Source organism: Pseudophryne corroboree, chromosome 11 (genome assembly GCF_028390025.1).
Source record: "Pseudophryne corroboree isolate aPseCor3 chromosome 11, aPseCor3.hap2, whole genome shotgun sequence".
In the NCBI taxonomy this organism is placed as follows: Eukaryota; Metazoa; Chordata; class Amphibia; order Anura; family Myobatrachidae; genus Pseudophryne; species Pseudophryne corroboree.
Window position 1 is genome coordinate 261975950 of NC_086454.1, and position 144179 is coordinate 262120128.

General features: G+C 44.9%; 1 pseudogene; it reads left to right on the top strand.

Annotated features, from left to right (window-relative positions):
* Nucleotides 1–85568: 85568 nt before the first annotated feature.
* Nucleotides 85569–85687, top strand: LOC134971159 (5S ribosomal RNA; annotated as a pseudogene).
* Nucleotides 85688–144179: the final 58492 nt, after the last annotated feature.

Genomic DNA, 144179 nt, shown 5'->3' on the forward strand with positions numbered 1-144179 from the left:
AGTAGTTGTGCACCCAGTAGCCATGCCGCCTGTAGCTATGCCCCCAGTAGATTTGCCCCAAGTAGTTGTGCCCCGAGTAGCTGTGCCCCATAGAGCTGTACACCCTGTAGATATGCTCCCAGTAAATTTGCCCCAGTAGCTGTGACCCCAGTAGATTTGCCCCCTGTAGCTATGCCCTCAGTAGATTTGCCCCAAGTAGTTGTACCCCCAGTAGCTATGCCCCCAGTAGATTTGCCCCAGTAGTTGTGCCCCCTGTCACGGTGCCCCCAGTAGTTGTGACCCCTGTTGCTGTGCCCCCTAATAGCCGCTTACAAGCACAAAAACGAAACAAAATCAAACAATACTTACCAACCCCGCTCCTGCTTCCTGACTGCTGCCGCTCCGTCTGGCCGCCCGCGGCTCCTCTCTATGGGAGATACATCATCATGACATCTCTCCCATAGCAGTGCCGCTCAGACAATAGAGGTCAATTATGACCTCTAGCGTCTGACAGTGGCGCCGGCTGCAGCAGGCGCCCACACAGCCCACGGCGTCTGCTGCAGCCAGGAAGCGGGATGTGGGGTGCGGGTAGGTGGCGGGCACCTGCGGAGTGGGCGCCAAGAACCGCTCCTGAATACAGAACAATATAAGCAGTTATCAGTGAAGGTCTACAATGCCAAATCACTATTTGAAGCCTAAAAACACAGTGTTCTGTTGATTTGGGTGTTTCACAGGGATTGAAGCTTGTAAAGTCAAGTGATCCTCTTTTTGGTATCTAGGGTACCGGGCCAAATACCCAGTGTACAAACTTATGGCTAACACCTTCTAATTCGGATGGACCTAAGTGACTTTAAGGCTGATCCATAGTCACAATCTGTGATTTTCTGCAAATAGCATACAAACTCCTTCCACAGTGTACATCCGTGTGCATGAATGTGCAAGGACTGAGATTCCAACGTTTAGCGCTTGTGCACGCTATAATACTGATCTACGCATTCTTATACTGTACGCCATCATCGATCGCTCCTCTGAAAATTGCACCCGCCCTATGGCAGTTACAGTTTCTCCCTCTGACCACAGCCTCTTATGTCTGTGGCTGTGTAACTGTTAATGCAACCACTTGCATTGTCATGCCCATGACACTCTCATAATATGCCCACTAAATGGCCCACTTTTGCATGCACTAGTAGCCACCATCCAGTCAACACCCAGGAATGTCCATTACTTTTCTGCCACCTTTCTGATACCATCTGAATCAATCGCTGCAGCACCTTTGTGCATACACTCTGCATCATACTGTAGGGGTTTTCAAGAACTTTTTACAAATGTGCAATTGCTCATGATGTCTCAACTATGGTAACATTGGCATTGCATGTGGATAAAGGGGGAACTCTAGATATAGCTTATCTAGACTTTAGTTAGGCTTTTGACTAGGCTTTTGACTAGAGATGAGCGGGTTCGGTTCCTCGAGATCTGAACCCCTCCGAACTTCACGTGGTTTACACGGGTCCGAGGCAGCCTCGGTTCTTCCCGCCTTGCTCGGTTAACCCAAACGAGGCAAAATGTCATCATCCCGCTTTCGGATTCTCGCAAGATTCGTATTCCATATAAAGAGACGTGCGTCGCCGCCATTTTCACTCGTGCATTGTAGATTGAGCGGAGAGGATGTGGCTACGTTCTCTGCCTGAAAAGCTCAATATCTGTTCTCAGTGTCAGTGCTGCATTGTGGTGACCACCAGTATATAGTACTACAGTACAGTAGCCCATTGCTGTATCTTGCTGCTCCGTGTCACTTCTAGTATCCTGAACAGTGCTCAGTGTCACTGGTCAGTGTTAGTGCTGCATTGTGGTGACCAGTATATAGTAGTACAGTACAGTACAGTAGTCCAGTGCTGTTCTCGCTGCCCAGTGTCAGTTCTAGTATCCTGAACAGTGCTCAATATATGTGCTCAGTGTTAGTGCTGCATTGTGGTGACCAGTATATAGTAGTACAGTACAGTACAGTAGTACAGTGCTGTTCTCGCTGCCCAGTGTCAGTTCTAGTATCCTGAACAGTGCTCAATATCTGTGCTCAGTGTTAGTGCTGCATTGTGGTGACCACTGACCAGTATATAGTAGTACAGTACAGTAGTCCAGTGCTGTTCTCGCTGCCCAGTATTTGTTCTAGTATCCTGAACAGTGCTCATTATCTGTGCTCAGTGTTAGTGCATTATGGTGACCAGTATATAGTAGTACAGTACAGTAGTCCAGTGCTGTTCTCACTGCCCAGTGTAAGTTCTAGTATCGCGTGAACAGTGCTCAATATCTGTGATTAGTGTTAAGGCCCATATAGACGGGCCGATGCAGGAGAGATGTGTGCTGAGCGAACCGCTCAGCACACATCTCTCACGCACGCTCAGCGCAGCGCGATCTGTTCTGAGCGTGTGGGGGGAGACGGGGGGGGGGGCGCTCACTTCACCCAGCGGGTGAAGTGAGCGACCCGCTAGATTGGCCAATCTAGCAGCAGCGATAGCGATGCGCAGGGCTGCGCATCGCTATCGCTGTAGGGGGTACACACAGAGCAATAATGCTGAAATTCTAAGCAATCTAGTCAGATTGCTTAGAATATCGCTCGGTGAGTACCCCCCTTTAGTGCTGCATTGTGGTGACCACTGACCAGTATATAGTAGTACAGTACAGTAGTACAGTGCTGTTATCGCTGCCCAGTGTCAGTTCTAGTATCCTGAACAGTGCTAAATATCTGTGCTCAGTGTTAGTGCTGCATTGTGGTGACCACTGACCAGTATATAGTAGTACAGTACAGTAGTACAGTGCTGTTCTCGCTGCCCAGTGCCATTTCTAGTATCCTGAACAGTGCTCAATATCTGTGCTCAGTGTTAGTGCTGCATTGTGGTGACCACTGACTAGTATATAGTAGTACAGTACAGTAGTCCAGGGCTGTTCTCGCTGCCCAGTGTCAGTTCTAGTATCCTGAACAGTGCTCAATATCTGTGCTCAGTGTTAGTGCTGCATTGTGGTGACCAGTATATAGTAGTACAGTACAGTAGTCCAGTGCTATTCTCGCTCCCCAGTGTCAGTTCTAGTATCCTCATCAGTGCTCAGTATCACTGGTCAGTGTCAGTGCTGTATTGTGGTGATCAGTATATAGTAGTACAGTACAGTAGCCCATTGCTGTATCTCACTGCCCAGTGTCAATTCTAGTATCCTGAACTGTGCTCAATATCTGTGCTCAGTGTCAGTGCTGCATTGTGGTGACCAGTATATAGTAGTACAGTACAGTATTCCAGTGCTGTTCTCGCTGCCCAGTGTCAGTTCTAGTATCCTCATCAGTGCTCAGTATAACTGGTCAGTGTCAGTGCTGCATTGTGATGACTAAAAGTCCAGTGTCTTGTGCTGCATCTTGCTGCTGTAGGGTGCTGTGGTAGTGTCCTGTCACTGTGCATAGGTCATCATCATTCCAGTCACAGTGGTATCTGGTATCTATCTAGTTATTACTGCCGTCTAATTCCAGATATATTACTGGCATATAATTCCATACATTAAAAAATGGAGAACAAAAATTTGGAGGGTAAAATAGGGAAAGATCAAGATCCACTTCCACCTAGGGCTGAAGCTGCTGCCACTAGTCATGGCAGAGACGATTCAATGCCATCAACATTGTCTGCCAAGGCCGATGCCCAATGTCATAGTAGGGAGCGTGTAAAATTCAAAAAGCAAAAGTTCAGTAAAATGATGACCCAAAAATCTAAATTAAAATCATCTGAGGAGAAGCGTAAACTTGCCAATATGCCATTTACGACACGGAGTGGCAAGGAACGGCTGAGGCCCTGGCCTATGTTCATGGCTAGTGGTTAAGCTTCACATGAGGATGGAAGCACTCATCCTCCCAATAGAAAAATGAAAAGAGTTAAGCTGGTAAGAGCACAGCAAAGAACTGTGCGTTCTTCTAAATCACAAATCCCCAAGGAGAGTCCAATTGTGTCGGTTGCAATGCGTGACCTTCCGAACACTGGACGGGAAGAGGTGGCTCCTTCCACCATTTGCACGCCCCCTGCAAGTGCTGGAAGGAGCACCCACAGTCCAGTTCCTGATATTCAAATTGAAGATATCACTGTTGAAGTACACCAGGAGGAGGATATGGGTGTTGCTGGCGCTGAGGAGGAAATTGACAAAGAGGATTCTGATGGTGAGGTGGTTTGTTTAAGTTAGGCACCCGGGGAGACATGTTGTCCATGGGATGAATAAGGCCATTAACATGCCTGGTCAAAATACAAAAAAAATCACCTCTTCGGTGTGGAATTATTTTAACAGAAATGCGGACAACAGGTGTCAAGCCGTGTGTTGCCTTTGTCAAGCTGTAATAAGTCGGGGTAAGGACGTTAACCACCTAGGAACATCCTCCCTTTTACGTCACCTGGAGCGCATTCATCAGAAGTCATTCAAAAACTTTGGGTGACAGCGGAAGCAGTCCACTGACAACTAAATCCCTTCTTCCTCTTGAACCCAAGCTTCTGCAAACCACCCCACCAACTCCCTTAATGTCAATTTCCTCCTTAGACAGGAACGCCAATAGTCCTGCAGGCCATGTCACTGGCAAGACTGACGAGTCCTCTCCTAACTGGGATTCCTCCGATGGAACCTTGAGTGTAACGCCTACTGCTGCTGGTGCTGCTCTTGATGCTGCTGGGAGTCGATCGTCATCCCAGAGGGGAAGTCGGAAGACCACTTGTACTACTTCCAGTAAGCAATTGACTGTCCAACAGTCCTTTGCGAGGAAGATTAAATATCACAGCAGTCACCCTGTTGCAAAGCGGATAACTCATGCCTTGACAACTATGTTGGTGTTAGACGTGCATCCGATATCCGCCGTTAGTTCACAGGGACTTAGAGAATATCTTGAGGTAGCGTATCCCCGGTACCAAATACCATCTAGGTTCCACTTCTCTAGGCAGGCGATACCGAGAAATGTACAGAGACGTCAGAAAAAGAGTCACCAGTGTCCTAAAAAATGCAGTTGTACCCAGTGTCCACTTAACCATGGACATGTGGACAAGTGGAGCAGGGCAGACTAAGGACTACATGACTGACAGACAACTGGGTAGAAGTATTACCTCCCGCAGCAACAACAGCAGCAGCGGCAACAATAGCAGCATCTCGCAAACGCCAACTCGTTCCTAGGCAGGCTACGCTTTGTATCACCGCTTTCCATAAGAGGCACACAGCTGACAACCTCTTACGGAAACTGAGGAACATCATCGCAGATTGGCTTACCCCAATTGGACTCTCCTGAGGATTTGTGACATAGGACAATGCCACCAATATTGTGCGTGCATTACATGTGGGCAAATTCCAGCATGTCCCATGTTTTGCACATACATTGAATTTGGTGGTGCAGAATTTTTTTTAAAATGACAGGGGCGTGCAAGAGATGCTGTCGGTGGCCCGAAGAATTGTGGGCCACTTTCGGCATTTAGCCACCATGTGCCGAAGACTGGAGCACCAGCAAACACTCCTGAACATGCCCCGCCATCAACTGAAGCAAGAGGTGGTAACGAGGTGGAATTCAACCCTCTATATGCTTCAGAGGATGGAGGAGCAGCAAAAGGCCATTCAAGCCTATACATCTGCCAACGATATAGGCAAAGGAGGGGGAATGCACCTGACTCAAGCGCAGTGGAGAATGATTTCAATGTTGTGCAAAGTTCTCCAACCCCTTAAACTTGCCACATGTGAAGTCAGTTCAGACCCTGCCAGCCTAAGTCAGGTCATTCCCCTCATCAGGCTTTTGCAGAAGCAGCTGGAGAGATTGAAGGAGGAGCTAAAACGGAGTGATTCCGCTAGGCATGTGGGACTTGTGGATGGAGCCCTTCATTCGCATAACCAGGATTCACGGGTGCTCAATCTGTTGAAATCAGAGCACTACATTTTGACCACCGTGCTCGATCCTAGGTTTAAAGCCTACGTTGTATCTCTCTTTCCGGCAGATACAAGTCTGCAGATGTTCAAAGACCTGCTGGTGAGACACTTGTCAAGTCAAGCGGAACGTGACCCGCCAACAGCTCCTCCTTCATTTTCTCCCACCACTGAAGCTGCAAGGAAAAGAATCAACTTTCCAAAACCACCCGCTGGCGGTGATGCAGGGCAGTCAGGAGCAAGTGTGACATCTGGTCCGGACTGAAGGACCTGCCAACGATTACTGACATGTCGTCTACTGTTACTGCATATGATTCTGTCACCATTGAAAGAATGGTGGAGGATTATATGAGTGACATCATCCAAGTAGGCATGTCAGATAGTCCGTACGTATACTGGCAGGAAAAAGAGGCAATTTGGAGGCCTTTGCACAAACTGGCTTTATTTTACCTAAGTTGCACCCCCCACCCCCCCCATTCAGTGCGTACTATGAAAGAGTGTTTAGTGCAGCCGGTCACCTTGTCAGTGATCGGCATAGGAGGTTACTTCCAGATAATGTGGAGAAGATGATGTTCATCAAAATGAATTATAATACATTCCTCCGTGGAGACATTTACCAGCAATTGCCTCCAGAAAGTACACAGGGACCTGTGATGGTGGATTCCAGGGGGGACGAATTAATACTCTGTGAGGAGGGGGATATACACAGTGAAAGGGGTGAGGAATCGGAGGATGAGGAGGAGGTGGACATCTTGCCTCTGTAGTGCCAGTTTGTGCAAGGAGAGATTGATTGCTTCTTTTTTGGTGGGGGCCCAAACCAACCAATCATTGCAGCCACAGTCGTGTGGCAGACCCTGTCGCTGAAATGATGGGTTTGTTAAAGTGTGCATGTCCTGTTTATACAACATAAGGGTGGGTGGGAGGGCCCAAGGACAATTCCATCTTGCACCTCTTTTTTTATTTATTATTTGCATCATGTGCTGTTTGGGGACTATTTTTTAAGTGCCATCCTATTTGACACTGCAGTGCCACTCCTAGATGGGCCAAGTGTTTGTGCCGCCCACTTGGGTCGCTTAGCTTAGTCATCCAGCGACCTCGGTGCAAATTTTAGGACTAATAATAATATTGTGAGGTGTTCAGAATAGACTGGAAATGAGTGGAAATTATGGTTATTGAGCTTAATAATACCGTAGGATCAAAATTACCCCCAAATTCTATGATTTAAGCTGTTTTTGAGGGTTTTTTTTTTTAAACACCCGAATCCAAAACACACCCGAATCCGACAAAAATTCTTAAGGGAGGTTTTGCCAAAACGCGTCCAAATCCAAAACACGACCGCGGAACCGAATCCAAACACAAAACCCGAAAAATCTCCGGTGCACATCTCTACTTTTGACACTGTCCCACATCGCAGACTGCTAAATAAACTTAAAAGCATGGGATTGGATACTAAGACCAGGGCCGGATTAACAATGGGCCTGATGGAGCTGCAGCTCCAGGCCCACCCTCCAAAATAGGCCCACGGTATCTGCAAATGTATATTGTGCTGTGTAGACAGGTTTTTTTTTTCCTGCTACTGCAGCCTACAGCGCCCCCTAGGGCCCGCCCCCTCCGGCATCAAGAACACCAGTGGAACACCCCTCACACCGCCCCAGCGGCAGCACCGGTCAGTGGCACATGCGGGGGACCTGATAGACTCATAGAGTAAGTTTCTGTTAAGGTTCACTACCCACAATCGTAGCTCCGCCCCCTCCTGTCATTAGGCCACGCCCCCTCATTGCATTATGCCCGCGATTTGCTTGACTGTGGGTAAGGGAGTCCCACTGCTGGCAGCTCCCCAATGGCAGGAACGGAGAAGGAGACATAGCTGAAGGAGTTTCATCACCAGGCTTCCCTACAAAACCCTGCTACCAGGACAGGAACTCTATTCAGCAGTAGTCAAACGAATTGTGGCTCTGTACTTTCATCCTCCTCATTTACTGCAGGCACAGTAGGGCAAGACAGAACTCTGGTGACCAGGGCCGGATTGGTCATTAGTTCTACCAAGCAGAGCCCCGGTGGGCTGATTGAGGCGTGGGCCCGCCTGTCATGTGTGGCCCCACCCACCCGACCTGCGCCTCACTAACTTAATGTACTTTGCCTCGTGCACTGCGCCCACCGGACGCTAACAGGAGAAGCGGTCCCGTCCCCACACCACCCGGCTGTCAGGAAGAGGAGGAGATCTGCGCGCCAAGCTCCGTTGACGTCATTGCGAAGACCTCGGAGGAAAAGACGGTGCTGCTGCGGTGGATCCAGCAGGAGAGGTGAGTATGAGTCTTCTCTAATCTCTCTGACATCTGCCTCTGCCTGCAAACGAAGTGTTCTTGTGATAGAACAGTTCTATCGGCACCGCCACCCGCGGTGTAATGTGAGTAACAGATGGTGCTGGGTGGTGTAATGTGCTGTCGCTGTACGCTGTAATTTGAATAATGTGCCATCGCTGTGCACTGTAATGTGAATAATGTGCCGTCGCTGTACGCTGTAATGTGAATAATGTGCCGTCGCTGTACGCTGTGATGTGAATAATGTGCCGTCGCTGTAATGTGAATAATGTGCCGTCGCTGTACGCTGTAATGTGAATAATGTGCCGTCGCTGTATGCTGTAATGTGAATAATGTGCCGTCGCTGTACGCTGTAATGTGAATAATGTGCCGTCGCTGTGCGCTGTAATGTGAATAATGTGCCGTCGCTGTGCGCTGTAATGTGAATAATGGGCCGTCGCTGTGCGCTGTAATGTGAATAATGTGCCGTCGCTGTGCGCTGTGATGTGAATATTGTGCCGTCGCTGTGCGCTGTAATGTGAATAATGTGCCATCGCTGTGCGCTGTAATGTGAATAATGTGCCGTCGCTGTGCGCTGTAATGTGAATAATGTGCCGTCGCTGTGCGCTGTAATGTGAATAATGTGCCGTCGCTGTGCGCTGTAATGTGAATAATGTGCCGTCGCTGTGCGCTGTGATGTGAATAATGTGCCGTCGCTGTGCGCTGTAATGTGAATAATGTGCCATCGCTGTGCGCTGTAATGTGAATAATGTGCCGTCGCTGTGCGCTGTAATGTGAATAATGTGCCGTCGCTGTGCGCTGTGATGTGAATAATGTGCCGTCGCTGTACGCTGTAATGTGAATAATGTGCCGTCGCTGTACGCTGTAATGTGAATAATGTGCCGTCGCTGTACGCTGTAATGTGAATAATGTGCCGTCGCTGTACGCTGTAATGTGAATAATGTGTCATTTTAATGTAAGTAACGGATGTCGATGGGCGCTGTAATGTGATGCTGCTGTGTGTTGTAATATGAATAACGGATGCATCTGTGCGGTGTAATGTGAGCTAGAGATGCCGCTGTGCGTTGTATTGTGAGTAACAGACGCCACTGGGCAGTGTAATATGAATAACAGATGCCACTGTGCGCTGTAATGTGAATAACGGACGATGCTGTGCGGTGTAATGTGAATAATGTGCCGACGCTGTGCATTGTAATGTGAGTAACAGACGCCGCTGTGCACTGTAATGTGAATATGGGACGCCTCTGTGTGGTGTAATGTGACGCCGCAGTACACTGTAATGTGAATAGTGTGATGCTGCTGTACGGTGTAATGTGAGTACTGAATGCCACTGTGTGGTGTAATGTGACGCCGCAGTACACTGTAATGTGAATAGTGTGATGCTGCTGTACGGTGTAATGTGAGTACTGAATGCCACTGTGCGGTGTAATGTGCCGCCGCTGTGCGCTGTAATGTGAATAACGGACGATGCTGGGGGGTGTAATGTGAATAACAGATGCCGCTGTGCATTGTAACGTGAGTAACGGACATTGCTGGGCTGTGTAATGTGAGTAACGGATGCCGCTGGGTGACATAACGTGAATAAAGGATGCCGTAGTGCGCTGTAATGTGACGGCGCTGTGCGGTGTAATGTGAATAATGTAACACTACTGTGCAGTGTAATGTAAAAAAAAAGATGCCGCTGTCCGGTGTAATGTGAGTAACGGACGTCGCTGGGCGCTGTCATATGAATAATGTGAAGGCGCTGTGTTCTGTAAAGTGAATAACAGGCGCCGCTTTGCATTGTAATGTGAACAACAGATGCCGCTGTGCGTTGTAATGTGAGTAACAGATGCCGTTGGGCGGTGTAATGTGAAAAATAGATGCTGCTGTGCGCTGTAATGTGAATAATGGACGTTATTCTGGCCCAAATAATTATCCAGCAAAGGAGCGCAGCACACTATACTCATTTATTTTATTTAAAACCACTCAGTCCTGACTCAGAGCCGCTGTGGTTACCATACCACGAACGGACTGAGACCTCCCGTAATCAGCACCAGGTGAACTGGAGTTATTGGGTACAAGGGACTATCTAATCTGAATGTGACCACACAGACTGATCCTTCCTAGCAGGCCTCGGACAAGCGGTCACACTCTGCTTAGAACAGCCTTATTATTTGAGCAGCTTCACACTGTTCCTGCAAGTTACTGCCCTCCATACATCAATGGCTGTGATTCTCCAATCCGTCTGAACTGATGATCCACCGATTAGCGATCTACTGTATTGAGAAATCGGGGAAATGACGCATGTTAAAAATATACCTGATTTGCTCAGTGCTGATGCGCAGAATCTCATACTCACGTGAGATCCCCTACGCTGTCCGGAGCCGGCACCCGCCACAGCCAGGGACAGCTCTGTCCCTGCTGTGGTGAATGGGCATCGCCACCTGCAGCTGTCGAAACTGACAGCTGCAGGTGTCAGAACGGTCAGCAATGCCCCCTCATATCAGTGTGCTATCTGTATTGGTGCCAATACACTTGTGCGATGCCCCGCGACGCGACATCGCGGGGCATCGCACCGGCAGTTCAGGTGCGATGAAATCACACCTGTACTGTCAAAGTGATTACCATGCGATAGATCGTATGGTAATCACGTGATGGGCACGTCACGCCGAGTGGGTGCCCATCGCGCATCGCAGTGCGATATATTGCAAGTGTTTTTAAAATCACATGCGATTGCACTGCGATTCAATAAATATTAAGTGCAGCACATACTATCATGAGACGCGATATTCGAACGGCGTGCCCGCACATCGCGTCACAAGGTACCTAAAATGTGCATACAATCCTTCGATTTCTCTCACAGATGCGGTCGAAATCGAAGGATTGTACCTAATATCTCACAAGTGTATGGGCTACATTAGATAGCAGTGCCGATATGGAAAGGTGCGCTATCTGAGCCAGCACCGCAACAGTAATAGAAGGGGGAGAAGCAGTATCGGTGCGCTGATACTGCTCCCCCATAACGGAGGGTAATACATTTACCCCTATAATCTAAATTGCAGTATAAAAATTAAGCTGCCCAGTATTAGTAGGATACACCCCACTCAAATCTAAATCTCTATGCACATGTTGTATTAGCCCCACATGGTTTTGCCCAGTTGTGTTCTTTTTGGCTTTGCTTGCAACTCTGAATCAGGCCCTGTGTCTGTTTTTACTTCTGTCTGATTGAAAGACTGATAGCCTAATTCAGATCTGATCGCAGCAGCAAATTTGTTAGCTAATGGGCAAAACCATGTGCACTGCAGGTGGGGCAGATATAACATGCGCAGAGAGAGTTAGATTTAGGTGGGGTGTGTTCAAACTGAAATCTAAATTGCAGTGTAAAAATAAAGCAGCCAGTATTTACCCTGCACAGAATAACCCACCCAAATTTAAATCTCTCTGCACATGTTACATCTGCCCGACCTGCAGTGCACATGGGGGGTCATTCCGACCCGATCGCACGCTGCACTTCTTCGCAGCCGTACGATCAGGTCGGAACTGCGCATGCACCGGTGCCGCAGTGCGCCGGCGCATGGTAGTCATCGTTGCCTAGCGATCACCTCTGAGACAGAGGCGGTCGCTAGGCGGGAGGGGGCTGAACGGCGGCGTTCTGCCGCCGCTTAAAGGGAGTGGTCCGGCCAACGCAGGCATGGCAGGACCGGGGGGGGGGGGGGGGGCGGGCCGCAGGGGCGGCTGCGTGACGTGTCACGCAGCCGCTGCGGCCAGCGGGAGCGATGAGTAACTCCCGGCCAGCCGCAGGATCTGCGCTGGCCGGGAGTTACTTCTCAAATACAAAGGCCGATGCTTTTGAATTTGTGCGGGGGGGCCGGCACAGACATGCGGGGCGGGCTAGCCCTGTGCTGGGCGTCCCCCCGCATGTCTGAGTTTACGATCGTAGCTGTGCTAAACTTAGAACAGCTACGATCAACTCGGAATGACCCCCAAGGTTTTGCCCAACTGCTAACAATTTTGCTGCTGCGATCAACTCTTGAGGTGTGTCGAAAATGCTGTGACTGGTTTTGGTTTTGCAATTTTTCCAAAAATTGACAAAAAAAAGCTAGAATCACGTAATTTGGGCCTTGTTTTGTTCCCAGAGTATTACTAACCTCAATAACATTAATTCTATTTTATTAATAAACCATAGTTTGTGTTTTTGTGTTTCATATAAGCAAAGAGGAGAGGGAGATTGCATTGGGTGAAAGAAGGTGGGTAGCTATGCCCTCCTTGGTGCTAGTCACACCTCACGGCACAGACCACACCCCCTTATCAGTAGCCACACACCCTGCAGCAGCCCCCAATAGGCCCTTTATAAATTTCAGCTCCAGACCCATCAGGACCTTTATCTGGCGCTGACTAAGACACTGTATTTCACTTTGCCATTATGAGCTAAGAAAGTAGGGAAGAGAGGGTATTATGTCCCACAGAAAGTGGCTTAATAAAGGGAGTAACATTTTTAATAGTACCTGTAACCAGCGTTGGACTGGCCATCTGGCCATTGTGGCAAAGGTCAATGTCCTGATGGGTTGGTCTGGCCTAAAAGCATGGCAGAGCATCTCTGCTTGGCCACACAATGCACAGACAGACAGGGGTTCTGTCTCCTGCTGATCTGCTCAGCCACCCGGCATACAGAGAAACAGTGGCATGCTGCAAGGCCAGGCCCCTGTGACTTGTGGCATGCCCCTGTGAGACAATACCACACCCCCTTGTCTCGCACACGCAGATTATACTTCTAGGGCTGTTTTAGAGCCACAGTCTATTCCTGCCTTGAATGAACGGTAACTACCTTTTGCCACAGTATGATTTGTTCTTTAATATTCTTAATATTACCTTTCGTAAAAGTTGCCCTTTCTTTTACTATACTAGTACTGTACTTTGAATCTCTTTCAATGATTATAGAAATAATTGTCAATACTATCAAGATTAATATAGTTACAGAATGCTTTGCCTGTTAATCTTAATTTTTTTTGTTTTTTTTCTCCCTTCAGGATACAAGTTTGCAGACCCTTACTTCAATTATCCTTTTCGATATGGTAAGTTTCAAATTCTAGTAATAGCCCACATAAATCTTCTCATTTAGCCAATGATGTTTTACTCTAGGCTTTCTTAACTTATTTTTGGCAAGGATAGAAAATATGTAGCGTTCCTTTTTGCAGTTTTAATTGCTCCACTGTTGTCAACAAAGGACACACAAAAGGTTTGCAAACAGTAGATCACAGAAACCCATGTGTTGGGTTCCAACATATGGCTTAAGAAACTACGTTGGTCATTCTGAGTTGTTCACTCGCTAGCAATTTTTAGCAGCCGTGCAAACGCTATGCCGCCGCCCACTGGGAGTGTATTTTAGCTTAGCAGAAGTGCGAACGAATGGATCGCAGAGCGGCTACAAAGTTTGTTTGTGCAGTTTCAGAGTATCTCAAAACCTACTCAGCGCTTGCGATCACTTCAGACTGTTCAGTTTCTGTTTTGACGTCACAAACCCGCCCAGCATTCGCCCAGCCACGCCGGTATTTTTCCTGGCACGGCTGCGTTTTTCCTGGCACGCCTGCGTTTTTCCTGGCACGCCTGCGTTTTTCCGAACACTCCCAGAAAACAGTCAGTTGACACCCAGAAACTCCCACTTCATGTCAATCACTCTGCGGCAACCAGTGCGACTGAAAAGCTTCGCTAGACCCTGTGCACAACTACATCGTTTGTTGTGGCAGTACGACGCGCGTGGGCATTGCGCCCCATACGCATGCGCAGAACTGCCGTTTTTTAGCCTGATCGCTGCACTGCGAACAAATGCAGCTAGCGATCAACTCGGAATTACCACCTATATTCTTGATACATATTTTTGCATTTGATACATATTTTTGCATGTTGACACATATTATGGCAAGTAGGTGGATCACCTACTCACCTGCTGAGAGTCGTGCCGCCATATGTTATCCTTACTAAATCCGGTTTAAGAAGTCACCCACACAGTATCCAGCAGGACTTTTATGTTTGACGTGGACATACACACTCTGGGGGTGATTCAGACCTGATCGCTAGGCTGCTAAAACTGTAGTCCTGTGATCAGATAGTCGCCGCCCAAGGGGAGTATATATTCAACGTGCAAGTGTGTGATCACATGTGTACGCCGAGCAGCTAAAAAATCCCTCAGTCAGTGGACAGCTGCAAATCCATTTGCACATCACTCATCAGTGTCTGGTTTTTACCAGTGTGTGCAGTCTCTGCGCAGCCCAGGATTTACTCCTACAGTGCGATCAGAATGGGCTGATCGAGGCCGGAGCAGACGTCAAACACCCTCCCTGAAAACTCTTTGGAACGCCTGCGTTTTCCCTGACACTCCCAGAAAATGATCAGTTACCACCCACAAATGGCTTCCTCCTGTCAATCAGCATGCGAATGGCTGTGTGATTAGAATTGTCGCACCTGCCTATCACTGACCGGCGAAACCTGTTGTTGTTTGCCAACGCGAGTGCACATTGCGGTGCATATGCATGCGCACTTAATAGCTGATCGCCCGCTGTGCGAAAATGCACAGCAGCAAGCGGGCCCTCTGACTTTACATCCATTTACAAATCTGTTTTGTGGGTGCTTGGCCCCTGGACCAAGATCCATGATGATAATGATAATCATGCATTTGTTGATAAAATCAGATTTACAGTGGCTTGCTAAAGTATTCACCCCCCCCCCCCCCCACCCCCCCAAAGAGTTAACAGATCTGTCTGTATTACACATGATACACAGATTGTTCCAGAAATAATTTTTATTGAGATCCAGTTAGCTTTACAAGTACATTTTCAAACTCATAATTCATTATTTGTCTGCAGACTTTTTTCTTTAAAATAATGTACAGTAGCATGCACAGTCCTTGGCTTAGAAAAATAATATTTTAATTACAAATCCTTTTCTCGTAGTCCGTAGAGGATGCTGGGGTTGCTGGGGTCCATATTAGTACCATGGGGTATAGACTGGTCCATTAGGAGAGTTTGAGAGTGTGGGCTGGCTCCTCCCTCTATGCCCCTCCTACCAGACTCAGTCTAGAAACTGTGCCCAAGGAGACGGACAACTTCGAGAGAAGGATTATACAAAGATAGTGGCGAGATTCACACCAGCTCACACATACAAGGCAAATCAAGCTAACCCATCAATTAAAGAAAAAATTCCTAATCAGGAAATAAATACAGGCGCTTTAGAAATGTGACCACTCTAATTTAATTAATAATTTATAAATGCTGCTCTCAGATGGTATTCTGTTATACCTAGTCAACCTAAAATTATAAATAACTATAATAGAGAGCGCAAACATATAAAATTAAAAACAATTTATTGTTTAAAAAACAGCATATATTTAGCTATGAGAATAAGTACTAATAAGCCAATTGGTCGGAAGACACCCTCATACATTGTTTGGATATGAAAATCTTTTTTTCCATGTGATGAAGATTCTATGCTTGGATTTTATCACTTGATTATTTCTGGACTATTAAACAGATATTTTTTATCATAAATACCTCTTGTCACTAAATTCCATATTTTGGAAATGATTGCTGTTTAACTGTTAAAAAGTTAATACACTAGAGTGCTTTTCCCGACCTCTCTTTTGCATGTACCACTTCTGAAAAAACATACGCCTCGTTTGACAGTATATGAGGGTATGAAGAAGGTGGATAACTGAGAGAGAAACATCTGATTTAAGATAAGTAGAGATTCCCCCTCTCTGTTTGTTGTCTCAAATTAAGGGGAGCGCAGGAAAGAGGACACTTGGAAATTTTGGTATGCTGGATAGTGAACTTGATCCAGCGAGAGATCATCTGCTTAGACACCCAAGTTTCTTGGGATTATACAGGACAAACAGTGAGTCCGATTTCCTGTGACGAGCAGTCCTCTTCTCCTCTTCACATAGATTTTCAGAGCCCTTACAACATCCAAGGACTTTGATGAAATTGAGGAGTCAGTAGCAACTGGCACCACAATAGGTTGGTTGATATGAAATGCCGACACAACCTTCAGAAGGAACTGCTGATGTGTCCTGAGCTCAGCACTATCTTCATGGAAGATCAAGTAGGGGCTCTTACAAGACAAAGCCTCTCTGAAACACATTTAGCAGAAGCTAAGGCCAACAAAGTGACAGCCTTCCATGTGAGAAACTTGACTTCAACCTCCTGTAGAGGCTCAAACCAATCCGATTGGAGAAACTGCAGCACCACGTTAAGATCCCAAGGCGCCGTAGGCACAAAGGTAGGCTGTATGCGCTGAACCCCTTTCAAAAAGGTCTGAACCTCCGGGAGGGAAGCCAACTGTTTCTGGAAGAAAATCTCAGGCCCATATCCACACCTGCTTGCAGGAAGAGGAGAAACCGTCCCAGTTGAAACTCCACCGTAGGAAACTTCTTGGACTCACACCAAGATACATATTTTTTCCCAATACGATGGTAATGTTTAGACATCACTCCTTTCCTAGCCTGTATCAGGGTAGGAATAACCTTGTTCGGAATGCCCTTCCGAGCTAATATCTGGGCCGCCTGAAGAAGACCGTTGTAGATGGCTCAAAGTTCCTGTTTATTGGTAGGCCGGCTTCCAGACTTGACCACCTTCCTTGGAAGGTCTCCCTCTGAGTGACTGCGCCCCAGCCCCGGAGACTTGCATCCGTGGTTAGAAGGATCTAGCCCTGAATCCTGAGCCTGCAGCCCTCCAGAAGGTGAGGAAACTGTAGCCACCAGAGGAGTGAAATACTGGCCTTTGGTGACAGACGTATTCTCTAATGCATATGTATATGAGATCCCGACCACTTATCCAGGAGATCCAGCTGGAAGGGCCGAGCGAGAAACCTCGTGTACTGCAGAGCCTTGTAAGAGGCCACCATCTTCCCCAGAAGGCGAATGCACTAATGAACCGATACCCGGGCTGGCTTCAGGACATCCCGGATCATTGTTTGTATTACCAACACTTTCTCCTCTGGAAGAAACACCCTCTGCACTTCCGTGTCGATGATCATTCCCAGAAAGTACAACCTCCTGGTCGGCTCCAAATGTGATTTTGGAAGATTCCGGATCCAACCGTGTTAACTGAGTAGATGGGTCATAAGAAAATGGACTGTAACAGCTTCTCCTTGGACGCTGCCTTTATCAGCAGATCGTCCAGATATGGAATTATGTTCACCCCCTGTCTGCGGACGAGAACCATCATCTCCGCCATCACCTTGGTGAACACCCTCAGTGCTGTGGAGAGGCCGAATGGCAGGGCCTGGAACTGAAAATGACTATCTAACAGTGCGAATCGGAGAAAATCCTGATGCGATGGCCAAATCGGAATGTAGAGGTACGCATCCTTTATATCCAGGGATACCAGGAATTCCTACGTTAGCAGGGAAAGGGATACTACTGCACTAGCATATTATAGAAAAGTTCCAAATTAGAACAAAGGAAACCCCTAGTTATATTCTATATCATATATTTGAATTATATAGGGGGTGCTGCCACTGAATATATAGTTATGCACAAAAAGAAACAGAGAAGGATTGGACTTGAAGTGGCGCACTTAAACATTAAATTAATACATAAATTATAACTTTTATTAGAGTATATTTGTTAAAAAGACCTGTAGCTGTGAAATATTAAAACCAAAAACATATAAATTGACAAAACAAAGTGTGATATGTGTGAATAAAAACACACGCTGTGCTAACTGTGTAGGGCTACACATATATAATATATTATAGGTACTATGACCCTTGAATCAAATTATATGTGTTGTTAGGCTGAGAACCCAATGGCGCTTTGAAGTCACTGATCAGTTGTACTAGATAGGCTTACTGAGGGTACTGTAAAGTGCAATATTCCAATAGAAAGCTCCCCCTCAGTTTGGGCGCTATGACCCCTCACTTATGCGCAATCATATGCTTGTACAGCTATGAGTCAGTGTTTATCCTCATTAGTGATCTCAATGTAATTAGCTGTTCTCAATCAATTTACAGCAGGTAATATCTGAAGTCAGTATCACTTTAAGTGAATAATCTATTTGGGCGCTATGACCCTTCACTTGTATGCATTCATATGCTTATACAGCTATGGATCCGTGTTTCTCCTCACTAGTGATCTCAATGTAATTGGCTGTTCATTAATCAATTTACAGCAGGTAATACCTGAAGTCAGTGTCACTTTAAGTGAATGATAACTGATGTTCACTTATATGCTTATACAGCTATAGATCAGTGCTTCTCCCCACTAGTGATCTCAATATAATTAGCTGTTCTCAGTCGATTTACAGCAGGTAATTAATAAAGTCAATATCACTTTAAGTGAGTTATCACAATGTTCATTAGTGATATTGTTAATGAGAGACACTGTAATGTCCAAGAATGCATATAAACTGACAGTTTTCCACAATATTCACTACTGTTATAGTGGAATATAGATCATAGCTGTGAGGCACAGGGTTTAGTGAGCTGTTTGGATATTGCACTAATGCAGTACACTGGAGCACTCCATCAGCTGTTAATAGCAGTATATCCTAACTAGCTGTTTTGTAATTATCAGCTGTGTGATGGAAACCTATAGATCAAATAAACAGCATTTGACCTGAGTAGCACATAAACATTGCTAGATAATTGTTCTATACTTGTAAAGTAGCAAGCAGTGCTGTAGAGATGTCTCAGCTGCTACATTAAGCAGTGTATCTTAATCTTGCTACATTGTTGCTAGTACATGCAGCTTGCTGAGTCATATGTGGTTAAATAATCCTCTCAGTGCAGGAGAGCTTGTGAGCTCCATCAGTGTCATGAGGCTTCACAATAGCCAGCTCAGCTTTAGTATAGATCTCGCTCTATTCCTAACAACACAATACATTTAGCACATTGTTATTATACACAGCAGCACAGTGTGACTCGCCGACACGTGTTTCACAGTTAAGTTTTTTCAGGGCCCTGCTGCTGGGGTGAGCGATCCCCTGTGGCAGCGAACGTTTGATCCCCTCAGGAGCTCAGTGTCCTCTCAGCGGAGATAGTGGCTCAGACCCCGCAGGGCGGACACTACTCCCCCGCTTAGTCCCTCAAAGCAGGGAGGCTGTTGACAGCAGCCTCCCTGTGCCTAAACTCTAATAAAAATAATAAAACTAAAAGAATCCTATGGAGCTCCCCTAGCTGTGATCGGCTCCTCCGGGCACATTTTCTAAACTGAGTCTGGTAGGAGGGGCATAGAGGGAGGAGCCAGCCCACACTCTCAAACTCTTAAAGTGCCAGTGGCTCCTAGTGGACCCGTCTATACCCCATGGTACTAATGTGGACCCCAGCATTCTCTAGGACGTAAGACAAATAATAACCACATCAAACACTGCAATACTGCTCCCTGTATATGCCCTGTCACAAATTAGGCTGTGCCCACACATAGCAATTTAGCAGGATGCAGCAAAGCCATAGGTGTTTCTATCATGGGTGCAATGTGTACACAGGCCCCTGGGTCCAGGGAGGGCCCACACTGCACCCATATTTTAGTACTCACCTCTCCGGAGTCCAGTGTCGGGCGCTGCAGCAGCATCCGTCACTCAAACAATCCCTTCCAAAATGGCCGCAGCACAATACCAGAGCCTACGGTGCCGTGGAGAGGAGGGGGCCTACCCTAAGTCTGCACTCTGGCACCCTCCTCTCTTAAGACGCCCCTGAACAGAACAGGACCTGTTTGGCAGGATACACCTTCTTGGGTTCACACATGAGGCCACACATTGGGGATCATTCCGACCCGTTCATACGCAGTGGTTCTTCGCTGCGGTGCGAACGGGTCAGAAATGCGCATGTGCAGCAGATGCATTGCGCATGCGCGTCATTGCCTGGCAACTATCGTCACCTGGCAACGAAGCCGCCAGCGACAAATGTGATTGTAGTGGCGATCGCAAGAAGATGGACAGGCGGGAGGCATTCTGGAGTGGATACTCACCGTTTCCAGCCGTTTTCGGGGAGTGGAAAGAACGCAGGCGTGTCCAGGTGAACGGAGGGTGGATGTCTGACGTCAGGACCGGGACCTTCATCGCTGGATCTGCGCACTGGGTGAGTAGCTGCAGGGCTAGTCTTGTTTTGAGTGAAACTTTTTTAGCATAGCAGGGCTGCACAAGCGTTCGCAGCCTTGCTATGCTAAAATACACACCCCTATAGGCAGAGATTAGTTTATCGCACCAGCAGTAAAAAGTTGCTTGGTGCGATCAACTCGGAATGAGGGCCCTTGCATTTTAGCAGGATGCAGTCGAACAGGACACATTCAAATGTATGTGTTGTACTTGTCATCTGGTCATTCTGTCATCCTGCTGAGGTTGCATCCAGTGGGTGCGGTTCAGCAGGAAATGTGTAGACATCCGAATAGAGGGACTAATTCAGACCTAATCGCAGCAGCAAAATTGTTCTCTAATGGGTAAAACCATATGAACTGCAGGTGGGGCAGATATAACATGTGCAGAGAGATTTAGATTTGAGTGGGGTGTGTTCAAATTGAAATCTAAATTACAGTGTAAAAATACAGCAGCCAGTATTTAATTTGCACAGAAACAAAATAACTCACCCAAATGTAATTCTCTCTGCACATGATATATCTGCCCCCATGCAGTGCCATGGTTTTTCCCAGTAGAGAACAATTCTGCTGCTGCGAATACGGTCTAAATTAGGCCCAGAATACCATGTGCGAAACGGGACCCATCCTGCCAAACGGGACCCGTTAAACCGCTATGTGTGGCACCAGCCTTCTAAGCTTCAATTCGTTTTAATCAAACAGAGTGGTTTCCTCTGCTTGGACAGAGATGGTAAACGCCATTTAGATTGATTAGAAGCAACAAACAGTCTCCTACACCAGACGTTCCCAAACACAGTCCTCAAGGCTCCCTAACAGTCCAGGTTTTAAGTATATCCATGGCTCAGCACAGATGGTTAAAATAATTTGACTTAGTTATTAATTAAGGGGGTTACTCAGAGGTGGACGCAGAACCCTGCATATGCAGCAAGATCTGCGTCCATCTCCGTACATGCTGGGGGCTGCCCAGCACAGGGCAAGACCACCCAGCATGTGTTGCACCGCCTTATGATAAATCCGCAATGTAATTGAGGATGCATCAAATTAAGGTTGACCCCAGTCAGCTCAGCCTGGCTGAGCTGTCAGGCGGTCCACCGTAATTTTTTAATCGGAGCGGGTGCGTGTGACGTCACGCAGCTACCCTCCCCCCGTTTGTCCACCATACCTGCAAAATGCCACGTCACCACCCACCTGCCGCTGTTACTCATGTTGCGGACGCATCCTTCGTGGATGCGCCCACAATGTGAATGATCATGCAGGCTATGTACTGTAGAGAGTTAAAGTGGACAGAGATAAAGTACCCACCACCTAATAACTGTCTGTGACTGTGTCTGTTATCAGTGAAGGACTGTGGACTGCAGTGTGACTGTCATTGAAGATTAAGTGCTGTGGGATAGATACTGTGTCAGTGTCGTCATCATCATCATCATCATCATCAGTGAACTAGGGCTTTTAGGCAGCAGCACTGTCTGTGAAGGTGTGATAGGTAATCCCAGTGTTTGGGATGCTGGTGTTCACATGACTTCCCCCGGCATTCCGAATTGTAGAATGCCAACAGTTATTGGGGGTAAGTAAACTAACTAGTGATGTGCACCGGACATTTTTCGGATTTTGTGTTTTGGTTTTGGATTCGGTTCCGCGGACGTGTTTTGGATTCGGACGCGTTTTGGCAACACCTCCCTGAAAATTTTTTGTCGGATTCGGGTGTGTTTTGGATTCGGGTGTTTTTTTACAAAAAACCCTCAAAAACAGCTTAAATCATAGAATTTGGGGGTCATTTTGATCCCATAGTATTATTAACCTCAATAACCATAATTTCCACTCATTTCCAGTTTATTCTTAACACCTCACAATATTATTTTTAGTCCTAAAATTTGCACCAAGGTCGCTGGATGGCTAAGCTAAGCGACCCAAGTGGCCGACACAAACACCTGGCCCATCTAGGAGTGGCACTGCAGTGTCAGACAGGATGGCAGATTTAAAAAATAGTCCCCAAACAGCACATGATGCAAAGGAAAAAAGAGGTGCACCAAGGTCGCTGGATGGCTAAGCTAAGCGACCCAAGTGGCCGACACAAACACCTGGCCCATCTAGAAGTGGCACTGCAGTGTCAGACAGGATGGCAGATTTAAAAAATAGTCCCCAAACAGCACATGATGCAAAGAAAAAAAAAGGTGCAATGAGGTAGCTGTGTGACTAAGCTAAGTACCCCAAGTGGCCGACACAAACACCTGGCCCATCTAGGAGTGGCACTGCAGTGTCAGACAGGATGGCACTTCAAAAAATAGTCCCCAAACAGCACATGATGCAAAGAAAAAAAGAGGTGCACCAAGGTCGCTGTGTGACTAAGCTAAGCGACCCAAGTGGCCGACACAAACACCTGGCCCATCTAGGAGTGGCACTGCAGTGCCAGACAGGATGGCAGATTTAAAAAATAGTCCCCAAACAGCACATGATGCAAAGGAAAAAAAAGGTGCAATGAGGTAGCTGTGTGACTAAGCTAAGTATCCCAAGTGGTCGACACAAATACCTGGCCCATCTAGGAGTGGCACTGCAGTGTCAGACAGGATGGCACTTCAAAAAATAGTCCCCAAACAGCACATGATGAAAAGAAAAAAAGAGGTGCAATGAGGTAGCTGTGTGACTAAGCTAATCGACCCAAGTGGCCGACACAAACACCTGGCCCATCTAGGAGTGGCACTGCAGTGTCAAACAGGATGGTAGATTTAATAAATAGTCCCCAAACAGCACACATGATGCAAAGAAAAAAAGAGGTGCACCAAGGTCGCTGGATGGCTAAGCTAAGCGACCCAAGTGGCCGACACAAACACCTGGCCCATCTAGGAGTGGCACTCCAGTGTCAGACAGGATGGCAGATTTAAAAAATAGTCCCCAAACAGCACATGATGCAAAGAAAAAAAAAGGTGCAATGAGGTAGCTGTGTGACTAAGCTAAGTACCCCAAGTGGCCGACACAAACACCTGGCCCATCTAGGAGTGGCACTGCAGTGTCAGACAGGATGGCACTTCAAAAAATAGTCCCCAAACAGCACATGATGCAAAGAAAAAAAGAGGTGCACCAAGGTCGCTGTGTGACTAAGCTAAGCGACCCAAGTGGCCGACACAAACACCTGGCCCATCTAGGAGTGGCACTGCAGTGTCAGACAGGATTGCACTTCAAAAAATAGTCCCCAAACAGCACATGATGCAAAGAAAAAAAGAGGTGCACCAAGGTCGCTGGATGGCTAAGCTAAGAGACCCAAGTGGCCGACACAAACACCTGGCCCATCTAGAAGTGGCACTGCAGTGTCAGACAGGATGGCACTTCAAAAAATAGTCCCCAAACAGCACATGATGCAAAGAAAAAAAGAGGTGCACCAAGGTCGCTGGATGGCTAAGCTAAGAGACCCAAGTGGCCGACACAAACACCTGGCCCATCTAGAAGTGGCACTGCAGTTTTCTAGCAAGAGGATGAGTGCTTCCATCCTCATGTGAATCTGAACCACTAGCCATGAACATAGGCCAGGGCCTCAGCTGTTCCTTGCCACTCCGTGTCGTAAATGGCATATTGGCAAGTTTACGCTTCTCCTCAGACGCTTTTAATTTAGATTTTTGGGTCATTTTACTGAACTTTTGTTTTTTGGATTTTACATGCTCTCTACTATGACATTGGGCATCGGCCTTGGCAGACGACGTTGATGGCATTTCATCATCTCGGCCATGACTAGTGGCAGCAGCTTCAGCATGAGGTGGAAGTGGATCTTGATCTTTCCCTATTTTACCCTCCACATTTTTGTTCTCCATTTTTTAATGTGTGGAATTATATGCCAGTAATATATCAATAGCAATGGCCTACTGTATCGTACTGCTATATATTATATACTGGTGGTCAGCAAAATTATGCACTGTCCTCCTACTACTGCGCACAACAACTAAAATGCACCACAGGTATGGATGGATAGTATACTTGATGACACAAAGGTAGGTAGAGCAGTGGACTACTGTACCGTACTGCTATATATTATATACTGGTGGTCAGCAAAATTATACACTGTCCTCCTACTACTGCGCACAACAACTAAAATGCACCACAGGTATGGATGGATAGTATACTTGACGACACAGAGGTAGGTAGAGCAGTGGACTATTGTACCGTACTGATATAATACTGGTGGTCACTGGTCAGCAAAATTCTGCACTGTCCTCCTACTATATACTACAATGCAGCACAGATATGGAGCGTTTTTCAGGCAGAGAACGTATAATACTGGTGTTCACTTGTCAGCAAAACTCTGCACTGTCCTCCTACTATATAATACTGCTGGTCCCCAGTCCCCACAATAAAGCAGTGTGAGCACAGATATATGCAGCACACTGAGCACAGATATGGAGCATTTTTCAGGCAGAGAATGTATAATACTGGTGGTCACTGGTCAGCAAAACTCTGCACTGTCCTCCTACTTTATAATACTGGTGGTCCCCAGTCCCCACAATAAAGCACACTGAGCACAGATATTTGCAGCACACTGAGCACAGATATTTGCAGCACACTGAACACAACTGAGAGAACGCTGCACACGTCCTCTCTCTATCATCTCCAATGCACGAGTGAAAATGGCGGCGACGCACGGCTCCTTATATAGAATACGAATCTCGCGAGAATTCGACAGCGGGATGATGACGTTCGGGCGCGCTCGGGTTAATCGAGCAAGGCGGGAGAATCCGAGTCTGCCTCGGACCCGTGTAAAATGGGTGAAGTTCGGGGGGTTCGGATTCCGAGGAACCGAACCCGCTCATCTCTAAAACTAACCAATCCTCCCCTCCCTCCCCCCCACGCCCCCTAATGGAAGCCGGGATGGCAAATGTATCATATCTGTGACTGTGCCACACTGTCAGTTTCATCAGTGAAGGGCTGTGGGCTACATGTGACTGTCAGTGAAAATTAAGGGATGTGGGCTACTTTGTCAGTGTCATCATAATCAGTCATCAAAATCAGTGAACTAGAGCTGTGGGCTGCAGCACTGTCTGTGACTGTGTCACACTGTCAGTGTCATTAGTGAAGGGCTGTGGGCTACAGTGTGACTGTCAGTAAAGATTAAGTGGTCTATTTACTAAGCCTTGGAAGGAGATAAAGTCGCTGAAGATAAAGTACCAGCCAATCGTCCCCTAACTGTCATTTTTCAAACACAGCCTGTCACATGGTAGTTAGAAGCCGATTGGCTGGTACTTTATCTCCAGTTACTTTATCTCCATCCAAGGCTTAGTAAATAGACCCCGAAGTGCTGTGGGCTACTGTGTCATTATCATCATCATCATCAGTTAACTAGAGCTATGGGCCACAGCACTTTCTGTGACTGTGTCACCCGGGGCGTTTAAAAAAAGGAGGGGTCCATGTGCAGACTCTGGGTGGGCCATCTGCTCTCCACGGTGCAGTAGGCTCCGGCATTTTGTCAGAGTCTACTGCGCATGCGGAGGTCTCTGGAAATATGGTGCCTACCATTGTCTGGAGACTAATTACCTATTGCGCCTGCTTGGCAGGCATTTTGGTAGTGATTTTTTCAGCAGCTGCTATGGCTGCAGTGACCCCTCTCTGTTTGCTGTTTACTGTGACCCCTCCCCTTTTCTAGCACCTGATAAGTATATCCAGAGTGATTGAGCTTCTACCACTGTTTGAATGTGTGAGAAGGCATTGAATGGGAGCAGCATTTGGAAGGCATGCTGGTCCTTGTCGTGCTAATGGGAGATCTTAGGGGTGGCTCTCAGGTAAGATAGTCCTCAATCTAGATATAATTTTGAAGGACACTTTATCATAAGGCTTTACTATAGACAAATCACATGGCCCTATGTGGGCACTGCTATTAGGTAGCGTAGGACTGCTAATATCAGAGAAGCCTTGACGTGGCTCAGTAGCCTTTATTTTTTTTATATATACATATATATTTTATTGAAAGTTTAACATTAATACAAATAGACAGACATTCTATACTATAGAGCCATGTAGCAATGGAACATCACAGATCAACACGCAAGAAGATGTGTAAAGACGTAGGCTGCAAGCCAATCAAACAATACTGGAAACATCTCCATGCATATAAAGTCAGTAATACATGTCTCCAGCTTATATAAACATATTTGTAAGGATAATCATAGTCTCATTCATTCCACAAGACAAACAGAAGGTAAGAGAAGGAGGGGAGGGGGAGGGGTTCCAGTTTCCCATAACAGTAATCAGAGAAAAAGAAATACTCCAACTCCTATGTCGAGGTGGTAACATAATAGAAAGATAAAATGGTTAATTGTCTGGGATGTTTTGTAGGAGGTCAATGAGAGATTGTCAAAAAATGTCAGTACATGAGCACGTTGCAGTGATTCTAAAGATTCCACAAACGGGCCCCATTACTTATAAAAGTGTGTCACTTTGGTTCCCAGATCAGGTAAAGTAAATTGTCTCTCAAAATATAATAGGTTAGTCATAGAGGTTTTTAAATATTCTAACCATGGGGGGGAAGCACTGATCCACTGGGATAAGATCATTTTTTTTCCCAACTGTAAATATTACCCACAATAGGGGAATGTAATTTGAGTGAGAACGGGGCAAGCCCCATGTTGAGACAAGCATACCCAAAAAGGAGACGGGAGTCAGGGGGATAGTAATATCAAAAGTCTGGCTAATGTACTAGAACTTCGCGATCTTAGGGCAGTGCCAAAAATTATTAATAAATGAAGCATCCGGTACTTTATATTTTGGACATTTGCCAGATTCCGTAGGAACTAGAGATGAGCGCCGGAAATTTTTCGGGTTTTGTGTTTTGGTTTTGGGTTCGGTTCCGCGGCCGTGTTTTGGGTTCGACCGCGTTTTGGCAAAACCTAACCGAATTTTTTTTGTCGGATTCGGGTGTGTTTTGGATTCGGGTGTTTTTTTCCAAAAAACCTAAAAAACAGCTTAAATCATAGAATTTGGGGGTCATTTTGATCCCAAAGTATTATTAACCTCAAAAACCATAATTTCCACTCATTTTCAGTCTATTCTGAATACCTCACACCTCACAATATTATTTTTAGTCCTAAAATTTGCACCGAGGTCGCTGGATGACTAAGCTAAGCGACCCTAGTGGCCGACACAAACACCTGGCCCATCTAGGAGTGGCACTGCAGTGTCACGCAGGATGTCCCTTCCAAAAAACCCTCCCCAAACAGCACATGACGCAAAGAAAAAAAGAGGCGCAATGAGGTAGCTGTGTGAGTAAGATAAGCGACCCTAGTGGCCGACACAAACACCGGGCCCATCTAGGAGTGGCACTGCAGTGTCACGCAGGATGTCCCTTCCAAAAAAACCCCCCCAAACAGCACATGATGCAAAGAAAAAAAGAGGCGCAATGAGGTAGCTGTGTGAGTAAGATAAGCGACCCTAGTGGCCGACACAAACACCGGGCCCATCTAGGAGTGGCACTGCAGTGTCACGCAGGATGTCCCTTCCAAAAAACCCTCCCCAAACAGCACATGACGCAAAGAAAAAAAGAGGCGCAATGAGGTAGCTGTGTGAGTAAGATAAGCGACCCTAGTGGCCGACACAAACACCGGGCCCATCTAGGAGTGGCACTGCAGTGTCACGCAGGATGTCCCTTCCAAAAAACCCTCCCCAAACAGCACATGACGCAAAGAAAAAAAGAGGCGCAATGAGGTAGCTGTGTGAGTAAGATAAGCGACCCTAGTGGCCGACACAAACACCGGGCCCATCTAGGAGTGGCACTGCAGTGTCACGCAGGATGGCCCTTCCAAAAAACACTCCCTAAACAGCACATGACGCAAAGAAAAATTAAAGAAAAAAGAGGTGCAAGATGGAATTGTCCTTGGGCCCTCCCACCCACCCTTATGTTGTATAAACAGGACATGCACACTTTAACCAACCCATCATTTCAGTGACAGGGTCTGCCACACGACTGTGACTGATATGACGGGTTGGTTTGGACCCCCACCAAAAAAGAAGCAATTAATCTCTCCTTGCACAAACTGGCTCTACAGAGGCAAGATGTCCACCTCATCATCATCCTCCGATATATCACCGTGTACATCCCCCTCCTCACAGATTATCAATTCGTCCCCACTGGAATCCACCATCTCAGCTCCCTGTGTACTTTGTGGAGGCAATTGCTGCTGGTCAATGTCTCCGCGGAGGAATTGATTATAATTCATTTTAATGAACATCATCTTCTCCACATTTTCTGGATGTAACCTCGTACGCCGATTGCTGACAAGGTGAAGCGGCGGCACCAAACACTCTTTCGGAGTACACACTTGTGGGAGGGCAACTTAGGTAGAATAAAGCCAGTTTGTGCAAGGGCCTCCAAATTGCCTCTTTTTCCTGCCAGTATAAGTACGGACTGTGTGACGTGCCTACTTGGATGCGGTCACTCATATAATCCTCCACCATTCTTTCAATGTTGAGAGAATCATATGCAGTGACAGTAGACGACATGTCCGTAATCGTTGTCAGGTCCTTCAGTCCGGACCAGATGTCAGCATCAGCAGTCGCTCCAGAGTGCCCTGCATCACCGCCAGCGGGTGGGCTCGGAATTCTGAGCCTTTTCCTCGCACCCCCAGTTGCGGGAGAATGTGAAGGAGGAGATGTTGACAGGTCGCGTTCCGCTTGACTTGACAATTTTCTCACCAGCAGGTCTTTCAACCCCAGCAGACTTGTGTCTGCCGGAAAGAGAGATCCAAGGTAGGCTTTAAATCTAGGATTGAGCACGGTGGCCAAAATGTAGTGCTCTGATTTCAACAGATTGACCACCCGTGAATCCTTGTTAAGCGAATTAAGGGCTCCCTCCACAAGTCCCACATGCCTAGCGGAATCGCTCCGTGTTAGCTCCTCCTTCAATGTCTCCAGCTTCTTCTGCAAAAGCCTGATGAGGGGAATGACCTGACTCAGGCTGGCGGTGTCTGAACTGACTTCACGTGTGGCAAGTTCAAAGGGCATCAGAACCTTGCACAACGTTGAAATCATTCTCCACTGCGCTTGAGACAGGTGCATTCCACCTCCTATATCGTGCTCAATTGTATAGGCTTGAATGGCCTTTTGCTGCTCCTCCAACCTCTGAAGCATATAGAGGGTTGAATTCCACCTCGTTACCACTTCTTGCTTCAGATGATGGCAGGGCAGGTTCAGTAGTTTTTGGTGGTGCTCCAGTCTTCTGTACGTGGTGCCTGTACGCCGAAAGTATCCCGCAATTCTTCTGGCCACCGACAGCATCTCTTGCACGCCCCTGTCGTTTTTTAAAAAATTCTGCACCACCAAATTCAAGGTATGTGCAAAACATGGGACGTGCTGGAATTTGCCCATATTTAATGCACACACAATATTGCTGGCGTTGTCCGATGCCACAAATCCACAGGAGAGTCCAATTGGGGTAAGCCATTCCGCGATGATCTTCCTCAGTTGCCGTAAGAGGTTTTCAGCTGTGTGCGTATTCTGGAAACCGGTGATACAAAGCGTAGCCTGCCTAGGAAAGAGTTGGCGTTTGCGAGATGCTGCTACTGGTGCCGCCGCTGCTGTTCTTGCGGCGGGAGTCCATACATCTACCCAGTGGGCTGTCACAGTCATATAGTCCTGACCCTGCCCTGCTCCACTTGTCCACATGTCCGTGGTTAAGTAGACATTGGGTACAACTGCATTTTTTAGGACACTGGTGAGTCTTTTTCTGACGTCCGTGTACATTCTCGGTATCGCCTGCCTAGAGAAGTGGAACCTAGATGGTATTTGGTAACGGGGGCACACTGCCTCAATAAATTGTCTAGTTCCCTGTGAACTAACGGCGGATACCGGACGCACGTCTAACACCAACATAGTTGTCAAGGCCTCAGTTATCCGCTTTGCAGCAGGATGACTGCTGTGATATTTCATCTTCCTCGCAAAGGACTGTTGAACAGTCAATTGCTTACTGGAAGTAGTACAAGTGGGCTTACGACTTCCCCTCTGGGATGACCATCGACTCCCAGCAGCAACAACAGCAGCGCCAGCAGCAGTAGGCGTTACACGCAAGGATGCATCGGAGGAATCCCAGGCAGGAGAGGACTCGTCAGAATTGCCAGTGACATGGCCTGCAGGACTATTGGCATTCCTGGGGAAGGAGGAAATTGACACTGAGGGAGTTGGTGGGGTGGTTTGCGTGAGCTTGGTTACAAGAGGAAGGGATTTACTGGTCAGTGGACTGCTTCCGCTGTCGCCCAAAGTTTTTGAACTTGTCACTGACTTATTATGAATGCGCTGCAGGTGACGTATAAGGGAGGATGTTCCGAGGTGGTTAACGTCCTTACCCCTACTTATTACAGCTTGACAAAGGCAACACACGGCTTGACACCTGTTGTCCGCATTTCTGTTGAAATACTTCCACACCGTAGAGCTGATTTTTTTGGTATTTTCACCAGGCATGTCAGTGGCCATATTCCTCCCACGGACAACAGGTGTCTCCCCGGGTGCCTGACTTAAACAAACCACCTCACCATCAGAATCCTCCTGGTCAATTTCCTCCCCAGCGCCAGCAACACCCATATCCTCCTCATCCTGGTGTACTTCAACACTGACATCTTCAATCTGACTATCAGGAACTGGACTGCGGGTGCTCCTTCCAGCACTTGCAGGGGGCGTGCAAATGGTGGAAGGCGCATGCTCTTCACGTCCAGTGTTGGGAAGGTCAGGCATCGCAACCGACACAATTGGACTCTCCTTGTGGATTTGGGATTTCGAAGAACGCACAGTTCTTTGCGGTGCTTTTGCCAGCTTGAGTCTTTTCAGTTTTCTAGCGAGAGGCTGAGTGCTTCCATCCTCATGTGAAGCTGAACCACTAGCCATGAACATAGGCCAGGGCCTCAGCCGTTCCTTGCCACTCCGTGTGGTAAATGGCATATTGGCAAGTTTACGCTTCTCCTCCGACAATTTTATTTTAGGTTTTGGAGTCCTTTTTTTAACTGATATTTGGTGTTTTGGATTTGACATGCTCTGTACTATGACATTGGGCATCGGCCTTGGCAGACGACGTTGCTGGCATTTCATCGTCTCGGCCATGACTAGTGGCAGCAGCTTCAGCACGAGGTGGAAGTGGATCTTGATCTTTCCCTAATTTTGGAACCTCAACATTTTTGTTCTCCATATTTTAATAGGCACAACTAAAAGGCACCTCAGGTAAACAATGGAGATGGATGGATACTAGTATACAATTATGGATGGACTGCCGAGTGCCGACACAGAGGTAGCTACAGCCGTGGACTACCGTACTGTACTGTGTCTGCTGCTAATATAGACTGGTTGATAATGAGATGTAGTATGTATAAAGAAGAAAGAAAAAAAAACCACGGGTAGGTGGTATACAATTATGGATGGACTGCCGAGTGCCGACACAGAGGTAGCTACAGCCGTGGACTACCGTACTGTGTCTGCTGCTAATATAGACTGGTTGATAATGAGATGTAGTATGTATAAAGAAGAAAGAAAAAAAAACCACGGGTAGGTGGTATACAATTATCGATGGACTGCCGAGTGCCGACACAGAGATAGCTACAGCCGTGGACTACCGTACTGTACTGTGTCTGCTGCTAATATAGACTGGATGATAATGAGATGTAGTATGTATAAAGAAGAAAGAAAAAAAAAACCACGGGTAGGTGGTATACAATTATGGATGGACTGCCGAGTGCCGACACAGAGGTAGCTACAGCCGTGGACTACCGTACTGTACTGTGTCTGCTGCTAATATAGACTGGTTGATAATGAGATGTAGTATGTATAAAGAAGAAAGAAAAAAAAAACCACGGGTAGGTGGTATACAATTATGGATGGACTGCCGAGTGCCGACACAGAGGTAGCTACAGCCGTGAACTACCGTACTGTGTCTGCTGCTAATATAGACTGGTTGATAATGAGATGTAGTATGTATAAAGAAGAAAGAAAAAAAAACCACGGGTAGGTGGTATACAATTATGGATGGACTGCCGAGTGCCGACACAGAGGTAGCTACAGCCATGGACTACCGTACTGTACTGTGTCTGCTGCTAATATAGACTGGTTGATAATGAGATGTAGTATGTATAAAGAAGAAAGAAAAAAAAAACCACGGGTAGGTGGTATACAATTATGGATGGACTGCCGAGTGCCGACACAGAGATAGCTACAGCCGTGGACTACCGTACTGTACTGTGTCTGCTGCTAATATAGACTGGATGATAATGAGATGTAGTATGTATAAAGAAGAAAGAAAGAAAAAAACCACGGGTAGGTGGTATACAATTATGGATGGACTGCCGAGTGCCGACACAGAGGTAGCTACAGCCGTGGACTACCGTACTGTACTGTGTCTGCTGCTAATATAGACTGGTTGATAATGAGATGTAGTATGTATAAAGAAGAAAGAAAAAAAAAAACACGGGTAGGTGGTATACAATTATGGATGGACTGCCGAGTGCCGACACAGAGGTAGCTACAGCCGTGGACTACCGTACTGTACTGTGTCTGCTGCTAATATAGACTGGTTGATAATGAGATGTAGTATGTATAAAGAAGAAAAAAAAAAACCACGGGTAGGTGGTATACAATTATGGATGGACTGCCGAGCGCCGACACAGAGGTAGCTACAGCCGTGAACTACCGTTCTGTGTCTGCTGCTAATATAGACTGGTTGATAATGAGATGTAGTATGTATAAAGAAGAAAGAAAAATAAACCACGGGTAGGTGGTATACAATTATGGATGGACTGCTGAGTGCCGACACAGAGGTAGCTACAGCCGTGGACTACCGTACTGTACTGTGTCTGCTGCTAATATAGACTGGTTGATAATGAGATGTAGTATGTATAAAGAAGAAAGAAAAAAAAAACACGGGTAGGTGGTATACAATTATGGATGGACTGCCGAGTGCCGACACAGAGATAGCTACAGCCGTGGACTACCGTACTGTACTGTGTCTGCTGCTAATATAGACTGGATGATAATGAGATGTAGTATGTATAAATAAGAAAGAAAGAAAAAACCACGGGTAGGTGGTATACAATTATGGATGGACTGCCGAGTGCCGACACAGAGGTAGCTACAGCCGTGGACTACCGTACTGTACTGTGTCTGCTGCTAATATAGACTGGTTGATAATGAGATGTAGTATGTATAAAGAAGAAAGAAAAGAAAAAAACCACGGGTAGGTGGTATACAATTATGGATGGACTGCCGAGTGCCGACACAGAGGTAGCTACAGCCGTGGACTACCGTACTGTACTGTGTCTGCTGCTAATATAGACTGGTTGATAATGAGATGTAGTATGTATAAAGAAGAAAGAAAAAAAAACCACGGGTAGGTGGTATACAATTATGGATGGACTGCTGAGTGCCGACACAGAGGTAGCTACAGCCGTGAACTACCGTACTGTGTCTGCTGCTAATATAGACTGGTTGATAATGAGATGTAGTATGTATAAAGAAGAAAGAAAAAAAAAACCACGGGTAGGTGGTATACAATTATGGATGGACTGCCGAGTGCCGACACAGAGGTAGCTACAGCCGTGGACTACCGTACTGTACTGTGTCTGCTGCTAATATAGACTGGTTGATAATGAGATGTAGTATGTATAAAGAAGAAAGAAAAAAAAAACCACGGGTAGGTGGTATACAATTATGGATGGACTGCCGAGTGCCGACACAGAGGTAGCTACAGCCGTGGACTACCGTACTGTACTGTGTCTGCTGCTAATATAGACTGGTTGATAATGAGATGTAGTATGTATAAAGAAGAAAGAAAAAAAAAACCACGGGTAGGTGGTATACAATTATGGATGGACTGCCGAGTGCCGACACAGAGGTAGCTACAGCCGTGAACTACCGTACTGTGTCTGCTGCTAGTATAGACTGGATGATAAATAATGATATAAAAAATATATATATATCACTACTGCAGCCGGACAGGTATATATTATATAATGACGGACCTGCTGGACACTGTCTGTCAGCAGAATGAGTTTTTTTAGAATAAAAAAACACCACACAAGTCACACGACGAGTGTTTAACTTTTTCAGGCAGACAATCACAATATACTGGTGGTCAGTGTGGTCAGGTCACTGGTCAGTCACACTGGCAGTGGCACTCTGGCAGCAAAAGTGTGCACTGTTTAATATGTACTCCTGGCTCCTGCTATAACCTATAACTGCTCCCCAGTCTCCCCAACAATTAAGCTGTGTGAGCACAGTCAGATATTATACATAGATGATGCAGCACACTGGGCTGAGCACAGATATGGTATGTGACTGAGTCACTGTGTATCGTTTTTTTCAGGCAGAGAACGGATTATATTAAATAATAATAAAACTGCACTGGTGGTCTCACTGGTCAGTCACTAGTATAACTAACTAACTACTATCAGCAAAATTCTGCACTCTCTGAGTACTCCTCCTAAGCTCCAGTAAATGAAGTGTCTCACTCTCACTCTCCTATCTATTTCTAAACGGAGAGGACGCCAGCCACGTCCTCTCCCTATCAATCTCAATGCACGTGTGAAAATGGCGGCGACGCGCGGCTCCCTATATAGAATCCGAGTCTCGCGATAGAATCCGAGCCTCGCGAGAATCCGACAGCGTGATGATGACGTTCGGGCGCGCTCGGGTTAACCGAGCAAGGCGGGAAGATCCGAGTCGCTCGGACCCGTGTAAAAAAACATGAAGTTCGGGCGGGTTCGGATTCAGAGGAACCGAACCCGCTCATCTCTAGTAGGAACCATGTGCTTCCTCTGTCCAGGTGATATATAGGCTCTCTGCAAGAACTTATAATGTGTTTCTTGCAATTGGGAGGAATGGAGCACCTTAAAAACATATGGTATAAGTTTAAAGACATCCTCCCAAGCTAAGCCTTGAGAAAAATCAGAGCTCCACTTTTCTGACAAGGCTAACCACATCTTATTCAATTTAGCACCGGTAGGGAGAAAGTCCCAATTAATCCATTGGGTCTTAAAACCTTGTTTGCTAATTCTAGCATTTAAAGTTACCAGGGGATCAGGCCCATCCTCAGAACTCCATACAGGTGGTAGAGACTGGACGTAATGGTGAAGCTGGAGATACATAAAGAAATCTGAACAATGAAGTCCAAACTTCTCCATTCGGTCCAGAAAGGAGTATAATACACCTCCACGATCAAAAATATCTTTGTTTCCAATTATGACATTTTGTTTCCAATTATGAAATTTGGTGTTTTCCAATGCCGGTGTAAAACAGGGGTTGCCAGGAAGGGGATAAATGGCTCAGCATCTTTTCTATGAATTTGCAAATTCATGTAACAAATATCTCGGAAAGTCTATTACCAGATAGGTTCAGGTATTGTTGCAGGTATGAGTCAGTGTGCTGGGGGGATACCAGGATGGGAAAAATCACCCCCCTCTCTGATTGCAGAGAAACATGGCACCTGTGTCGCTACTGCCGTGTGCAGTCTGCGTAGCCATAGACCTACTCGAGCAGTCTATGTTTCTTGTTTTTTGCGTTAAGGCTGATAATGTGTATGCAATTGCGAATGAGTTGCGATAGAATCAGTGGGCTTATCATTTCAATTCTGTTTGGCAGCTTTAGTTGCTAACATTAGCAGTTTAATAGCACAGAAAATTGCAATTGTATTAGAGTACAACTATGAATCAGGCCCTGATAGAGCTGTATATTGCTTTATTAAAAAAAAATGTGGTTGTTGTTCAGGCACTGTTAATCAATAAGCTTCAGTAGGTGCCATCGTTACTTACTGCAGTGATAAAAAAAACAAAAGTGGGTGTTGTTCAGGCACTCTTAAAATATAGCATTCAGTAGGTGCCATCATTACTAATGTAATAGCACTGTGAGTCAATATGAATCAGTTGATAGAAGAGCAGGAGCAACAACACAGTATTAGTGCTCTAGCTGCTGCCAGTCATGATAGTACTTTGACCAGTGGTGTAAGTTTGTCCCAGTTGCCTGAAGGCAAGAAAAATATTGGTGCCCCCCCCCCCCCTCCTCCTATAGATAGGCACATTTCTACCTTATGGGAGTGCCAACATATGTCTACAATATATATATTAGAGATGAGCGGGTTCGGATTTACTTGGTTCTTTACGCCAGAATTATCGCTGTTTCTTATTTTCTGGATTTTTTTTATTGGCTATCTAAAACACGTGATGTCTGATAGCCAATAAGGAGATTCGGGTAAATCCGAGTACAGCAGAGTAAAACCGAACCAGCTCATCTCATATATATATATATATATAATTTTTTGCTCCTGCATAGCAAGCCTGCAGATTCTAACTGTATTAAGTTACTACATAACCATTGCAACTAGGCAGAACTATGTAGGGGTCCAGCCACACACTACATAGATCTGCTCAGTCACTCACAATACTGATTATTGCTCTGATAATTAGTTTGCAAGTGTCATATCCAGGATAAGAACCCACGCCCTATTATACTGGAAGCATGCACCTTACTGATGGAGATAGAATTCTCATACTTCCTATGCAAGAGCAGCTAACTATATGAAGTTACTTGTAATTGTCAGAGAAATAACTTCATATAGTTAGAATTCTCATGCTTCCTTTATAGGAGCAAATAGCTTCATCAGTAAGATGTCTGCTTCCAGTGTACCTGTATCTATAATAAAGAGGGTGTGATTTGTAAGGTATAGTGATTAGTGGGGAAGTCTGCTACGGAAAAGATACCGGCTGCTGTCAGTTAACTTAATTAATTAATGTCGCTAAACACGCGGAACATGAGGAGAGGTGACCCCTTCAAAGCAGGTGCCCGGCGGCAGCTGACTCCGTTGCCTCCCAGAGTTCTGCCTCTGACTTTGACAACTACTAAAGGTGGTTTGGTGGACAGAAAGTTTAAGAAAGGGCACCTGAAATCTTAATATTTCACAATGTTAAAGAAAACAACACCTGTAATGATAAAGAGAACATTTGTTTCCAAAAAACATAAAATTGCCAACACCACACCAAGTGGTAAGGAAAGGCTCAGGCCATGGCCTTTGTTTGCGATTGATGGCCCTACTATTGTTACTGCTGTTTCATGAACTAGAAGATTGCCTAGTGTGGATGCCGAGGCCAAACGAGTCAGGCATCTTCTGTAATCTCAAATTATTATGATGCAGCACCTTCTCACTCTGAGTCTAGAAGATTTGTCACCTTTAAAACCGAGAAATTAGTGCCCCCCAAAAATAAGAACACTAGGAATGAAGAACAAACTGTGTGTTCACAAATTCCTGAGAAGAGTCTATGGGTGTCCACATAAGCTATGTGTAAGTCTTACATTTCTGACATTGTACTCATAGAGAAGCCTCTTTCCATTATTTCGATACCCTCTGCATATGTGGAGATGAACAGTACAAGTAAAGATGGTGACATAGAAATTGAGGATCTAGTGTGAAAGTGCAACAAGATGAGGGGGACTTATGTGTATCTGATGCTAATGAGGATGTTGATGATGAGGATGTTGTTTGTGTCAAATATGTAAGACAGCCACCAGTCGTAGCAGTTCATGAGACAGCCATTGTCATGCCTAGGCATAAAACAAAAAAAGCCACAAGCCACTAAAGTGTTTAATTATTTTTACCCAAATCCTAACAACATTTGTGAAGGCATCTGTACCATTTGTGAGGCTAAAGTTAATTAGATAGAGATATTAGGCATCTAGACATCCCTGTTATGTCATTTGCAGCAAGTTCATGCAAGTTATTTCTTAAAATCTGAAAAACTCCTGTCAAATAATAAAAAGCAGTCCAGTATCAGCTACCAACAGTTTGGACTGGCACATGCAATCTTCACCACCAACACCATCATCATCACCATCCTTCCAAAAAATTGGTTTGTGGGAGCCCAAACAAACCAAGCACTTCAGCCACAAAAGTGTCAATCCCTGTCACAGAAGTGCTTGGTTTGTTAAACTGTGGACATTCTTTTTAATATACAACATAAGAGTGAGTGTGAGGGCTCAATGACAATTCCATCTTTTACCACTTTTCTTTTCATTATGGGCTGTACTTTGGGGGAGGGGGCATTGGGGACGGTCATGCCATTACTAATTTGCAACACATTTTTAACTAGAAAATAATACATTGTGAATAGCCAAGGATTTTATCTTGACAATAAAATAAATAGTTGTTGTAGAACTATTCAGTGTATCTTAATTTTTAAGAATCAATAAATCAGTTAAATTAATCAATCAATCAATCATCTGACATATTCTTAATTAATCATTTAAATAAATTAATTAATCAAACAACCAATTAATCTTTTACCTGCCTTCCACTACTACATACTCCACCTCCAATTCCCTGTACTATTCTCAGGCCTCTGATCTAGTTCTTGATTAAATAGAACATTCTTGGTTTCTAAGGGGTCATATAGTTTATTAAACTGCCATCCTGACTGCCACTGCTGTGTGGCAGTGTGTCATAGATGTGCTATGTTATTTTAAACTTCCATGTGTTTGTACCACTGCTTTGTTGTTTAGTTTAGCCAAACAGCCTTTGGACAATATTGGTGAAGAATATTGTGAACTGTGAGGTGGTCAAAATTGATTGGAAATGACTGGAAATTAATGTTATTGAGGTTAATAAAACGGTAGGAACAAAGAGAGGCCTAAATTACATTATTTTAACTGTTTTTATCCATAAAAAAAAACACAGATCCAAAATTAAAACCTAGACACGTGAGAGCGGTTTTCCCAAACAAAAAAACAAAACATAGAGGGCCATTTGGCAAACCCAAAACATGGGGGTCGTCACAACTCTCTAGAGAAAAGCTATTTAGCAGTTACTCTAGAAGGGCCCTCATTCTGAGTTGATCGCTCACTAGCTACTTTTTGCAGCAGTGGAAATGCATAATTGCCACCCACAGGGGAGTGTATTTTTGCTTTGCAAGTGTGCGAACACGTATGCAGCCGGGCGGGACGGAAAAGTTTTTTGCAGTTTCTGAGTAGCTCTGGACTTACTCAGCCCTTGCGATCATTTCAGTCTTTTTGGTCCTGGAATTGATGTCAGACACCCGCCCTGTAAATGCTTGGACACGCCTGCATTTTTCCAAACATGACCTGAAAACGGTCAGTTGCCACCCACAAACGCCCTCTTCCTGTCAATCTCCTTGCGATTGGCTGTGCGAATGGATTCTTCGTTAAATTCATCGCCCAGCAATGATTCGCTTTGTACCCATACGACGAGCGTGCACATTGCGGTGCATACGCATGCGCAGTAGTAACCTGTTCGCTGCACTGTGAAATACGGCTGCGAGCGATCAACTCGGAATAACCCCCAATATGCGGTAAAGTGCAAATGTGATAGGAGGCTGTGCTTTGAACCAAGTATTTGTTTTGCCATGCACAGTTGACACCTCAAAAAATCTGGTAACAGAAATAGCCTTCACAGATGTGCAATGAGTCCACAAAACCCACTACAGTGAGATTTTTTTTTTACCACAGATGTGACTGTGTATTAAAAGTATGCTGCACATCTTAAATGATACCCTCAAACCCTCTTTCTTCTATCCAGTTCATTCAAATCATCACACATCCCCTGAAATGCATCAAACATCATTGGACACAGATCACCTGAATTACACACTCCCTGTAATGAAACACACATGACCTGTAAAGCAACACACATGCTCTGTAACGGTGCACATATCTCCAATCAGCATTCTTCCTTGGGCACAAATTGCTTGTAATTCTTCACACATTCTTATCACTCACACAGCCATCAGCATGCTGGAGAGTAGTGGCCTTTTTCTTGTAGCACACTTCCTTCATAAGGTTAGCTTCTGGGTAGGCAGAGAATGATGACATAATCACTGTTTTCATCTACCCAGTCATGTCTCTGGGAGATATCTAGACTCTTCATGGAGACAGGGAGATCACCAATATTTCACGGAGTCTCACTGACATTAAGTAGAGGAAACACAAAATGTAGAAGTTGCAGAGAGAAACTAATCAGCTTTTAGAAACTAATCATCCTTGATCTCCCTAGGGCAGAGGTTCTCAAACTCGGTCCTCGGGAGCCCACACAGTGCATGTTTTGCAGGTAACCCAGCAGGTGCACAGGTGTATTAATTACTCACTGACACATTTTAAAAGGTCCACAGGTGGAGCTAATTATTTCACTTGCGATTCTGTGAGGAGACCTGCAAAACATGCACTGTGTGGACCCCGAGGACCGAGTTTGAGAACCTCTGCCCTAGGGAATACAGCCTCCTGATGACCTACTGAAGGCTGGATTAGCACTAGGATAGGGATACCCTTCGCTGTAGGTTTCCCTACTATAGTGATATAAATCCTGACTAACAAAACCTAGTGCTGATAGTGGCATTTTTAAAAGGGACCTCATGTTTGTCATGCCCCTGATTTTGCTGCTACCAGCACTAGGCTAGCAGCTCAAGTGCTGGTTGTACTTTAAGGAGGTTGGTGGAAAGTGGAGCTCATGACTGGACAGACTCCATATTGCTACTTCTCCGGGGAAGCTTCATTCCCTGTGCCTCGATGGCCACTAAGGGTACTCCAGAGCATATACGCAGAGCCATTTTTGGACTGAGTGAGAGTACCACTATGGAAGACAGTATGGAAGACTTAGCTCTAGTGAGACCTGTGTTTACCTGCAATATAACCAATGTTCCAGCATCCTGCACCGGCTGGTGAGCTGTATGACACCACACTTCACTCAAGCTCTGCTCCATCAACCAGTGTGTATAACACTTAGGGGTATATTCAATTGAAGTTGGATCCATTCCAACATTCATTTGTCAGAATGGATAGAACTTGGGCTATTCAATGTCATTTCAATTTGACTTTTAAAAAAGTTGAATTGAGATGCAAGAGCTAGACGGGGGAGAGCCGCGGGCAGACTGGGCTACAGCGCTGCTCTCCCCAGTCTGCCCGCGGCTCTCCCCTGTCTCCCCCTCTGCCTCACGTCCCTCCGATTCACGTGCTATTCGACAAGTCGAATTCCCCGACTTGTCGAATAAAAACAGCTGGGATTGAATAGGTCGAATCACGATTCGACCTTAAGAAGTCGAAAACTGACGTCTTTTCGACAGACAGCAGCTTTCGACCCTAATTGAATATACCCCTTAGTATTGCTGTACCTACATTATCTTCAGCTACTTGCAGTACCTGCCTCCACTCAGGTGGAAGCAGGTGATAATGGAACACGATTTCCTAGGGTTTTCAGATTTTGGCAATATATAGGATGGGGTCGAGGGTGTTGGGAAAATATGTTATACATGAAAATGTATTGATTGTGCATATTCTAGCAATTTTTTCCACTTAAGTGCATGGCAGTATTGACACTCGACATTCATGGGTTCCAAACACACCAACCCATCATTACAGTGGTCTAGAGTAGCATTATAGGGAAAGGCAGAATATTCTTATGTGAACTAGTGAAGACGGGATTGGAGTCTTGGTGACTGCCTCCTTCCAGAACTCTAGCTGACTGAGTTCACAATAATGCATGCTATCTCGATCAAGTCATTCATCATTCAAAATGTTTCAACCTCCCTATGTATGCAAGTTCTTCTTTATAAAGAGAGACAGGCCTCTGTTTCTTCAGAGGTTTCATTCTCCCTATTAATCCTGGTATGCTCTCTTTATGAACAGAGGTGGGCTTCTTGTTCTTCAGAGGTTTCGTTCTCCCACTTTTTACAGGTACGTTTTCTTTGTGAAGAGAGGTGAGATACATTTTATTCAGAGGTTTCACCTTACCTATGTAAACAGGTTCACATTCTATGCAAGATAGGCATCTACTTCTCTGCTGTGGATTTTCTGTTTGATGCTGAGAAGCATGTCTCTCTCGGTTTTCTAAGAAAAGATGTTCTTTCTCCGGGCTATCCTCATTTCTTATCACAATGCATGCCCTTTTATCCACAGCAATTTTATGACCAAGTGAAGATTTTCTGCTAAGTATTGTGAAATCTCAACATAAATTAACCAGTCCCGCCCACAGCCCACTGATGACAGATCGTAATAATACTTAGCCTAAAACTAGGGATGAGCGAGATTCGGTTCCAAAGGAACTAAACCCCCCAAACTTTGTGATCCAAGTCCGGCTCAGGACGAACCACTTTACTCAGATGCCAAAACGAGGCAAAATGTCATCATCCCGCTTTCGGATTCTCGCAGGTTTTGGATTCTGTATAAGTCCCTGGTAATTGGCGTCATCTATACTCCGGCATTGGAGAGTGTACTGGACATACGTGTCCATCTCCAGTTTTGTGTCTGGTGTGATGTGGGACGGGTGCTCTGTCTACTGTATCTGAAAAAGGGATGCTCTCTCTGTCTGCTGTATCTGAAAACATGGTGCTCTCTGTCTGCTGTATCTGAAAAAGGGGTGCTCTCTCTTTCTGCTGTATCTAAAAAAGGGATGCTCTCTCTGCCTGCTGTATCTGAAAGAGGTGATCTGTCCGTCCATCCAGGGGCTCTGCCCCAGTATAAAATAAAAATAATAAAAGCTAAAAATAAAAAGCATAAATTTATAATTATATTTTATTTTTATTTTTTTTGTTTGTGCTGTACCCGAGTGTACTATACAATTTTAATTTTATTTTCATAAGTACTGTAACACTGCCAGTCAGACTGCAGTATATTATTTCCTACTCATAAATGTATTGTGCGACGCTGTCAGTGCAGTCAACCGCAGTGTGTATATATTACTGACTCATTTGTGCAGCACTGTAACCGCTGGTGTGATATAAAAATACTTCTACATTTTTTTTACTCATTTGTGTGACACTGTAACCACCAGTGTGTGATATAAAAAAATACTTCTACATTTTTTTGACTCATTTGGGCAACACTGTAACTGCCGGTGTGTGATATAAAAAATACTTCTACATATTTTTAACTCATTTGTGTGACACTGTAACCACAGTGTGTAATTATTATATATATTTCTGACTCATTTGTGCAACGCTGTCTGTTCAGTCAACTACAGTGTGTAATTATATATATTTCTGACTCATTTGTGTGACACTGTAACCGCCGTTGTGTGATATAAAAAATACTTCTACATATTTCTGACTCATTTGTTGATAAAGTCAGCTGCAGTGTGTATTTATTATATATATTTCTAACTCATTTGTGCGACACTGTTGCTGTACCCCACTTTGTGTTGATAGAAATGGAGGACAAACAATTGAAAGATCAGGAACCACTTCCTAGTGCTGAAGCTGCTGCCACTAGTCATGACATTGACAATGCAAGTCCGTCAACGTCATCTGCTAAGGCCGATTCTCAATGGCATTGAAGGCATGTAAAATCAAATAAGTAATATTTTATGGTGATAAAAAAAATATAAAAATGAAAGTTGCTGACAAGAAAAGTAAAATTGGCAATATGCCATTCACTACATGAATTGGCAAGGAAAGGCTAATGTGTTTATGACTGGTGGTTCTGCATCTCATAGTGATCATGTAAGCCCTCCTTCCTGCAGAAGAGTTAAAAAAAATAAGCTTGTTAAGGCACAGAAACCAACTGTGCATTCAGAAATACCACCAATCCCAAAGGAGAGTTCAAGTGTGTCCACGGTTGCGATGTATAAGCCTGACCTTTACAATACTGTATGGGAAGAGGAGGCTCCTTCCACCATTTGCACACCCTCTGCAAGTGTTGGGAGGAGCAGCGCCAGTCAACATGCTGACATTGAGATCGAGGATGTCACTGTGGAAATACACCAGGATGAGGTTGATATTGGTGTAGCTGGCGCTAATGAGAATGTTGACGATGAGGAATTTGATGATGGGGATGTGGTTTGTTTAAATAAGGCTCCAGTGGAGACAGTTGTTGCCCATGGTATGAAAAAGACCATTGTCATGCCTGGGCAAAAGACAAAAAAATCCACCTCTTCTGTGTGGAATTATGTCTCCCCACATCTGGACAATAACTGTGTCAAGCCATCTATAGCTTTTGTAAATCCGATGTAAGTAGAGGTAAGGACCGTAACCACCTAGAAACCTCCTCCCTGTTACCCCACTTGCACTGCATAAATCACAAGTTGTTCAAACATTAGGAAACTTTGGCTAAAAACATAACCAGCTCAGCGATATCTAGCTCCCTTTTCTTTATTGGATCCAAGTGCCTACAATCCCCACCACCAACACCCTCATTGTCAATTTCCTCCTCTTGCTGCTGGGAGTCAATCTTCATCTCAGAAGTAGACCAGGAAGACTACTTGTAGTTTAACAAAACAATTGACTGTTCAACAATCCTTGGCAAGGAAGATGAAGTATGAAAGCAGTCACCCAAGTGCAAAGTGGATTACTGAGGCCATAACAACTATGCTGGCATTAGACATGCATCCAGTATACACCATTAGTGCAGTGGGATTTAGACAGTTGATTGACGTACTGTGTCCCCGGTACCAAATCCCGTCTAGAGTCCACTTCACTAGACAAGCAATTCCCAGCCTGTACAAGGACATTAAAAAAGTGTTATTAGTGTCCTCAGAAATGCCGTTGTACCCACTGTCCACTTAACCATGAATATGTGGACAAGTGGAACAGGGCAAACTAAAGACTATATGACCGTGACAGCCCACTTGGTAGATGTACTGCCTTCCGCAGCACCAACAGCAGCAGCAGCATCTCACAAATGCAAACTCATTCAGAGGCAGGCTACGCTGTGTATCACCGGTTTCAGTAAGAGGCACACTGCTGAGAACCTCTTAGAAAAACTCAGGGAAATCATTGCACAATGGCTTACCCCACTTGGACTCTCCTCAGGATTTGTGATATCTGACAATGCCTCTAATATTATGAGAGTGTTACATCTGGGCAAATTCCAACATGCCCCATGTTTTGCTCACACAATTAATTTGGTGGTGCAGATTTTTTTTTTAAATTACAGGGGCATGCAGAAGATGCTTTCAGTGGCCGAAAAATATGTGGACATTTTTGACATACAGCAACTGCATGTCGTAGACTGGAGCACCAGCAAACACTCTTGAATTTGCCCTGCCATCAACTGAAGCAAGAGGTTGTAACGAGGTGGAATTCTATCCTTTATATGCGTCTTCAGATGGAGGAGCAGCAAAAAGCCATTCAAGCCTACACATCCACCTATGACATAGGGAAAGGAGCGGGAATGCACCTGAGTCCAGTGCAGTGGAGAATACGTTCTGTGCTGTGCAAGGTTCTCGAACCCTTCAAAGTTGCTATATGTGAAGTTAGTTCGGACTCTGCCAGCTTGAGTCAGGTCATTCCCCTCATCAGGCTTTTGATAAAGTGGCTGGAGAAAGTGAAGGAGGTGCTAAAACGGAGCGATTCCACTAAGTATGTCAGACTTGTAGATGAAGCCCTTCACTCATTTGGTCAGGATTCAAGGGTCTTCAATCTGTTGAAATCAGATCACTATATTTTGGCAACCGTACTTGATCCTAGGTTTAAGTTATACATTGTGAAGTTTCTTTCTTTTCAAAGGGCACAAATCTGCAAAGTTGCAAAGAGTTTTTGGTGAGAAAACTGTCAGCTCAAGCGGAACGCGACATGGCAACATCTCCTTCATTTTCTCCGACAACTGCGGCTGCATGAAAAAAACTAAATTTTCCTAAGAGACCCACTGATGGTGATGCAGATCAGTCAGGAACAAGTTTTGACATCAGGTCCGGACTGAAGGAGCTACCTACAATTACTGACATGTCTACTATCACTGGATATGATGCTGTCACCATTGAAATAATGGTTGCCGACTATTTCAGCGATAGCATCCAAATAGGCATGTCAGACAGTCTGTTTGTAATACTGGCAGGAAAAAGAGGCAATTTTGGAGGCCCTTGCACAAACTGGAGGAAGACCTTTACCAGCAATTACCTGCAAAAAGTAGAGAGGGACCTGTGATGGTGGATTCCAGCGGGGACGAATTAATAGTCTGTGAAGAAAAGCATGTACACACTGATGGGCTGAGGAATCGGATGATGATGATGATGACGACATTGTTCCTTTTTAAAGTACTAAAGCCAGTTTGTGCACTGCCCATTGCCAGCATGTTTTGTGGGGTACAATCAAACCAATCATTTCAGCCACAAGTGACAGTCCCTGTCGCTGAAATGATTGGTTTGTTAAACTTTGCATGTCCTATTTACTATACAGCGCACACCCCTACCTAAATCCTGCCGGGGAAAATTACCTACCAAAATGGTGAAAGCCGCATGGCAAATGGTTTAGTGGTTTTGGAGTTTATCAAAATCAGACAAACAATCAAACACAAAAAAAACCATAAGATGTATAGATATATAGTGTTACGAACCTCCATCGCGTCTCTCCTCCATTGAGGGTCCTGGTTATTGCTAGGTGACTGGGGTGCCGCATCACTACAGCCACACTGCCCGATGGTCCCTGCAGTTGCTTGGCAACCAGAACTCCAGGCAGCCATGGTGGTTCCTGGACAACGGCTGCTGATTGTGTGTCATTTCTGTTAAAAGGTAGTCAACCCATGCAGCCTTGCTGGTAATATCTTTATGCAGAGCTGGTGCAACCTGCTCAGCAGATCCTGTAAAGCAGGGAGGCGCTGTGCTGCAGAGGAACTTTCCCCACTCTGCTACTTTGCTGATGCTGCTGGTTGCCACTGCGCCTGTCACACTGTATGACAGTCAGCGGTGACAGCAGAGTGAAGTGTGGCTCCGGTGTCAGGTCCCCCCCCCCGCTCCCTCCCTCTTATCTCCTCCCCCTCCATCTCAATGCATCTTTGGCAGCAGCACCAGCAGCTTGAAGTGGTGGCCATGGCTCTTCAACCTCTCACTGATCTGGTCCCCTCCTGTGCACATAAGTGTAAGGGGCACTACTACTGTGTGCATTATGTGTGGCACTCCTACTGTGGATGGTAAGTATAAAGGGCGCTACTACTGTGGGCATTATGTGTGGCACTACTTTTGTGGGCGATATGTGTAAGGGGCACTACTACTGTGGGTATTAAGTATGTCCCTTTATTATGTATGGGAGGGAACAAAAATATAATTTGCAGAGGGTGCCAAACACCAATGCAGTGGCCCTGGCTTCATGCATAGGTGTCTTGCTACCTGGTCCTGTTCCTGTGTTCCTGAAATCCTGGTCTGTCATTGCTATGTGTAGGGCACACAGTCAGGGCGGCTGTGCCTATTGTGCCTCACCTTGCCTGTCATACCTGGAATCCTTCAGCCTTGCATTTGGAACTCTACTTCACCCCTGCATTCCTGTTTCATTGCTGCAATTCCTATCTGTCAGCTAATGCTATCTCTCCATTCATTTGGAGACCTGTCAGCTGCTATTGTCTCATGCCTATCTGGAGTCAGCCCTGCTGCGTACGGTATATCGTCATATTACACTGGCTCCGGCTCCGGCCCTGTGGCTATTCCTATATCATTACACATTACTATCAGTGTCTCAGTCCTGTTCTGTGGTAACCCCAACTGTGATATTACCATTGTCAATTGCAAGACCTCTGTCCTGTTTCACACCGGGGGTTATTCACATGTGGAAGCAAACAAAAAAAGCAAGCAACTGGGCTAAACCATGCTGCACTGCAGATGGAGGAGATGTAACATTTGCAGAGAGATTTAGATATGGGTGGGGCGTGTCCAAACTGAAATCTAAATTGCAGTATAAAATTAAAGCTGTCAAACATGTGTGGGCTACATGCAAAAGCAAACAGTATTTACCACACTGCACAGAAAAAATATAAATGTACTGTATTTCCTCCCCTTGTATTACAAAATGGTTTGTTCCAGATACAAACTTGCATGCTTTTTCTGCTTTGCTTCCAAATCTGAATCAGGGCCATTATCATGTATATATCTGCTCCAGCTTATCTTCTGCAATCACGCGTTGATCATATAAGCTCCTACGGTTCAGATTTTAAGACCTGGTGGCAACCTAAGTACCGGTGAGTGTGTCTAACTTTAAGGAAACAAATGGTGGTTGTTATAGGCAGAAGACCTCTCTAACGTGGCTCTAGGGTTCTTAAATAATTATTTGTCTGTATCATAACAGATAGATAGATACAGATGAAGCCACATTCCGCTTCTCTGCTGCGCCTAGGCACAACATGGTTTATTAGCATAAGCCCTTCATCTATTGTTCTCAGCTGCAATACAATACAGAGAACAACACATCAGGGGATTAAGTCATTACAGCAGGGGATTAAGTCTGACTGCCCTGGCTGAATTAATCCTATTAAAGGCCAAGATAAAGGTGGCTACATCTGTAGATAAAACCACTCCACTGGTTTAGTAACTGGGCTGTTTGTATTTGTACATAGAGATAAACTGGCTTAGTTAACTGAGACCTAAACCCACCCGAACTTCTGGGATCTGAGCGCATCCGAGCGCCAGCCTGGGTTTTCTCGCCTTACTCGGATTCCAAAATGAGGCAAAACATCATCTTCCCGGTGTCGGATCTCGCATGTTTTATAGTCGATATAAGTCCCTCCCGCTATGATTCAGGCACCATTTTACACAGGACACCGTCAGAGAGCAGGGCATTAAGCATAGAAAAACTGGTGCCCCTAATAAAGTGGCGGAATTAATCCTTGGTGCACACTAGTGTTCTTTTTTTTGTCACTGCCTATAGTGCTGCCCAGAGCTCCTTCTACAGGTGCGGCATTAGTCCTTGGTGCTCATTTGTATTCCTTTTTTTTATCTTTTATTGTTGCACATGGGTGCATGCCCCATTACTATAATAAGCACAGTGATTCACAGCAGTGTGTAAAAAAAATATATATATATATAACCCCCCAAAAAAAAAAAAAAAAATCTTGTGTGTGTTAAGGACAAGGCCATGCCACCGAGTTAATAATATAAGCATAGAGAGTCACAGCAGTGTGTAAACAAAAAAAAACAATCGAAACCCCCCAAAATAAAAAATAAAAAAAGAAACACTTTTTTGTTTTCAGGACTAGGCACTCATACATATAAGCACTGTGACACCGCAGTGTGTCAATTGCAAAACAAGTATAAAAAACACTTTTTCTTTTACATATTTGTGTGTGCTGCTCCCACTGCATTTGTTCACATAAATATAAGCGCTGTGACTCCCCATAGTGTGAGTTGTTATTTGCAAAAAAAGTTAAAAAGAATGTTCTTTTTTTGTGCAACTTACAGTATGTGCTGTATCCCATTGCATTTGTTCACATAATATAAGCACTGTAACTCCATGGCCGTGGACTCACATAAATGTAAGTTGTGTGATCTCTGCAGGCCAAGCCCAACTGCAGTGTAAGTTGACATTTCAACAAAAGTTCAAATAATAAATAAAATGTTTTTGTTTGTACAAATTGTGTGTGCTGTAGGTGCTGTACCTCAATGCATTCACATAAATATAAGCACTAAGTCAATATGGATAGATGAGCAGAAGCAGCAACCAAGTACTTGTGCCATGACTGGTGCCAGTCATAATAGTACTACAACATCTAGTAAAGGTGGTCCAGGGGGCAGAAGTTTAGGAAAACACCTGAAAAACAAAATCTTTTACGCTAAAAAAGGGGTAAAGTTGTCACATTAAAAACTGACAAATCAGTGCCCAAAAAAAGAACACTAAGTCTGAAGAACAAACTGTGTGTTCACAAATCCCTGAGCAGAGTCTAGAGGTGTCCACGTTAGCTATGTGTGGTTCTGACATTTCTCGGGCTGTACTCATACAGAAGCTTCCTTCCACCATTTCTGCACCATCTGCAAATGTGGGGATGAGCATTACAAGTAAAGATGGTGATGATGACAATGATGATGATGACGTCATAGAAATTGAGGATGCTACTGTGGAAGTGGAACAGGATGAGGGGTATATTTGTGTACTATCTGATGCTGCTGAGGATGATGAAGATGAGATGATACTGTTTGTGTAAGTCAGCCACCAGTGGCAGCAGTTCTTGCCCATGATAAAAGAAAGCCATTGCGATGCTTGGGGATAAGACCAAAAATGCAAACTTTTAGATGTGGGGTTATTTTTTACCCAAATCCTGACAATGATTATGAAGGCATCTGCTCCATTTGTGAGGCTAAAGTGAGTAGATGTAGGGATGTTAACCATGTAGGTACCTCCTCCATGTTATGACATTTTACTGCGAGTTCATAAGATTTATTATACAAAATTATAATAATTTGCTGTAATTAACACCCTCATCATCAACCTCCTCATTAGTGGGGAGTTGTTCCAATAAATTGTTTTGTGTGTACCAAAACAAACAAGCATTTCTGTCACAAAAGTGGCAGTCCCTGTCACTGAAGGGTTTGTTAAACTGTGCATGTCCTTTATAAAAGTGGGTGAGAGGGCCCAAGGACAATTCCTTTTTGCACCACTTTTCTTTTCATAATGGGCTGTATTTTTTTCGGGGGGATGGGAGGGGAGGGCGTGAAATTGGGGACGTTCTTTGCATGACTAATTGGCAACACATTTTTAGCAAGAAATTATGTGGTGCCTCACACATGTTATTTTTAATCAATCAATTAATTGACCACTCTTGTATTCTTTTATGGTCTTTTTTCTCCTGACTTGCAGCAATACAAAGGGCCGATATGGTCCACATCTTAATTATTTCTTTTAATAATCAGTTGACCATTGTTGTATTCTTTTATGAAATTTTCTGTCATGACTTTCTTCAAAATGGAAGGTTGATATAGTCCGCATCTTAATTTTTATTAAATAATCACTTAATCAACTAATTGATCATTCTTGTATTCTTTTACGTCTTTTTCCCTCCTGACTAGCTTAAAAACAGAAGGTTGATATAGGCACATCTCAATTTTTTTTTATTTTTTTTTAATAATCAATCGATCATTCATTTACTTACCTTCTACAATATGCTACACCTCCATTTCCCTGCACTTCCCTTGGGTCTCTGAGCTAGTTCTTGATTAATGAAAACATTCTTGGTTACTTTCTATGGGGTCATATAGTTTATTAAGCTGCCATCCTGTCTGCCACTGCAGAGCCACTCTGTTTCCTAGAAGTGCCATGTTTGAAGTTGAAATCCCATGTGTTTGTGTCGCCCAATGCTGTCGCTTAGCTTAGTCGTCCATCTACCTCGGTGCATCCTTTTGGTCTAAACTCGAAAGCAATATTGTGACCTGTGAGGTGGTCAAAATTGACTGGAAATGAATGTTATTGAGGTCAATAACACTGTAGGAACAAAAAAGGCTCAAATTATGTGATTTTAGATGTTTTTAACAATTTAAAAAAAATACAGATCCAAAACAATAACACTTGAAGGTGGTTTTGGCAAAACCAAAGTTAATACAGGTTCAAAACCAAAACTACGGGGTTGACTCGATGCATATCTCTAGTTCTAAAGCATCTGCTGGTGTGTACAGAATTTTGCTACAGTGCATTCTCAAGCCTGTGCACACATGTTTCGAATAGCTGGGAGGATGTAAAGAATATTGCTACAGGGATTTTGAGAAATCCATGTAGCTCTGTAATATGGACACAAGTTGCGAGTAATCATATAGTAAATGTAAAATGCATCCAGAAAATTCATTTTGCTACCTATGCAGAGTTGGTTGAATCTTGCAATTATTCCAACTTTTGCATAGGTAGAAAATGCTTCTTTTTTTTCATGGCACATTTTACCACTACTTCTTGATTAGAAATTATATTAATTAATGTACTGTATTTTAGTTATGCATTTATGTTATTTATTCCAAATCCCTATATAGCCTATTGTTTTCCATAATAAATGTTGTTGTTTTTCCATTTTTGCGATTTGCTAATGACATTACTAATACTAAATGTTTTCTGTCTGCAGACATGGAATATTGAATATGTATCATGGAATCCAGAGTCATATTGTGGGATCAATGAAATGTATATAACAGGTGACCAACTGTGGCAACCGGACCTCTATATCTATGAAATGTAAGTTTTTAAACATTAAAATTGCAAATATTTTTTTTTAAATAGAACAACAGCGCAGTAAAAAAATAAAGGTATTTAGAGATTAACTGTATTAATTAATAAAAGGAGAGCATGCAGTACTAATTTACAAAGCAGTGTCACTAACATCACTAAGCAGTGTCACTCATGGTGCTAAAATTGTGGCCACAGCAACAGCTACTGCATCCGAATTGAATGTTCCTGATTTGCACAGAGTAATACAAAAATGCATATTTTAATTTCTACCATAACATTAAGATATCCTATAAACATTTTGCTGTTCTTTTCTACTAATTCTTTAATAGATCAGAAGGAAGTAAGTGCATTGAAGTTAGTTACTTTACTTTTAACCATACTTACCTACTCTACCGTAATGTGCTAGAGACTTACGATTTTACAGGTAGTCCCCCACATCTCCTGAAGAATAGATGCATCTCAAGCATCAAGCACATTTTCTATTGAAGTGAACAGGATGAGGAGCTAATGGGGGTGATTCAGACCTGATCGGTGGGCTGTTAATTTTGCTGTCCTGAGTTAAGATAGTTTCTGCCTCCAGAGGGAGTGTATATTCACCGTGCAAGTGTGTGATCCTATGTGTACACCGAGCTGCTAAAATCCACTTTGTGCAGTCATTGCGCAGCCCAGTACTTACTCCTACAGTGCGATCACAACTGCCTGATCGGGGCCAGAGCTGACGTCAGACACCCTAAAAGAGAGAGAACTGCTTTTCATCAAACTGACAGGTTGAGACACGCCTCCTTTTACAGCCCCAACCCTTTTAAATGTGTTTGATATAAAACTAATATCATATGATATAAAACTGATATCAAAAGATCATTGATTCGCTAGTAAGATTTTTTTTTATCCCTTAGACAAACAGCAAACATATTAAATGGCTAACCACAAAAAGTTGATAAAAATGGCATATTATATGGTGTTAAACCCCAGAAGTTATTGCGGTGTTGATAAATATTATAAGGCGAATAAAGGGATGTTTAAAAGAGCCAATGTTAAAAAATGGTTACAACAAGAAAATGTTTATATGCTGCATAAGCCAGCGCGACAAACCTATAAAAGGATCATAATATGCGTATCGGATATAAATCGGCAGTGGCAATGTGATCTGGTCTTGCTCATAGACCTCGCTAAGTAAAACGACGGCTTTAAATATATATTAACCATTATCGATATTTTCAGTAAGAGAGCGTGGTCTGTTGGTCTAACAACCAAGAATGCTACAACAGTCGCTAGCGCTTTTGAAAAAATATTCCAACAGGGTTGAGTAACAAAGAAGTTGCAAACTAATCACGGTAAAGAGTTTTTAAACAAAATACTAAAAAATTATTAGAAAAATACGACATACAACATTTCACAACCAATAATGATGTGAAAGTGGCTGTTATAGAATGCTTCAATAGGACTTTAAAAACACGGATGTGGTGCTATTTCACTTCACAGAACACTTACAGATATATAGAGGTTTTAAAAGATTTAATATACAGCTATAATAACACATACCATAGAACAATTAAGTTCTCTCCGTGTGAAGTGAACCTCTCTAAAGCTTTGAGAATCTTCAAGATGATGTACGGTGAATACATTAAGACTAAACAAACACTGCCGCATTTGCCCATTGGTGAACATGTATGCATTTCCAAATATAAGGATATATTTCAGAAAGTGTATGAACAGAATTTTTCTGAGAAATATTTGTAATACAGGATGTGAACACTAAAGGGCTTAAGCCGCTTTACACGTTGGTGGATCTCTACGGTGAAACCATTACAGGCAGTTTTTACCCCGAAGAACTTCAAAGCTTCTCCAAAAACTATAATAGAATTTACAAAGTGGAAATGATTTTAAAAAATAAGATGGTCAGCGGTCGAAAATCAGCATTAGTCAAGTGGCGTGGATACCCCGCAAAATTTAACAGTTGGGTCGCGGCGTCAGAGATAAAAGACATATAAAATATAAAGTGCATCACTCTCTAAACAAGATGAGCGATGGATGACAACTCGTTTTACATAACCTTGCCTAGCAATGCCTCAGCAGATACTTTTCCGCATAATAAGATTTCTAACTATACAACAAAGCTTGAAAATAACAAGGTGGACTAACATGAACGCAGAAGTCATGAAGGTGTTCATTAAACCAGGTTTTTATGAAACAATTGATGCGCTACTCGATGCATTCAACGCCGAAATTGATCGGCATAAACTGGATGGCGGGTTAAAACTACGGTACGATCAGCTTAAATGAGCCATATCCTTTGACAATAAGCCAATGTATTAGCTCACAGCCGGCGCTAAAATGATCAGAATACTGGGATTACATCCCTAAAAATTATTTTTTAAAGCCGTGCGCCGACATCAACGGAGGACAATATATACGTTGTATGTGTACATAATCGAACACCAGAGGGTCAGTGATAGTTATGTCCTGCTGCTACATGCGGTTGAAATTAGGGGTCGTACCAACGAAATGGTAACCATCATACAAGAAAAAGCATCTCTAAAAGAAAACGGAAGCGTATGATAGCGCTACAACCTTGGGACATACCCTTTTTAAAAAAAAACAGAGACGACACAACTCAAAGAAGAAGAGAAAACCGAAGCGCGCCGTTAGTGATATTTTTAAACCAACATGTCTTTCATACACTCCGAGTCCGTTGAATGTGCATAAACAGAGCTGGATCTTTTTGACGTGCCGCCGACACAAACTAGCGTAGAGAAAAGTGTATACGTCAAAGTTCAACCTTTAGCGCCATTATCCGACACAGCGCCGCTTGAATTTTATATAGCGCCCAGTGGCGAACACTACTACGACCAGAACAATACTCTGCTGTACGTAACGTGCAAGATCATATGAACTGATAACACACAAATGGGCCAAGGGGCTTGGGTCGCCCTTATTGATTACCCCATAGTGACTTTATTCAGCCAAGTGGATGTAACTTTGGATGACAGGCTCATATCACAATCCAACAACCTTTATGCTTACCGGGCGGACACTGAGACTATATTGAATTATAGCTCGGACGCTTTGTCAACAAAGCACACCACAGGATTATTTTACAAATATGTGGCTGGAAAACATAACAACAGGGCACTGCATGGCCCAAATACAGGGTTCATTAAATGCGCAGGAGCAACAGTGCAGAGTCGCACGGTTGAATTGCTAGGACCAGTTCACTGCAACCTTTTCCACCAACATAAACTAATTTTAAACGCCATTGACCTGAAGATTAAGCTCACCAGAAACAAAGACTCATTCTGCTTAATGTTGGCTGAAGCAGATGCCCTTAAAATACAGATCACTGCAGTTTCCCTGTTTGTGAAAAGAGTACAGGTATCACCAGCCGTGCGGATTGGGCACGCACAGTCCCTGCTAAATGGCAATGTGAAATACGTGATTGACTGCGTCGGGATGAAAATCTACAGCGTACCCACAGGCAGTAGATTATTTAATCTAGAAAATCTATTTTTAGGTCAAGTGCCAAAAACAGTCATAGCCGGCTTTGTGGACAACAAAGCATTTTCAGGAGCCCTTAATCGGAACCCCCTTTGTTTTGAACATAACAATGTAAGCTTTGCATCCCTTTATCTGGATGGAATGCTGCACCCGGCAAAACCATTTCAACTGGACTTCGAACATGGTAATGCTGTAAGAGAGTATATGTCGCTCATACAGATCACAAATAAACAGAAATCTGATGCCAGAATACTGATTGACTGCGAAGAGTACCTCAATGGCTATACACTATTTGCTTTTGATCTGTTGCCGGAGCAGGAGTGTGGAGAACACCTTTCCCTGATAAGAACGGGCAATCTACGCACCAAATTTCGCTTTGCAGAAGCGAAGGACCAGACAATCAGTGTGATAATATACGCTCTATTTGATAACATCAAGATTAATCAAAGGTATAACGTGCTGTACGATTATCTATAAATGAAATAAACTAACACTACGCTGCTGAAAATGAACAAATTTCAAATAAACTGTATTCTGTACACTGCACCAAGCACACGGCATATTTTTAAAGGAACTTATCCGTGTGATATGTTGCCGGCTGGTAAACTGACACATTACCCTTGCACGTATGTAATCAATACGCATAGCAGCGATCAGCCGGGCGAACACTGGTTGGCCATTTATTTTACTGAACACTGCATTTTTTTATTTTTATTTTTATTCTTTTATGTGTTAAAACTACAAATATGTGGATTTCTTGACTAGGTTTAGTAATGATACAAAATGTAATGATCATCTAGTTTCAAACTTTGTAAGGTGCATGCAAAGAAGCCATTGTTTGAGTCATTATATGGATAAATATATACATGATTGTGTAACTTGTTGTAATAACCGATGTGTTTGATGCATTTTATGTACAATGCGCCATAACTATGATGATTTTAAAATAAACAACAATGTTTTTAATCTTTATGCTGTTGTGTGTTTGTAAGTTTCTTTCAAATACCCTGATAAGAATCAAGAAAAAACGGTGTATTTTCTAAATCATAAACATATTTTATTGGATCATAAAGTTTATTTACAGATACATAGTTGATGCATTATTATAATATGTCATTTATTTACATTTCTACGTGTAAAAAATACAAATATGTGGATTTCTTGACATAATTTAATAATAATACAAAACATATCGTGGTGCAAAATAATTACACAAATTCTAAGGTACAAAAAAATATATATATATATTTTTAAATCAACATACATTAGTTATACGTTATAGAGTCAACCACTGTGATTCCTGAAAAGATCTACGTCTCTTTTCCTAGGTAGTAAGTAGCTATGCGCTGTTGCTAGTCCTGGGGAACATAAAACATTTATATGTCTTTTGTAAGGGGTTGCGGCAGCGCGGGTGATGTTACAGCACCATCAGAGTCATCGTGTGCCTCTGCTTTTAAATGGTCTAGGAACATTCTAGTTGCAGCATTACTAACAAATGTGGATGGCACATATAATTCAGACAAAGCACGCATAAATTCAGGCCAACCATTTGTCATCTTACGACCCAATACACTATGGTTTTGTATGATACTTCTTATTAAATCCAGCAATTTGGAACCTGGTACAGCAGTGCATTTATACAGAAACTAGACTTTAGCATTCCAGTTTGTGATGTGCTTAGAGCGTGTCATTTTATTCAATAGTATTTCACTTTTTTTTTATACCTCACATTAACACCCCACAAAGTTTCATGATAAACATCATCGATAGCATTAGGCTGTGCCTGGTTATTTATTTCATCAATGACATTTGTACCGGGTGATAAAAGAGTTAAAGTTGACATTTATCTATGAGTTTGTTTACTCAGTACCAGATACCGCTGCAAAGCGGCTGTGTGTCGTTTTGCCTTTTCATATTTTGATAAATTGTTATACTGTAGTATGTTTACGATCTCTTCATCTATACCGTCTGTGGCTTTTTTTCATATGTCATTGGTGTTGGGTTTGTTTTGTAAATGTTCTATCTGCCGCTGTGGCACCAGGTACATATTCTCAGCGTATTCCATCAGCGATTAGTCAGAAGCCCTGTTATTAACGGAATAGCAAAACCAAGCAACGAACCAATAAAACCGCCGGATTTTTCACCAAACACTTCTTTTTACCAATGGCACAATTCTTATTACAAAGGGATTTTATAAGGGCCCGCTTCTTTTTAAGGCACTTCAACTGTCGTCATGACAATGGTATTTTACCTTTAAGTATGTTGAGGACTATCTCACAAATGACAGTCACCAAATCATTTGAAGAGTTGGATAAAATAGCACTTATTTAGGTCAGTGTCACCTTTATTAGCGTCTTTAAAAGCGATCAATTACGCTGTAGCCTAGCTGACATGTTCACGGCTGATAAGATTATGAAAAATGACTAAAAGTTGTGCATTTATAGCTTTTAAGAGCCGCTCTTTTTAATGACATAGGCGACCGGCTCATCTGGTGGAAATAAACCGCTACATAAGCGATATTCGTCAAGTGTATTGGTTCTTAAATAAACCAGTAAATAGCCATACAGTGAGGTTGTCGCATTTTGGAATGCCTCCAGAAAGAATCTACTATTACTGGGGTACATCTGTCTAGCCAGCGTTGTCACCTGCAATTTATCCCATGGATTTTTGAAAAGGACAATATATTTTGTGCTTAGATGTATCATTCTGCTCTTTTTACCTTGGCAAAAGACATTTTGCACTAGGTACATGATGCTAAGGTTTCTATGGTGTACATACTTTGTGAATGCTTTCTCAATCTCAGAATTATTACTAGCCGACTCCATCGGATCATCAACAACCGCTAAATTAATCCTATCATGGGGACAAAGTTGGTAGTCACTAAAAGTCTCAGGTATACCCTCTATAAAATGCATGCTTGGGTAATCTCGCAGAAGCTGATCGTACATAGGTTGCCAACAGCCGTAAAACCAAACAATATTATCAGGCACGTGTGATAAGTCTGTAGATGCATTTTGCAGCTGCATTTTCACAAAATAACTTTTACCCGAATTGGAGGGTCCTGCTAAAATACATGAGAAGTGGTGTTGTAACCTGACATCCATCTTAATACCCGAATGGGACTGTTGTGAAGTTATCTGTAAGTCTCCACACTTTTGCATTTTCTGCAGCGTGCGCATTTCAATCTGCCAGAACTTTTTAAACCCGCTTATACCGAGTTGACGGATCACAATTTTCTTCTGATCGTCGCCTCAGGGTTTAAAGGATAATCTATGACCAGGTTTTTCAGACTGTCAAAGTTAACGTGTTGCGCATTATCAACATTGAGCATTATCCCTTTAACTTTTAAACTGGTCTGTCCATTGTTTAGACGATAGCCGTATGATTTGGGGCCTGATGAGACAAACTTGGTTATATGGGCCCCCGCTGGCAGCTCACTAGTCAGCTAGCCTAGATAAGCACCCAATGGCGGATTCCAATCACTGGGCTTGCTGACAAAAATCACAGAATCTGTATCATGGTAAAGACAACAATCTTGTAATCTATTCAATAGTTTGAACAATTCAATCTTAGCATGTGATGTTGTAAAAAGTGCTATGAAAATATTTGTATTGAAGCCATTGGTGTAATGATCTTTTGCATATCTCCAATTAAGCATGACGGTACTATCATCTATAAAGTTTAAGGCAGACACCTCATAGTGCGGTAAAAATGTGTATTTAAAAAGCTTGTCAGGATCAGACACTAGACAAATGTTGGGCATGTTATTACGTTGACCAAACTTTCCCCATAAGGAGTTTAAAAACAATTTTGGTATTTGTCATTTTGCGGGGTTGATTTCAATGTGTTTGGGTCGTAAAGACAGGCCTTCATTTTTTTGATAGACGTCTATGTATGCTTTGCGCTTCTCAGAGTCTTTACACCAATCGGGATAACCAGAAACCTCTTGTTTATCCCTATAATGCATTTTAATGTAACCTGAAAACAAATCATCAGATCATTCTTCAAAATGCCACACCTCATAGATTTTACCCACTTTGTACCCCTTGTCTACGGCCAGTTTTAACTCAGGACTACACAACGTACCCATGATTGCCCTGCTTTCCTTATTATGGACACAAAACTCTGTCTGTCCTGACTCAAGGCATGTGCAACATAAAGGAAACATCAGTTTTCCACACATTTTAACAGGTAGAACAGGAAAGAAAAGACCCCGTGGTGGATATACTTAAACTTTGGCAATTCCCAAAATACTTTGTAACATTTCCAAAATTTATTGGATGTTTTATTGGGTACATTTTGGTTTTGTTGACAAAAAAGTACAGACTGGTAAAATCATAGTAGTGTATCTGTTCATCCTGCTGTGCTTTGTGATACAGCTTTATGGCATTTGTATGACCACCGTAAAGCACTGCTCAGGGGTCCAAGGGTTTGGGTAATTCTTTACCCTTCAGAAAATCCTGTAGACTCTTATTAGACTCTAACATTTTTTTCCATTCACATTCCCAAATGACACGTACGTGAAAACCACATAGTTTAAGACAGTTCATTCTCACTTGCGTCTTGTGGCGCAGTTGGCCATGGGTCGATTTAGTCAGTTTGTTTTTATGATCGCCACTGTAACATGCATCACAGTCATGATAAAAACAACCTTGGAATTCAAAGGCCGTTGGTACGCCGTTACTCACGGTGTAGCCATCAAGGTGATAGTTACCAACTTTCTTTTCACCCCCGTGTAAAGCGTGTCTTATTTCTATACCTTCTCTGTGTTCTATGTACATCAACCATTGTGTGGCCGGTGTTGAATAACACTTCTAAGTTTTGTGATAGTTATCCCCCGGTACAAGCGCCAATGTATTTTCCGGTAAAAACCTGCACCAGTACATAGCCATGCAAACCGATGCTAGCGTCGTCAGTTGAAAGGGGTTGATCTGCTTCTAAAAACGACGTCACCTTTCTTCTTACTTATTACAAATTCTTGTTCCATCATAGCTATAACAGCATCTGTGAAAGAGTAACACGCTTTATGTAGAATTTTTACATTCACCTTACAGTAGCGTGCATGTTCATCCTGAAGGTTGTATGGGGCTTGCTTGGATTTTTTATACCAATCTGTAAACTCTGCTTTATCTTCAGCCATCATGTATTGTAAACCAAAATACTCTATTGAGGGCATAGAACCTATGTAATTTTGGTTAGCGGGCGTGTTAAAAAAATGTGTGAAATGTCCTTTGGAACCCTCAATACCCATTGCTTTTGGTTATTGACTTAGGCTCATGGGCAAAACATGTAAAGAGTCAATAAATCTTATCATTAAATCTGTCACCGTTATACACATGCAGCACATCGATCTTAAATTTCTTCTTAATCAGTTGTCGCATAACAAAGTATGCATCATAACGACCGGCATTATGGGCTATGAATGTGTACCCCTGAAATTTTTCTCTCATGAATGTTTTTATAAAATCCTTGATACAAGCAACACCCTTAAACTCCCAGGATTCATCATTCTCTAGTGTTAGAGCGTAACAGTAATTTTGCACGTGAATATTGTTTTCTTGGCTGCACTCAGAATCGAAAAAAAAATTAATTCTTAGTGGGCTTCACGGGATTTATGTTTTGTATGTAACACAAATGACCCGCAAAACGTGCAACTACTGTCTTGCAAATGGGGCAATTAATTTCTTCACATTTGTGTTTGGGGGTTGTAAACTTTATCACAATTGATATTGTTTAGACACTGTATCTTGCGAGAAAAGGCTAGAGACTTGTGCACTTCTAAACATTCAGTTGACCTGCAAAACACTCAACACATGGAACACCTTAAAGCAGCAGCACCCGTATCAACACAATCCTGTCTGAGACAAGCCTTACAAAAGAAAAGGCAAAAGTGATTATTTCTGTGGTGATACGCTGAGTGGCAATATGTACAGAAAAAAGTGGGCTCCTATAAAAGCCTTAATATCTAATATACCGTAGAAATGGTCATTATGCCATAATATGAAAAGAATTTCAGTGTGCTGGAAGTCTGTGCAAAAATAATGCCAGTTACCATTATTATGATACAGAATTAAAATTTTTGCTCTTAAGTGTTTTTCAAAAAAGCAACATCGCTAAATCTGATCGCTTTATCAAGAGGTAGCTTCAAAGCTTTATGAAGCTCAAAAGCTCTTTCATGGATCATGTGGTCCATGGCATTATCTTTCTCAAGAGGTTTTCAGAGGCTAGCGGCCAGACACAGGTTGTTTATGATGTTATTGAAATCATATAACAAACATCTGCGTTTCTCCATTATAAGGCTGTATTCTACGTAATCTACGCCCTGAGAGAGCGCCACCTAGGCGATTCTTCAAAACGGAGATCACAAATTTCAACTCATCACCGCAAAATAAACATTCAGCATTACTTTGCAGCATGTTTGTTATCTGATAAAAAAACTGACAGAGTCCAATGCCTCGTTTAGCTTACGGCGTGAATAGACGGTGTTATGTAGCCCACCACCCTCAAGCCTTAACTGTATGCTCTAATTTGAAACCAAATCAAACATATAACTATCGAGCATCATCTGTATAGCTTAGTGTATTGACAGCACAGTGTCTACAAACGATATTACCCTGTCCAGCTTGACAATTCAGAAATGATGATGGAATTCAGATGCTCCAGATGATCAATACGTTTTGTATCATTACAAAACTGAGTCAAGAAATCCACATATTTGTAGTTTTTACACCTAAAAAATCTAAAGTAAATACAATATTGACCGCACACATCACTTGAAAAGTCTTGCAACTGGCATTTTTAGTGATAAACAGTTTTTGAATTAAAATGTAAAAAATGTATTATAGTCTTTGGGAAAATGTCCCTGTCCGGTAAGAGACCGTAAGAATCAAAAAAATAACAAATGACGTGTTCAGTAAAATAAACAGCCAACCAGTGTTCACTCGGCTGAACGCTACTATGTGTACTGATTACAAACGCGCAAGGGTAGGGTGTACTATGGTATGCCAGCAGCCGGGCTCCCGGCAACCAGCATACCAACGCCAGAATCCCAAACACCGGCATACCGACAGCGTAATGAGCATAAATGAGCCCCTAGCGAGCTCGCTGCGCTCGCCACTCTGCAGGCACGGTGGCATGCTATGCGCACCACGCTTTTATTCTCCCTCCTGGGGGGTGAAGACCCCCAAGAAGGATATAAAGTGTCGTTATGCTGGCTGTTAGGATTCCGGCACCGGTATACTGTGCGCCGGGATCCCGACAGCTGGCAAACTGAAGAGCACCCCAAGGGTAATGTGTCAGTTTACCAGCCGGCAACATATCACACGGCTAAGTTCCTTTAAAAATATGCCGTGTGCTTGGCGCAGTGTACAGAATATAGTTTATTTGTAATGTGTTCATTTTTCAGCAGCGTAGTGTTAGTTTATTTTATTTATAGATAAACGTACAGCACATTGCGTCTTTGATTAATCTCGATGATGTTATCAAATAGAGCGTATATTCTCACAATGACTGTCCAGTCCAGCGCTTCTGCAAAGCAGAATTCGGTGCGTAGATTGCCCGTTCTTATCAAGGAAAGTTGTTCTCCACACTCCTGCTCCAGCTACAGATCAAAAGCAAATAGCGTGTAGCCGTTGAGGTACTCTTCACGGTCAATCAGTATTCCGGCATCAGATTTCTGTTTATTTGTTATCTGTATGAGCGACATATACTTTCTTACAGCATTACCATGTACAAAGTCCGGTTGAAATGTTTTTTCCGGGTGCGGCGTACCATCCAGATAAAGGGATGCAAAGCTTACATTGTTGTGTTCAAAACAAAGGGGGTTCTGATTAAGGGCTCTTGAAAATGCTTTATTGTCCACAAAGCCGGCTATGACGGTTTTCGGCACTTGACCTAACAATAGATTTTCTAAATTAAATACTCTACTGCCTACAGGTACGCTGTAGTTTTTCATCCCGACGCGGTCAATCAGGTATTTCGCATAGCCACTTAGCAGGGCCTGGGTGTGCCTAGTCTGCATGGTGATATCTGTACTCTTTTCACAAACAGGGACGCTGCGGTGATCTGTATTTTAAAGGCGTCCACTTCAGCCAACATTAAGCAGAATGAGTATTTGTTTCTGGTGAGCTTAATCTTCAGGTCAACGGCGTTTAAAATTAGTTTATGTTGGTGGAAAAGGTTGCAGTGAAGCAGTCCTAGCAATTCAACCGTGCGACTCTGCACTGTTGCTCCTGCGCGTTTTATGAAATCCGTATTTGGGCCATCCAGCGCCCTGTTGTTATGTTCTACAGCCACATCTTTGTAAAATAATCCTGTGGTGTGCTTTGTTGACAAAGCGTCCGAGCTATAATTCATTATATTCTCAATGTACGCCCAGTAAGCGTAAAGGTTGTTGGATTGTGATATGAGCCTGTTGTCCAAAGTTACATCCACTTGGCTGAATAAAGTCGCTATGGGGTAATTAATAAGGGTGACCCAAGCCCCTTGGCCCATCTCTGTGTTATCGGTTCGTACGATCTTGCACATTACGTACAGCAGAGTGTTGTTCAGATCTTAGTAGTGTTTGCCGCTGGCCGCTATAACAAATTCAAGCGGCGCTGTGTTGGATAATGCCACTAAAGGTTGAACTTCGACGTATAGACTTTTTTCTATGCTAGTTTGTGTCGGTGGCACGTCAAAAAGATCCAGCTCTGTTTTTGCGCAGTTAACGCACTCGAAGTGTATGAAAAAATATCACCAACGGTACGCTTCGGTTTTCTCTTCTTATTTGAGCTGCGTCATCTCTGGTTTTTATTTAAAAAGGGTATGTCCCAAGGCGGAAGCGCTATCATGCGCTTCCGATTTCTTTTAGACACGCCTTTTCTCGTATATATTATTCCTGAACCATCTTATTTTGGTTGGTCATTGTGGCTTGTCCGAAAGCGTCTTTCGTGATATTACGCGCCGCAGTCTTCATGTGTGGTTTATCTAACTCTAAACCTCTCTAGGAAAGAGGGACAACTTTTCTATAAAGACTTAGAAAAATACAGCCTAAACTGCATCCGTACATGTACGCGCTGCCGTGAAAACCGGGTAAACCATTACCGGCTTGCGTTTTATAATATTGCGCGTAGAGAGCCAGATCGCCATCATTTTTAACAGCGACCATTCTGTTTAGTTAATAAAAATCGTTTATGCGACATCTAAAGTGTAGTTTCATGATTGCTTTCCCAAACCTAAATGCGATGTTCTCATTCTGTTCGTTCTTTATCTCAATGGATATGGTGTCAAAATGGTCTTTGCACAAAAGTGTGTAATCGGGCTTCTCATATCGAATGGTTACCATTTTGTTGTTACTACCCCTAATTTCAACTGCACATAGCAGCGGGACATAACTATTGCTGACCCTCTGGTGTTCGATTATGTCTGTGTAAACATACAACGTATATTGTCCTCCATTGATTTCGGCGCACAGCTTTAAAAAATTAGTTTTAGGTTGTAATCCCAGTATTCTCATCATTTTAGCGCCGGCTGTGAGCTGATACATCGGCTTATAAGGATATGGCTCGTTCAAGCTGATCGTACCATAGTTTTATCCCACCATCCAGTTTATGCCAATAAATATCGGCATGGAATGTATCGAGTAGCGCATCGATTGTTTCATAAAATCCTGGATTAATGCACACCCTCGTGACTTCCGCATTCATGTCAGTCCACCTTGTTATTTTCAACACACAATTGCGCATGTCGATTGTATTCCAGGTGTGTGGGCATTGTATTTCTGTAAGAGCTACCTCCCATTCGCCGCTTAAGTGTATCAGCTTTGCAAGTTTTGTTGTATAGTTAGAAATCTTATTATGCAGAAAAGTAACCGCTGGGGCATTGCTAGGCAAGGTTATGTAAAACAATTTGTCATCCATCGCTCATCTTGTTTAGAGAGTGATGCACTTTATATTTTATATATCTTTTATCTCCGACGCCGCGACCCAACTGTTAAATTTTGCGGGGTATCCACGCCACTTGACTAAAGCGTATTTTCGACCGCTGACCATCTTGTTTTTTAAAATCTTTTCCACTTTGTAAATTCTATTATAGTTTTTGGGGATGCTTTGAAGTTCTTCGGGATAAAAACTGCCTGTAATGGTTTCACCGTAGAGATCCACCAACGTGTAAAGCGGCTTAAGCCCTTTAGTGTTCACATCCTGTATTACAAATATTTCCTCAGAAAAATTCTGTTCATACACTTTCTGAAATATATCCTTATATTTGGAAATGCATACATGTTCACCAATGGGCAAATGCGGCAGTGTTTTGTTAGTCTAAAAAGTATTCACCGTACATCGTCTTGAAGATTCTCAAAGCGTTAGAGAGGTTCACTTTGCACGGAAAACACTTAATTGTTCTATGGTATGTGTTATTATAGCTGTATATCTATATATCCGTAAGTGTTCTGTGAAGTGAAATAGCACCACATCTGTGTTTTTAAAGTCCTATTGAAGCGTTCTATAACAGCCTCTTTCACATCGTTATTGGTTGTGAAATGTATGCCATATTTTTCTAATACTTTTTATTGGATTTTGTTTAGAAACTCTTTACCGCGATCAGTTTGAAACTTCTTTGGTACGCAACCCTGTTGGAATATTTTTTCAAAAGCGCTAGCGACAGCCCACGCTTTCTTACTGAAAATATCGATAATGGTTAATATATATTTAAAGCCGTCATTGTACTTAGCGAGGTCTATGAGCAAGACCAGATCACATTGCCATTGCTGATTTATATCCGATAAGCATATCATGTTCCTTTTATAGATTTTTCGCGCAGGCTTATGCATCGTATAAACATTTTCTTGTTGTAACCAGTTTTTAACATCGACTCTTTTAAACATCCCTTTATTCGCCTTATAATATTTATCAACACTGCAATAACTTCCAGGGATTAACACCATATAATATGCCTTTTTCATCAGCTTTTTTCAGTTAGCCATTTAATATGTGCACTGTTTGTCTAAGGGATTAAATTTTTTCTTACTAGCGAATCAATGATCTTTTGATATCAGTTTTATATCATATGATATCAGTTTTATATCATATAATATAAGTTTTATATCAAACCAATTAAAAGAGGGTGGGGCTATAAAGGAGGCATGGCGACCTGTCAGTTTTACGAAAAGCGGTTTTCTCTCTACTCACCCTTCCTGAAAACGCTTGTGCACGCCTGCTTTTTTCTGGACACTCCCAATAAACGATCAGTTACCACCCACAAATGGCTTTGTTCTGTCAATCACCTTGCAAACACCCATGCAGTAGCAGTTCTTGCCATGGGCAAGCAGGCTTTTTGCCCGGGGTGCCACTGTCCCGAGGGTGCAGCTGCAGCTGCTGTGGCAAGACCTGCATCCTTATCACCACTCCCTGCTCCAGGGGGCACAGCCAGGGGGCACAGCTACTGGGGTCACAACTACAGGGGTAACAACTACAGGGGGCACTGCTACAGGGGGCACTGCTAGGGGGCACTACTACAGGGGGTAATGTTACAGGGAGCACAGCTACAGGGTTCAAATCTACTGGGGGCACAGCTAGGGGGGCACTGTTACAGGGGCACAACTACAGGTGGCAAATCAACTGGGGCACAGCTAATGTGGGGCACAGCTACAGGGGGTACAGTTACTGGGGCACAGCTACAGGGGTCACAACTATTGGGGGCACAGCTACTGGGGTCACAACTACTGGGGGCACAGATACTGGTGTCAAAACTACTGTGGGCACTGCTCCAGGGGGCACAGCTACTGGGGGCACAGCTGCAGGGGTCACAACTACTGGGGGCACTTCTACAGGGGGATCAGCTACAGGGGCACAGCTACTGGGGCACAGCTACTGGGGGGCACAGCTACTGGCAGCTACTGGGGAAAATCTACTGGGGGCATAGCTACGGGGGAAAAATCTACTAAGGGCACAGCTACAGGGGAACACAACTACTGGGGTCAACGCTACAGGGGTAACAACTATTGGGGTCACAACTACTGGGGGGCACAGCTACTGAGGGCACAACTACTGGGTTCACTGCTACAGGGGGCTCTACAGGGGGCACAGCTACTGGGGTCACAGCTACTGGGGGCACTGCTACAGGGGGAAGAGCTACTGGGGGGCAAATCTACTCTGGCCACAGCTACTGGGGCATATCTACAGGGGGCACAACTACTGGGTAAAGCTGCAGGGGTCACAACTACTGCCACAGCTACTGGGATCACTGCTACAGGGTGCACAGCTACTGGGGGCACAGCTACAGGGGTCACAGCTACAGAGGTCGCAACTATTGGGGTACAGCTACTGGGGTCACAACTACTGGGGGCACTGCTACAGGGGGCACAACTACAGGGGGCACAACTACTGGGGCACAGCTACAGGGGTCACAACTACTGGGGTCACAGCTACAGGGGTCACAACTACTGGTGGGCACAGCTACTGGGGAGCACATCTACTTGGGGCACAACTACTGGGGGCACAAGTACAGGGGGATAACTGTGTTCATGCCCCTTCCCTATGATGAAACTACGCCCCTTCCCTATGAAGAAGCCATGCCCCTATTATTGAGCGTGTGACTTTTGCTCGCACAAACTCTATTCTACCTGAGGGTGCCCACAGGAAGCTTTCACCCTGGGTGCCACAAGGTCTAGAACTGGCCCTGCACCCGTGCAATAAATTTTTTTGCACAATCCCATCACTGACCAGCAATGCCCTTTGTTGCTGTCTGACGTACGTGCGCATTGCGGCGCATGTGCAGTTTATTGTATAATAGTATCCATCCCATGTATGTGCTCCAAATGTCCAACTTTCCGATGACCAATGATTGCTGCAGCCTTTTTCATAGTCTTTCTTTGCGGATGACACCATAGTGCTATTTAACAAGACATTCTGATCATTTTCCTGTTGGTCTTCTTCTCAAAGCCTATCACAACTAAATATCTTTGCACATGCATAGCTCTTCTTGTCACTAAAGCATATACACAAAAGTCCGAGATTGAGTACAGGGAAATCTTCTCACCTGTGGCAAGGTACAGTACATTGCATTAAGCTATTGCCATATCTGCCATGCATGATTTACTGCAGTGTCAATTAGACTTTGACTCAGCTTTCTTAAATGGAGAATTAATTGAGAAGATTTATATGGAACCTCCTGAGCATTATGATGCGGACATGTTCTAAGAGGGAGAAATCTGTTTATTGAAGAAAGCATTGTATGGGCTAAAATAAAGTGGTCATTTCTGGTACATTAAGCTGGATACTGTACAGTTAGAAATTAACTTTGTACTTTCAGAGATTGTTCACTAACTATACCAAATGACAATAGAGCAAAAGTAGTTCATTATAGTTGTGTATGTGGAGGATCTATTTCTACAGTAGCAGGTCAGGTGAAACAAATAAACAGTGTCAAACATCTTTTGGAAAATAAATTCAAGTTAAAAGACCTAGGGCCTGTACATCACCTGTTTGCAGTGGTGCAAGTATGCAGGTACGCTCGGGTCTGGAGTACCCTTAAGAATTTGGCAGCAGGTACGCCGTTCCACCCGACACACACTTTGCACCCATGCCCGCCATTACCAAAGTTATAATGCATCACCGAGCAACAAGACCATGGTGCTTGGTGCATGTCTGTGCCTCCCACTTTTTCAGGGTTACTGGGAGCAAGACGGTGACATCATGATGTCACATCACACTTCCTCCTCTGGCAATCATGGCTGGCATGAAAAGAAGAGCCTGCTTTTGCTTTACCACAGCGTCCCTTTCTGTGTACAGCAGTGCAGCTATTTCTATTCACTCATCTCGTGTTCTTCGCAGGCTGGGCTGCTGGGCATGTGTCTGGCTTTACTGTGTGGGGTGATTCAGTTCTAATATAATGTGGACACTACTATATATTTCTATTAGTCTAGAGTGCATGTGCATATCTCTGTGGAAATGGTGCAGCAGACATTTCCCCAGTGATTTCTCTACTGCACATGCGTGAAACACCGGGAAAATTGTGCCGCACCATTTTCCCAATGATATTGGCAGCACCGCGGGACTCCGGATGGTAAGTATGAAAAATAATAGGTGCAAGATGTGCGGTGCACTCATTATAAATGCACCAGTGCTCCAGAGTGCAAAGAAAAGGGGCTTTGTCGGGTGGCCACGCTGCTAATGTCATGTAGCCACTCCCATTAGCAGCATGTGGTCACGCCCCCCCCCCCCCCCCCCCAACATATGACCATGCCCAATTTTTGGCACTCAGTACAACTAAGAAAATATTTCTACTTGCATCACTGCCTGTTTGTAACAGCAGACGCAGTCTCTCAGTTGGACAAACAAAAAGCAACCCGCTGTTGCCCTATACACTACTGAGGGTGAATACATGGCACTCTCAAAAACTGCTACAAAAGCCTTATTCTTGAAAGAAACTTTGGTGTATATTTATAAAGTTCGATTTTCACCGATTTTCCTGCAGCAGGGTATATTGGTTTCCACAGGGAAACAATGAGTGTAGAGTGGGATCTGGATCAAGAGGCACCAGCAGGTTAAAGCTTTAGGATGTTCTAGGATGCATTGCGGCCTCCTCTATAACCCTGCCTCCAGGCATTGAGAGCTCAGTTTTTCAGTTGGTGCTGCAGCAGCAGGTCTCCTAACAGGAAGGCTACACTGGGCAGCCCTGAAAAGCTTTTTCTGACAGAAAAATGTCTTCATTTCTGGGTGACACTTCAGCACTGCAGCTCCATCACCTCCCAAGCGGCATCGCATACTCCCGTGGTTCAGTTCCCGGGTACTTGCGGCGGAGACGTCCAAGCTTAGGCACACAGTCGCAGACTGCTCTCCTTGATCGCATGGCTGCTACAGGGAGGAGGTAAGAGTGTCCCCCAGGTGGGACCCACCACTAAATCGCCTTCCGTCCACGACCTAGGGAGATGGGTCGTGGCACTGGCGTGGACACTGTCACCGAGCAGGTATCCCACTAGACTCCAGGGCGTCATAGTACAGGTTGGGTGTACTAATGCCCCATTTAATATTGCTCGCTAGTACCTGGGGTGGAAGACCAGCATAGGGGAGATGGCACTTAACCTGTAGCCCCTCCCCAGCCCAGTGCAACATCTACTGCAGATTTTCCCACCTTGGAGCTACCTCACACTCTTTCTCACTCCCTGACTGATACGCTGGGTGCCATCTTATGAGCATAGCTGCGGTTGGTCTCCGGTACTGCAGTGCAAGGTCTCCCTTGTAAAGTCGCCTGTACACTGCACTGTAACTACAAACACTTGAGTATTCTACATGTCTTTATACAGATAGCATTAGTTAAGAAAGAGTGTACCTACTACAGAATATATTATACGAGTATTCTGATATATACCTAGGGTCATGTACCGGATATCTTCGCAGGTATTGTACTTTGTCTGGCTTAATCATACTGAATCACTCTTTTGTTGCACTAATTCACAATGTCTAACAGAAAGGGCAGTAAATCTGTGGACTCTCCTGCAGCATGCAGAGTACAGTATGTGCCAAGGATTTACTAGAGGGGGAAATATTGTATGATGGTCTGTGTACTGTGTATCATACATCTCCCAGTCAGTCCGCAACTCCTGTACCTACCTAGGAGCCACCATGGGCTGCATTCACAAACCGACTGGGTACACTGGTGAACCGCTTTACACTCCCAATGGGACTACCTGTGCCAATACAACCACAATTTGTCCCTATGGTTAATACGGCTTGGGTGGATAATTTAGCTAAACAGCTGCAACAATTAAATCAGTCTTTGGTTAGACATAAACCTTCCCCAGTTCACTCTCATGTCCCTGGGGCATCTAAGCGGGCTGCTTCATCCTCACAGTCCACATACCTCTCTGATGTTTCATCTGAAGAGGAGGGGGAGCATACGGTCTTGTCAGACACTGAATCAGGTGTTTCTGATGAGGATGCTCCCTTGCAGATTGACGTCCCTGCCCTAGTGGTTGCTATTGAGCATATCCTACAAATCGCCGATGAGAAGGATTCCACTACCGTGGCTAAGAAAACTTACAAGTTTAAACAGCAGAAGGGGGTTAAAATTGTATTACCCCATTCTGACCATTTAGTGGACATCAGACAGAGACCCTGGTCTACTCCAGGGAAATTATTCCCTCTGCCTCAATGGGCTTTGGCTCGATTTCCTCGCCCTGCAGAGTTATGTAACAAATGAGAAAATCCACCTTTCGATAGATTCACATGTCACCCGCCTCATGGTGTCATCCACTCTGCCTGTCACCACTATCACTTCACTGAAAGAACTGATAGATAAGCGTGTGGAGGAATGCCTGCATTCTATTTACTCCCTTACATGAGGTGTACATAGACCTACAATTGCTGCCTCTTGGGCTGCTAAGGGTATTGAAGCATGAGATCAGGCATTGTAGGAAGAGCTGCCCGAGGATATATCTGACAATGCCGGACTATACCTGTCTCACATTACCACTGTCGCCTATTACGTTCAGGAGGTGTCCTCTGAGGCAGGAAAATTGGCAGCCAAGGCACCGACCACGTCTGTCCTGGCTCGCCGTATTCTGTGGTTGAGGTCATGGAAGGTGGACCTAGACTCCAAACAGACCTTGGAGGTACTCCCCTTTACTGGGGACATTTTGTTTGGAGAAAACCTAAATAAGATTGTGTCTGAATTGGCAGCTGCTAAGACTGCTTTTCTCCCTAATACTAATCCTTCTGCACAGATGATAAAAAGTACCACCTTTCGTTCCTTTCGGTGTCAAGGGAAAGCAAAAGGTCAGGCATAACCGAGACAATCTCATGTTCCCAAAACCACTAAGCCCAAGACTAAGCAATCCTGGGCAGCCCGCCAGCCTGCTTCTAAACAAGACAAGCCTGCCACATGTTGGTACGGGCCTCCCTCTGGGGGACCCCAGGGTGGGAGGCCGACTTCTACAGTTCATCCAGGTCTGGTTAAAGACCACTTCAGACGCATGGGTACTGGAAGTTGTCTTTCACGGGTACGCAGTCTCTTTCAAGAGATATCCCCCTTGCTAGTTTTGCACCACAGTTCTCCCTTCAGATCTGTTAAAGGCGCAAGCATTGCAAACATTTGTCAGTTCCGTCCTGAGTACAGGAGTGGTTGTGCCAGTACCTCTGTCCAAGAGAGGCAGAAGTTATTACTCGACTCTGTTTCTAGTCCTGAAACCAAATGGGTCCTTCCGGCCTATACTCAACCTCAAATTTATAAACAAATTTGTGAGAGTGTCCAAGTTTCATATGAAAACACTGCGCACCATTCTACTGGCTGTGGAACCAAGAGACTATATGGTATCCCTGGATATACAGGATGAGATCCTGCATATTCCTATTGCCATGTTGCATCAGTAGATTCTGCAGTTTGCTATTGGCAACCTCCACTACCACCTTCACCAAGGTTATGGCCGTGATGACAGCCCATCTCCGTCGACAGGAAGTCATAATCCTGCCGTATCCGGATGACCTGCTGATTCTGGTGAATTCCCACAATGTTCTCATCGGTCATCTGCAACTGACAGTAAACTTTCCTGCAAGCCCACGGGTGGCTCATCAATTGGAAGAAGTCCTCGCTGGTCCCTGCTCAGAGCATGGTGCATTTAGGGGCACTCCTGGACATGCCCAGTCAAAGACTGTTTCTGTCTCCAGACAAAGTCCTGAAGTTCAGGACAGGATAAGATGCTTCCTTTGTCACCGCACAGTGTCGATACACTCGACAATGCAAGTACTTGGCCTGGTGGTGTCGGCTTTCGACATGGTAGAGTATGCTTAATTTCATTCCCGCCCTCTACAGAGGTTAATTCTTTGCAAGTGGGATGACCTACCTCAGAGGATCAGATTTTACATAATCACTTTGACTCCGGAGGTTTATCTGTCACTGACCTGGTGGCTCCAGGACCAGCAGTTAGGCAGGGGCTGTCCCTTCTGGATCCCCGACAGGGCCCTGATGACAACAGATGCCAATCTCAGGGGTTGTGGTGCGGTGTTGGAGCAACACTCTTTACAGGGTTGATGGACCAAGGAGGAATCACTCCTTCCGATAAACATTCTGGAGCTGAGGGCAGTGTTCAATGCATTATCTATCGCCCTGCCTCTGGTACAGAGCAGGACTGTTCAAGTATGGTCAGACAACATCACTATGGTGGCATACATAAACCATCAACGTGGCACTCAAAGCCGCATGGTAATGATGGAAGTGTCAAAAGTCCTTTGTTGGGCGTAACGCGATTTGCCCGCAATATCAGCAGTGTTCATTCCGGGCATCCTAAACTAGGAAGTAGACTTCCTCAGTTGATAGGACGTACATGCCGGAGAGTGGCGTCTTCATCCAGAAGTCTTTCAACTCCTAGTGGACAAGTGGGGCCTACCAGATGTAGACCTGATGGCATCTTGACACAATTACAAGGTTCTGATCTTCAGATCTCGGACCAGGAAGCCTCAGACAGCATTTGTGGATGCACTGGCAATTCCATGGAACTTTCAACTGCCCAACATGTTCCCTCTAGTGTCACTCCTGCCCAGGGTCCTACAGAAGTTCAAACAAGAAGGTGGAATGCTACTTCTGATCGTTCCAGCGTGGCCCAGATGGCATTGGTTCTCAGACCTGCAGCCTTCTACTTCCTCAGTGACCAGACCTCCGTGTACAGGGCCCTTGTGTCTACCCAGACCTGGCCAGATTGGCTTTGACGGCGTGGCTCTTGAAGCATCACTCCTGAGGGCCAAAGGTTTTTCTGAGGTGGTTATTCAGACTATGATGAAAGCCCATAAGCCAGCCTCTGCCTGAATTTATTACAGAGTTTGGAATTCTTACTTCACCTGGTGTGCTGATTAGAACTATGATGCCTATAGGTTCAGAACTTCCAGAATTCTGGCTTTTCTGCAATGAGGCCTTGACTTGTGTCTTTGCCTGGCCCCCCTCAAGGTCCACATATCTGCCTTGTCGGTATTGTTTAGAAAACTTCCGTCTATATCTGACGTTCATATTTTTTCTCAGGGTGTCCTACGGATTCAGCCTCCCTATGTCCCTCCAGTGGCTCCATGGGATCTGTCTGTAGTGTTTCAAGCCTGCAAGAGTCTCCATTTGAACCTCTGGAATCAGTGGACCTTAAATGGCTCACGGCCAAGGTCCTGTTCTTGTTGGCTATTGCATCTACAAGACGGGTGTCGGACTTAAGAGCTTTGTCTTGTCGTCCGCCCTTTCTGATTTTTCACTGTGCCCAGGCAGTTCTACGAACTCTACCCGGTTATCTATCTCAGGTGATTTCATCTTTTCACCTTAACCAAGAGATTGTGGTCCCGGCCTTTGTCTCTTCAGACTTGTCTCCCAAACAGCGTTCTTTGGATGTGGTGAGGGCTCTCCATATCTATATGGAGAGGACTGCCTCTATAAGAAGGTCAGATACCCTTTTTTTACTCTTTGGTTTCCACATATGTGGCTGGCCTGCGATCAAGCAAACCTTAGCCAGATTGATTAAAATGGTGATTGCACAAGCTTATGCGCAGGCTGGTCTTCCAGCTACTGCTGCTATTAAAGCCCATTCTACTCGGTCTGTTGGACCTTCTTGGGCGGCCTGCCGTGGCGCGTCCCCAGAACAATTGTGCAAGGCGGCTATGTGGTCCTTAGTGAACACGTTTCTTAGGTTCTATGACTTTGATACTTCAGCCTCCCAGGATGCCTTCTTTGGATTCCGGATTCTCACATCCGCTAAGGCACGTCCCCTCCCTTGAGGAACTGCTTTAGGACATCATCCGATGTTTCACTGTGGAAACCAATGTAATCTGATGCACAAAAGGAGAGTTATGGTAGACTTACCATTGTTAACTCTCTTTCTGCGAGGTACATTGGGTTCCACAGGGCGCCCACCCTGACGCATCTAGCTTCAATGGGTTTGTATGGCATTAGCCGCTGGTATCTTCTCCTGTCGTGAGAATGTGGTTCTATGTGACTTACATCTGCCTTCTCTCTTGCCTGCTCCTGCATTGGACTGGTTAACGAAACTGAGCTCTCAGTGCCTGGAGGCGGGGTTATAGAGGAGGCCCCAATGCATCCTGGGACAGCCTAAAGCTTTAGCCTGTTGGTGCCTCTGGATCAAGATACCACTCTACACACAATGTTTCCCTGTGGAACCCAATGTACCTCACAGAAAGAGAGTTAACAATGGTAAGTCTACCATAACTCTCCTTATATCAGTATTAAAATCTATCTAAATCCATGTTGTCACGTGTTTCTGGGGCTAAAACAGACATTACTAACAGATTATTTTTTATATTGATTCTTAAATAGTAGTAAATGTGTGTTTTAGCCGCTGAAACACATTGATTTAGTTACATTTTCATTTATTTAAAATCTATAAAAATTGTTCAATCTTGACCCTCAGTAAATATAGGACTTGCTGTGAATTAAGGCCCTCATTCCGACTTGTTCGCTCGCTAGCTGATTTTAGCAACCGTGCAAATGCTAAGCCGTTGCCCTCTGGGAGTGTATTTTAGCTTAGCAGAAGTGCGAATGACAGGATCGCACAGCGGCTACAAAATAATTTTGTAGCTTCAGAGTAGCTCCAGACCTACTCCTAGCTGGCAATCACTGCAGACTATTTAGTTCCTGTTTTGACGTCACGAACACGCCCTGCGTTCGGCCAGCCACGCCTACGTTTTACCAGCCACGTCTGTGTTTTTATCTGGCACGCCTGCGTTTTTTCACGGTCAGTTGACACCCAGAAACACCCACTTCCTGTCAATCACTCTGCGGTCAGCAGTGCAACTGGAAAGCTTCACTAGACCTTGTGTGAAACTACATCGTTCGTTGTAAGAATACGCATGCGCAGAACTGCCATTTTTTGGCCTGATCGCTGTGCTGCAAACGAAAGCAGCTAGCAATCAACTCGGAATGACCACCTAAGTCTTAAGATAGGATGAGACTATAGGCATTGTGACAACAAGGGTGCAATTAACTTGTCCTAAAGTACCAAGCACCATGGATGGTCCCAGCACATTGCTACTAGACACCACTTCATCTGTGAGTTAGTGGAGAACAAGTCTTTCAGTGTAATCTTTGTCGCAAGGTATAATGCTTATGTGAATAGAAACAACCTTGAGCGAGGGGGGTATTAGAGAGTAGTGTGCTCCTGCGCTGTCTCCTCCTATCTGAGCAGTGTCCCTGGTGGGATGTTGTCACTACCACTCCACTGCACATGCGCGACCCATTGCACACCACTTTGAAGGAGTGCCACAGTACTGCACACATATGCAGTACTTAGCTCTACTGGTGAGACCACTGTTACCCTGTGTTACTGCTGCCAAAACCACTGCAGCATTACTGCTGTTAACCCTTTGCATAATGTTGTTACTAGAGATGTGCGGCGGGCACTTTTCGTGCTTTGTGGTTTGGTTTTGGATCTGGATTCCCACTCGTTTTTGGATCTAGATAAGTTTTGCCAAAACCACCCTTTTGGGTTTTGGTTTTGGATCTGGATGATTTTTGAAAAAAACATAAAAAAAGCACAGAATTTGGGGGTAATTTTGATCATACGGTATTATTAACATCAATAACATTAATTTCCAGTCTATTCTGAACACCTCACAATATTGTTTGTAGGGCTAAAAGTTGCACCGAGGTCGCTGGATGACTAAGTGTGTGGCAAAAACACCTGGCCCATCTAGGAGTGGCACTGAAGTGACAGACAGGATGGCACTTTTCAAAAACTAGGCCCCAGACAGCACATCATGCAAAGAAGAAAAAGAGGTGCAATGAGGTAGCTGTATGACTAAGCTAAACGACACAAGTGTGCGGCACAAACACCTGGCCCATCTAGGAGTGGCACTGCAGTGTCAGAAAGGATGGCACATAAAAAATATAGTCCCCAAATAGCACATCATGCAAAGAAGTAAAAGATGTGCAATGAGCTAGCTGTGTGACTAAGCTAAGCGACACAAGTGTAAAGCACAAACACCTGGTCCTTCTAGGAGTGGAACGCAGTGGCTGAATGTCGAAAGTGGCCTGCAATTTTTTGGGCCACCGACAGTATCTCCTGCACACCCCTGTCATTTCTCAAAAAATTCGGCATCACCAAATTAATTGTATGTGCAAAACATGGGACGTGCTGGAATTTGTTCAGATGCAGAGGTATAGCTAGGGTTTTCGGAGCCCAGGGCAAGATGGAAAATGGCGCCCCCCCAAAAAAATAAAAAAAATAAAATAAAAAAAAACAAACAAAAAGAAGCATGTGCGCACGCAGAAAAATGGGCGTGGCCACACTACAGAAGGGGTGTGGCCACGCTCCAGAAGGGGTGTGGCCACTGAAAATGGCCCACAGTGACAGATATAATGCCCCACAGTGCCGGATACATGCCCCACAGTGCCAGATACATTGCCCCACAGTGCCAGATACATTGCCCCAGAGTGCCAGATACATTGCCCCAGAGTACCAGATACATGCCCCACAGTGCCAGTTACATTGCCCCACAGTGCCAGTTACATGCTCCACAGTGCCAGGTACATGCCCCACAGTGCCAGTTACATGCCCCACAGTGCCAGGCCCCACTCAGTGCCAGGTACATGCCCCATTTGGTGCCAGATACATGCCCAACTGTGCCGCCGCCGCCCCCCTCCCCCCCCCCAGTCACTCACCGGCCGCTTGTTGTTGATATGTGAGGGGAGGAAAGCGCAGCGCAGCACCTCTCCGTCCCCTCACCGCTCCTGGTCTCCGGCGGCTGTCTGGCCAATCAGGAGCCGTTCCGCAAGCTCTGATTGGCTAACGCCGGAGACCGGACACAGCAGCGCTGCTGGCAGCGCTGCTGGCAGCGCTGCTAGGGCTTTCAGCGGCGGTGAGGGGAGGGAGAGACGCTGCGCTCTCCTCCCCTCACATTTTGGGTTAACGGGGGTGAGTGGGGCATGATGCCCTGGCCGCCGGCGGCGCCCCCTCTCCTGGGCCTACCAAGGCGCCCAGGGCACGTGCCCCACTCTCCCTACCCTAGATACGCCTCTGCTCATATGTAACACACGCACAATATTGGTGGCACAGGAGAGTGTACCCCTAAACCACACACACAGCAAAGCCTGTAAAAATAATTTGGATAATAATAACAACCCTTTTATTTGGACAGAGTTATATAACATTATGTGGCACAGAAGAGCATACTCCTGAACCACACAGAGCAAACCCTGTAAAAATGACTTGGATTAAATATTAATAACTTTTATTCAGAGTAAATAATATACAGCACAGGACAGCACCACTGGACTTATACGGCAGTACCAATGGACTTATATGGCAGTATCACTGGACTTGACTTATAGGGCAGTACCACTGGACTTATACGACAGTATCACTAGACTTATAAGGCAGTACCAATGGACTTATACGGCAGTACCACTGGACTTATACGGCTTTATACGACAGTATCACTGGACTTATACGGCAGTATCACTGGACTTATACGGCAGTACCAAGGGACTTATACGGCAGTACCACTGGACTTATACGGCAGTACCACTGGACTTATACGGCAGTATCACTGGACTTATACGGCAGTATTACTGGATTTATACAGCAATACCAATGGACTTATACTGCAGTATCACTGGACTTATACGGCAGTACCAATGGACTTATACAGCAGTATCACTGGACTTATATGGCAGTATCACTGGACTTATACGGCAGTACCACTTGACATATACGGCAGTATTACTGGACTTATACGGCAGTATTACTGGACTTATGGCAGCACAGGGACACCACCACTGGAATGATGCAGGACAACACAGCACCACTGCAATGGACTGTACTTATACAGCAGCACTGGACATATGGCAGCAGAGGACACCACCACTGTGACTGGACTGATGCAGCACAAGACAACACCACTGGACTGATGCAGCACAACACAGCACCACTGCACTTGACTGGATTTATACAGCAGCACTGGACATATGGCAGCAGAGGACACCACCACTCTGACTGGTCTGATGCAGCACAAGACACCACCACTGGACTGATGCAGCACAGGACAGCACTGGAATGACACACATAAGACAGAGCAGATCGCCACACCACTTTCCCGCACAGACAGAAACTGACGAGAGAGACACGTCCTCTCGCTACACTCTCCAGGACTGGAGTGAAAATGGCAGTAATGCGCGGCTCCTTATATGGAATCCAAATCCCGCGAGAATCCGACAGCGGCATGATGACGTTTTGCCTCGTTCTGGTTTCCGAGTCTGGCGGGAAGTCCCGAGCCGGCCTCGGACCTGGGCTCGAGGCGTGAAGTTCGGTAGGGTTCGTTTCTCTGAAAACCGAAACCGCTCATCCCTAGTTGTTACCCTCTGTGGTACTGCTGTTACCGATAAACCTACAAGCCTGGTTAAAGATCTCCACTGACACCTCCCAGGTTCCAGCAATAGGTCATGCCAATAGTTTACAGGGTTTAAAACAGTAATACATGCATACCTCCCAACTGTTACGATTGTCGCACGAAAGACCCGTTTTTTTTTTGGACTGTCCTGCTGTCCCACCCGCGGGCCGCAGTGTCCCACGGTGGGGGGGAGCAGTTGGGAGGCTCCTGTCACTGCATGCGCATAGTGTCTATTCACAAGTGACAGAGGGAGAGAGGGCATGCCAGCAGCTCACAAAGCGCTGGGCATGCCCCCTCAGTGAAGTTGAAAGGGGGCGTGACTCACGAACACAGCTCTGCCGTGAGGCCATGCCCCTTTTGTGTAGGTCAAGCCTCCTTTTCGGGCGCACTCGCTAAGGTCCCGATTTTGGATTTGATAAAGTTGGGAGGTATGATACATGGCATACAGCTAAAGTTTCCTGCCTCCTAACGGAAAGATAGTTACCATAGGGGGTAATCCAGACCTGATCGTAGCAGCAAATGTGTTAGAAGTTGGGCAAAACCATGTGCACTGCAGGGGGGGCAGATATAACATGTGCAGAGAGAGTTAGATTTGGGTGGGGTGTGTTCAAACTAAAATCTAAATTGCAGTGTAGAAATAAAGCAGCCAGTATTTACCCTGCACAGAAACAAAATAACACACCCAAATCTAACTGTCTCTGCAAATGTTATATCTGCCACAGCTGCAGTGCACATTGGGCCTAATTCAGACCTGATCGGTGCTGTGCGAATTCGCACAGCAGCCGATAAGGTCGGAACTGCGCATGCGCCGGCACCGCAGTGCGCCGATGCATGCCAGACAGCAGACGGCTGTCTTAAGCCTGCGATCGCCTCTGCCTGATTGACAGGCAGAGGCGGTCGCTGGACAGGAGGGAGCGGGACAGCGGCGTTAAGCTGCCGTTTAAGGGGCGCGGTCGTGCAGGTGTGGATGGACCGTGCCGGGGGCGGGCCGCTGTGGCTGCGTGACATCACATGCAGCAGCTGCAACCCGGGCAGCGACGAGTAGCTCCCGGCCAGCGCGCAGGAGCTGCGCTGGTTGGGAGCTACTCCTGAAGTGCAAAAGCATCGCCGCTGTGCAATGCTTTTGTACTTCTGCACGGGGGTTGAGCCAGACATACAGGGCTGACTAGCCCTGTTCTGAGCATCCCCCCACATGTCAGTGTGCCTGATCGGAGCCCTGCAAAATTTTGCAGGGCTACGATCAGGTCTGAATTATGGGGGTCATTCCAAGTTGATCGTAGCTGTGCTAAATTTAGCACAGTAACAATCTATCTTCTTACCTGACATGTGGGGGGATGCCCAGCGCAGGGCTAGCCCGCCACGCATGTCAGTCCCTGCCCCCCTCACAGAAGTGCAAAGGCATCGCACAGCGATGATGCCTTTGCACTTCAAGAGTAGCTCCCGGCCAGCGCAGCTTTAGCGTGCTGGCCGGGAGCTACTCATCGCTCCCCGGCCCGCAGCGGCTGCGTGTGATGTCACGCAGCCGCTGCAGCCCGGCCCCCATTCGGTCCGGCCATGCCTGCGTTGGCCGGACCAAACTCATGAAACGGCGGCCAAATGGCGCTGTTCCGCCCCCTCCTGCCCAGAGAACACCTCTGCCTGTCAATCAGGCAGAGGTGATCGCATCCCTGCTACGGCCATCGGCCATCTGGCATGCGCCGGCACACTACGGCGCCGGCGCATGCGCAGCAGGGACCCATTCGTTCTGCTGCATTAAAACGCAGCGAGCGAACAGGTCAGAATGACCCCCTAAGCCCATGGTTTTGCCCAATTGATAACAAATTTGCTGCTATGATCAGGTCTGAATTACCCCCATAGTCTTGTGGTTTGAGGCTGAGAACACAACATGTCCTACATAACAAGTGATTAGTTAATTTTGCTCATTTGTGTTATTTGACCTGCACGGTAATTTATAAATTTGTATTTATTCAGGACTCAAACTGAAGACAAATCTCAAGCGAGCCCCTTCTACATACTCCATAACAGTGGCAACATCACTAGAACAAGGGCAATACGGATTGTTAGTGCTTGCAGCCTGGACATATACAAGTTCCCATTTGACACACAACTCTGTACTCTGTCCTTTGGCTCTTATAATTATGCAGGTATGTTTTTTAAACCAGTTTTCCACAAAGTTTAGTAGGTTAACAAGCCATTGTCATATTAATGTATGCAGGATGTGCAGCTGTGAGTAAATTAATACCCCTTTCACACTGCATTGCTGGTTCGCACCTGGAATTTTGGAAACAGGTCCTTCCCGGGTGCACCCCAGCTGAGACCGCTTTCAGACTGGCGGCCTGACCTGGCTTATTGCCGGGTTCACCACCAATGCATCCCTAGGAGAGCTTCCCCTAGGAGATCTATCACTGCAGTATACTATAGAATATTGTTTATTATTTATCAAAAAATAGTATATTCATTACTCTACTGTGCTCTAGGCCACTGCCAGGGGTGTAGCCAGAACTTTGTGGACCCCATAGCAACATTTTGAAGGGGCCACTGTCCCAATGCTTTTAGGGAGACACCTTTCCGCAGCAGTTGTTAATTTTATGCACCATAATAGAGCCCTAGTTTATTTTATGAACTATAGTAGTGCCCTAGTTCACAATATGTCACAATTGTAGGGCTACCAGTACACATTATGCCACATAGTACCCCAATTAACATTATGTCATACAGTGTCCCCAGTTCATATTATAACACATTACAGTGCCCCTAGTTCATATTATGCCACACTATAGGGACTCCACTTTATATTGTGCCACATCTCAGTGTCCTAATTCATAGAATGTAACATTATAATGCCCTCTTTGACAGAAAAGGTAGGCCCCCTAAGCTCTGGGCCTCATAGCAGCTGCACTCCCTGCACCTATGGTAGCTACGACCTTGGCCGCTGCACTCCAAGAACACTTTTTTGTTTTGAGGGGTTCCAGTTATATAACATTTTTCTTGTTGTAGTCTAAAACAAAAAACCTGCAGTCTTTTCTAAAAATTACAATATATAGTATTGTGTTTTTCTTTAGTTTGTGTTCAGATGAGTGATGCTGCTTATATTGCTGTTCTATGTGTTGTTGTGTCACCTACACCCCAAAACAATTTTCAAGTGTAAAAACTAATTTATTGGCTTGTGTCAACAATAGAACCAAACATAGGGGGGTCATTCTGAGTTGATCGCTTGCTAGCTACTTTTTGCAGCACTGCGATCAGATAGTCTCCGCCTATGGGGGGAGTGTATTTTCGCTTTGCAAGTGTGTGAACGCTTTTGCAGCTGAGCGGTACAAACAAGTTTTGTGCAGTTTCTGAGTAGGTATGAACTTACTCAGCCGCTGCGATCACTTCAGCCTGTTCTCGCCCGGAGTTGACATCAGACACCCGCCCTGCAAACACTTGGACACGCCTGCATTTTCCAAACACTCCCAGAAAATGGTCAGTTGCCACCCACAAACGCCCTCTTCCTGTCAATGTCCTTTCGATCGGCTGTGTGAATGAATTCTTTGTTAATTCCATCGCTCAGCAACGATCCGCTTTGTACCTGTACGACATGCCTGCGCATTGCGGTGCATATGCATGTGCAGTTTTGCCGAGTTTTCACCTGATCACACCGCAGCAAAAAAATCTAGGTCAGAACGACCCCATAGATCAGTCAGTATAAGAGCAGGAGTAGCAACACAGGTCAAGGGGAAAAAGGTTTAAGAAAGGGCTCCTAAAATGTAAACAATATTTCACAATGTTGAAAAAATCACCTCTAAAAGGAAAAGGTACTTCCAAAAACAAAAAACATTCCATTCATCACATGCAGTGGCAAGGAAAGACTCAGGCCATGGCCTTGGTTTGCAAGTAGTGGTCCTGCTAGTGCTACTGTGTTTCCTGTACTACAATGCCTATTGTGGAAGCAGGGGCCAAACACAGTCGGGCATCTTCTTCTGTAACGTCACATGATAATACAACACCTTCTCAATCTGAGTCTAGGAGAGATGTCACCTCTCTCAGGAAAATCAGGAAAATCAGTGCAGAAAAAATGCTAAGGCTGAAGAATAAACTGTGTCACAAACTTCACAAATCCCCAAGTAGAGTCTGAGGGTGTCCATGAGTGCTATGTGTGAACCCGACCTTTGTGATACTGAATCCTAGAGAAGCCTCCTTCCACCATTTCTGCACCCTCTGGACATTTGGAGATGAGCAGCACAAGTAAAGATGGAGACATAGAAATTGAGGATGCTAGTGCGCAAGCGCAACAGGATGAGGGGGTATTTCTGTATCTAATGAAAATGAGGATGATGTTTGTGGCAAAATAAGTCAGCCACCAGTGGCAGCAGGTATTGGCCATGATAAAAAAAAAGGTAATTCTAATGCCTGAGCTTAAGACCAAAAAAACCCACCTGTTTTGTATGGACTTATTTTTACCCAAATGCTGACATTTGTCAAGCCATCTGTGCTGTTTGTGAAGCCAAAGCAAATAGAGGTAGGGACATTAACCATCTGTTACATCATTTACAGTGAGTTCATGTGAAAATCTGAAAAATTTGGTAAAATAATACCAAGCAGTACGGCATCAGCTAGCTCTCAGCTAGATCCCAGCACATGCAATCTCCAATGCCAACACCTTCATAATCAATCTCCTTATTAATGATCGGAGGAATCCCCCTGCATCCTATTTCCAAAGGCTAAATGAGTCCTCCCCTATCCAGGATTCCCCAGAAGATCCTTGTATGCTAGACATGCTGCTGCTGCTTTGGGTGAATAATCATTCCAGAAGGGGACCAAGAAGACTTGTAGTTTCAAACAACAATTAACTGTGAAACAATACTTGGCACGAGGAAGCAAGTATGAAAGCTACCATCCCATTGCACAGTGGATAACTGAAACCATGATGGCTAGTATTAGATATACATCCAATATCTGCCATCAATGCATCTGGTTTTAGTCAGTTAATTGAGGTCCTGCGTCTATGCTACCAAATTCCATCTTGTTTAATTTTTACCTGCACTGGGAAGTTACAAAAAAAAATGCTATTGTACCCACTATCCACTTAACTACAGATATGTGGACAAGTGGTACTGTAAAAACTAAAGATTGCATGACTGTGACAGCCCACACAACACCAGCTCATTCATAGGCAGGCTACTCTCTGTATCACTGGCTTCTCTAAGAGGCATTTGTAAAAAGAAAAAGGGGCGACCTGGCACAGGATTTATCAAATTATGATGGTTGGTGAATTAAAGAAGAGGAGACCAAAGTTGGACAGTATGTAACCCTTGTTAGTAAGGGAAAACGGCAGAGATAGCCGTTTTAGATATATATATATATATAGATATATATGTATAAATGTAATGCTGTCCTGGTTGGTGGTGCACCCAGAGCCAGTAAGTACATAGACTGACAAATGGGAGAAAACAGAAGGCTCTTGTGTGGGCGCACTCTTAGAAAGAAAATAAGTAATATATAACAATTTAATCAAATACTTAAAACTTAACTTTTATTAACATTACTACAACGCAAAATGCTTTTCCCAAAGATCTATCAATAAAGATACAAATTAGAGTATAAAATTGTATGCACTCTCATTGGTGGACACATAATTCTCTACTACCATACCACGCTGCCAGCGCCCGATCTCGTCTGATCTTGGAAGCTAAACAGCGTTGGGCCAGGTCAGCATCAGGAAAGGAGACTGCCTGCGAATATCTGGTGTTGTAGAGCAGGATTCTCCTCACTTATGTGATAAAAACACACCAACAGCAGTATCACCACTAATTCTATTCAGTAATTCCTTTATCATAGTGTCTTACAATATCAGTATTTTTTCCTATTGACTTTATGATGCCCATAAATCTCTTATGAAATTTTTCTCAAATTATGATATTGGTATGTAATTCAGGTGTATTATCTCTAGAGGTGTGACTGTTGATCACCACTCTAGCTATCTACAGCCTATGAGCAAATTTTTTACATATAACTGTGTCTTGACCACCCTTTGGTTCCATTAATACAGAAACCCTGTACTGGTCAGGGGAAATGGGGGTATGACTAATCTATGTCTACAACCTTTCCAAAACACTCTTTACAACAAAAAGAATAGAACATTTTTAATTTTATACTCTAATTTGTATCTTTATTGATAGATCTTTGGGAAAAGCATTTTGCGTTGTAGTAATGTTAATAAAAGTTAAGTTTTAAGTATTTGATTAAATTGTTATATATTACTTATTTTCTTTCTAAGAGTGCGCCCACACAAGAGCCTTCTGTTTTCTCCCATTTGTCAGTTTCTCTAAGAGGCATACCAGTGTCAATTTGTCAGAAAAACTCAGGGATGTCTTAGCAAAATGGCTTACCTCGCTAGGACTCTCCTCAGGATTTGTAATTTCTGATAACGGAAGTAATATATGGAGAGCATTACAACTGGATTAATTTGAATATGTTCAATATTTTGCGCACACAATAAATGTGGTGGTACAGAATTTTAAAAAAAATGCTAGGTGCATGCAGGAGATGCTGCCTATGGCCCACAAAATTTCTGGTCAGTCAACAGATCTCATAAACCTCCTCATAAATGATCAGAGGTAGTCCTTCCAAAAATGTTTTCATTGAATCCCAAAGAAACCAAACTTCAGCACCAGTAGTAGCCTCCATTTCTATTAACACAACGTGGGGTTGACCTTCACTGACAGCGTTGCACAAATGGGTCAGAAATGTATATAATAATAATAATTACACATTGCAGTTGACTTCACCGACTGCGTCGCACAAATTAGTCAGAAATGTATATACTAATAATTATTACACACTGCAATTGACTTCACCAACAGCGTTGCACAAAGTAGCTGGTGGGGCAAATATAACATGTGCAGAGAGAGTTAGATTTGGGTGTGGTGTGTTCAAACTGAAATCTAAAGTGCAGTGTAAAAATAAAGCAACCACTATTTACCCTGCACAGAAACAAAATAACCCACCCAAATTTAACTCTTTCTGCACATGTTACATCTGCCCCACCTGCAGTGTACATGGTTTTGCCCATTAGAAAAAGATTTTGCTTTTGCAATCAGGTCTGAATTAGGCCCACAGTTGTATAGATGGAGCAGAGGTGGAACAGAGTAGGATGTCAAATAGCTCTCCAGCAGGTTAGTGTATGCAGGATTTGGGTAGTGGTGTAGGATGCAGTATAAAGCGGCTTGCAGCAAGAATATAGTGGGTCTCACTGGAGCTAAGTAGTACACAGCAATGTACTGTTCCACTATGTTGCTCTTAAACAGTGACAAGATGGTGCCGCTCATGCACAGTATTGTGGATGGCGGCAAGCTTGGTACAGTTACTAAAGCCTACACAGAGGAACAGCAACATGGAGTCTGGGCAGTAGCTCAGCTCTTTCAACACAGGGAAACATCAATGGGACATTGACAGGCTTTACCAAAAACAGCTCAAAGTATAGGTACTCTCATAGAGCCGGGCAAAGAAAGATATACCTACTGTACAAGGGTCTCCATAACCACTGCCTGCAAAAGACTATTCTTACAACGCCCCCAAATAAAAGCAAGCATCAGCCAACACTTACAATTATCTTGGTGTCTGCTGGAGTTCCGAAAGGATACCCAATCCTGTCAAGCAGATTAATAAGATCTTAAAGTAGCCAACTCGATAGACTTCTCCGCAATAATTTCTAGTCCAGCTCGACCAGCAGCCAAGATACAAAGGGCATGTATATTCCAACAATGCAGCATCAGTGGCTAAAGTGTGAAAACAGAGTCAAACAAAACAGGTAATTGAGTCAACAATACGCTATGCTGTGCACATGCTGGGCAGAAATGCTAAATTAAAGTCCAAACAGTACAGTACCCAGAGCCTGAACGCAGCCAAGGAAGATGCTTTCTGATGGTTAATAGTAGAGAGGAGCGGGTTCGGTTCTTAGAGAACTGAACCCCCCCTCCCCCGAACTTCACGCTCTGAGCCCGGATCTGAGTCCAGCTCGGGACTTCCCACCAGACTCGGAAACCAGAATGAAGCAAAACGTCATCATCCCACTGTCAGATTCTCATGGGTTTTGGATTCCATATAAACAGCCGTGTGTCACCACCATTTTCACTCCGGACTTGGAGAGTGAGGGAGACAGACCTCTGTCTCTCTGTGGGTAGTAGCATCAGGTGGGGTCACTGTGTGTTCTGTAGGGGTGCTGTTCCTGTCACTGGAGTGTCCCTGTGCTGTTAGGGGTGCTGCCTGGCTGTCACTGGTGTTTCATGTGCTGTTAGGGGTGCTGCAGCTGTACATGGGTGTTGCTGTCCTGGCTGTCACTGTGTTGTACAGGGGTTAAGGGCACTGTCCTCCTGTATGCTGGGAAAATAGAGAGGTGTTGGCCCTGTCTTGTATGCTGAAAAAACTGAGGTGTGCTGTTGTTAAAATAAAAGCACACTGGCCCTGTATGTGGTAAAAATTCAGGGGTACTGTTGTTAAAATAAAATTACACTGGCCCTGTATGCTGTAAAAAATCAGGGGTGCTGCTGTTAAAATAAAAGCACACTGGTCCTGTATGCTGTAAAAATTCAGGGGTGCTGTTGTTAAAATAAAAGTACACAGGCCCTGTATGCTGTATAAAATACAGGGGTGCTCTTGTTAAAATAAAAGTACACTGGCCCTGTATGCTGTAAAAATACAGGGGTGCTCTTCTTAAAATAGAAGTACACTGGCCCTCTATGCTGTAAACGTTCAGGGGTGCCCTTGTTAAAATAAAAGCACACCGGTCTTGTATGCTGTAAAAATTCAGGGGTGCTGTTGTTAAAATAAAAGTAGACTGGCCCTGTATGCTGTAAAAATACAGTGGTGCTCTTGTTAAGTACACTGGTCCTGTATGCTGTAAAAATACAGAGGTGCTCTTGTTAAAATAAAAATACACTGGCCCTGTATACTGTAAAAATTCAGAGGTGCTGTTCTTAAAATAAAAGCACACTGGTCCTGTATGCTGTAAAAATTCAGGGGTGCTGTTGTTAAAATAAAAGTACACAGGCCCTGTATGCTGTAAAAAATACAGGGGTGCTCTTGTTAAAATAAAAGTACACTGGCCCTGTATGCTGTAAAAATACAGGGGTGCTCTTCTTAAATAAAAGTACACTGGCCCTCTATGCTGTAAACGTTCAGGGTGCCCTTGTTAAAATAAAAGCACACCGGTCTTGTATGCTGTAAAAATTCAGGGGTGCTGTTGTTAAAATAAAAGTAGACTGGCCATGTATGCTGTAAAAATACAGTGGTGCTCTTGTTAAGTACACTGGTCCTGTATGCTGTAAAAATACAGAGGTGCTCTTGTTAAAATAAAAATACACTGGCCCTGTATGCTGTAAAAATTCAGAGGTGCTGTTCTTAAAATAAAAGCACACTGGTCCTGTATGCTGTAAAAATTCAGGGGTGCTGCTGTTAAAATAAAAGCACATTGTCCCTGTATGCTCTAAAAATTCAAGGGTGCTGTTGTTAAAATAAAAGTACACTGGCCCTGTATGCTGCAAAATTACAGGGGTGCTCATGTTAAAATAAAAGTACATTAGTCCTGTATGCTGTAAAAATACAGGGGCTCTCTTGTTAAGTACACTGGTCCTGTATGCTGTAAAAATACAGGTGTTATCTTGTTAAAATAAACGTACACTGGCCCTGTATGCTGTATAAATCCAGGGGTGCTCTTGTTAAAATAAAAGTGCACTGGCCCTGTATGCTGTAAAAATACAGGGGTACTCTTGTTAAAATAAAAGTACACTGGCCCTGTATGCTGTAATAATGAAGGGGTGCTATCCTGTGAAATGGAGAACAACAATTTGTAGGAAAAAATAGTGAAAGATCAGGAACCACTTCCAGTTCGTAGTACTAGTGCTGATGCTGATGCTGCTGCTGCCACCAGCCATGACATTGACGATGCAATTCCATCAACGTCGTCTGCTAAGGCCGATGCCCAATGTCATAGAGGGCATGTAAAATCCAAGAAGCAAAAATTAAGAATCAGAATTTTTTTTTTATCTGATGAGAAACTTAAAATTAGCAATATGCCAATCACGACATGAAGTGGCAAGATAAGGCTAAGGCCTTGGCCTATGTTCATGACTGGTGGCTCAGTTTCTCATGAGGATGGAAGCCCTCCTCCCTCTTGAAAATTTTAAAAAATGAAGCTTGTTAAAGCACAGAAAAAAACAACTGTGTGTTCAGAGATATCACAAATCCCCAAGGAGAGTCCAAGTGTGTCCACGGTTGCGATGTCTAGGCCTGACCTTCCCAGGACTGTATGGAAAGAGGAGGCTCCTATCACCATTTTCACGCCCTATGCAAGTGCTGGGAGGAGCACCGCCAGTCCAGTTGCTAATATTGAGATTGAGGATGTCACTGTAGACATACACCAGGATGAGGAGGATATCGGTGTTGCTGGCGCTGAGGAGGAAGTTGGTGATGAGGATTCTGATGGTGATGTGGTTTGTTTGAATAAGGCACCAGTGGAGACAGTTGTTGTCCATGGGATGAGAAAGCCCATTGTCATGCCTGGGCAAAATACCAAAAAAGCCACCTCTTCGGTGTGGAATTATTTCTCCACAATTCCGGACAACAGGTGTCAAGCCATGTGTTACATTTGTCAATCCATAATAAGTAAGGGTAAGGACGTTAACCACCTAGGAACATCCTCACTTACACATCATCTGCAGCGCATTCATCAGAAGTCATTGTCAAGTTCATAAACTTTGGGTAAGAGCATAAGCAGTCCATTGACACCTAAAACCCTTCTTCCTGTTGTACCCAAGCTCCTGCAAGCCACACCACCAACTCCCTGAATGTCAATTTCCTCTTCAGTCAGGAACGCAAGTAGTCCTGCAGGCCATGTCACTGGCATGACTGACAAGTCCTCTTCTAACTGGGATTCCTCCGGAGGATCCTTGAGTGGTATGCCTACTGCTGCTGCCGCTGCTGTTTTTGCTGCTGAGAGTCGATCATCATCCCATAGAGGAAGTTGGAAGACCACTTGTATTACTTCAACTAAGCAATTGACTGTCCAACAGTCCTTTGCAAGGAAGCTGAAATATGACAGCAGTCACAATGTTGCAAAGCGGATTACTGAGGCCATAACAACTATGCTGGTGTTAGACATGCCTCCGGTATCCGCCATTAGTGCAGTGGGATTAAGGCAGTTGTTGGATGTACTGTGTCCCCGGTACTAAATCCCATCTAGATTCTACTTCACTAGGCAAGCGATTCCCGGACTGTACAGGGACATTAAGAAAAGTGTCCTCAGTGTCCTGAAAAATGGGATTGTACCCACTGTCCATTTAACCATGGACATGTGGACAAGTGGAACAGGGAAAACTAAGGACTACATGACTATGACAGCTCACTGGGTAGATGTATTGCCTCCTGCAGCAACAAGAGCAACGGCACCAGTAGCAGCATCTGACAAACGCCAACTCATTCCTAAGCAGGCTACGCTGTGTATCACAGGTTTCCGTAAGAGGCACACTGCTGACAACCTCTTACGGAAACTGAGGGACATCATCGCAGAATGGCTTACCAGACTTAGACTCTCCTGGGGATTTGTAATATCTGACAACGCCACCAATATTGTGCATGCATTACATCTGGGTAAATTCCAGCACGTCCCATGTTTTGCACATACAAATAATTTGGTGGTGCAGAATTTTTTGAAAAATGACAGGGGCGTGCAGGAGATGCTGTCAATGGCCCAAAAAATGGCGGGCCACTTTCAACATTCAGCGACTGTGTGCTGAAGACTGGAGCACCAGCAAACACTCCTGATCCTGCCCTGCCATCACCTGAAGCAAGAGGTGGCAACGAGGTGGAATTCAACCCTCTATATGCTTCAGAGGATGGAGGAGCAGCAAAAGGCCATTCAAGCCTATACATCCACCTACGATATAGACAAAGGAGGGGGAATGCAGTGCACCTGACTCAAGCGCAGTGGAGAATGATTTCCGTGTTGTGCAAGATTCTCCAACCCTTTGAACTTGCCACACGTGAAGTCAGTTCAGACACTGCCAGCTTGAGTCAGGTCATTCCCCTATCAGGCTTTTTCAGAAGCAGCTGGAGATATTGAAGGAGGAGCTAAGACGGAGCGATTCCGCTAAGTATGTGGGACTTGTGGATGGAGCCCTTCATTCGCTTTACCAATCTGTTGAAATCAGAGCACTACATTTTGGCCACCGTGCTCGTTCCTAGGTTTAATGCCTACGTTGTATCTCTCTTTCCAGCAGACACAAGTCTGCAGTGTTTCAAAGACCTGCTGGTGAGAAAATTGTCAACTCAAGCGAAACATGACCCGTCAACAGCTCCTCCTTCATTTTCTCCTGCAACTGGGGCTGTGAGGAAAAGGATAACATTTCCTAGCCCACCCACTGGCGGTGATGCAGGGCAATCAGGTGCAAGTGTTGACATCTGGTCCGGACTGAAGGAGCTGCCAACAATTACTGATATGTCTACTGTCACTGTCTATGATGCGGTCACCATTGAAAGAATGGTGGAGGATTATATGGGTGACAGCATCCAAGTAGGCATGTCAGACAGTCCATATGTATGCTGGCAGGAAAAAGAGGCAATATGGAGGCCCTAGCACAAACTGGCTTTATTTTACCTAAGTTGCCCCCCCCCCCTCCATTGTGTACTCCGAAAGAGTGTTTAGTGCTGCCGGTAACCTTGTCAGCGATCGGCGTAGGAGGTAACTTCCACAAAATGTGGAGAAGATGATGTTCATCAAAATTAATTATAAATTCCTCTAGGAAGACCTTTACAAGCAATTGCCTCCAGAAAGTACACAGGGACCTGTGATGGTGGATTCCAGTGGAAATGATTTAATACTCTGTGAGGATGAGGATGTACACACTGAAAGGGGTGAGGAATCAGAGGATGAGGAAGAGGACAACACCTTGCCTCTGTAGAGCCAGTTTGTGCAAGGAGAGAATAATTGCTTCTTTTTTGGTGGGGAGATTAACTACTTCTTTTTTTGTGGCGGCCCAAACAAACCAATCATTTAAGACACAATTGTGTGGCAAACCCTGTCGCTGAAATTATTGGTTTGCTAAAGTGTCCTGTTTATACAACATAAGGGTGGGTGGATGGGCCCAAGGACAATTCCATCTTGCACCTTTTTTTTCTTTGCATTATGTGCTGTTTGGGGCATTTTTGAGCATAGTTTTTAAAACTGCCATCCTGTCTGCCACTGCATTGATACTCCTAGATGAGCCAGGTGGTTATGCCGCCCACTTGTGTTGCTTAGCTTAGTCATTCAGCGACCTTGGTGCAACCTTTTGGCCTAAAAACATGGCCTAAAAACAATATTGTGAGGTGTGAGGTGTTCAGAATAGACTGGAAATGAGTGGAAATGAATGTTATTGAAGTCAATAATACTGTAGGATCAAAAATACCCTAAAATTCTGTTATTTTAGCTGTTTTATGTTTTGTTTTTGTTTTTTTTAAACATCCAGATCCAAAACCCGAAAAGAGTGGTTTTGGCAAAACCAATCCAGATCCAAAACACGAGCGGACATCCAGATACAAAACCAAAACACAAAACACGAAAAGTTCCGCCGCACATCTTTAGTTAATAGCCTGAACTACTCCGAAACTGTCACACAAGAAAAATATGGCCTTGTTGCAAATCTAATCACTGCACAATTCCAGCACAACAATGATTAGGAACAACTCAAGAAAAAGTAGTTTTTTTGTGAATCCTTTACCTCAGCCACCACAAGCCCATTCCCCGAGCTAGGTCACAATGACAGGGTGAATGAGAGACTAGAGCAAACAACCCATTGCCACTTCCAAGGATGCAAATTCACTGACTGAACAGGCTAAGAGCTGCTGATCACGTCACGCGACACAACCAAGAGCCAAGTATGGAGTACACAGTGACGATAGGTGTGTATAATGAATAAGGAAAGAGAGAAGGGAGGTAAAGGACAGAGAGTATAAAAATAAATAGAAAAGGAAACAGGAGATGCAGGCTGAAAAGAATTGAACAGAGCAAAGTTTAAAAAAAACAGGCAGAGGAGCAAATAAAGGAAGATGAAAAGCACTCACACATGTAGAATACCATGGCCCTCATTCCGAGTTGATCGGTCGCAAGGCGAATTTAGCAGAGTTACACACGCTAAGCCGCCGCCTACTGGGAGTGAATCTTAGCTTCTTAAAATTGCGACCGATGTATTCGCAATATTGCGATTACTAACTACTTAGCAGTTTCAGAGTAGCTTCAGACTTACTCTGCCTGTGCGATCAGTTCAGTGCTTGTCGTTCCTGGTTGACGTCACAAACACACCCAGCGTTCGCCCAGGCACTCCCACCGTTTCTCCGGCCACTCCTGCGTTTTTTCCGGAAACGGTAGCGTTTTCAGCCACACGCCCCTGAAACGCCGTGTTTCCGCCCAGTAACACCCATTTCCTGTCAATCACATTACGATCGCCGGAGCGATGAAAAAGCCGTGAGTAAAATTACTTTCTACATAGCAAAGTTACTTGGCGCAGTCGCAGTGCGAACATTGCGCATGCGTACTAAGCGGATTTTCATTGCGATGCGATGAAAAATACCGAGCGAACAACTCGGAATGAGGGCCCATGTACATAAGAAACACTGGCCCTCATTCCGAGTTGTTCTCTCGCAAGCTGCTTTTAGCAGCTTTGCACACGCTAAGCCGCCGCCTACTGGGAGTGAATCTTAGCATATTAAAATTGCGAACGAAAGATTCTCAAAATTGCGACTACACACCTCTTAGCAGTTTCTGAGTAGCTCCAGACTTACTCGGCATCTGCGATCAGTTCAGGGCTTGTCGTTCCTGGTTTGACGTCACAAACACACCCAGCGTTCGCCCAGACACTCCTCCATTTCTCCAGCCACTCCCGCGTTTTTCCCAGAAACGGTAGCGTTTTTTCGCACACACCCATAAAACGGCCTGTTTCCGCCCAGAAACACCCACTTCCTGTCAATCACATTACGATCACCAGAACGAAGAAAAAACCGTGAGTAAAATACCTAACAGCATAGCAAATTTACTTGGCGCAGTCGCAGTGCGGACATTGCGCATGCGCACTAAGCGGAAAATCGCTGCGATGCGAAAAAATTTACCGAGCGAACAACTCGGAATGACCACCACTGAGTATACTCCCTAATAATCTTCACATTAAGAGACCTCAGCTAGGCTAAACTCCTTAATATATAATATATTATCATAGCCCCGCCCTCCCCCTCACAGACAGGCTAGCCCAGAAGTTTCCAAAGTCGGTTCTCAAGGTACCCTAACAGTCCACGATTTAAGTATATCCATGTTTGAGCTAGAGATGAACGGGTTTGGTTCTCCGAACATTGAGATCGGAGCCGGGATCCGAGTCCAGCTCGAGGCTTCCCACCTTATTCAGATTCCAAAGCGAGACCGAACATCATCTTCTGGATTCTTGCAGATTTTGGATTCTTTATAAGTCCCCGGTGATCAGCGCCATCTTCACTCCGGCTGTGGAGAGTGTACTGGATGGACAAGTCCGTCTCAGTACTGTGTTGTCGTGGGACTGGTGCTCTGTCTGCTGTATTTGAAAGGGGTGCTCTCTCTGGGGCATATTCATTACCACAAAATTTTCATAATTTTATCAAATTGTCATTTTTTTTCATGAAACCGCATTCATCAAAGCTGTAACAGAAGGAGATTTGACAAATATCTCCTTTGTTACAGCCTGCTTTGATAATCTCTACATTCCCTATACTATAGTATGGGGATGTAGAAATTAGTACATTCATCAAACTCCGAAAAAAGCATTTCTTTAGAGTTTGATAGTGAAACTGTTCGCCATCCTGAGATGGCGTTCAGTTTCACAAAGGAGCACAAGCTGCTGGCAGCAGACAGCTTGTGTGTGTCCTGCTCTGCTTCCAGCACATAGCAGCGGTCCCGCTGCTGATCTGTAGTATCAGCTCCCCCCCTTCCCACCCACTGTATGTTTTCCCGCCATCCTAGCTGTCTGCCTGCCCGGCGTCATGCAGCCTCCTCCAATTAGGCTTTCCTCACTTCCTGCCGGCGCCGGTGTCTGCTGACCTGCAGGTCCATCCCCCACCATCTAAAACATTATTAACTGCAGTTAGGGGCAGCGGGGAAGGGGGGGCAAGACGGGTTGGTCTGCGTGTCTACAGCTCAGCTCCAGGGTCTGCTGCTATGGGCCGCGGGGGAAGGGGGGTGGTTGGTGTCTGTGCCGCTTGCAGAGTGCTATGGGCAGTGGGGTGGGTGAAGAGGGGTCAGTCCGAGTGCTACAGCACAGGTCCGGGGGCTGCAGCTAGGAGGAAGTCAGCTGCAAGGGGAAAAATATAACTTTTCAGAAAAGCTGCTTCTCAAAAATAGCAGTTTTTCAGAAGTGAGATTTTTATTAGAAGGGTACAGTATGATGAATACTGAAAAAAGTGTGAAATAAAAGGGTGAGAATTGAAATCTAAAAATTCTCATTTCACAATTTTTTCATGATGAATACACCCCTCTGTCTGCTGTATCTGAATGGGGTGTTCTCTCTGTCTGCTGTATCTGAAAGGGGTGCTCTGTCTGCTGTATCTGAAAAAGGGGTGCTCTCTCTGCCTGCTGTATCTGAAAAAGGGGTGCTCTGTCTGCTGTATCTGAGAGGGGTGCTCTCTCTGGGCGGGATGTATTAACATATGCGATCAAAATCGCAATGCAGTGATGGAGGCCCCCCGCGATACCTGTAAGGTGGTGTGCGGGGGGTCTCAGTCACCTCCCTGGGCTCTCCATCTCTTCAGTTGCCATGAACAAGGCAGCAGGCTGTCCCCGGCGCCTCCTCCTCGCCCCTGCACCTGGAAGGACCACTGGCTGCGTTGCTAGGGGGAGGAGGAGATTATCTTCCGGGTCCAGGCTGCCTGGAGGAAGGTATGCTGGGGGGAGGCATCTGCTGTGGGGGGGGGGGGGGGAGGGGGCGGCGGGTTGCAGTGGCCGGCGATAAGAAGCACATAGGATTCTATTGGGTATCGCCATCTCTTGATGGCGATACCCTGGGCGGCAAAAAAACAGCGGTCTTAGTACAATTAAAAATGCTGTATAAACCCAAAAAACAGGGTTTTACCAAATTTTTCCCTTTTCCCTTAGTACATCCTGCCATCTGTCTGCTGTATGTGAAAATAGGATTTTAATTATCTACCGGTAAATCCTTTTCTCGTAGTCCGTAGAGGATAGTAGGGTCCACATTAGTACCATGGGTATAGACAGGTCCACTAGGAGCCATGGGCACTTTAAGAAATTAATAGTGTGGGCTGGCTCCTCCCTCTATGCCCCTCCTACCAGACTCAGTCTAGAAACTGTGCCCGAGGAGACGGACATACTTCGAGAAAAGGATTTAACTGAATAGTTGTGAGATTCGAACCAGCACACAGAAACAAGAGGAAAGCTATGCTAACCAAACTTGAACAGGAACAGCAACGGCTGATCCAACAAAAAAGCTTAACCAAGTAAGTGCAGAAAAATGAAGCACCAGGCGGGCGCCCAGTATCCTCTACGGACTACGAGAAAAGGATTTACCAGTAGGTAATTAAAATCCTATTTTCTCTTACGTCCTAGAGGATACTAGGGTCCACATTAGTATCATGTGGATGTACCAAAGCTACCAAATCGGGTGGGAGAGTGCTGAGATTCCTGCAGAATTGATTGACCAAACTGAAGGTCCTCAGCGGCCAAAGTATTGAACTTGTAGAACTTTGCATACGTGTCTGACCAAGCAGCTGTTCGGCAGAGCTGTAAAGCCGAGACACCCCGGGCAGCCGCCCAGGAAGAACCCATCGATCTAGTCGAGTGGACCTGTGCTGACGCATTCTGAGTTCAGCTCTATCCTCATGAAAAATCAAATAGGGGCTCTTGTGAGACAACGCCCCCAGTTCTGACACACGCCTCGCAGAAACTAAGGCCAACAGTGTAACGGTCTTCCACGTAAGAAACTTTACGTCAACCTCCTGTAAACGCTCAAATCAATCTGATCATAAGAACTGCAAAACCACATTAATATTCCAAGGTGCCATGGGAGGCACAAAGGGCGGTTGGATGTGCAGAACCCCTTTCAAAAACGTCTGAACCTCAGGGAGGAAAGCCAATTGTTTCTGGAAGAAAATGGATAAGGCCAAAATCTGGACCTTCAAGGAGCCCAGACGTAGGCCCACATCCACACCTGACTGCAGAAAAAGTAGAAAACGTCCCACCTGAAATTCAACTGCAGGAAATTTCCTGTTTTCACACCAAGAGACGTCACATTGTCCGACTGAACTCGGATGGCACGATCTTGAAGAAGATGGGATGCCTGTAGAAGGGCATTGTACATGGCCCTTAGTTCCAGAATGTTGATTGGAAGAATGGACTCCTGACTTGACCATTTTCCTTGGAACTGTACCCCTTGGGTGACTGCTCCCCAACCTCTGAGGCTTGCGTCGGTGGTTAGCAAAATCCAGTTGTGAATCCCGAACCTTCGGCCTTCGATTAGGTGAGAAGTCTGAAGACAACCGCAAAAGAGAAATCCTGGCTTTTAGCGACAGATGTATCCTCTGGTACATGTGAAGATGCGATCCGGACCATTTGTCCAGGAGATCCAGCTGGAAGGGCCTTGCATGAAACCTTCCGTACTGCAGTGCCTCGTAAGAGGCTATCATCTTTCCCAGGAGCCGAATGCAGAGATGCACCGAAACCCGGGTCAGCTTTAGAGCGTCCCGCACCAACAACTGGATCACCAATGCCTTTTCCATCGGAAGGAACACCTTCTGAGCTTCCATGTCCATATTCATCCCCAAGAACGGAAGCCTCTGAGTTGGTTCCAGGTGAGATTTTGGCAGGTTCAGAATCCACCCGTGATCCTGGAGTAATCTCGTAGACAGGGCATTGCTGGTCAACAACTTTTCCCTGGATGGTGCTTTGATCAGTAAGTCGTCCATGTACGGTATAATGTTCACTCCCTGCATGCGGAGGAGAAACATCATCTCTGTCATTACCTTGGTGAACACCCTCGGTGCCGTGGAGAGGACAAATAGCAGGGCCTGGAACTGGTAGTGACAGTCCTGTAATGCAAACCTGAGATAAGCCTGATGAGGCGGCCAAATTGGTACATGAAGGTATGCATCCTTGATGTCCAGAGACACCAGGAATTCCCATTCCTCCAGACCTGAGATCACCGCTCTCAGAGACTCCATCTTGAACTCAAATACCCGTAAGAACGGGTTCAGAGACTTGAGGTTTAAAATGGGCCGTACCAAACCGCCCGGTTTCGGTACCACAAACAGGTTGGAATACTAACCATTGTTTTGTAGATGTAGAGGGACTGGAACAATGACCTGAGTTTGTACCAGTTTTTGAATTGCTGCCAGAATCAAACTTGCTTCTAGAGAAGCTGGTAAGCCTGATTTGAAGAATCTGGGAGGTGGGAGTTCCTGAAACTCCAGTCTGTATCCCTGTGCGATAAGGTCCTTGACCCAGGGATCCTGGCATGATGTTGCCGGAACGTGACTGAAATAACGTAACCGGGCTCCCACCTGCCTGTCTTCCAGGCAGTGTATTCCACCGTAATGCTTAAGGCTTTTAGAGAACAGACCCTGAGGTCTGTTCCTGAGAACCTGCAGCTGCGGGTTTTCTGGGTTTACTGCTATTTCCTTTGAAGGTGGCAGAAGAACCCTTGGATTTGACCTTAAATTTTGCTGTCTGAAAGGACTGCAACATTGGAGCAGTATGGATTTTCCTGACCAGGGCCGTTGCGGAAGGAAGGTATGTTAACTTACCCACCGTAGCCTTGGATATCCAAGCATCCAGTTCATCCCTGAACAGAGCCTCACCCGTGAACGGAAGGCTCTCCATGCCCTTTTTGGAATCCACATCCGCAGTCCACTGGTGCATCCACAAGCCCCTGAGTGCTGACACCGCCATGGCCGTGTTGCGTGCGTTGAGTAAACCAATTTCTTTAATGGCTTCCACTATAAAGGTCTAAGAATCCTGGATATGCTGTAGGATTAAAATAACATTGTCCCTGGTTAAGGTATCTATATCATCCAAAAGATTACCTGACCATTTAGCAATTGCCTTAGTGATCCATGCACAGGCAATAGTAGGTTTCTGAGCTACCCCAGCCGACGTGTATAAAGATTTGAGAGTGGTCTCAATCTTGCAGTCAGCCGAGTCCTTCAAGTACGCCAACCTAGGAACCGGTAATACTATTTTATGTGACATCCTGGAAACAGAAGTGTCCACAATCAGCGGGTTTTCCCATTTCTTCCTATCCTTCAAAGGGAAGGGAAAGGAAGAAATTAACCTATTAGGGATCTGAAACTTTTTGTCAGGGTTTACCCAAGTCTTTTCAAAGAGGGCATTTAACTCCTTTGAAGCTGGAAAAGTAGCTGAGGATTTCTTTTTAGTATTAAAATAAGATTCCTCTTCAGCCGCCTCTGTCTTGTCAGGAATATGCAGGACAGTTCTGATAGCCTCAATGAGGGCTTGAATACCCTGTGACAGAACTGCATCCCCCCCACTCGCATCTATTTCACCCTCCTCATGATCTGATGTATCAGGATCCGTGTCACCCTGCATGATCTGGGACAGGGTACTCTTTTGTGGGCAAATGATGAGAGCTTGGGGTGCAGGTATGGGAGCTGAATCCCTATGTAGCAGGTCATCCATATAGTGCCTCAAGAATTGTGTCTACTTTTCAGTATTAGACAACTTATTTGAAATATTGGAAATCATCTCTGTAATGGAAGCCAACCATGGGGGTTCAGACTGGGAGCGCACACTGTTCTGAGTACATGGTAGAGATTCCCCAGGAGATGAGAGACATTTTGCTGTACATGAAACACAGTCCCTGGACATGATAGAAGGGACACCTACACACTTTCACACACACACACACACACACACACACACACACACACACACACACACACACACACACACTAGGTGAAAACACAGTGATCTGTAGGCAGAGCCTCAGGGAGACACAGAGATCAGAGCCAGCCACACAGCGTCGCTTCAGCAGTAGTAAAAACTGAGCTGGTTGCTATAACAAACACCTAATAGTGCCTTATTAACTGCTCCCCCCCCCCCCTTGGTACCACTGAGGAGACTTGGGGTCCTGTCAGAGGAGCTGCATGTCCCTGTTGGTGCTGCTGTGTGAGAGCTGCAGAGGGAAATAGCGCTGGAGAGCCGCTGGATCCGCTCAGTGGGAAGCCTCGCCCGACTTCCCGCTCTTTATATTTATACTGGCCCTGAGGATTTTGTGGAGAAAGTGCTAACAAACACAATATAGCTGGTAGCAGTGTTGGCCAGTGTGGGTAATCAGAAAAGCCCAGTGTGCCCCTCATAGCGGGACCTGCCGCAGCGCGGTCCATCTGAGCCTTTCCCGGATCACAGCCTGTAATGAGAGCTGTGCTCCTACTGTAGTGCCGCCATACCCGCTGGTGACCCGCTTACCAGGACACCGGTGCTGTACTCACCACTCTTTGTTCTTCAGGCTCTGTTAGGGGGTGGCAGCTTGCTGCGGGAGGGTATGCTGCACCATGGTGTGGCTTGCGAATAGCTCCCTCAGGAGCTCAGTGTCCTGTCAGCAGAGAGACGGGACCATTAACTCTCTAGGAAGTTGGGCCGTTCTCTCCCCTAAGTCCCACGAAGCAGTCAGTCTGTTGCCTAAACATCACTGACTGAAAATAAACATTAAATTAAAAGTAGAAAACTCTTCAGGAGCTCTCCAAAGCTTGACCGGCTTCTCCAGGCACATTTTCTAAACTGAGTCTGGTAGGAGGGGCATAGAGGGAGGAGCCAGCCCACACTATTAATTTCTTAAAGTGCCCATGGCTCCTAGTGGACCTGTCTATACCCATGGTACTAATGTGGACCCCAGTATCCTCTAGGACGTAAGAGAAAGGGGTGCTCTCTCTGTCTGCTGTATCTGAAAGGGGTGCTCTGTCTGCTGTATCTGGAAAATGGGTGCTCTTTTTTTCATAAGTAGTGTGACACTGCCAGTCAGACCGCAGTATATAATTTCCTAATCATACACGTATTGTGTGATGCTGTTGGTGAAGGTCAACTGCAGTGTTTGACCACCATTTCTGACTTATACACATATTGGCCCTCATTCCGAGTTGATCGGTCGCAAGGCGAATTTAGCAGAGTTACACACGCTAAGCCGCCGCCTACTGGGAGTGAATCTTAGCTTCTTAAAATTGCGACCGATGTATTCGCAATATTGCGATTACTAACTACTTAGCAGTTTCAGAGTAGCTTCAGACTTACTCTGCCTGTGCGATCAGTTCAGTGCTTGTCGTTCCTGTTTGACGTCACAAACACACCCAGCGTTCGCCCAGGCACTCCCACCGTTTCTCCGGCCACTCCTGCGTTTTTTCCGGAAACGGTAGCGTTTTCAGCCACACGCCCCTGAAACGCCGTGTTTCCGCCCAGTAACACCCATTTCCTGTCAATCACATTACGATCGCCGGAGCGATGAAAAAGCCGTGAGTAAAATTACTTTCTACATAGCAAAGTTACTTGGCGCAGTCGCAGTGCGAACATTGCGCATGCGTACTAAGCGGATTTTCATTGCGATGCGATGAAAAATACAGAGCGAACAACTCGGAATGAGGGCCATTGTGTGATACTGTTGGTGAAGCTAAACCGCAGTTTGTAATAATATAGATATTTGACTCATTTGTGCGACACTGTTGGTGAAGCTAAACCGCAGTGTGTAAAAATATATATTTCTGACTCATTTGTGTGACACTGTAACCGCAGTGTGTGATATAAAAAATAATATATATATATATATTTCTGTCTCATTTGTGTGACACTGTAACTGCATATGATGCTGTCACCATTGAAAGAATGGTTGATGATTATTTCAGTGATAGCATCCAAATAGACATGTCAGACAGTCCGTTTCAATACTGGCAGGAAAAAGAGGCAATTTGAAGGCCCTTGTACAAACTGGCTTTGTTTTACTTAAGTTGTCCAGCCTCCAGTGTGTACTCCGAAATAATTTTAGCGCAGTCAGGAACCTTGTCAGCGATCGATGTAGCAGGTTTCTTCCCCAAAATGTGGAAAAGATGATGTTCAGCAAAATGAATTACAAATTCCACAAGGAAGACCTTTACCAGCAATTACCTCCAAAAAGTACAGAGGGACCTCTGATGGCTGATTCCAGTGGGCACAAATTAATACAGATCCAAAACATGAAGGAGATACAGATCCAAACTCAAAACACAAACCCCGAAAAATGGACCAGCGCACACCCCTAGTTTGAGCACTTGTGACATAACTAGTACCTTATTTGCCCATTAGAGGAAAATGTTGTTTTACAATCAACCTTGAATTAGGCCTTTAATCTACTACACACTACATCAATCAGTCTATCTGAGTTTGTAGGGATAAAATATTGACACAGAAAACTATAGAGGTACAGTTCCCGTTCCCACAGGATTTGACCACGCCTCTTCCTTTATCTGGGTGTGGTGTTTTTTTACCCAAATTTGTTGAAATGCGTCCCCTCACAGACTCGCTTTGCTCGCCACGCTTCGGGCTCGGTGGCACGCTCCACTTTGCTTGCCACAAGGTTACTAAAGGTAGTAGATTGTGACATGGGTAGTAAATGAGGCAAAAGTTGGAAAAGCATGAAAAAACACAAAACAAGTGTAAGCCTTTTGACCCTGCCTTTTGCCCTTCGACCTGTTGACTGTTGACAATATGGTGTCAAAATAATGACTATCTTTTAACTGTCTATTTATACCTTTATCTGAGGCCCCTTTGCTCGCTACAGCCCTAAATGCACTTACTATATCACATGTGTGCGGCAATATGATCTTCATTGTAGGAGACAAATATTTTACCTTCAGTAAGCTAAGCGTCATTGTACAGATGTGTCCTCACTAACTGGTTCACCATATGCCATATGGTGAATGATGCCCTGTGCAACTGGGATGCCCCGAGTGGTAGATTATAGAGATGTTCCGCTGGCACTTTTTGTGTTTTGTGTTTTGGTTTTGGTTTTGCCAAAACCACCCTTTCGTGTATTGGTATTGGTTTTGGATCTGGATGATTTTGGGAAAAAAACATAAAAATGGCTAATATCACAGATTTTTGAGGTAATTTTGATCCTACGGTATTATTAACCTCAATAACATTAATTTCCACTCATTTCCAGTCTATTCTGAACACCTCACACCTCACAATATTGTTTTTAGGCCAAAAGGTTGCACCAAGGTTGCTGGATGACTAAGCTAAGCGACACAAGTAGACAACACAAACACCTGGCCCATCTAGGAGTGGCACTGCAGTGTCAGACAGGAGGGAACTTTTCAAAAACTAGGCCCCAAACAGCACATGATGCAAAGATGTAGAAGAGGTGCAATGAGGTAGCTGTATGACTAAGCCAAGCGACACAAACTAATTGGCCAAACTAGGAGTGGCACTGCAGTGGCAGACAGGAGGGCACTTTTCAAAAACTAGGCCCCAAACAACACCTCATGCAAAGATGTAGTAGAGGTGCAATGAGGTAGCTGTATGACTAAGCCAAGCGACACAAACAATTGGCCCATCTAGGAGTGGCACTGCAGTGGCAGAAAGGATGGCACTTTTCAAAAACTAGGCCCCAAACAGCACCTCATGCAAAGATGTAGAGGAGGTGCAATGAGGTAGCTGTATGACTAAGCCAAGCGACACAAACAATTGGCCCATCTAGGAGTGGCAGTGCAGTGGCAGACAGGATGGCACTTTTCAAAAACTAGGCCCCAAACAGCACCTCATGCAAAGATGTAGATGAGGTGCAATGAGGTAGCTGTATGACTAAGCCAAGCGACACAAACAATTGGCCCATCTAGGAGTGGCACTCTAGTGGCAGAAAGGAGGGCAGATATAAAAAAAAGCCCCAAACAGCACCTCATGCAAAGATGTAGAAGAGGTGCAATTAGGTGGCTGTATGACTAAGCCAAGCAACACAAACAATTCCCACTGGAATTATACAGCAATATTACTGGAATTATACGGCAATATCACTGGAATTAAATGTCAGTTCCACTGGACATATACGCCACTACCACTGGAATTATATGGCAGTACCACTGGACATATATATGGAAGTGTCAGACAGGATGGCACTTTAAAAAAATAGTCCACACACAGCACATGATGTAAAGAAGAAAAAGAGGTGTAAGATGGAAATGTCCTTGGGCTCTCCAACCCACCCTTATGTTGTATAAACAGGACAAGTACACTTTAACAAACCAATCATTTCAGCGACAGGGTATGCCACACGACTGTGGCGGAAATGACTGGTTTGTTTGGGCCCCCACCAAAAAGAAGCAATCAATCTCACCTTGCACAAACTGGCTCTACAGAGGCAAGATGTTGACCTCATCCTCCGATTCCTCACCCCCCTTTCACTGTATATATCCCCCTCCTCACAGAGTATTAATTTGTCAACACTGGAATCCACCATCACAGGTCCCTGTGTACTTTCTGGAGACAATTGCAGGTCAAGGTCTTCCTGGAGGAATTTATAATTAATTTTGATGAACATCATCTCCACATTTTGTGGAAGTAACCTCCTACGCCGATCGCTGACAAGGTTATCGGCTGCACTACACAATCTTTCGGAGTACACACTGGAGAGGGGGAAACTTAGGTAAAAAAAAGCCAGTTTGTGCAAGGGCATCCAAATTGCCTCTTTTTCCTGCCAGTATACGTACGGAAAGTCTGACATGCCTACTTGGATGCTGTCACTCATATAATCCTCCACCATTCTTTCAATGATGACAGAATCATATGCAGTGACAGTAAACTTGTCAGTAATTGTTGGCAGGTCCTTCAGTCCGGACCAGATGTCAGCTTTCGCTCCTGACTGCCCTGCATCACCACCAGCGGGTGGGCTAGGAAATCTTATCCTTTTCCTTGCTTCCCCAGTAGTGGGAGAAATTGAAGGAGGAGCTGTTAATGGGTCACATTCCGCTTGAGTTGACAATTTACTCACCAGCAGGTCTTTGCACCTCTGCACACTTGTGTCTGCCAAAAAGAGAGATACAACGTAGGCTTTAAACCTAGGATCGAGCACGGTGGCCAAAATGTAGTGCTCTGATTTTAACAGATAGACCACCCTTGAATCCTGGAAAAGCGAATGAAGGGCTCCATCCACAAGTCCCACATACTTAGCGGAATCGCTCCATCTTAGCTCCTCCTTTAATTTCTCCAGCTTCTTCTGCAAAAGCCTGATGAGGGGAATGACCTGATTCAAGCTGGCAGTGTCTGAACTAACTTCACATGTGGCAAGTTCAAAGGGTTGGAGAACCTTGCACAAAAAGGAAATCATTCTCCACTGCGCTTGAGTCAGGTACATTACCCCTCCTTTGCCTATGTCGTAGGTGGATGTATAGGCTTTAATGGCCTTTACCCGCTCCTCCATCCTCTGAAGCATATAGAGTGTTGAATTCCCCCTCGTTACCACCTCTTGCTTCAGTTGATGGCAGGGCAGGTTCAGGAGTGTTTGCTGGTGCTCCAGTCTTCGGCATGCAGTGGCAGAATGTCGAAAGTGGCCCGCAATTTGTCGGGCCACCGACAGCATCTCCTGTACACCCCTGTCATTTAAAAAAAATATCTGCACCACCAAATTAATTGTATGTGCAAAACGGTATCCGTTCAGATGGTCGACCATGTTATGGTCGACAGTCATTAGGTCGACCACTATTGGTCGACATTGACATGGTCAACATGGTCGACTCATGAAAATGGTCGACACATGAAAGGTCAACACATGAAAAGGTCGACATGAGTTTTTAACTTTTTTTCCTATTGGGGAACTTTTCCATACTTTACGATCCACGTGGACTACGATTGGAATGGTAATCTGTGCCGAGCGAAGCGAAGGCACCATGCCCGAAGCATGGCGAGCGAAGCGAGCCATGCGAGGGGACGCGGTGCACTAATTGGGGTACCCAGTCACTTTACGCAAAAAACGACACCCAAAAAAGTTTAAAAACTCATGTCGACCTTTTCATGTGTCGACCTTTCATGTGTCGACAATTTTCATGCGTCGACCATGTGTCCATGTCGACCATGTCAATATCGACCAATAGTGGTTGACCTAATGACTGTCGACCATAACATGGTCGACCATTCATACCGGAACCGTGCAAAACATGGGACGTGCTGGAATTTGCCCAGTTGTAATGCACGCACAATATTGGTGCATTGTCCGATATCACAAATCCCCAGGTGACTCTAAGGGGTATATTCATTTGAAGTCGAAACTGTTGTCTTGTCAGAAAGACGTCAGTTTTCGAATTTTCAGGTCAGAAGGGGTTCCGACCTATTCAATCTCCATTTTTTTTATCTGGCAAGTCGGGGAATTTGACTTGTCGCAAAGCACGTGGATCTGCAGAATAGCTGCCGATCCGCGGGCTTCTGTCGGAAACGGGGCCAAATCCAACAGGTTTTGGCCCTGTTTCCGATCATCCTAATCCGACTTTAATAAAAATCGGATGCAGATGAGGGTGCTGAGAAGAGGAGATGGGGGAGAGCAGCGGGGAGATGGGGAAGATCAGCGGCTATAGCACAGCACAGCAGGAGGATGGGGCACCACCGCCGCTCACGGCATGAATTTGTCAGAAATGGATCCGACAGGACCTATTAAATGAACAGCCAAATCTGACAGGATTTGGCCGTTCCTGACCATCTCAATCTGACTTTAAAAAAATGTTCCTCTGGCAACGCTGCTGTAGCTGCTGCTCTCCCCCGTCTCCCCTCTGCTCTCCTTCGTCTTCTCCTCTTAGCACCCTCATCTCCATCCAACTTTTTTTAAAGTCAGATTGAGATGGTCAGGAACGGCCAAATCCTGTCAGATTTGGCCGTTCATTTAATAGGTCCTGTCGGATCCATTTCTGCCAAATTCATGTCGGAATGGATCCGACTTTAATTGGATATACCCCTAAGTGGGGTAAGCCAATGCGCAATGATTTCCCTCAGTTTCCGTAAGAGGTTGTCAGTAGTGTGCCTCTTACGGAAAGCAGTGATACAAAGCGTAGCCTGCGTAGAAATTAGTTTGGATTTGCGAGATGCTGCTACTGGTGCCGATGCTGCTGTTGTTGCTGCAGGAGGCAATACAGTACATCTACCCAGTGGGCTGTCACAGTGATATAGTCCTTAGTCTGCCCTGTTCCACTTGTCCACATGTCCGTGGTTAAGTGGACACTGGATAAAACCACATTTTTTAGGACACTGCCGACACTTTTTCTGACGTCTCTGTACAGTACATTCTCGGTATCGCCTGCATAGTGAAGTGGAACCTATATGGGATTTGGTACTGGGGACACAATACCTCCATCAATTGTCTAAATCCCACAGCACTAATGGCGGATACTGGACGCACGTCTAGCACCAACATAAGTGTCAAGGCCTCAGTTATCCGCTTTGCAACAGGATGACTGCTGTCATATTTCATCTTCCTCACAAAGGACTCCTAACCGGGATTCCTCAGGAGGATCCTTGAGTCAGTGGCATATCTATAATGGGTGCAGTGTGTGCGGTGCACACGGGCCCCCGGGCCCACACCGCACACACTACACCCATTTCAGCTATACTTACCTTTCTGGTGTCCATCGGCATCTATGCGTGTGGGCCCCCTCCTCCTCCATGGCAGGCTGCGCAATGAGTGCTCTGAGCACTAGAGAGACTCTGGCACAGTGCCAGAGACAACAGCGCTTGCGCAGGTGTCCGGGAAAATGGCGCGGCGGACATTTTTCTGGAGACCTGCACAAGCGCTTTAGACTCTGGCACAGTGCCAGAGTCTCTCTAGTGCTCAGAGCACTAACTGTGCTGCCTGCTACAGAGGAGGAGGGGGCCCACACGCATAGATGCCGGCTGTGGTTACTGCTGCTGCTGTACACAAGGGAGAAATCATGTAAGTCTCTCTCTAAACACACACACACACACACACACATTCACACACTCACTCACTCTCTCTCTCACTCTCTACCTGGCATAATGAATAGGGTCTCTACCTGGCGTAATGTATGTAAGGAACTCTACCTTGCATAATATGTGTAAGGGGCTATACCTGGCAAAATGTGTAAGGGGCTGTACCTGGAGTAATTTGTATAAGGGGCTCTACCATGGTGTAAAGCAGAGGTTCTCAAACTCCGTCCTCGGGGGCCCACACAGTGCATGTTTTGCAGGTCTCCTCACAGAATCGCAAGTGAAATAATTAGCTCCACCTGTGGACCTTTTAAAATGTGTCAGTGAGTAATTAATACACCTGTGCACCTGCTGGGTTACCTGCAAAACATGCACTGTGTGGGCTCCCGAGGACCGAGTTTGAGAACCTCTGGTGTAAAGTGTATTAGCGTCACTACTGTGTGTTGTGATTTGAACAATGGAGGTCATTCCGAGTTGTTCGCTCGGAAGCGGATTTTAGCAGATTTGCTCATGCTAAGCCGCCGCCTACTGGGAGTGAATCTTAGCATCTTAAAATTGCGAACGATGTATTCGCAATATTGCGATTACACACCTCGTAGCAGTTTCTGAGTAGCTTCAGACTTACTCGGCATCTGCGATCATTTCACTGCTTGTCGTTCCTGGTTTGACGTCACAAACACACCCAGCGTTCGCCCAGACACTCCTCCGTTTCTCCGGCCACTCCTGCGTTTTTTCCGGAAACGGTAGCGTTTTTTCCCACACGCCCATAAAACGGCCTGTTTCCGCCCAGTAACACCCATTTCCTGTCAATCACATTACGATCGCCAGAACGATGAAAAAGCCGTGAGTAAAATTACTAAGTGCATAGCAAATTTACTTGGCGCAGTCGCAGTGCGAACATTGCGCATGCGCATTAAGCGGAAAATCGCTGCGATGCGAAGATTTTTACCGAGCGAACAACTCGGAATGAGGGCCAATGGACACTACTGTGCGTGTAATGTGAATTGGTACTTTTCTTTTGCCACACCTCTTCAGGTGAAACCAGACCCCTATATTTCTGGCACATGCCTTCGACGAGCATTGTCCCTATTTCAAAAATGGGTAGGAGGCTTCACCAATTCCCTTTCTGGCAGAGGGCACCAAAATGTCTAGTTACAGCTCTGGACAAAGGAACTGGTTTTACACATGTACAAAGTCGGTAATGGAGCACAACTCCAGTTGTTTCAATATGTGAATAAGATACACATTTTGTGATTTTGAGCGCCTCTCTGGCACGCAGATAGTGGGCTATTTGGCGTGATTGAAGATACAGTAATAAAGGACACATCTGTTGGCCCATTTTATAGAGGAAGTACATTAATACGTGCATATAGAAACCACTGTGTTTTTCTGCAGAGTCTGAGATTGTTATGATCCCTTTAAGCAACTCCGGAGAAGTCTATAAAAATTCAGAAATGTTCTTTATAAACAAAGGCGACTGGAGACTTAAAGACATCACTGTGGCAAAGGAAAGAGCTCCTATAGGTGAAATGACGTTCAGCAAAGTTACTTACACGGTAATGAGGAATTTGTTGCTTATTTTTCACCAAAGTACTAAGGTCATACTGTACATCTGATATCCTGTTACTGTTTAGTGAAATCATTGATTCCAAAGTCATACTTGATCAAGAGTCATTGGGCCTAATTCAGACCAGATCGCTGCTGTGCGGCAGTCGGCCGCCATTTTGGGGGCGCAGTCTGGGCAACGCAGGCATGCCCGGACCGTGCGGGGGGGCGGGCCGCGGCAACTGTGTGACATCACACGCAGCTGCTGCAACCCGTACAGCAACGAGTAGCTCCCTGCCAGTGCGCTGGAGCTGCGCTGGTAGAGAGCTACTCGCCAAGTACAAAAGCATTGCCGCTGTGTGATGCTTTTGTACTTGTGCGGGGGGGCAGAGCCAGATATGCTGGGCGGACTAGCCCTGTGCTGGGCGTCCCCCCGCATGTCTGAGTAACTGATCGTAGCAAAATTTTGCACGGCTACGATCAAATCGGAATTAGGCCCATTGTTCACTGCAGATAAAGTCGCAATACTGGGCCTAATTCAGATCTGATCGCAGCAGCAAATTTGTTAGCTAATGGGCAAAACCATGGGGGTCATTCTGAGTTGTTCGGTATTTTTTACGTTCGCTCAAGGCAAACGCAAAACTGCAAACACGTTGCACAATTGCGAACATACGCCCACAATGCAATTTTGCAATCACGTACGCAGCAATACACAAAGTAGGCGCATGCCAAATGACATCGCAAGAATGCGCTCCTAACGCATTGCTACAAGCTGCATCGTAAAAATCACAACTCATCGTACATGTGCACAACCTTTGCAATATTGCACATGCTATGTTCTTTTGCTAAAAAATGCACAGCAATGGCTTTTTTTTACCCCTTTGTGTTCTAACTCTTCAACCCTTCCTCAATTAAGATTCCAATTAGTGTAATGATTTCTAATGGTCTTGACCAATTAAGTCTTCAAAGAATTCCTGCAGAACACTTTGTAGGCATAATTGGCCGTTAACATTTTTTATTTAAAATAATTGTTATAGATGTTTAAACTGTGCATTATCCATGCCTGCCCTAATGTTAAATTCCTGCTTTTTGTGTAGAGGTGTAGTGTGTGTATAAATGTGTTTAGATATATTAAAAAACAATCAGCTCCTAACTGTCATACATCAGTCTGTGGTTTTTTTACAAATGTAAAATACTATTCTTAAGTAATATGTGTAAAATAGTTAAGGTTAACAATTTCTGGACGCCAATCTGCTGTACCTTAATTGCATTAAAAAACACAACACACGATCAAATTTGAATAAACTCTTTTTTATTTTCAAACTAAATAACTTTTTTTAGTTAAATTGTGGGGGGGGGGAATATTTTAACTTCTAAATATTTAAAAAAAAAAATTGGAGTAGCTCCACATCTGACAGCAATGCCCTTAGGTTGCCATTTATCCATGCCAGGATGGCACTAATTGCTGTGGGGTCTCCAACTGCATCATCTGAAATGAATGGCAAAAAGATAATTAAATAACTTACTCACATGAAACATTATAGAAGCAAGGCACAAAGCACACTTTACTGGCATAGTAACTACATCATGGATGTTTTTGTTTTGTTTTTACAGTAGCAGGGCAACACATACAAGCATGGTGTGCAATGTTTTTTTTACAAAAGCATGTTTAAAGTGTAGCACACCATGCTGGGATGTGTAGTTCATTCACATCTGGAGTGACCCTGACTTGCCTTTTTTGTGGTTGCGCCTGCCTCAGCACACTGCATCTCGACATCTTCAGATGGACTACATATACAAGCATGCCCACACTCCCTGAAAGCCTGCCTTACTACATAAGTTGAGACAGGTCTTGTTGTTTGGCAAACCACATTTTTTGAGTCACACTTTAACAACACATGTCCCCAGACTTGGACTGTCACACAGGGGTACAGGGGAAAGCACCAGTGGCTCTAATTTCCTCCGTGAACAAGAGAGGGGAAGGTGGCTTGAGAGGGGGGATGGGCAAGAGAGGGGGAGGTGGGCTGAGAGGGGGGTTGGGCAAGAGAGGGGGAGGTGGGCTGAGAGGGGGGGTTGGGCAAGAGAGGGGGAGGTGGGCTGAGAGGGGGGGTTGGGCAAGAGAGAGGGAGGTGGGCTGAGAGGGTGGTTTGGCAAGAGAGGGGGAGGTGGGCTGAGAGGGAGATTGGGAAAGGGAGGGTGAGGTGGGCTGAGATGGAGTTTGGGAAAGGGAGGGTGAGGTGGGCTGAGAGGGAGTTTGGGAAAGAGAGGGTGAGGTGGGCTGAGAGGGAGTTTGTGAAAGATAGGGGGAGGGGGTTTGATAGGGGGAGGATGCTGATGAAGGGGAAGGATGAATTAGAGGTTCGGGCTGTTGAGGGGGTGACGGAGTTTGGGGTGGGGAGGCAGATGGCGGAGTGCCAGCTTCTGCCCTCGCTGCTGTGGCTCTCCTACGCCATTGTGCTTGGACTAGGAAAAAAATTATGAAAGATATAACAAAGCATTTACCATGTGGATTTACACAAAACTTTGTTTTTTTGTTTTTTATTAAAATAAAAAGTCTCAAGCCTACAGCCTGTGTGCTGACTCACCACACCACTACACATTATCCCCTAAGCACTCGGGTCCCCAGTCTGTCCTGCAAGCCCTAAGCACACACACTCTGTAAACTGGTAAAGTTTGGTATGTCTTGTGTACTATAGTTTAATAATACGGTATGCTAATCTCACTTTATCACTCATGTAAGCACCAATATTTTTGCTATTTAATAAAATAATAATTATATACAGTTTTTTTGTTAGTGCTACTAATCTCGCTTAATTACTCATGTGAACACACTGGAATGCGTTTTACTTACTGCGTCTGCGGATTTGCTGGCGCAGCCATGCCAGCAACTCACGCTTGACCCGATTTGGGATGTACAGTCCGCGCGGCCTACGTTGTGGTCCATAACCGCGGTGAGCACCCGCAGTTCGCGATGAGTGAACGCGGATGCTCGCATGGTGCCTATGGCGTTTTCCTTACATGGGCATATATTTATAGTGTGTGGTAGCATTTCATTTGTTAAAATGTTATGGGGTCATCTTTATTTAACTTCATGTTCTCCCTTTAGGTCGCAACAGCGAATATTCGCAGCAGGCACAACACCAAAAAAAAATTATGAATACATTTTTACACTACTTAGCCAGCTTCTAAATTTGCTTTCTTTTTGGTTCTGTAATAAATTACAAATGGGCAAAACTTTATAATGATTCTCTCTCTCTCTCTCTATATATATATATATATATATATATATATATATATATATATATATATATATATATATATATATATATATATATATATATATATATATTTACGGGTTCACTGAAAAATCTAAAATTTTAAAATACAGACCACACACACACACACACACACACACACACACACACACACATAGAGAAAGAGAAAATGCTAGAGACAGAGATAGTTTGATACAGTTAACTCACCACATTTTGCAGGACCAATCAGCTACACAAAGTCACAAAGTTGAGTTTTGGTAGGCAGATGGTGTGGCATTTGGTTTGTAAACATAGCAGAAAAAAAAAGATTATAAATAAAAAAAGGCTGTTAAGGGTGGTGTGAAAAAGAATTTTTTGTGAATTTACACATTAAAAATTTACAAAAAAAAAATACAAATTTATTTTTAAAAACTCAAACCTACACGTAAACACAGAATCTAAAAATTAAGCAGCATTTAAAATATAGTACTATCATAACATAAGTATACCTGAAATACTCCTGTACAATTCAAGCCCTTACGGTGTGACCACATTGGCTTTCGCTGCCACCATGGAAGGCCCGTCCAACCCCTGGATCCTCATCCGGCAATTCCTCGGACTGCGGAAGCTCAAGCCGACTCCTTACAGCAATATTATGCAGGATAGCACACAGGACCAAAATTTTACCTAACATTTCCAGTGAATACATGATGTCGCCACCAGTGCGGTGGAGCACACGAAACCGCCCTTTAAGAACCCCAATCGTGCGCTCCACCAGCTGTCTAGTGGCAGTAAGCGTGGAATTAAATACAGACTGTGGCCCTGGCCTGGGTTTGCTGTAAGGAGTCATGAGCCAGGGGGTGCAAGGATATCCACGGTCTCCTGTTTTTGAAAAAAAAATAATAATAAAAAAATGTAATTTGTACAATATGAGTGTAAAAAAACACACAAAAAAAATACTCACCCAATAGCCACATGTCTTGGCCTTCCATAATTCTTAATCTTTGCCAGATCCCTGATTGTCTAATCACATGTGAGTCATTGGAATTGCCAGGGAACATACCATTCAGGGACAGGATCTGGAGGGATGGGCCACAAACAACCATGACATTCAGAGAATGAAACAGTTTCCTGTCTCTATATATTTCTTCATTATGTTTTGGTGCAACAATCGCAACATGTGTCCCATCCACAACCCCAATAGCGTGTGGGAAGTGACTACCCCCTTCCTGAAATTGCCGCTTCACCACAGCTAGGGCGCCAGCATCCAAAGGCATTGATATGAACTGCTTCACTCTGGTGAGGAAAGCATTCAGGACTCGTTGCAGTACCTTACTGAAATTGCCCTGCGACATTCCAACAAGATCTCCTACAACATGCTGGTACGATCCTGTGGCCAAAAAATGTAACACAGCAAGGAATTGTGTCAATGCTGGTATTGCTGTAGGATACCTAATTGATTGTTCTAGATCACTCTCTATTATGGAGAGAGTCTCTAGGATGATATGAGGTGGCAGCCTGTAACGGCGCAAAACCACATCATCAGGCATCCCAAAAAGGGTGACACGGGTACGGTAAATTGGTGGCCTTGCACGCCTCCGTTGCCTTTGAGGATGAGGGGCAGGTTGGGGTTGGAGGGCTTCCGCGGCAATATAACTGGCTATCTGCATCTTAAAATTAAGGGATGTACAATTAAAAACACACAAACAATTTTCAACACACATTGCAACAAATCAATTTCTGTGTATGGCAGCCCAAAAACTTACTTCAGGAGCGTATTCCATATCTTCGTGTGGAAATACACAAACAAACACAAAAAGAAATATTAATTAAGAAACAAATTCCCTACGTACCACCAACATTGCTTACATTGGCTAAAAAAAACAAAAAACAATAGACACACAGGCACAAATATTAATATTAAAACAAAAACACAACCTAACAAAGATATGCTTAAGCCACAAAGTATGGAGTACTTCAAAATAAAGCAACAACAAAATATAAAAAAAAAGGCAAGGACATGCAACTTACAAGCTAATAAAATACGTGTGCAAAGTAGAGATGAGCGCCTGAAATTTTTCGGGTTTTGTGTTTTGGTTTTGGGTTCGGTTCCGCGGCCGTGTTTTGGGTTCGAACGCGTTTTGGCAAAACCTCACCGAATTATTTTTGTCGGATTCGGGTGTGTTTTGGATTCGGGTGTTTTTTTCCAAAAACACTAAAAAACAGCTTAAATCATAGAATTTGGGGGTCATTTTGATCCCAAAGTATTATTAACCTCAAAAACCATAATTTACACTCATTTTCAGTCTATTCTGAATACCTCACACCTCACAATATTATTTTTAGTCCTAAAATTTGCACCGAGGTCGCTGTGTGAGTAAGATAAGCGACCCTAGTGGCCGACACAAACACCGGGCCCATCTAGGAGTGGCACTGCAGTGTCACGCAGGATGTCCCTTCCAAAAAACCCTCCCCAAACAGCACATGACGCAAAGAAAAAAAGAGGCGCAATGAGGTAGCTGTGTGAGTAAGATTAGCGACCCTAGTGGCCGACACAAACACCGGGCCCATCTAGGAGTGGCACTGCAGTGTCACGCAGGATGGCCCTTCCAAAAAACCCTCCCCAAACAGCACATGACGCAAAGAAAAAAAGAGGCGCAATGAGGTAGCTGTGTGAGTAAGATTAGCGACCCTAGTGGCCGACACAAACACCGGGCCCATCTAGGAGTGGCACTGCAGTGTCACGCAGGATGGCCCTTCCAAAAAACCCTCCCCAAACAGCACATGACGCAAAGAAAAAAAGAGGCGCAATGAGGTAGCTGACTGTGTGAGTAAGATTAGCGACCCTAGTGGCCGACACAAACACCGGGCCCATCTAGGAGTGGCACTGCAGTGTCACGCAGGATGTCCCTTCCAAAAAACCCTCCCCAAACAGCACATGACGCAAAGAAAAAAAGAGGCGCAATGAGGTAGCTGTGTGAGTAAGATTAGCGACCCTAGTGGCCGACACAAACACCGGGCCCATCTAGGAGTGGCACTGCAGTGTCACGCAGGATGTCCCTTCCAAAAAACCCTCCCCAATCAGCACATGATGCAAAGAAAAAGAAAAGAAAAAAGAGGTGCAAGATGGAATTATCCTTGGGCCCTCCCACCCACCCTTATGTTGTATAAACAAAACAGGACATGCACACTTTAACCAACCCATCATTTCAGTGACAGGGTCTGCCACACGACTGTGACTGATATGACGGGTTGGTTTGGACCCCCCCCCAAAAAAGAAGCAATTAATCTCTCCTTGCACAAACTGGCTCTACAGAGGCAAGATGTCCACCTCATCTTCACCCTCCGATATATCACCGTGTACATCCCCCTCCTCACAGATTATCAATTCGTCCCCACTGGAATCCACCATCTCAGCTCCCTGTGTACTTTGTGGAGGCAATTGCTGCTGGTCAATGTCTCCGCGGAGGAATTGATTATAATTCATTTTAATGAACATCATCTTCTCCACATTTTCTGGATGTAGCCTCGTACGCCGATTGCTGACAAGGTGAGCGGCGGCACTAAACACTCTTTCGGAGTACACACTTGTGGGAGGGCAACTTAGGTAGAATAAAGCCAGTTTGTGCAAGGGCCTCCAAATTGCCTCTTTTTCCTGCCAGTATAAGTACGGACTGTGTGACGTGCCTACTTGGATGCGGTCACTCATATAATCCTCCACCATTCTATCAATGTTGAGAGAATCATATGCAGTGACAGTAGACGACATGTCCGTAATCGTTGGCAGGTCCTTCAGTCCGGACCAGATGTCAGCATCAGCAGTCGCTCCAGACTGCCCTGCATCACCGCCAGCGGGTGGGCTCGGAATTCTGAGCCTTTTCCTCGCACCCCCAGTTGCGGGAGAATGTGAAGGAGGAGATGTTGACAGGTCGCGTTCCGCTTGACTTGACAATTTTGTCACCAGCAGGTCTTTCAACCCCAGCAGACCTGTGTCTGCCGGAAAGAGAGATCCAAGGTAGGCTTTAAATCTAGGATCGAGCACGGTGGCCAAAATGTAGTGCTCTGATTTCAACAGATTGACCACCCGTGAATCCTTGTTAAGCGAATTCACAAGTCCCACATGCCTAGCGGAATCGCTCCGTGTTAGCTCCTTCTTCAATGCCTCCAGCTTCTTCTGCAAAAGCCTGATGAGGGGAATGACCTGACTCAGGCTGGCAGTGTCTGAACTGACTTCACGTGTGGCAAGTTCAAAGGGCATCAGAACCTTGCACAACGTTGAAATCATTCTCCACTGCACTTGAGACAGGTGCATTCCATCTCCTATATCGTGCTCAATTGTATAGGCTTGAATGGCCTTTTGCTGCTCCTCCAACCTCTGAAGCATATAGAGGGTTGAATTCCACCTCGTTACCACTTCTTGCTTCAGATGATGGCAGGGCAGGTTCAGTAGTTTTTGGTGGTGCTCCAGTCTTCTGTACGTGGTGCCTGTACGCCGAAAGTGTCCCGCAATTTTTCTGGCCACCGACAGCATCTCTTGCACGCCCCTGTCGTTTTTTAAAAAATTCTGCACCACCAAATTCAAGGTATGTGCAAAACATGGGACGTGCTGGAATTTGCCCATATTTAATGCACACACAATATTGCTGGCGTTGTCCGATGCCACAAATCCACAGGAGAGTCCAATTGGGGTAAGCCATTCCGCGATGATCTTCCTCAGTTGCCGTAAGAGGTTTTCAGCTGTGTGCGTATTCTGGAAAGCGGTGATACAAAGCGTAGCCTGCCTAGGAAAGAGTTGGCGTTTGCGAGATGCTGCTACTGGTGCCGCCGCTGCTGTTCTTGCGGCGGGAGTCCATACATCTACCCAGTGGGCTGTCACAGTCATATAGTCCTGACCCTGCCCTGCTCCACTTGTCCACATGTCCGTGGTTAAGTGGACATTGGGTACAACTGCATTTTTTAGGAGACTGGTGAGTCTTTTTCTGACGTCCGTGTACATTCTCGGTATCGCCTGCCTAGAGAAGTGGAACCTAGATGGTATTTGGTAACGGGGGCACACTGCCTCAATAAATTGTCTAGTTCCCTGTGAACTAACGGCGGATACCGGACGCACGTCTAACACCAACATAGTTGTCAAGGACTCAGTTATCCGCTTTGCAGTAGGATGACTGCTGTGATATTTCATCTTCCTCGCAAAGGACTGTTGAACAGTCAATTGCTTACTGGAAGTAGTACAAGTGGGCTTACGACTTCCCCTCTGGGATGACCATCGACTCCCAGCGGCAACAACAGCAGCGCCAGCAGCAGTAGGCGTTACACGCAAGGATGCATCGGAGGAATCCCAGGCAGGAGAGGACTCGTCAGACTTGCCAGTGACATGGCCTGCAGGACTATTGGCATTCCTGGGGAAGGAGGAAATTGACACTGAGGGAGTTGGTGGGGTGGTTTGCGTGAGCTTGGTTACAAGAGGAAGGGATTTACTGGTCAGTGGACTGCTTCCGCTGTCACCCAAAGTTTTTGAACTTGTCACTGACTTATTATGAATGCGCTGCAGGTGACGTATAAGGGAGGATGTTCCGAGGTGGTTAACGTCCTTACCCCTACTTATTACAGCTTGACAAAGGGAACACACGGCTTGACACCTGTTGTCCGCATTTCTGGTGAAATACCTCCACACCGAAGAGCTGATTTTTTTGGTATTTTCACCTGGCATGTCAACGGCCATATTCCTCCCACGGACAACAGGTGTCTCCCCGGGTGCCTGACTTAAACAAACCACCTCACCATCAGAATCCTCCTGGTCAATTTCCTCCCCAGCGCCAGCAACACCCATATCCTCCTCATCCTGGTGTACTTCAACACTGACATCTTCAATCTGACTATCAGGAACTGGACTGCGGGTGCTCCTTCCAGCACTTGCAGGGGGCATGCAAATAGTGGAAGGCGCATGCTCTTCACGTCCAGTGTTGGGAAGGTCAGGCATCGCAAACGACACAATTGGACTCTCCTTGTGGATTTGGGATTTCAAAGAACGCACAGTTCTTTGCGGTGCTTTTGCCAGCTTGAGTCTTTTCAGTTTTCTAGCGAGAGGCTGAGTGCTTCCATCCTCATGTGAAGCTGAACCACTAGCCATGAACATAGGCCAGGGCCTCAGCCGTTCCTTGCCACTCCGTGTGGTAAATGGCATATTGGCAAGTTTACGCTTCTCCTCCGACAATTTTATTTTAGGTTTTGGAGTCCTTTTTTTTCTGATATTTGGTGTTTTGGATTTGACATGCTCTGTACTATGACATTGGGCATCGGCCTTGGCAGACGACGTTGCTGGCATTTCATCGTCTCGGCCATGACTAGTGGCAGCAGCTTCAGCACGAGGTGGAAGTGGATCTTGATCTTTCCCTAATTTTGGAACCTCAACTTTTTTGTTCTCCATATTTTATAGGCAGAACTAAAAGGCACCTCAGGTAAACAATGGAGATGGATGGATTGGATACTAGTATACAATTATGGACGGACTGCCACGGTTAGGTGGTATAAAAAAACCACGGTTAGGTGGTATATATTATAATAATAATACAATTATGGATGGACGGACTGCCTGCCGACTGCCGACACAGAGGTAGCCACAGCCGTGAACTACCGCACTGTACACTGGTTGATAAAGAGATAGTAGTATACTCGTAACAACTAGTATGACACTATGACGACGGTATAAAGAATGAAAAAAAAACCACGGTTAGGTGGTATATATTATAATAATAATACAATTATGGATGGACGGACTGCCTGCCGACTGCCGACACAGAGGTAGCCACAGCCGTGAACTACCGCACTGTACACTGGTTGATAAAGAGATAGTAGTATACTCGTAACAACTAGTATGACACTATGACGACGGTATAAAGAATGAAAAAAAAACCACGGTTAGGTGGTATATATTATAATAATAATACAATTATGGATGGACGGACTGCCTGCCGACTGCCGACACAGAGGTAGCCACAGCCGTGAACTACCGCACTGTACACTGGTTGATAAAGAGATAGTAGTATACTCGTAACAACTAGTATGACACTATGACGACGGTATAAAGAATGAAAAAAAAACCACGGTTAGGTGGTATATATTATAATAATAATACAATTATGGATGGACGGACTGCCTGCCGACTGCCGACACAGAGGTAGCCACAGCCGTGAACTACCGCACTGTACACTGGTTGATAAAGAGATAGTAGTATACTCGTAACAACTAGTATGACACTATGACGACGGTATAAAGAATGAAAAAAAAACCACGGTTAGGTGGTATATATTATAATAATAATACAATTATGGATGGACGGACTGCCTGCCGACTGCCGACACAGAGGTAGCCACAGCCGTGAACTACCGCACTGTACACTGGTTGATAAAGAGATAGTAGTATACTCGTAACAACTAGTATGACACTATGACGACGGTATAAAGAATGAAAAAAAAACCACGGTTAGGTGGTATATATTATAATAATAATACAATTATGGATGGACGGACTGCCTGCCGACTGCCGACACAGAGGTAGCCACAGCCGTGAACTACCGCACTGTACACTGGTTGATAAAGAGATAGTAGTATACTCGTAACAACTAGTATGACACTATGACGACGGTATAAAGAATGCAAAAAAAACCACAGTTAGGTGGTATATATTATAATAATAATACAATTATGGATGGACGGACTGCCTGCCGACTGCCGACACAGAGGTAGCCACAGCCGTGAACTACCGCACTGTACACTGGTTGATAAAGAGATAGTAGTATACTCGTAACAACTAGTATGACACTATGACGGTATAAAGAATGAAAAAAAAAACCACGGTTAGGTGGTATATATTATAATAATAATAATACAATTATGGATGGACGGACTGCCTGCCGACTGCCGACACAGAGGTAGCCACAGCCGTGAACTACCGCACTGTACACTGGTTGATAAAGAGATAGTAGTATACTCGTAACAATTAGGATGACACTATGACGGTATAAAGAATGAAAAAAAAACCACGGTTAGGTGGTAGGTATATAATAATAAATAATACAATTCTGGTCGGACGGACTGCCTGCCGTGTGCCGACACAGAGGTAGCCACAGCCGTGAACTACCGCACTGTACACTGGTTGATAAAGAGATAGTAGTATACTCGTAACAATTAGGATGACACTATGACGGTATAAAGAATGAAAAAAAAACCACGGTTAGGTGGTAGGTATATAATAATAAATAATACAATTCTGGTCGGACGGACTGCCTGCCGTGTGCCGACACAGAGGTAGCCACAGCCGTGAACTACCGCACTGTACACTGGTTGATAAAGAGATAGTAGTATACTCGTAACAATTAGGATGACACTATGACGGTATAAAGAATGAAAAAAAAACCACGGTTAGGTGGTAGGTATATAATAATAAATAATACAATTCTGGTCGGACGGACTGCCTGCCGTGTGCCGACACAGAGGTAGCCACAGCCGTGAACTACCGCACTGTACTGTGTCTGCTGCTAATATAGACTGGTTGATATTTAAAGAGATATTAGTAGTATACAACAATACTATACTGGTGGTCAGGCACTGGTCACCACTCCTGCAGCAAAAGTGTGCACTGTTAATTAATATAATTGTACTCCTGGCTCCTGCTAACAACCTGCAGTGCTCCCCAGTCTCCCCCACAATTAATTATAAGCTTTTAATTTATACATTGATGACTGTGCAGCACACTGGGCTGAGCTGAGTGCACACAGACTGAGTCACACTGTGTGACTGACTGTGCTGTGTATCGTTTTTTTTTTCAGGCAGAGAACGGATATAGCAGAGAGAAGTGAACGGATATATTATATTAAATAAAAGTTAACTAGCAACTGCACTGGTCACTGACTGTGGTAAACTAACTCTGTCTGCGACTCTGCACAATCTCTCTCTATCTAATCTATCTATCTCTATTCTAATGGAGAGGACGCCAGACACGTCCTCTCCCTATCAATCTCAATGCACGAGTGAAAATGGCGGCGACGCGCGGCTCCTTATATAGAATCCGAGTCTCGCGATAGAATCCGAGCCTCGCGAGAATCCGACAGCGTCATGATGACGTTCGGGCGCGCTCGGGTTAACCGAGCAAGGCGGGAAGATCCGAGTCGCTCGGACCCGTGGAAAAAAAAGTGAAGTTCGTGCGGGTTCGGATTCAAAGAAACCGAACCCGCTCATCTCTAGTGCAAAGGAATAACACAACAAACTGGCTAGTTTGGGCCCAAAAAATTGAACCATTAATATTTACAGGAGACAGGAAAAGACTCTGAGAATAGGCCCAAACACACTGTAACCCCTCCAACACCAGCCCTGCATTGGTCTGGCTACTTACCTGCTCAGCAAAAGACTCCTCTCTTGAACTCCAAAATAAATTAGCCAACTTTGGCACTCCCAATCAACAAAATAAATCAGCTACCTACAGGAGAAAGGAAAAGACTCTGAGAATAGGCCCAAACACACTGTAACCCCTCCAACACCAGCCCTGCATTGGTCTGGCTACTTACCTGCTCAGAAAAAGACTCCTCTCTTGAACTCCAAAATAAATTAGCCAACTTTGGCACTCCCAATAATAATAATAAAAAAAAAAAGCAACCTACAACATAAAGGAAATCACTGTGAGAATAGGCCCAAACACACTGTAACCCCTAGAACGCTAACACTGCAAATTACATGTTAAGCAACAATTACTTATAAAAAAAACCCCACAGAAAAATACTTGTTCAAAAATTAAATAACATCAAAGATTCTCTTTAAAAAAAATCAGTATAGTTTCCCCCTACATACTCTTGTTTGTATGCCAAAATTAAATGTAGCCCATTTTTAAGTTTATAAATAGCACGGCGTCCGCTACATAACATTAAAAATTAGCAATATAGCGAACGCACAGTAGTTTGCAATGTACAGCGTAAAAACTTACACAACTCAATAGTAGTTTGCACAGACGTCTGTCTCCTCTCCACCTTCATTCCAAACACCTACAAACACAGGGCCTAATTCTGAGTTGATCGCAGCATCAAATTTGTTAGCAATTGGGCAAAACCATGTGCACTGCAGGTGTGGCAGATGTAACATGTGCAGAGAGAGTTAGATTTGGGTGGGGTGTGTTCAAACTGAAATCTAAATTGCAGTGTAAAAATAAAGCAGCCAGTATTTACTCTGCACAGAAGCAAAATAACCCACCCAAATCTAACTCTCTCTGCACATGTTATATCTGCCCCCCTGCAGTGCACATGGTTTTGCCCAATTGCTAAAAAACTTGCTGCTGCGATCAACTCAGAATTACCCCCAATGACCGCATGCAGGCCGTTTAAATAGCCAGTAGTGCAATTACTGGAAAAATTAGTGTAATTAGCACCTGTGCAATTTCCCGCACAAACAAACACACGCAGCTATAAATCGCCAGCCGTGCCAACGCACATGCCATCATCAACATGGCTACTCAAGAGCAAATAGATGCAGAGCTAACAGTGCTAGAGCAGCAGATGTGAGCATTAACAGCAAGAAGACTGGTGCTACGTCAGCAGATGCTAACAGCTTTCAGTGGTGATGGAGAAGTTGCAGGCCCCAGTACTGCAACTTCTGGCCAACACACACAGGAGTCTGGTGGTGTGAGTCCCCTGCCAGAGACAGATACTGGGGAAACTGAGGTAGATTCTGGACTTCAGACACAAACCCAAACAAGCCACCCAGCAAGTGAAGAGGAAGATAGTGAGCAGGTACAGGACGAGGGATCACAGGCTATGACCAAAAAGAAAAGGCGCCAGCCCCAATTTTCAAAGAGGGAGCTGCAAGTTCTGGTCCCACAAGCCATGGACAAAATACATAGAGGCAACAAAAACATGGGTGCTGCGGCAAAAGACCACATCTGGAGGGACATTACTGATCGCATAAATGAAGTCGGCACAATTGTCCACACTCCACAGGAAGTTAGAAGATGGTGAGTGCATATTGACACACAATTTTCTTAAATTTGTTACTTATAAATCTTGGCTATATGTGATGTTGCCTATAGCAACCAAATGCATAACATGTGTACAACAAGTAAGCTAAACAGGTATTTATAATTTTTGCCTCGAGGGCAACAGGGGGAGGTCCCGCTGCCACTGTGGAGTATACAGACCTGGAGGAGCTGGCGATGGACTGTGTGAGCTACGAGGAGATGGGTGGGGTGTCAAGGATGGACACAGACCTGCCTGAGATTGTGGAGCTACATGACTTGCCCGGTAAGTTTACAGACATATAGAATGTATTTTTTTAAGTGTTTCTGCTGAAGTAGTGACTTTTTAAATCATATTTTTTTTTCCTTTTGTCTCTCATTCTTATATTTGCTTTTTACCTAACACAGCACAGGAGGGTGAGCTGGGTGAGTCAGAGGAGGGGCATCCAGCGAAGGCTGAGGTGGGGGGACCTAGTGAGTCCTCCAGTGTGGGTCGGCCGATTCCACCTGGCCAGACACACACTGCCGCCCCCCCCCCCCCCCCCCCACCCCCCCACCCAAACCTCTCTCCCGGCGATTCTCACTGAAATTGCCAGTCATGGTGAGAGGCTGAGTCAATTTCAAGATGTGATGACCCGGGAGGTAAGCCAGATATCTGTCTGGTTTACTGAGCATACCACTGGTGTTGGGCAAGGTGTGGCTCAAATCTGCCAAGGTCTGGCAGAAATCAAGCATGGCCAAGCCGAACTCACCTCCTCGTTACGACAATTCTCCACCTCAGTTGTACAAGCTCTACAGAACATCGCTGGCCTTCTTGTCCACAGTGGCAGGGAGCCTGGCACACCTGCTCCCTCCCCTACCCCTGCCCAGGAAGAAGATCCCACTTGGCAGGACCCTTGAAGGTCACTTCGCAGACCTACCAGTGACCAACCACCTCAGGCGGGGCGAAAGAAGAAAAAGTAATGTCTCTCCAGATGCGTCAACATTGCCCAGCACCCATGTTTTCCATGTTGCCTTTATGTATTTGTTTTGGCTTGTGGGGCCAGAATGGATAACTCGCTCATGCTGAAAGGGGGTTGATGTGTTATATTTTGGTTTGTAGCCTGTGATTTTTCTTCCTGTACACTTGATCCATCTTCCTCTTCCTAGCGTGCTGTGTCTGTTTGGGTTTGTGTATTGTGGCAAGAATCTACCTCAGTTTGACCAACAGTATCCTCTGGCTGGGGATTCACCACATATTTTTTTTTCTTTTTTTTCTTTGGCCAGTAGATGAGGGAACCAGAGTACTGGCCTCTGTGATCTGAAAAGCACCACTGGCAGTTTGTTGCTATGTAAGCAACTATTTTTACATGTTTAAAATCTGCACATATGTAAATTTATATTTTTTTTATTTTTATTTTTTATTTAGCCATGATGGCTTATATAATTAATTTTAGTTATTAAGTTAAAAAAAATTAAAATATTGTTTGTGTGTATATTGTGTGTTTATTTGAAGGTTATGCATTCTAGAAAAATGTGTACAGTAAACTTTTACATTGCATATTTAGATTTGTGGACCAAGGGCACTAACATTGAATATTCATAATAACAAATTTGTTTGCTTTCACAACAGTTAACTGTGCCTATGAACATAACAAATTCTTAAAAACCACTTGGGTTACTAGGGGCAATATGCCATAGTCTTCGAAATGGTCAAGTGTTTCAAAACAATAATAACAGTGTGTTAGTAAGTATCATTAAGCGTAGGCTGCATTATGTGCATTGGCGTCCTGGGGGGCCCACACTGCACCCATTTGTTTAATACTTACCTCTCTGGAGTCCCCCGTCGGAACCATCCCTTCTCAGCAGCGTAATAGAGTTTGAACAATAGGGGGAACAAACTCTATTGCGCTTGCTGAAAACTCCGGAAAGATGGCACGGTGGCCATTTTTCCGGAGTTTCGCGCATGCGCATTAGCAAAATCTTCGGGAAAATGGCCACCGTGCCGTGTTCCCGGAGGTTTGCGCATGCGCAATAGAGTCTGTTCTCAGACTCTATTGCGCTGCAGAGAGGGATGGCACCGCCGGGGGACCCAGGAGAGGTAAGTATTAAAATACCTGTTCATCAGTCAGAGAGGAGGGGGCCCCTGAAGCAGAAGGCTGCACACGGGCCTCCTCCTCTCTTAAAACGCCCCTGATTATGTGGCTTATGTTGTTAGGTATGTCCAAAGGAATATTATAATCTAGAAAACATGGCATGTTTGTATTAAGCAGATGTAGTTTGCAAGTTGCTTTATTCACACTTGATCAATGGCAATATTTGTCCAAAAAAACCAGACATATGCTTTGAACAGCACACTAAAAAAAATTATGCCAAAAAAACATGTAAAATACTTGTCAGTGTGTCACATTTGTACATGGTAAATGGTAAATTGGTATGTGTAAAAACAATTACTGGTAAGAGTCATTTGTAACTGCAGTGTTTGCCAATTATTTGCTCTGCAGGTGACTTAGATTGCCAATTAACAGCTAAATAGGCCCTGACACACTTGTTGCTGAAGTTAGCAAGGTCTGAGTAGCTGCAGACTAATAGGCCCTACACACTGGCCGATTTTTTGAAAGATATGAACGATCTCGTTCATAAATGAACGAGAACTCGTTCATATCTTTCAGTGTGGAGGCTCCAGCGATGAACGATGCGCGGTCCCGCGCTCGTTCATCGCTGGTCCCCCGTCGGCTGTGCATGCAGGCCAATATGGACGATCTCGTCCATATTTGCCTGCAGTTCTATGGAGCCGCGTGACGGGGGGAGTGAAGAAACTTCACTCCCCCCGTCACTGCCCCCCCGCCGCCGGGTCGCTCGTCGGCCGTATCCGCCGTCGGGCAGCTCGGCGGCGGGTCGGCCAGTGTGTAGGGCCCCTACTCCTAGGCTGCGTTCACCTTGCGAACATTTGTGTACTTATAACCATCAGCTACGCATTTCTGCACAAAACACGCCTACTGCCGTTTGCATACTCCCACACAAGCCACCCACTTTCACGCTCATTTCATTAGATAGCGAAGCCAAGCCTCTGCACCGCCTTCGTCACACCCCTTTTTCGTTAGAGTGGTGCGTTCTGAAAAAGCATGTGTATTTGTGCACAATCGTCGTACGACTGTCTTTGCGCACGCGCATTGTAGCTCTTGCGCATGCTCAGTTTGCAACTTTTCGCCGATTGCGATGCGATGAACTGCTGCGATCAACTCGGAATGAGGGCCCATGTGCACTGCAGGGGAGGAAGATATAACATGTGTAGAGAGAGTTAGATTTGGGTGGGGTGTGTTCAAGGGATCGGTATGAAATACCTCCAATCAAAATGCCGACGGTCGAAATCCCGACACCAATTGACCAATGGTCAAAATCCCGACAAGGTCAAAATCCCGACATGGACAAAATACAGACATTTAAAATACCAACAAGGTCAAAATACCAACATGTAAAATGCCGACAGCATACCCTCCAACATGACCCGCCCCACTAGGTACAAAATGCTCTGTTTCTGGACTTCCCTCTTAATTTATTATTGCCATCACCTGCGAAGAAACAGCTTTCTTATCATTTAACTAGTTCAACACAGGTGATGGAAATCATAAATTAAGAGGGAAGTCCAGGAACAGAGCATTTTGTACCTAGTGGGGCGGGTCATGTTGGAGGGTCTGCGACAGTGACAGTGCCTCTCTATGGATGCTGCAAGCTGCCCGAATGTGAGTGAGAGATCCGATGCTGTATCCTGGGATGCAGGTCAGATCATTACTGCAGCAGGAGGCGTTTGCTTGAAATAGAGATCTCCTGCAGCATTATCATACAGCACTATCACTGCTGCTTCCAAGGAAGCAGCAGCTATAACAACTCCAGCCACATCGGCATTTAGTAAACCCCAAACTAAGGGCCTAATTCAGCATGGGGTGTAGATGTGTAAAAAATCGCACACCTACAACCCATTACTCTAACATGTGGGGGGACGCCCCCCCCCCCCCCCGCAAACATACGAGCGCATTGAGAAGGCAGACGGCTACCTGACATCTTTTTGCTTGATGCGACTGTGTGTGAGGCAGCCGCAGCGACACGCCCCAGCAACGGTCCGGACACGCCTCCGTTGTCGGGACTGCAACCCTTAAGCGGAGTATCTATACCCACAAAACGTGGTATCGATGCCCCGTTCCGCCCCCTCCAGGTCTTAGACTGCGTTCTGAAGAGAATGCGGTTTTAGACCTCACGCATGTGCGGATGTGCTGAAATCGTTCCACAGCGATTTCAGCAGATCAGCGTATAAAGCTAAACTAGCCCCTAAGTACTGTAGTTGTTTTTTCAGTAAAACTATTCTTTACCCTTTAAATATAAAGGGCAGTTGGCAGTTGAGCTCTGCTTACTGATTTCATAGCATCCAGATTTGATACCGTACATTACTCCATTAAACATATACCAGCAGGTCATGATGATACTGTGTATTCAGGGTCGGACTGGCCCACAGGGGTACAGGGGAAACCACCAGTGGGCTCCACTGCCTGAGGGCCCACTCCTTCCTCTAGGGATCAGTTTCCAGACTGTGCACTTGTATTATACATGGTAGATAGATATGTTGCCTTACACTGCACAAGCCTATTGTGCATTTCGAACCTCTGTGGAGGCTGGCCACACCCCCTTTGTAGGCTGGTCACACCCCTAAATATGGGCCCTTATTACTGCATTCCCCCAGTAGGCCCTTCATACCCCAGTCCGACACTATTTGTATTATAATGCACAGTCTAATTATTGAAAATAAAGTGTGATGAGGAAATGAGATAAATTTATTTTGTCTTTTCTTATATTGAACGTGCAGTCTCTGTATTATACTAATACATTTTTGTTCCATGTTCTAGATTGCAATAGAAAGAGTCAGTAATGTTTATATTTTGACGTTAATCATGCCTGTTTGCTTCATGGTATTGATGGATATTGCCAGTATGTTTATTCAGGCGGATAATGGAGACAGACTTGGCTTTAAAATCACAGTTTTATTTGGATTCTCAGTACTTCTCTTGATTCTGAATGATTTATTACCACTGACAGATATATCACCATTACTAGGTAAGTCTGTTAACTCTTACAATATGTTTATTTGTGGTATGCATGCTACCCTACAGCAAGACTTTCCTGTGATGAATAGATCACTAAATAAATAAATAAACAACCTACTAGTAAAATTTACTGTAGACAAATTGACAATGGAGCAAATACCAGATTCCCTAAAATATTGTACAGTAGCAGGGCTGTAATTAGGGGTGCGTCACAGGTGCATAATCCAATCCTGAGGGGAGGTACTGTAGGTTAAACATAATTGCGTGTGTAGCAGTGCCAGATTAAGGCCCACATGGGCCTGGAGCTGAAATTTATGAAGGCCTATTTTGTGTAGGGGTGATGGTATCTGGATGCAGGGAAAGATGATAGGGGTGAAGGTATCGGGATACAGGGCCAGGGTGTAGGGGTGATGGTACCTGGGTGTATGGGTGAGAGTATTGGGATGCAGGGGCAGGGTGTAGGGGTGACTGTACCTGGGTGTAGGTACATGGTGTACAGGTGAAATAAATGGAGGGCGATACAAAACTCCTATAGATCCCCCTGATAAATGTCATAGGTTGCCTGTGCTCAGGTGTGTGTAGTAGTCTAAATCAGACCATCATGTGAGAGGGTCCCTAACCAATGGCTAGGGGGCTAAAACACATATGATGATTGGGCTCTTACTCACTGTGCATACAGCAGCTGGTCTTTACAAGAGCTCAGGAAATCCTTTCCTGGGAATATGTCTACGGGACTGCATACAAAATTGTTTGAATTTGGAGTGGGAGCAGGCCGCGAGATGGCGTCTACTTACCATTGCAACAGCAACTCGCACCCTTAGCCCGCATTTGGATTGCCCTTACGCTAGATAGTGAACAAAGATAGAATGCATATAGATGGTGTAAATAAACATACCTAGACATAGTGTACATATGCCGTATATATACCATATATATGTGCATATACACAGTATATATGTATATATACATATATGCAAAGAAGATGCGGCACTCTGGGCTTGAATAATTCCACAAAACTCCGATATTTTGCAGCAACGTTTCAGTAGTCTCTCCTACTGTCGTCAGGCTTTAATAAAGCATAAAACGTAATGTACATACCTTTATAGTCACCCTGTGTGCATTCCCGCCGGCTCATGCTGGGACCACTCACCCGCCGAGCCGCATGGAAGATGACGTCATCGTCAACCGACGGCGCCGTGCAATTGACCCATCACCATAACAACCAAGCTCGTATGCAGTAAACAAAATCGTTAGCTGTGAACATATAATAGAGAATAGAAATAACATCCTACACATATAATAGTACATATCTTATTACTCTGTTGCATTAAGCACATCTATGTTAGGAATATTTTTCATTATTTTGCCTTGTATAAAATTATTAAAAAAAACTGTTTATACCTACTATTTATCACTGGCTACTAATGAGTTACGGCACATTTTTTATTTTAGGAAGCATGAATATGAAATCATCTCATTAAGGCCCCTGGGATATATTACCCCTAGCCGCATAATCCATTTTGTTTCCAATTGTATTAATTTCGCTCCTCTATTGCCTCCTCTTATATCACTCAGCACACAGTCTAACATCCTATATCTGATGCTGTGTACTGGATGTTTGAACTGAGCAAAATGCCGAGCAACAGGCTGCTCACTGTCACCTGTGTCTAAGGCATTGCGGATGGCTGACCTGTGAGCCGCCATCCTTTCTTTAAATTTGCGCTCGGTTTTGCCTATGTAGCTCAAGCCACACGGGCAGATAATCTGATAAATAACAAACATCGAATTGCAAGTAAATTGATGTTTAATGGGGATTTTTTGCCCAGTGTGCGGATGATTAAAAAAGTCTCCTGCAAGAAGGAATTGACATGTTACACATGTACATTTAATGTTGCCTAGTTTTGTTACCTGTGGCAAAAAAGATTTTTTGCCTTTATGTTCTCTCTTAAGTTTTGCAACATCCGTTTTCACTAGTAAATCACGAAGATTTTGACCTCGTGAATAACACGGCATTAATCGAGTTTTTCCCAGATGTAGATTGTTATCTGAACTAATAATTGGCCAATATTTTTTGGAAATAAAATTAATTTGTGGTGATTTCACATTAAATTTATTCACCCATGGTAAAACCGATTGATCCCCCTTCATTTTCTTATTAGTAGTAAGTAATGTGTCCCTGTCTAAGGCCATTACTTTATTTTTTGATGTTTTTAATGCTTTTAAAGAATATCCTCTATCAAGTAATTTATCAATTAAGGAATCAATTTGTTGCTCCGCTAATTTACTGTTACTGTTGATCCGTCTGATTCGAACCATCTGCGAATAAGGGAGTCCTCTTGTCATTGATTTTGGATGACAACTAGTGGCATGAAGAAGTTGCTGTTTATCCATAGGTTTTGTAAACACAGTGGTGGTCAGGACAGAGTTTTTGACTTGTATATTCACGTCTAAGAAGTCAATACTCTCTTGATTCATGCAAAACGTGAACTTGATAGGTCCCTCTGTGGCATTGTACGCTTCAATTATATTTTGCAATAATGTATGGTTGCCTTTCCATAATACAATTAAGTCATCTATGTATCTATTAAACAACAATACATGGGAGGGAAATAGAGGATTATTATAAAATAAATCCTCTTCTACCTCAAACATGACTATATTTGCGTACACTGGAGCCACAGAGGAACCCATCGCACACCCCCTTATTTGCATATAAAATTGCTTGTCATAAAGAAAAAAATTCATCGTCAAGATTAATTCCAACAACTGCAATAATACATCGATTTTAGCTGGACTAAATGTCCCTTTCTTTATTAAGAATTTTTTAACTGCGGCTAAACCAAATTGATGTGGTATAGAAGTATATAAACTTATTACATCAATGGTCACCAACCACGTGTCATTCGGAATTGATGTTAACCCCTTCAAATTATTGAGTAAACTAGTTGTATCCAGCAAAAAGCTAGGTTCATTGCGAATTAGCGGCTGCAACAAAGAATCTAATAAACATGCTGTTGGTTGCAGTAGAGATCCTCTGGCCGACACAATTGGACGGCCAGGCGGAGGATTTATACCCTTATGAATTTTGGGGATTAGATAAAAAATGGGTACTAACGGATAATCTGGAATCAAAATATTAAACACATCTTCAGAAATTAAATCTACTGTTAAAGCTTGTTGCAATATTCCCAGGAGTCTTTTTTTACAAAGACCTGTGGGGTTAGACTGTAATTTAGTATACACCTGAGAATCTGACAATTGTAACAAAGCTTCATTATTGTAATCAGTGAAATCTTGGAGGACAATTGCTCCTCCTTTATCCGCTGAGCGGATTATTAGATTATGATTACTGGACAATATTTTTAAAGCTTCCCTTTCTTGCAGTGTCAGATTAGGGTGACCCGAGGTCTCACCCTTAGTAACTGACTCCACATCCTGCTCCAGCAACCTCATATATGTTTTTATACTGGGGTTGTATGATATCGGTTCAAAAGAAGATTTAGGAACAAATGATTTTAATTGTATAGGAATAGAATGTTGTTCCCTTAAGGAATGTTCTGGCTTTTCTTGGAAGTGTTCTTTCAACTTGATTTTTCTTTGCAGAGAATGTTTCTCAATATTCCATTGCAGTGGGTCAAATTGGACGGATGGAATAAATGACAATCCCTTATTTAACACACTTTTTTCTGTGGGGGTCAATTTTATATATATATAGGGACGCATATATAATATATATATATTTACACAGGGATAGACAATATCCAGCACTCCAGATGCTGTGGAATCAAATATCTCAGTATGTCCTTCCACAGTTATAGATTGCCCTAACAGCAAGTCTATGGCAAGTCATGGATGTGTAGTTCCACAGTAGCTGGAGTGCTGAACATTTGCCTACCCAATATACAGTATACATATACATCTATATAGGGGATGCGGTTATAATACCGCTAGTCGGGATCCCAGATGTCACAATGCCAGCGCCGGAATCCTGACTAGCGGTAAAAAGGACATTTATAGTAGACTTACCATTGTTAAATCTCTTTCTGCGAGATACATTGGTTCCACAGGGAAAACATTGGGGATGTAGAGATGGATCTTGATCCAGGCACCAAGAGGCTGAAGCTTCACGCTGTCCCAGGATGCATTGGGCCTCCTCTATAACCCCGCCTCCAGGCACTGTGAGCTCAGTTTCGTTAACCAGTCCAATGCAGGAGAAGGTAAAAGAGAAGGCAGATGTTAGTCACATAGAACCACATTCTCACGACAGGAGAAGGTACCAGTGGCTAATGCCATACAAACCCATAGAAGCTAGGTGCGTCAGGGTGGGCGCCCTGTGGAACCAATGTACCTCGCAGAAAGAGATTTAACAATGGTAAGTCTCCAATAAATCTCCTTTTCTGCAGCTGGGTACATTGGTTTCCAGTTCCACAGGGAAAACATCTGGGATGTCCTAAAGCAGTTCCTCAAGGGAGGGGACGTGCTGTAGTGGGCAAGAGAACCTCCGCCGCCAAAGCATTTTGGGCGGCGGAAGTATCAAAAGCATAGAACCTAATGAATGTGTTCACAGAGGACCACGTAGCCGCCTTGCACAATTGTTCTGTTAATGTGCCACGGCGGGCCACCCAAGAAAGTCCAACAGACCGAGTAGAATGGGCTTTAATAGCAGCAGGAGCTGGAAGTCCAGCCTGCACATAAGCTTGTGCAGTCACCATTCTAATCCATCTGGCCAAGGTTTGCTTATTCACAGGCCAGCCACGTTTGTGGAAACCAAAGAGTACAAAAAGGGTATCTGACCTCCGAATAAAGGCAGTCCTCTCCACATACAGTATATGCGGACAGCCCGTACCACATCCAAACACCTCTCTTTGGAGGACAAATCAGAAGAGATGAGGGATGAAACCACAATCTCTTGGTTAGGGTGAAAAGATGACACCTCCTTAGGTAAATAACCAGGGCAAGTTCTAAGAACTGCTCGGTCACAATGAAATATCAGAAAGGGTGGATGACAGGACAAAGCACCTAGGTCCGACACCCTTCTAGCAAAGGCAATAGACAGCAGAAAGAGGACCTTGGCTGTGAGCCATTTAAGGTACACTGACTCAAGAGGTTCAAATGGAGACTCTTGCAGGGCATTCAGGACAACAGACAGATCCCATGGAGCCACCGGAGGGACATAGGGCCTAATTCAGAGTTGATAGCAGCAGCAAATTTGTTATCAGTTGTGGCTGATATAACATTTGCAGAGAGAGTTAGATTTGGGTGGGGTGTGTTCAAACTGAAATCTAAATTGCAGTGTAAAAATAAAGCAGCCATATTTACCCTGCACAGAAACAATATAACCCACCCAAATCTAACTCTCTTTGCAAATGTTATATCAGCCACACCTGTAGTGCACATGGTTCTGCCCAACTGCTAACAAATTTGCTGCTGCAATCAACTCTGAATTACCCCCATTGGGAGGCTGAATCAGTAAGACACCCTGAGTGAATGTATGAACGTCAGGTATAGACGCAATCTATCTCTGAAACCACACTGACAAGGCAGATATGTGAATCTTGAGGGAGGCCAGACGAAGGCCTAAGTCCAGGCCTTGTTGCAGGAAAGCCAGGATTCTGGATGTTTTGAATCTGTACGCATCATAGTTCTTATCAGCACACCAGGTGAAGTAAGAATTCCAGACCCTGTAATAGATCCGGGTAGATGCCAGCTTGCGGGCTTTCAACTTACTTAGTTTGGATGACCGCCTCACAGAATCCTTTGGCTCTCAGGAGTGATTCTTGAAGAGCCACGCCGTCAAAGCCAATCTGACCAAGTCTGGATAGAGACAAAGGCCCTGTACGAGGAGTTCTGGTCATTGAGGAAGTAGAAGAGGACGCTCTGTCGATACACTCTGCAGGTCTGAGAACCAATGCCGTATGTGCCACGCTGGAGCGACTAGAAGTAGTATTCCTCCATCTTGCTTGGACTTCCACAGGACCCTGGGCAGGAGTGACATTGGAGGGAACACGTAAGGCAGCCTAAAGTTCCATGGAATGGCTAGTGCGTCCACGAACACTGCTTGAGGATCCCTGGTCCTTGATCCGAAGACCGTAAATTTGTGATTGTGTCGAGACGCCATCAGGTCTACATCTGGTAGTCCCCACTTGTCCATTAGGAGTTGAAAGACTTCCGGATGAAGGCTCCACTCTCTGGCATGTACGTCCTGGCAACTGAGGAAGTCTGCTTCCCAGTTGAGGACACCTGGAATGAACACTGCTGATATCGCAGGCAGATGGCGTTCCGCTCATTGAAGTGATTTTTGACACTTCCAACATTGCCATACGGCTCCGAGTGTCATCCTTAATGGTTTATGCATGCCACCATGGTGGCATTGTCTGACCGTACTTGAATAGGCCTGTTCTGTACTAGTGGCAGGGCAAGAGACAATGCATTGAACACTGTCCGCAAATCCAGAATGTTTATTGGGAGGAGTGATTCCTCCTTGGTCCACCGACTCTGAAAAGAGTGTTGATTCAACACCGCACCCCATCCCCTCAGACTGGCGTCCGTAGTCAGCAGGACCCAGTCGGGGATCCAGAAGGGAAAACCCCTGATTAATTGCTGGTCCTGAAGCCACCAGGTCAGCGACAGATGAACCTCCGGAGTTAAAGTGATCATGTGAGACCTGATCCGATGAGGTAGGCCATCCCTATTGGAAAGAATTAACCTCTCTAGAGGGTGGGAATGAATTTGAGTGTACTCCACAATGTCGAATGCCGACACCATCAGGCCAAGTACTTGCATCGCAGAGTGTATATCGACACTCTGGGGCGACAAAGAAAGTATCTTATCCTGTCCTGAAGCTTCAGGACCTTCCCTGGAGACAGAAACAGACGTTGACTGTGTGTGTCTAGGAGTGCCTCCAGGTGCACCATGCTCTGAGCTGGGACCAGCGAGGTCTTTTTCCAATTGATGAGCCAGCCGTGGGCTTGTAGGAAGTTTTCCGTAAGTTGTAGATGACTGAGAAGGACATCGTGGGAGTTTGCCAGAATCAGCAAGTTGTCCAGATACGGCAGGATCCTGACTCCCTGGGGACGGAGATGAGCCGTCATCATGGCCATATCCTTGGTGAAGATCCGAGGGGCCGTAGCCAGTCCAAAAGGCAGAGCCTGATACTGATCGTGGATATTGCCAATAGCAAACCGCAGATATTGCTGATGCGACATGGCAATAGGTATATGCAGGTATTCATCCTGTATCTCCAGGGATACCATATAGTATCTGAGTTCCATAGCCAGTACAATTGAGCGCAGACTTTCCATACAGAACTTGGACACTCTTCCAAACTTGTTCAGTGTTTGAGGTTGAGTATAGGCCGGTAAGACCCGTTGAGTTTCGGAACTAGAAACAGGGTCGAGTGGTATCCTCTGCCTCTCTGGGACAGAGGTACCGGCACCACCACTCCTGTATCTAGGAGGGAACTCACAACCAATTGTAGATCCGAAGGGATAACCATGGTGCAAAACTGGCGAAGGGGACGTCTCTTGAAGGAGACTGCGTACCCGTGAGAGATGACTTCCCGCACCCATGCGTCTGAAGTGGTCTTTAACCAGACCTGTAGAAGTCAGTCCCACCCTGGGGTCCCCCAGGGGGAGGCCCGCCCCGTCATGTGACATACTTGTCTTGTTTAGAAGCAGGCTGACGGGCCGCCCAGGAATGCTTTGCATTGGGCTTTGTGGTTTTGGTAACACAAGACTGTCTCAGGTATGCCTGACCTTTTGCTTTCCCTTGAGGCTGAAAGGAATGAAAAGTGTTACTTTTTGCCCTCTGTGTAGAGGGAGTAGAGTTTGGGAAAAATGCTGTTTTAGCAGCTGCTAAATCAGACACAATTTTTTTTAGGTCCTCTCCAAACGGGATACGGTCAACATCCCGCTGGACGGGATCCCGGCGGTCGAAATACCGACGCCGCAATCCCGACCGCCACAATCCCAACATATTCTCCCTCTGTGGGTGTCCACGACACCCATAGAGGGAGAATATAATAGTGTGCCGAGCGTGGCGAGCAAAGCGAGCCTGCAAGGGGCTGCGTTCCGCTCGCCACCCCTGTCGGGATTGTGTGGTCGGGATTCCGGCGTCGGTATTTCGACCGCCGGGATCCCGTCCAGCGGGATTACGTACTGATCCCCTCCAAACAAATGTTCCCTTTAAAAGGGAGTACCTCCAAGGTGTTTTTGGAGTCCAGATCCACATTCCATGACCTCAACTACAGAATACGGTGAGCCAGGATAGATGCAGTCGACACCTTAGCTGCCAATACACCTGCCTCAGAGCACGCCTCCTGAATGTAATAGGCGGCGGTGGTAATGTGAGACAAGTATTGTCTGGCCTTGTCAGATAATTCTTCAGGTAGCTCTTCCTCCAGTGCCTAAACCTTCATTACCTTTTGCAACCCAGGAGGCTGCAATTGTGGGTCTATGTACAGTACCTGTAAGGGAGTAAATAGATTTTAGGCATCCCTCCACACATTTATCTGTTGGTTCTTTTAGTGAGGTGACAGTGGTGACAGGCAGAGTAGACGATGCCACTAGATGGGTGACATGTGTTAATCCACCGGCGGTGAATTTTCCCACTTGTTACATAACTCTGCAGGGAGAGAATATCGAGCTAAGGCCCGTTTAGGCAGGGGGAACTTCTTTCCTGTATCAGACAAGGGCTCTTGTCGTATGTCCGCTAAATGGTCAGAATGTGGTAGTATAGTTTTAGCTACCTTCTGACGTTTAAACTTGTCAGGTTTCTTATGGGCCCTACACACTGGCCGATATTTTGAAAGATATGAACGATCTCGTTCATAAAAGAACGAGATCTCGTTCATATCTTTCAGTGTGGAGACTTAAGCGATGAACGATGCGCGTCCCCGCGCTCGTTCATCGCTGGTCTCCTGTCGGCTGTGCATGCAGGCCAATATGGACGATCTCGTCCATATTTGCCTGCACGTCTATGGAGCCGGGTGACGGGGGGAGTGAAGAAGCTTCACTCCCCCCGTCACTGCCCCCCCCGCCGCCGGGTCGCTCGTCGGCCGTATCGGCCGTCGGGCACCTCGGCCAGTGAGTAGGGCCCATTAGACACCGTAGTGGAATCCTCATCATCATCATCAGAGATTTGTAGGATCTGCCTAATAGCAGCCACCATCCCATGATAATAGTGTACAACTCTGAAACACCCCCAATGTCCACACTGGTCTGCGTCATTTTTACTTAGCCCTATCACTCAACTATGCACAAGTGGTAAGATGTCAGGTACATATACATATATATATACATATACATATACATATACATATATATATATATATATATATATATATTCTATATATATATATAGATATGAGTTGGTACCGATATCTCAGTGGTCATGATCCCCAAAAGTCAGAATGCCAACAGCAGCATCCCGACAGATCCTGGTGTTTTAACCCTAACTCACCCCTTCCGCAGCCGAACCCTAACACACCCCTCCCGCAACCAATCCCTAACCATTCCCTCCTGCAGTCTAATTCTAACCCTTCCCCTACTGCCTAACCCTATCCACAACCCCCACAGCCTAACCTATACCCTCCCCCTTAGCACCTAACCTTAACCCTAACCACAGTAATTAATTACAATCAGGAGCTATCAGGATTCTGACCATCGGGAACATCAGGATCCTGAATGCTGGGGTTGGGAAATTAGCTAGATCCCATATATACAGTAAGGGGCTAATTCAGGTTAGATCGCAAATCCCGCGGGCGCATGCACAGCTCCCGTACTGCGCATGTGCACGCACTTTCTGCGGGGGGGCGTAGAAAATGCGATCGCCTCTGGCTTTCAATCAGGCAGAGGCGGTCGCGGGGCGGGAGGGGGGTGACAACGCTCCATTTACAGGGAGGAGATGGAGCGTTGCGGGGGCGACCCAACTGGTGGGTGGTGCGGCACGAACGGGGGTGTATCGGGGAGTGGTCGTGGCGGCTGCATGACATCACAACAGGTAAAATGGTACCGGGACTCCTTCGGCCACAGCTACGCTGCACCAGCAGGAGTCATCTTTAGTTTCTGCTGACAAGCAGAAGTTGCGAAGCGATCGCAACTTCTGCTTGTCGAAGGGGTGAGGCACCGGTCAGTATGCTGGGCGGCACCCAGCATGCGAGCAAAAGGATAGCAAATTCGGCTGATTAGCAGAATTTGCTATCCTTACTGAATTAGCCCCAAAATCTGTGCACAAGTGATCTGACAGCATTAAAGGAGGATAGATATGTACAGTATATATATAATTCATGCAGAAAGTAGCAAAGTCTGTTCTCGATCCACTTGCAGTCAACCTTTGCTCCTTTCTTTTTTGTGGCGAGTTCTTGATGTCTGTATCCAGTTCAATTGAGGATATAACATCGGTACTGACAAAGTTACATCTAACCATACAAACACCCACTGCACTATGGCTGCATCTTTTTATACCATCCTAATCTATCAGTGATTCATCTGGACTATTCCTGGAATCTCCCCAGCCTTCACCCCAGGGTGGTCTTCAGTTTGCCGGCTGTCGGGATCCCGGCACACAGTATACCGGCGCCGGAATCCCGACAGCCGGCATACCAACACTTTTTCTCCCTCTTGGGGGTCCACAACCCCCCTGGATGGAGAATAAATAGCGTGATGTGCGTAGCGCACCACTGTGCCCTCAAGGGGCTCATTTGCGCTCGCCATGCTGTCAGTATGCCGGCGGTCGGCATACCCTACTACACCCTTCACCCCATTGTGGTCACCACATGAGACTTGGTTCCAGCATGTCTGTCCTTTTTGGCAATAGCATGTTCCAAATAAATTACAAATCTCACATGTGGTCTCTCATTGTTTTCACAACTAAATAGAGATTAACTTGTTTGTACAAAACATCCATGCTAAAGGGGGGTGCACACGGAGAGATCCATGCTTAAATTCTAAGCAATCTGACCAGATTGCATAGAAGTTAAGCACGGATCTCTCCGTGTGAACGCCCCACAGCAATAGCATCGCTGTCACTGGTGCTAGATTGGCCTGCATGCACATGACTCATTTCACCCCTTGGAAACATACTGGTGCAGATACTGTATGAGGATCAAGGGTTGTCAAGACAATCATTCTATGCATGATAAAATCGTTGGGTTTTGATCTTTGCATTAATTGCATTATTGACCCTCCACAACTGAATTATTCTGGACAACTTAAACTTCCAAAGACATTCTAGCTTTCTAGTTTACCTATGCACATGGTGGATTGGAACTCACACCCAAATAAGATTATCAATTTATGCCTTGTGTCACTATTTTACAATAGGTAAAAAATTATTATTCCACATTATTTTTTCTGCTAATACATTATGATTGTTCCACTACTTGCAAGTTCAGATTAACTTGGCATAGTGGGAAATAAGGTCCTCTGTCCCCATCATACTGACTTATCAACATCTGCCTAAAGAATGATGTTCACATTTATCAAACTGTCTTTTTCCTTTAAAACATCTTTATATGAGTGGTAGAAAGTTTATAAAATCCATGGCAACTGATACATTATTCTGGTTTATGATACTGTTGTTAAACAAGAGTTTATATTTGGTTCACAGGTATATTTTGCTGTTTGTGTATGGGTGCCATGGTATTCAGCATATTTGGATCACTAGTGACATCCAATATTCTAATGTTGTCTCAAGAGCAAAGACGTGTCCCAGTTTGGGTACAGATCGTATTTATTAAATATCTCTCAGTTGTCCTGACTTTCAAAAAACAACAACTTTCTGAGCCAGTCATTACAGTAGTTCCGGAAAATGGTGAGTACTGGTGGAGGTGAGACACTAGCAATGAGGGATTTCTGTTCACTGTCTTATTATTATTGGGCCTGATTCAGACGCGGTCACATCAGCTATTGGTGATGTTTTCTTACTGCGCATGCGTATGAGCCGTAGTGCTCACGCACTGTGATTGAATTGCTATACTGGTCGCAATAAGGAATTAGTCGCAGAGTGAGTGACAGGAAGACAGAGTTTGGGGGCGGTAACGGGGAGTGGTCGGGTAAACGCAGGCGTGTAATGGCCATTCAGGCAGTGTTTTCATGGTGTGCTAAAATAGCAGTGGCGATCTCACTTGCTTCTGGAAAGCCGTCTGCATTCCGGGAGAGCAGCTCAGCCTTCAGAGGCACTTAGGGGTATATGCAATTGCGGTCGAATTGCCGCGAAAATCGGAAAACGGGGCATTTTCGACAAAAAAACAAGTCGAATTGGATTCGACAATGCAATACAGTACTTTTCGACAAAAAAACTGACGTTTCAGATTCGACTTTTTGCTATTCGACATTTTTAAAATTCGACATGTCTGCAATGGTAAAAATGCGGCTTTTAGACAAAAGTATATTCAATTGAAGAATGTCGATTCGACAACAGTGCTTTTCGACAGTAATTTCGTCAATTTCATTCCACCTCACTTTGCTGGCGGAATTTAATAAAAAAATTTAAAACATGTTTTTTTTGTGTTTTTTTATTGCTAATAGCATATCTATTTATATTAGAAGGGATTATGTACTTGGTTTGTCTATTAGGAGACACAAGTATTTTTTATATATTTTTAAAAAGATTATTATTATTTTTTTAACTGACTAATAGAGAGAGCATGGTTTTCAGTGGGAAGGGGTGGGACTGGGTTAAAATCCTGAAAAAAAAATGTGTGGGGTCCCCCCTCCTAAGCATAACCAGCCTCGGGCTCTTTGAGCCGGTCCTGGTTGTAAAAATACGGGGGGGGATTGACAGGGGATCCCCCATATTTTTAGAACCAGCACCGGGCTCTGCGTCCGGTCCTGGTGCAAAAAATACGGTGGACAAAAGACGTAGGGGTCTTCCATATTTTTATCACCAGCACCGGGCTCCATCAGCTGGAGAGATAATGCCACAGCCGGGGGACACTTTTAGACCGGTCCCTGCGGCCGTGGCATTAAATCCCCAACTAGTCACCCCTGGCCGGGGTACCCTGGAGTGGGGACCCCTTAAATCAAGGGGTCCCCCCCTCCAGCCACCCAAGGGCCAGGGGTGAAGCCCAAGGCTGTCCCCCCCATCCAAGGGCTGGGATGGGGGGCTGATAGCCTTGTGTAAAATAAGAATATTGTTTTTTTGCAGAAGAACTACAAGTCCCAGCAAGCCTCCCCCGCAAGCTGGTACTTGGAGAACCACAAGTACCAGCATGCGGGGGTAAAACGGGCCCGCTGGTACCTGTAGTTTTTCTGCAAAAAAAAACCCAAATAAAAACAGGACACGGACACCGTGAAAGTAAAACTTTATTACATACATGCCGACACACACATACTTACCTATGTTCACACGCCGACCTCTGTCCACTTCTCCAAGTAGAATCCACGGTGTACCTGAAAATAAAATTATACTCACCTAAATCCAGTGTGTCCATTATCTTCTATGGTGGGAACTTTGCGGTCAGCGGTGAGGTTACCCGCGGTCAGCCGCTGAAGATAATGGAGAGGCTGTGCAATGCGTTGTCTGACAGCTCAGACGCGCATAGCCAATCAGGAGAGTGCCACGACATGGCGCTCCCTGATTGGCTGAAGGGACCCTCTGTGACAGGAGTCCTGGGGGGTCTCAGCATTCGGGGAAAGGGGTCCCATGTGTAAACATGGGACCCCTTTCAGTGCGTGGATCGGGTATGCGGTTTGTTTTTTTTTGCCAAGTACGTGGATTACAAAAAAAGAACAGGACACACTGGATTTAGGGGAGTATAATTTTATTTTCAGGTACACCGTGGATTCTACTTGGAGAAGTGGACAGAGGTCGGCGTGTGAACATAGGTAAGTATGTGTGTGTCGGCATGTATGGGCCAGTTTTACCCCCGCATGCTGGTACTTGTGGTTCTCCAAGTACCAGCTTGCGGGGAGGCTTGCTGGGACTTGTAGTTCTTCTGCAAATAACAATATTCTTTTATTTTACACAAGGCTATTTGCAGAAGAACTACAAGTCCCAGCAAGCCTCCCCGCAAGCTGGTACTTGGAGAACCACAAGTACCAGCATGCGGGGGTAAAACTGGCCCATACATGCCGACACACACATACTTACCTATGTTCACACGCCGACCTCTGTCCACTTCTCCAAGTAGAATCCACGGTGTACCTGAAAATAAAATTATACTCCCCTAAATCCAGTGTGTCCTGTTCTTTTTTTGTAATCCACGTACTTGGCAAAAAAAACAAACCGCATACCCGATCCACGCACTGAAAGGGGTCCCATGTTTACACGTGGGACCCCTTTCCCCGAATGCTGAGACCCCCCAGGACTCCTGTCACAGAGGGTCCCTTCAGCCAATCAGGGAGCGCCATGTCGTGGCACTCTCCTGATTGGCTATGCGCGTCTGAGCTGTCAGACAACGCATTGCACAGCCTCTC